Genomic DNA, 121,203 nt, shown 5'->3' with positions numbered 1-121,203 from the left:
TCCTCAGCTTCTGTGTCATAATTTGCTACAGAAGTGAATGACGTCCACTTCGGTGTGGAATGAGCATGCCCACGCGAATGTGATTGAACTGGTTCCGCTTTCAAATTAGTTCAGCTCATGAGTTACTAGTTAAACAGGTTTTTAGGTCAAGCATATGATTCTGATCTACATGTTACAATCCAAGACTAGAGAAGATAACTGGCTGGCAAAGACTTTGTTTGGGATATTGTTAGTCGCTGTCAGTAAAGCCTGCGGGGCTCAGGTTTGCCAGGAGAAAGGCCGTTTTCAGCACTGTTCATCTCAGGCCCAACTTGGGAAGGCGAGTCACTGTCTTCAAGGGTAGAAAAGTTTCCCTGAGCCCTTCCCAGAGTCCTAACCCTGTTCAGTTAAAAGACTTGCAATATTTTGCAGCACATTGGGATTTTGGACCCAGTCCCAAACAAGATAGGTGGGCACTAAAGAAACAAACAAACAAACAAACAAAAAGGAGTGGTACAGTGCATTGACTATTGGCTTTCTGCTCTAAGGTGCTGTATCAAGCAACTTCTTTGACTCACATTAGAGAAAAGATACCAGGAAGAAAAAGACTTTGATCATTATTTACAGGAAAAAGGTCCAAAAATGAGAAAAGAGCATGGGAAAAAAGAAAATAATTCTTTCTAAAAAGTAGGGCCTGAAGAGTAGGCATTAGGTGTTTTTAAAAATTTCAAGAGCAGCTTATTAGCCTTCTAAGTACTTAAATATTTATTTTTGCATGTTTGGCCGAGGGCCTCATGTGAAATGCTCATGAACGGGTCAGTCTTTTGTTCATTTTTCTGCTTATTGTATCACAGGAATCATTCTGGCCCCTGACAGCCCAGGGTCTGCGGGCAAGACTATTTACAGGCTGCTTATGGCTCTGCTCAGAAAGGTGCTTAAATAAAAAATATTCCTTGGGGGCCCTCTGTTCGGTGTGGGAAAGCCGTACCGCCCGCCGGCGAGGCCGCTGCGAGGGGGAGCACCGGCACCGTCCGGATACTTCACCCTCCAAAACCCCCAAAGGCTTTTGTGGTTTCGGAGCCACTCCACCCCACTGAAGAGGGATGAACCATTTAACCACACACCGGTGCGCAGTAGACTTAAAGAAGGGCATAAAGCACGTACGTCTCACTGGCTCGGGGCGGGGAGGGCGTTTGCAGCATCTCTGGGACGCCGCGGTTGCCGGCAGCCCTCTGCTGACCCCAGGGTCTGGCTTTTCTGCCCCGCGGTGGCAACGCTGCTGTTTGCAGCCTGCCCTTCAATTTTTGGGTGAGGGAGCAGCGCAGCGCGCTGGCTATTGAATTGCCGTTGGATTTCTGCGGCGCCAGAGAGCTCCCCGGGGCTCGGCCACCGCAGCATCCCCCTGGCCCTGCTGCCGCGCTCCGGCGTGCCGGGCACTTCCAGCACGCTGCGTCCTGCGGGCAAAGCGCTCTTCTCAGGAAGCTTTAAACATACATCTCAGGACCTCTCTGGCACCATTCATTATGGCTCCTCAATTTCTTCAGATTAGGACTCTATATCTAATAAAATAAATGAGCTTAAAGATTACTCTATTGATTCCCAGTTGAGGCAGCTTTTCTGTTTATGGCCGAGGGCAATCTATAAAACAGAGGCTTTAATTAACCCCGGCGAATGCAGCTGACATGAAACACCAATACCATCAAAATTTTTGGCACGGACAGCTGAAGGATCTCCTCAGCTCCCTCGTGTCCACCCTGCACACTCCTCTGGGTGAAGAGCCGCGGCAGAGGCACTTCCCCACGGGGCTGCGCCGGGGCCGGGGCCAGGGCCAGAAATCTCCCTGCTACCACCAGCATCTTCGTTGCTGGAAGTGCCGGCTATGCCTGTTGGCATGCCCGTCTGTTTGCCTTCATCTTGAGGGTTGGACTAGATGAGCTATGAAGGTGCCTTCCAACCCAAACCATTCTATGATTCTTAGCCGCCCATGGCTTTGCAGGCAGCCAGGAGAAAGACCCGTAGCAGCCTGCTGGTGGTCTGCAAGGGACATCAAGCAGGTCCTGCTGGGGCATGGGGACCCCGCGCATGGTGGGCAGCTCCAGGGCTCTTCTTCAGGCGGCTACAGGTAACTCTTTGTCCTGCGGTTGTCATGTTGCGGCTGCCACGTTGTGCTGTACCTCTTCCCTGGAAGGATCTCCTGTAACTTAAGGGTGTTAAGCAGCTCCAGGTGCTGCACAGAGTTTAGTCAGTTATTTGAGGTCAAAGCTACCGCGGTGCCTCAGCAGGGCAGCCCCGGCATGGGCTCTGATGCGCATCAGGCCACTCACAGGTGGCAAAGTTTATTTCTTTCATCAACAGCACATGATCCAGCCTTTTCATCCACCCCTTTTGGTCCCCACGGGCAGACCTTCCAGAGGAGAAGAAAAAGATGCACTTTCTGCCTAACTTGTGCAAGCGCAGGGGACCGTGTCGCACTCCTCCCATCCCTCGGTTTCTGCCCCTGCCCCGCCACTGCCGTTGTTCCCTGTGCTGTGGGACAGCCTGCACACGGCCTTTTCCTTCAAAACCCGCCCCAGGGATTTGAACCCGCAGCATCTTTTGGGGGAGCGGAAGGAGCAGCGCTCAGGACCTCTGGCTGGCCAAGGGCGAAACGCAAGCCCGCCTCTGGGAAAGCATGGCTTGCTGCCTCGCACGGCAGGGTTTCTGTAGCAGAGATGCCAGCTTTTGGGGCCACATCATAGCACTCAAGGGAACAGCACTAAACGGTGCAAGTACAGAACTCACTCCCATAAAAAACCCCACTAAATAAAACTGGGAGGGAAGACAGGGCTACGCGGGCAAGGAGCACTTTGCTGGTTTTCATCTCTGCTTTCCACGGTGCATTCATTTTTTCCAGATGTGGTGCTTTCTGATAGAAAAGCAACTGTGTTATTGTGCGCTGTATTATTATTAACAACTTTCAGCTTTCTTATTACATCAGTAGGACACTTCCCTGGTCAGGGCTGCTGTTCTTCTAATGAACGTGGCTCATTTGTCTCCCTCCCTCCCTCCCCGCTCTGCTTTTTGTCTGTTTGCTCTTTGGGTAGTAATTTGATGTGTTGAACTCTCACCACCTCCGCTGCCCCCAAGGCTGAAGTTCTGACGATGCTAAACAATTAAAATGCAATGCAATTACAGGCAGTACAGAACAGCAGAGAATAAGCCGACAAAAATTCAGCTGTGCATAACGCTGTGGAGACTGTGTGGCTGTCAGTCTCCGACTCCAGGAGATAATTTGGTTTTTCTAAGAAGCAGTAATTGAGCCTTTTGCATGTGCCACGGTTATGAACTAGTCAAAAGCCTGTTTGCTGTGCACCCAGGAGCACCAGATGGATTGGATAGTCCCTGCAGCTCTTCGGGGGCTGCCAGCTTTACACTGCAAGCCTTTTCTAGCTCCTGTACTCATTCTTTTGACAGCTTTTATGCATACGAGCGCCTTGTCTGAGTTTAGCTGGCGAAGTCGGGGAGGAAGGGTGAGGAAGAGCATGCCAAACAAAACCCACGTAGCTGGGGGGAGTTCAGAGCCAGAGCTGAACTCTGCTGCTTGCATCCACCCCAAGAAAAACCTACAGGAGAGACGAAACTGTCTCCGACCTTCAGCCCTCAGATTACGATAAGTGCTGTTTGCTGCGGGTCAGGATGCGGCCGCAGGTGCCCCACGCCAGCCAGTTTGATCACACTCGGATACTTTCCATCCTATTTTCGTGAACCCCATGCATAGCTTTCCAAAGAAGACTTAGTACCAGGGAGCTCAGCAAAGAGCTGCTACTATCAGAAAAGTAATTGGAGGGAGACTTTTCACCTGGGATTTAATGGCTTACCTCAGCGAAGCACGCACCCGATGCAAAGGGCAGAGAGGTGATCGCAGGTACCTGCAGCCGCTCTGCACAGGCAGTGCTGAGCGTCAGGGCTGCTTGGACTTGCAGGTCAAATCCCAAAGGTGAGCTACAGAAAACTCTAAATGTTCCCCCCCCTTGCTTAGCCAGAGCCCCTGCTCACGGCAGGGGTCAAGGAGGCAGGATCCGGAGGGATCCTGGGTAACAAACCCCGGGCGGCTGCCCAGGGCAGCTCGTCTGCCCCAGACTTGCCGTGCTTGCTTCCCGCACCCTTCCCAGGTCCCTCCCTTGCATCCCAAAATCTGTAGGCGTTCATTGCAGACATGGACAGCAATGACTTAATCCTATTGCACTACAGTGATTTAATCTCTGCTCAACGCTCTGCACGAGGGGCCTGGCCGGGACCTCTGGGAGATGGACGTAAAATGGGACCCGGATGTGAACCAGGTGATGCTTTTGTGCTGATTAAGCTGGTGCTTTACAAGCCACGGCAAACTTCCACGCTCTTGTGCCATACTGTGCTTGGCTGAGGGGCTCGGAGAGACGCGGGGAGCTGGGGAGCTGGCCCTGAGGCACATGTGTCCCCCATCACCCCGATCATTTCCTTCAGGTGCCATCACTGTCTGATCACCAGGGAAATTTGGCCCCATGCACCGCCCTCCCTCCCTCCCGCCCTCCCAGGTAGGTTTCTTATTGCTGGGGCTGCTTTGCTCCCTCCTCCATGGCAATAAGTGCTGCTGTTTGCCAAGGATGAAGGCTTTGGGGCATCTTCCATCCTCCAAAAAGCTGGATGCACTCGGGGCCCCCTCAGTTGCCCAGGCTTGGCTGCTAGCTTAGGAGCAGGAGGGCTGAGCAGTGGGAGGAGGGGTTTGCTGGGGGTCTGGGCAGTATTTGAGCACACCTCAGCCCCTGGTCCCTGGCGCACGGCGATGGCGTGCCTCACTGAGTCACTACGGCAGGTGAGGGGGAAAATTGCTATTATCCTGTACCCGCGTTTCTTCTCTTTTTGAGAGGTGCTGCTTTCGGCTGCTCCCTCGGGCAGTCTGCTTTGCCCTCTTCTGAGAAATCATGGCGTTACAGGGTGGAGGGCACCTGCGTCTCTCCGGGCTGCACCGCTGCCCTCGCACAGCCATGAAAGCATCTGCGTACCGAGAAGAGCTATTTGTGACGGGCACCACCTGGCCCTCTCCGCACAGCCACCACCGAGCTCTGTACCTAAAAAAATACAGTTAAAAGCTCCATTTTAAACTCAACATTAAAGTTTGGAGCCCGACTCTCTGCTTGCTGTGCCCAGCCTCGAAACCTGTAAAAGATGTGATCTGGGATGATGCTTGCCCCTTTCAAATGGTTTCTCAAAACTCATTGCTGTTTGTTAAACTTCTTTTAAAAAGCATTTTAGCAGTTCTTTGCAACTTTGCTGGCCTGATGGTGATGGATTTCTCTCCCCCGGGTGGGGTGACATGGAGGGAGCAGCAGAAGCGGGAGCCGGCAGGTGGGAGGGGTTCAGCCTGCTGCTTCAAGCAGTGTCTTGGGAGCAAAGGTAAGGGATGGCCTTCGATGAACGAATAGTGCAAATATGCTGTCTCTCTGGTCTGGGCTTTCAAAGTTTCAAAGAAACAGTTTTCCTGTGCCTACCGATCACCGACAGCATGAGGTGTTTGGGGATTGTGCCCGAGGTGGGGTGTGCGCCATGTACTGTTTGGAGGGTGCAAGAACTTGCACTGAAGTCACCCCCGTGCCGTCTGCAGGCTGGAAAACACAGCCCTGCCTTTCTCCAGGCGGCTTGGCTCACCACTCGCCGTCTCGACACAGCAGGACTGGGTCAGGTATGGTGACGCTTTGTCCACACGCTCAGTTTTCTGTCCCCACACAGTTTGGGTAAATTAAACCCAAAGTATAAGAAAGAGAAATTCTGACACTGAAAAAGTCAGTGGGGCTGCTGCGTCCTTGCGGCAAGTGGGTGTGTATTTATGTACCCATGCATCCTCTGGTAGAATAAAATTAAAGCGTGTGGCCCTGTATATTTTCTTGAACTACACCAGGTGATCTGATAATATCACAACCCTCTCAACCCTCTCTGAGGGACAGAAAGACAGATACCATTGCAAGGCAGAGGTGTGATTTGGAAAAAGGAGAAAAGGATCTTTGTTTTCTTGCACTTGCAGAAAACTTTTCTGAAAAACTGCAGCTTTCAGAGGCTTGCCGTGGATTGCAGAATGAAGGTGACTTCTAGATCCAGAAATATTTGATTAAAAATATTCCGGAGTCTTTTTTTTTTTTTTTCCCCATTAAATGAGGGCACCTAACCAGCTGGTTTACTGAGCCAGTTTTAGGAACACGATCACTAGGATTCAGCTGCAATGCAAAAGTAATGCACTAACTTTAGCTGAGCCTCGGTCATTAGGCACATACTAATTTTTTATTTTCCATAGCTGGGTCTGACATACAAAATTAGTTATTTTGCCTGTATGTGTTGGAAGCAGCAGGAATTAGTGTAGAGTATAAACAGCATACCTCATGGAGCAAAATAAGGACAAGTTAATGGACATAATTACTGGAGCGAGCATTCAGGTATTCAAGGTGGTCTTCAGGGAAGAAGAAACCCTAACTATTACGGATAAAATAATTTCTAGGCTTTCAGAGATCCCTTTCAAATGGAGCACATTAATACTTAGAGTCTGTGTTTTCTAATTGAAAATGAGTAACATTATCCCCATGTTACTGAGAGGAAAAAATGAGAGTGAAAGCGCATCACGTTGCCAAGGCACGGCGTGCGTCTGTGGTGGGAATGGGGACAGCAGCTCACCAAGGCTGACGCAGGCCCTGCTCCTGCTTTGCTCTGCAGGTTTAATGCCCAGGAAAACACATTTCAGGCCTGAAATCCTGCAAGTGAAACAGAAATCAAGGGAAGTTACAACTGCTGGTCATCTTTTTAGAGGATAGTATTGGGATAATGTTAACTGCTCTCCTTTTATTTTTATTTTTCCCCTCCAAATTATTCACTCCCACGTGGTGTTTGCAGCTCACCTGATGCTATTTGCCAGCAGCTCTTACCAGAAATATTTGGCAGACAAACTTGTTGCATCACCCTCCCAAACGGCCTCTCGCCACCTCCGAGCATCACTGCCCCGTTTGCTGGGGCAACAGCCAGTATGAGAAGCTCCTGTGCCATTTGCATTTATCTCTCATATTAATTAAAATGGGTCTATTTTTAGTTAAGCTGACTTGCAACTTCCAGCACACCATAACAAAGTGCCAGAGAAACAGTGAAACCTTCTGGTGCAAATCCTCCGTCTCCTTCGAGAGAGTTAATACAAAGCCGTCTTCGACAGCCTCCGTGCACTTGCATGGAGAAAACATGTCCCCCTCAGCAACTGCTAACGATGGCCCAAAACCCCCGACAGGTGAGCATACAGCATGTCAGGTCTGGGCTCTGAGTCAGGTTAATTTTCTTAATTATGTATGTTGTGTAAGCAATACTCTGAAGCGGCACAAAATACCAGATACATAACTAAGAAAATTAACCTCAGTCACTTCATACAAATAAAAAGGTTACTGGGATACGAGACGATCCTGGGCTGACTTAGCTGGAAAATCTGGACTCGTCTTCCTGGCTAAAACCAGCCTGGAGCCAAAGAGGCACAGTGGGGAGAATATGGGTCCCATAGGGCAGGAGTCTGCCATACGGGGACCCTGGTATGTATTTATTTGCTATGCGTATGTAGGTCGAGCTGCTGGTATTTTTGGTGCTGTGCAGGTTCTGATGCAACTCCCGGTGGGGCATTGCCTTTGCTTCTGCAAATGGGTGGGCGGGGTCTTAGAAACAGGAGAACCTTAAGCGAAGCCACCAAAGACTGGGATATATTCCTGCTGTTTATTCTAACCTACTGTCCTTTAATGTTGAGCCGTGTCAGACAAAGTAGGATGGGTTAAACGGATACTGCGCCTACCTGTCCCTTTCTGCCTCCTTTTCTCCTCAAAAGGAAGTTATCTTATCGCTGTCTCGGTCCTGCCGTGTTAGCAGTTGCTCTGCCCAGCCTCCAAATCACACCACGCAGGATTTGGGTTCAGCAACCTCTGCTTTTGTATGAGCAAGTCACAAAACCAGCCACCCTCTGTTTTCTAGCAGGCGGCGGGGAGGAAAGACGCAGCACCGAACTGGCTTTACTGCGGACCAAACTGGCTGCCAGCAACGCTTCCCACGGCCTGCTGGTGGCAAGGCACAAGCCCGGCTACTGGCCCTGAAGCCAGCGCAGCAGGGGAGCTCGGATCATTAGGAAACCGGAGGCGGCTTAGCTTTGTGCTGTGGAAAACGAACATGAACTTCTCTTGCAGAGGGAGCGGTGCACCAAAGCAGCTCCGTGTTCCGGATGTATCCGCACCCAGGCGGGGAGGGCTGGGCTCATGTGGGAGCCCAGCGGCACGTTGGGAAGCAAAAGCTGGTTTGGCAAGCCAATGCCTTTTAATAATGCATTTTAATACCTGGAGAGGAAGGTCATGTTCTTTGTAAGACCATCACCTCTGGTCATGTTGGGGTCTCTTTTCTGTCCCAAACTCCCTAAGCAGATTTCTAGACACTCAACCAGCCAACAATTTCTTGCCTTTGTTTCACCGCGCTGCAGGGAACGACAGCTGGTGCTCCGACTTTAACCAGCGTTGCTTCCTGCTACCTGCTGCACGCCTCCCCGAAATGCCTTCAAGGCACGGATGGCGGCTGAACTGCTTCAACGATCTCACATCCTTCTTGTTTTCTTGCTTTGTGAGATCTTAAAGAATAATAATCTTTGCCTTTTGGTAAGCGCAGCCCGTGCTGCCAGGCGGTGTTTCACCTTTGCAGGCAGAGACCACCAGGAGGTTGACAGCCATCACTCTATCAATATGCTGTTGGGTCATGCTGGGCCGTAAAAACAGTGCCCTCAGGTTTGGCCGTAGGAGGCAGGAGTTGCAGCAGGTGGATTCGGGTTTTCCCAGCCCGCGAGCTGCTCCTGCAGGGCACTAGAAAAGACTCTGCAATATGAACGATGGGGACGCCCAGCACACGCTCTCTCATTGTGAGAAACACCAGCAAGGAGTTTCATCAGCCTTTGCGACAGCAGCAAAGCAGCGCACCCCTCCCTGGTTTGCCAGCCCAACACTGGCGTGATGCCGGGGTGCAAAGATCAAGTGTGGTTTCCACCAGGCAGCACAAGGGGGTGAGGACCAGTGAGCAGCCCAGCCCAGCGCGCTGGTGAACGCCCAGCTGACAGCGGGTGATTTCCCAGGCTTGGTTTCTGTGCTGAGCAGCCCAGCGTCACGCTGCCATACCTGAGCTGGCTCCGAAACGGGAAAGGCTTTTGCCGTGCCGGGATGCTGTGCCGGCGGTGCGCTGCAAAGCCAGGCGATGAGCCTGGGAGCTGCTATGCCAGCACGGCTACCCTGCTGCCGGTCATGCTCCTGGGGAGGAAGCTGCTGGATGTATTTTTGTATGTAAAATGAAATTTCTATGTGTTTTCTCCTCATCCACATTCACTTGCATCCAGGCTTCGAGTTTAGGCAGACACCAGCACAGCTGTGAAGGAATGAAAAGTTTCTTCTAACGTGATGTACAACAAAACTCGGGTGTTAGCGTGTTGCTCGGTGGGCTATTTATTTGCAAGCAGGTCCATTGCTTTGGGTCTGCAATCAAAAATAACAACAGTAGTCTGAATGTGCTCTCTTCAGAGATCTCTCTAGGCCTGCTTATAAGGAAAGGAAAAAAAGAAAGGAAGAAAAAAATACCATTCCTGTCGGAAGAGATATCCATCTGCTGTCTTTACCCAGGACTTCAGCTGGTTCCTGAGCTGCACATCGGCACTTGGAGCACAAAGGCCTCCAGCTCTGCAAGCAGAGCCCTCGGTCTGCACCTCCACCTTTCTCGAAAAAAAGCTCATACCTGCCTGAAAAATACTACTGAAGCAGGATGGAGACATTACCTTTTCAGGTCATTTATTCAGCAGATGGAGGGGAGTGCTTTGAATTTGCTTTGAGTTAGTTCTGGATATGAACACGATGGCGAAAAGACTTGTCAAGAGGTCGTGGTTTTTCCAGAAGGATTTGACGTCTTGACATGGGAGAAGAGAAACAGCCCAAAGCGTTAATGAAATTCAGCCCTGGGGCAGAGAGGGAGGGAGCACACGTATAAGAGCTGAACTCCCTTAACTGAGAATTGCAACCAGCCATGCTGAGCTTTTTTGTACGCAAAGAAACCATTTTTGTTCCCTACCAGCTATTTATAAACCTACTGCCGTGCAGATAATCTTCCAAAAGACAACTGGGCTTGACTAAAATGTTACATCCATCCATTTTACGATAGTTACCTCATAACGCGGATGCGAAACAAGCTAGGTAACAGCTATTTGTATTCACAATAACGTGCCAACCTAAACCATAACGCTTTCAGCTTTTGCTGTCCTTCCCTAAGGCAGTTTGGTGTCTTGTTTCCACCCCACTGTTTGTTGGTGGGGTTTTGGGGTTTTTTTTCCTTATGTCATTTCACCTGGGAGATGCTCTGGGGAGTAGCTCTCAACCTGTGTTTCACACCACAGCTGTCTCATGGGTGTGCTTTTTATTTTATTTTTTTTAGCTGGAGTGTTTGCTGGGCTCTTGTTTGAAAAGGAAATTTTTTTTTGCTATACCTTCTGAAAACAGGATGGTTACCGAGAAGGGAATATTTGCGATTTCTTTTTTTTTTTTTCCCTGTTGTGTTGCCTGCTCGAGCGACCAGTGTGAACGGTTTCTCACCCTCCCGGAGAGGATTTAGATGCTGCCGGAGCGGCCAGGTACAGGGGCTACTGCCCTGGCTTGTCCCGTGGCTGGGCCAAGAAGCACACAAACCTGGAGGCGCTTTTGGGAGCACCGTGCTGGGACTACAGCAGGAGTTTGCCGGGTAAAACAGCTCTGAAGAGGCAGCAGCTTCCCCCCGGCTCTGGGAGACGTGGGCTGCCCTGAGGTGATGCCCCCCGAGGGCAGTCATCGGGGTGGGAGTGGGGACGTGTCCCCCGTGGCTGCCAGCCCCCGCCTGCCCAGGTGACTTCTGTTCACATCGGCTCCACGTTTGGTTTAACAGGTTTGGCAAAGGCCCGTTTGCGTGACAGGCTGCTGGCGGAGCAGGGGTAGAACAAGCAAACACAATCGAAGAAGCGGTTTGGATTGAACTTCCGTGAGATCTGTTGGAAGAAGTAAATGTATAACTTACCAAATATACAACCTATGAAATCCATAAAGTGCAATAGAGGACTAAATAATTCCTATCCTTAAAACACATTAAAAAGTTGCTTTACAGAAGAAAGCAGTGCTTTTTGTATAGGACAAGTTGCAGCAAACTTTTATCTTTTAATCCAAATAGACCAGAAATGTCAGTGTAACAATGCAACCGTCTTTCATTTTTGTTTCTCCCCAAGCAGAGAGAAATTTGGCATTCTGATTGCAAATGCTCTTTAGATCAACACTGGGCACACTGCATCCAGTGGCGGTGGGTAGGTAACGGCGCCTGCAGTCCGTGCCGGTTTATTTTTCCCTGGGGTTTCCATCCCCAGAAACTGAAAACCCCACTGACGAAATAGAAGAATATTTCAAGGAGAAATGCAAGACGCGAAGCCCCTGTGCAGGGCTCCCACGCGGGGAAGGATATTTCGGCAGCGACAGCCCCTGAGCTGTGAAGCGCCACGGCCAGCTGGCAGATGGAGATGTTCGCAAGAAGTGAAACCAGAGCTTGGGAATTGTGTAGGTCTCGCTTAGCCCTGCAGGCAATTAGAGAAAAGACCTGTGCTGTCAGCACGATGCTTTCTTCCAAAAATATGGATGGGTAGATGCCATCGGCACTCGCTGGCGAAGTGCCGTGTACCTCCCTGTGACTGACGGGGACGCTTGCTGCCAGCCCACGTCAGCACCCTGGGTCTGGGAGCTGCTGCTGGCTCCTCGTTCCCTCTGGAGACAATTTGCTTTTTCAACGGGAAAGGTAGATGGTGATAGTGATGAAGATGATAGTGATGGTAATGATCATGGTGATGGTGCGCTCCCCGACGGGTTGCTTAAGGTCTACACTCCACTAATTAAAGTTTCCCCTGTTTTGCAGCCTAAATGTTGAACACACCAGTTTATACCGCTATATTCTGGTGATTGCCCTTAAGCTTACAGGATTTTTAGAAGGGGAAGAGCTTCACGGGAGCTGGCAGTGCTGGTCTCGAGGTAAGGATGTGGCTTGTGGAAGGGCTCGTGCTTTCTAAACATGCAGATTTTAGTTTGGTAGCTACAAAAAAACCCCACCAAAATCCAAAAAACCTGAAAATGTAACCCTTCCTTATCCCTCCTCCTGAATATTTATTAGTCTGTTGCTGAAAACTCTTATGAGACTGTTGTAACTTTAACCCTAGTATAGGGTTAAATAGCAATTAAAATGAAATCAAAGGATTTGATTTTTTTTTCCTAACGGGTGAAAACCTAACAATTTAGGTCCTTATTTTGGATCTCTGAAGTCTTGAAGTTTTCAGCTGTTCAGCTATTCCTCTGCCTGTGTTTCACAAGAGGGTTGGGAGGAGGTTTACTCTGCTCCCAGGGATGGCACCTTTCCTTCCTCCCGAGGTCCTGCTCTGCTATGAAATAGGGTGTGGATCAAGAGGTGACACAGTGAAAAAAGTGAAATTAAAGTGAAATTAAAATTCAGTTTACCTTCTTGCCAGTCTGCCACCGGACCTGGTGGGATCAGAGGGATCAGCTGGCAGCGGCAGCAACCCCGTCTCAGCCCTGACGGATGCGGGGATGCTCCTCAGCCCCTGGTCCCATGGGCGCTCTCCGGTGTGGGGAGGATGGTGGAAATTCATCCAGCGCTGTGGGCAGCGTAAGGATATTTTCAGCTCATGCTCTACATGAAGAGGATCATTTTTTTACAAATTTCTCTGTTATTACTGCCATTGCTTTTAGTTAATTGGCAAAGTACTGAGTGTTTAAGGATGGGTGGAGATGACTCTCCCATTTTCCTCAAAGGCTTGTTTCGGTTGTCGTATTTGCATCCTTCATTTCTCATATTCAGTGCCTGGAGAGTGGTATGAGGTACTTAATTATTCATATATTAAATATATATTTGGAATTGCTCTAGCACCTTAGCATTTTTACATCAAGCATTAAATCTTCTTTATTTATTTTCTTATCTAAACCTCTGCTCTTTGGACCCAACATTTTTTGGAACGCAAAAGCGTTTAAGCTGAGATGAAGTACAAGTGTATTTACTGGAGTTTAAAAGGTCCCCCGTGTTAAAGCAGAGACCCTGTCCACGCACGCTCCAGGGACAGCTGAGGTTGGCCGAGCGGACTCAGCTCCGCTTGTATTTCGGGGCAGGACTGGACGGCTTTTAGCAGGAGTGTGTTATCAGGGCGAGGGAGGAGGGAGCACTGAGGAAAAGGAGGGGCAGCTTTTAGTAAGTCAAGCATTGCAAGGCGATCAGGCTTGATCTTCCTCATCGCTGCTAGACAATAACAGCAGGGGACTGGGAGACGTTTATTGTAAGGCCCACTACTTTTTAATTAAAACCACTATTGAAAATATTCATCACTCGGTGGTGGGAGGGAGAGAAACCTCCTGCCCCTTCTCTGCACATCACATGGGAAGCTGAAAAGGCCACATACCTGTTTCATCTCCTCCCATGCGGGCCAGCCTTGAAGCAAGGTGTAACACCTCTGGAACGCCCCCCGCCTTGCCATTTCAGGAAGGAAGAAGTTTGCATCTATTAACTTCCAAAAATAAAAGGTTAATTAAAGCCAACAGCTTAAACTAAGCTCAGATTGAGCTGACTTGGTATATTAATCACCTGGAGCTACAGCATCAGGATTTTCACACGATGGCTAAGGTTCGGCAGGATTTTTCGGCAGGAGAAGACACCTCAGAAAGTGAGAAACCGACGATTCACTGGCCAGGGGTTGTCACCTCTATATTCTCCCCAGTCAGGGGTACTCTGGGGATCAGAGCAAGTGCCATGAAGTAATTTAAGCAGGGTAAATGTTATATAGGATGTCGTATACCAAAGTAGCCTGCTGCAGGGCTATCGCTTATGACAAGAAACTTTACAAGGACATGAGAAAACCCACTTGGCCACCCCAGTTGGGTTGGTGCTGCCTCCCTCTTTTTGACTCGCTATCTTTAATAACCAAAAGGATTTTGAGCTGTGTGTAAGCAAACGACTGAGCTCCACGAGGCGGCAGAGGTCCAGCAACTAGCCCAGTCCTTCAGCCCCACGACCATGGCTGTGGTTGTCCGCAGGGGCCTGTCCACAGGTAAGTTGTTTTCGCTACCAGGGGGACCCAAGCGAAAGAGGGCTGCATCGCCCTCGCTGCTGCCAGGGACGCGTGGCGGGTTATCGATGGGGGGGAGCGTGACACCCACCTCCCCACACGGCTTGGGACAGGGAGCATCCCCAACACAACCCTGCAGACCAGTCCCTCTAAATCCGCAACAGGGATGCAGGAAGATAGGCAAGGATTACCAAAAGAAGCCCCCAAAAAATTATATTATTGACTAATAATAATTTGTATTAGTCTCACCGAGGATTGCATTTAACTTCGTGCATCAAAACATGCCTTTGCTTGACTATAGCAATGGTTGTGACTTCAGAATATGTTTCCTGAAATCTTCACAGGGAAGCGCTGGTAGATGGTCTATTAGAGAAATACATATTAAGACTGTTCAAAGTAAGTAAAAACATTTTTTTAACCACCCTGATGGTAGGCAATAGTGGGTGGTTTGTTCTGCAGGACAAATTTGTCTCTGGTTTTCTTCTCTCCTTTTTTTCTGATTCTCCACAGGGGTTTGAAATTCTTCTGCAGAGTCTACATGGGCTTGAAAGCTGAGCAAGATTTGTAGCTTGCACCAAATCTGAGGCAATGTCTATGAGTGTACTTGCAGGGAAATGTGCATATAAGGCTCTTCAGGCGGTAACCAAAAGGGTATTATTTTTCTGTATAGCCTACAGCTTTTTCATACCCAAGGCCCAACACTTGGAAAACTCATCTTCATAAATTGCTTTCTGTGAAAGCAGGTATCATATAGTGTTTTATTCAGAGTTGGGCAAAAATTATCTTTAAAGATTGGGTCACTATGGTAACCACTTCTTATCTCAGAATCAAAAAGTGGTTATGATTGTAATTAAAAAATATATGCTTTCTACCAAGAAATATTCTGAATTATAGTTCATTTTTTTCTGTCGCATACTGGAGTTATTTTTATTGTCCCCAAAGGCATCAGCATTTGTTATAATTCAGCAATGCAACACTTCATAGGGAGAAACTATAACTTGCTTTGAATGTACTGTCAGAAATTGTGGTCGATGACTTCAACCTCCTAAATACTTCAACAGACTCCAGTGAAACACCAGGAATGCTTTTTGTTCTTACAGAGGGGAAAGCATAAGATAAACAAGGCCTCCTGAAAGCTTGCGTTTCATCGCAACTAGCCATGTATCCCGAGCCCAGTGATGTGCAGAGAGGGGTCCAGGTTTGCTGCTGTAAGCAGGTGGGTTGGCCACAAATTCAGATTTTCCTTCAGCTTAAGCGGAAGTTTTATTTAAAAAAAAAAAAAAACAAAAAAAAACCCAAACAAACAAAAAAAAACCCCAAAAACCCTCTCATCTTCTCTTCCTTGGGCACTTGTGCCCATCACTTCTGTTCCCAGGATCATGGTCACGCATGGAAACCTTGGCAGACCACTGGGACGTGGTGGGCGTTCGCAGGTAAATCACTGTAGCTGCCTTTAAAAACTGTAACATAAGTAATAGGAGAGTAATGCTCCACGTGATCCCAGTCGAGCCGGTGGCAAAGCTGGTTTTCAATTCAAGGGGAGCAAAGCCAGGCTTGTGATTAGGTGAGCTGCTCCAGCTGGCTCTGATGGGAGTTGTCCACAGGTGGCTTCAGGGAGGAGAGAAGCCCCCGCTGCTAATATGAACCATTTCCAAGCGGGTAGCAGCAGGGTGGCCCCATCCCCTCCTCTCTGGCCTGGGTCTGTGCCAGGCCAGGAGACTTTTAGCAGGATTTTTGGCACTCACCCCTGGTATTTCATTTTTGGGGGGGGCTGCAGCCTATTCATTCTTCAGCTAATGCATTATGGAGCAAATATCTGCCTATGTTTTATGTAAGTAGTAACAGAATTATTTGCCTAGATGTTTCTTTTTTCCACTCTTTCCAAGAGGGAGGCAGAACAAATGTTTATTTTCCTAAAAACCTGTAACTTTCAACATTAATTTTTTTTTTGGCTCATTTCTCCATAATACAGTTGTGAATCCCTGCGGACTCTTGAGCGTTTTCTCCTAGAAGTGGATTTACTGCTCAGTGGCCGCAGTTATTCCAGCAGGACACCGTGGAAAGCCTTTTTCATGCCTAAAACGAGGAGTTTGCTCTTCTTGGCCTGGAGGAGCAGAATCCTGTGCTCCAGATGAGCAGTAATGTTAGGTTAATGAGACACGGACTAATAATTTTTATTCTTTCAGAGCCGTTCCAGCCACCCATCCACCTGAACGGCTGTCAGTGGAGAAGGAGTTGTTATTCATCGAGCCAGCTGAAGGCTTTTGAGAAAGGACCCTGTAAAAACCCCAGCCCCCGGTCACCCAGAAGAGCCCAAATACACCTGTGGGGCCTGAGCACTGTGCCCAGGATGGTGGCGGCACCGCCCGCAGCGTTTTGGGGCTGGCACAGGGATGCTCTCAGCACCCAGCTACAGCCTTCCCTTCACACAGCCTAATGCTGCAGGCTTTCCAGGTGAACCTCTTGCCACCTAGAGAAGGTAAATACTTAATAACGGCTATAATAAAGTCGAGTGGTGAATGACTTCATTAAGCCTGGAGTAATAATTAGTTTAATCAGCTGAAGGGCAGCTCAGTAAAGCGCACTTCAGAGGTGAGTTAGCTCCTCCAGCGTGCCGTGCTGGGGGCAAGGGAGGATGCTGGCAGCGGGAGGGCTCTGGGAACCTGTGCTGTGGTGCTTCCCAGGTGTGGAGGGACCCGGTGTTGGGGGGGCAGCGTCAGAGGGATGCCCTCGGGGGGGGCAGTGTCAGAGGGATGCCCTCGGGGCGGGTTTCCTCACCCTGCAGCTTGCCCCGGCGCAGCTTGGGGACAGGTCTAAGTGCAAGGCAGCTCCTGAAGCAGGGAACTAAACCCTCTGGCTTGAGGCATGCCTGCGGCTTCGCCCTGGGCATCCATCCCTCAGCTCCACCGGGGAGCAGCTGTAATTTGGCCTTTCCCCTGCGGGCTTTTCCCAGAGCCTCCCTGGGGTTTCCTTGTTCTTCAGCAGCTCAAGCTAATGGTTCGGTCCCCAAAACCCAGGCTGGTAGCTGCCTTTTTTTTTTTCTCCAGTTTTTGAAGTATCTGGCAATTCCATTTTTTTGAGCTGCTGGGAAAGAGTCACAGCTGAGCTGCAGTTCAAACTACGGGAAAATGTCCTATTCCACCCCCCTGAGTGCAAGTGGGTTTTGCACTCGTGATGGTTTTAATGTCGAGCAGTGTCTTTGACTGCGGTGTCACTTGCAGGGGTTGGATCTCCTGCACTGCCATGTGTTGTTAGCCTCCTCCGCCACCCTCATCTTTCTAGTTTCAGGATGGCAGTTGCTCGCTGGCATAGCCCTACCCTTAGATACAAGAAACGAGCTTGTCTGCGTTGAAACTAAAGACTGCATTTCTGGTTTTCAACATAGGGTGTCTGCAGTGTGAAATCCTGCTTACCACCAAGGACGTGCATCATAGTCCCAGCCAGTGGGGACCACAACTCCTCCCTTAACGAGCTGCTCCGAGAACAGTGGAGTTAAGACGTGCTGCAACGAGCAGGACAAACCGGTGCCTTAGTGCCGCAGTCTCGAAACGGAGGAAAGGATGCCAAAGCTCTTTACCCTGCCCAGGTATTGGGAACCGACCTCCTCCTCCCTGCTCTCCTGGCAGTGCTTGGGGTCAGAAAGAGCCCATCAGAGAGGGTCTCAGGGGGAGGAGGACTGCTGTGTAGCACCACAGCTTCGGCGGTCCTCATGCTGAGCTCTGAGGAGCCCTTGGCAAAGGTAATTACTCAAGATTGTGGAGGCTACGGCAATCAGAGCGATGCTGAGCTTGGAGAGCCTACTTCAGTTTGAAGTACATTAGCGTGCCCAGTCCTGGAGAGCAAAAACCAGTGTGATGCACCCCCACGTTGTGAAGTAAGAAACAAATCCTGCTGTTGGAGCTGGCTACCGGCATGAGGCAGCCCTTCATCTACTTCCTCAGCCTGAATTCATTTCCTCGTCCTCTGGAGAGAGTAGGACGTGATGGTCCTTGCCCACGGGGCATCAAAAAGAAGGAAACACAAGGGATTTGCTCGCAAGACAGAAACAGCACGTTGCCAAGGTAGGACCAACCTATCCTCTCTCTTCCAGCAAACAAAACATCAAGCAGAGAAAAACCCTCCTGGAGCTCCAACATCCACTGCACCCATCCTCTACCTGTCGCTCTGAAGCTGAGTTAATGTTTTTAAAGGGCTTCCCTGTGCAGGAGCGCCTATCCTGCAACCTGCTGGTGGAGCAGCTCAAGGGGCCGGGGCTTCATGCTGCCTTCGCTTCTCGAAGCAACATCCTGCCGTGCTGTGACTTCTTGGAGACTTCCTCTAGACATGCCAGCGGGTTGGTTAATGGGGTTGGGGCAGAGGAAAACTGGGCCAAAAGGGGTGGCAGGAGAACCAAGTAATGAAGCGCAAAGTCAGCGTCCTAGCAGAGGTCCTTCAACCAGACGTACTCGTGGGTGAGAAAGGAGGAAAGGAGGTGTGGATGTGTCAGTTGCTGATGCATTTGACAGATGTTGCGTGTGAACAGATTACTTGTGCTGAAAGGCGAGCACCTGAACGATCAGAACAGCCATTTACAGTTCCCTGGGCAAGTTTAGTCTTCCATCCCTGTAAAGCCACCCCATGAACCAAATGAGGCAGAGATCCCGGGAGGAAAAAAAGGTGTCGGGTACCATACGTGCTGGAGGGGGCTGCGCTGCAGCACCGGCTGCGATGCTGCGTCCTCCCTTCCAGCTCCAACACAGACAGTATTTTTCTCGTGCATGGGGAAAAAAAAAAAAAATCCCAGCAGCTTTTCAAAAAGAAAAGCCAAATTTATTAAATTGCAAGTTCCTTCACCCTGGCTTTCCAAGGCGAGTTGGGATCCAGACGCTCCCGGGATACACTCAAGCTCTCCAAGCACGCAGCCCCGCAGGCAGGCACAGGGCCAGCACGTCTCACCGTAGGTCACCGCCCGTCTCCCATCACCCGTTTTCTACAGGAGCCTCATGGTGGAGGTGGCCAAGGCGAGGGGATGCTCACGCAGAGCAGGGACATGCCAGTTACACCTCCCTGCTGCTCCTGCCATTCCAGCTGCCATGCCAGGCTGTGGGACCCCAGGTTGGTAGGCTCCGTTTCCCACCCCCCCTACCCCCAGAGGATCATGAATGTGAAAGAAGAAGGTTTTTTGGAGCTCAGTCCAACGTGCACGAAAAATAATAATTGCATCGCTGATGGCAAGGGTTTTCTGTGCTGCAGCCTCGTGGCTTGCTGGGACACTGGGAAGGCTGCTGCATCTCCCATGAGTGAATCGGACACCTGAGATACTGGCTTCTATGCTGCTCCGTCCTGCAGGTAGGGGTAATCCTTTAAACATTTCCAGTGCAAACTGGGCGCTGATTATCTAGGCTTGGAAGTGGGACAAGGATGAATAGAAATTTTTGAGGAAGACAGAGGAGTGTAAGGAGGGATTTATATGCGCTGCTTGACATCCTGACTTGTATGGGGGAGAGCAAGAGGGATGAGTGGGAAAGAGGCAGCCGTGCCATGGGGGAGATTTCTCCCCGTGAAGGAAGCAAGGCAAGCTCTCTGTCCCCTGACATTGGGTCACCTCCCCGTGTTTCCACTGAGCTTTGGGCAGCAGCAGGCACTGAAGGCTTTTCTCTTTCCCTAATCCATAAATACCACTTCGAGAGGTATTTCAGTGCCATCATACTCTTGCATTCCCAAAGCAGGACTTAGCCCCAGCCGTGGGTCAGGAACCTAATGCGAGACAATAGAAACTTTGATTACTTCAGGGGGTTTTAAGTACTGTCTGAATAGTGTGACTTCAACGGGATGTGTGTGTGCAAGAAAACCACAGTGTGCGCTTCTCTTCTCCTTCTTCCTCATCGCTTCTTCTTTAGACTTACAGTCTAAAAGAAACTTTTCCCTTAGTATCTATCATAGGTTAAATGTTTCCTTGCCTGCATATGTTCAAAACAATAACAAAAAAAAAAAAAAAAAACCAAACACGAAGCGGGACAGCAGTGCCAGCAGGGCCGAGCCACGGCCGCACCCCAGCTCGCGCTTCCCTAGGCAGTGGGGCAGGGACGTGAAGCAGAGTGCTGGCTTTCAGCGGGGAGGGATGCCAAAGTTTGCAAGCAACTTCTGCAACGCTGAGACGTTGCACAGCAAAACCCGTCGAGGTCACGTAAGGACACGACTCATCGGCAGGGGCTGGTGGGTTTAGGGTTGGCAGCAGCAGCAGAGGCGGTGGGCGGGACGTGTTTCGGTACCCTCTCTCTGCCTGCGCCCAAAGCCCGTTTGCAGTTTCAGCAGTTGCTGTATATCAGCTTTACAGCCACAACCCGGATTTCTGCTGCCAGAAAGCCTGGGCTGTGGGCAGCCGGGCGCTGCCTTTACGGCCATGGGCATTAACACGTCTATAACTCGCTCATCCTTTTTCAAAGGAAGGGTTTGCACCAGCGATCCTAGATGGATCATTGGTGGCCTCATTGCATTTCTTTAGCTGATAAAATTCTCTCGTCCAGGAAAGCCAGTACCCTGCGACCCTGCAATTTAAATTACACATTCAGGCTGTGTTTTTAGGGAGCAGTCACAAGCACAGGCCTCTTGCAGCACCTTTTATTCAAAGGTAGATAGTCAAAAGATTCTTCCCACTTTGCAGATGTGCTGTTGCATTTACTGATGGGAAGCGTCATTGTAATCACCTTAGTGATGCTTCTGCTGAGGCTTAGAAAATTTACGGTCTCCTGCTGTCTTCCCCTCTGCCCGAATCTGCTTCCCCCTGCTCTCACCAACACAAGTACCCTCTGCCTTTTTGCTGAACAAATGCAACGGGAAAAGGAAGAGAAACCCTTCAGGAGTGTGTTTTTCTGCACCAAGCAGAAAAAACTGGACGCGTTTTGCCATGGGGCTGCAGACGGTGGTCAGAGCAAACGGGAAAATCAGGTGCGTCTCCCACCGCAAGGGCCGAGGCACCGGTGGCTGCTGTTCAGCCCACCTGGCCGCCCGGAGCAGGGAGGGGAGCCACAGGGACGCAGGGGGGTGTACGCAGCTGGGGATTAGGAAATATAATAATAGTTCCTGTCATGTGATATAGGAAGTGTATCTCATCCATGGATGCTGCTGCCACCCTGGCTGCACGCTGGGCTCCCGTTAGGTTGAAAATTGCCCTTTTTGTTATCTAGGAGGAGGCAACAGGTTGCCGGTGGATGTATCGGTGATCTCTGATGTTTATGTGTCTGTGCTGGTTTTAAGAAGTTTAAAGCTTACCAGGGCTACGCTATTTCATCTGGTTGAATCGGGGCCAAAGTCCCCAGGCCTTCCCGGAGCAAGTCACTGCTCAGACCCGCTGCTTGCAAGGATTGGCCCCATTTAGCCTTAGTGCCGGGGGAGGGAGGGTGTTTGCCATGGTTGTTTTGACTCAGCAAGTTAGATCAAGAAAGCTTTGAGCGGAGTTTCCAGCAGGCGTTACGCCAAATGCCGCAGCGGATGGATTTGGCTCCGCTCACCTGCTGCAGTGTGCTCCTGCTCTTTGGCCAGGTGACCTGAGTGCTAGAGCTGTCCTGGTGGGGCCTATAGAGAGAGAGATACAAAATTTCCATGCTCAGGAACCGTGATGAACATGGAAGAAATATTTGAAAAGAAATTTTGCACAAACTGAGCTACCCATTTATGAGGTAGCGATGGGCTGATATTGCTGGGTAGCTGAGTGCTTGCCAACTTCCAGGAAAGCCATTTCTATAAGTGAATATGAGGATAGCAAAGGCAGGCGCTATCATCATATACGGGCAAGAAACCCAGGGATTTGCGGGATCTTTGTACTCATGTCTGAGCGACAACTTGTCACCACTCCAGCAAAGTTTGCATGGAAACACATCGCAGCAGCTCCATATTTACTTAACCAACAGGAGTCTGTTCTTCAGTTTGAATTTTATTAGCTATTAAATGGGACTTATGGAGCACCAGATTGCACACCTGACAGGTTGTGAACATGGGTTTTGTTTGCAAAACTTGCTCCCCTTGTACAGCCAGATGTAAAGGCGGTTGGGAAAGGACCAGCTGGGCTGACCGCTGGCGCTGGCGACGCTGTGCCGGTCCTCCAGCCCTCTGCACTTTCCCTAAGCTGAGCACTCATCCTTCGGGTGATGGGAATATGTTTTAGTCGGCTTTTTCTAAACACCGGCGCATCCGCAAGAGGTTTTTCATTCTACAGTTTTTCAGCCATTATATATAGAAAAAAAAAAATCCTAAATCGTATCTTGCAAATGCCTTCAGGAAACTACTTACTGGTCTGGTTCCCACCTCACGGAAGAAGGAAAATGTGTGTGCCTGGGTTTTTGTCCCCCTGCCTCTGAAAAAGTGAGTTATGTTACAGTTGTAACTGCTGTTTTGTGGACAAGCTTTGGGCAAACAGCCTGGGAACTGCTGAACGTGCCAGAGAACCAAGGCACAGACCAGTTGTTCATCCCATTTTATAAAATAATTTAATATAAAATAATTTAAGCGTGGACTTAAGTGCATTGCTGAATTGGGACTTCGGGCAAAACCCGCTGGATTCAGTTAATCTTAAGCAGATGTATATCAGAGCTTGGGCAAAGCCACTGACGCCCAAGTATTTCATGAAAATCCTGTTGGTGATAACTTGAACACCAGCGCACAGGCATTTTGGGAAACAAATCAGCGTTGTGCTGGGTAAGTCATACGGGAGAGGGGGAAAATCGGCTGATTTTGCTATTTTTAAGGCAGTCGGCCATGCCGATGCAAGTGGCAAACAGAGGTGAGCCAGGCGAGAGCCAGCTACGGCAGAGACTCTGATGGACGGCTATTCATTTCGGAGGAAAATTGGCAGTAAAAGGGATCTGGTCAGCGTTAAGCTCCAGCAGCGTTTATTCTAATTTTGTTGAGCTGACTCCTTCATTAAACGGTCGCTTTACGGGGAGTAGGAGAAGTATCGGCTATGCGGTAGCAAAAGGTAGAGGCTGCCATCCCAATTCACCTATTTTTTCTGAATGCTGAGTAAACATTTTCCATCTCTGAGAGGCTCTTCTCCCAAAGTCTACCTATCCTTCCCTGGGCGGCTGCAGTGGGAAGAGGGGGGGGTTCCCTCTCCCCTCCGTGGCTGCCCGCTGCTATACCCCAGCCGTGGAGGATAATTTTGCCTCTAGTCTTCAGACAGCACCCAGGCATTTGCCTTTTCCTAAGGGACAACTTAATTCCTTTCCTGGACTTATTTTGGGCTATAACACGGCTATATTTCAATGCCTCTTATTAACCCCATATCAAAGGCAAGCATAGTAAAGATGTGGAAAAAGAGCTACAGTTTACTTTTTTCCTTGCTGAAGGTCTTGTTTCCTTCTACCTGTGCCTGAGGCTTTCTCTGGGAGCAGCCCCTCCATCTCAGAATGGTCTTCCAAAAGGATTGATATTAAACCTCAGGCATACAAGAAATACAGTTGTTTGTATCTTTGCACCGCTAAGATGCGACATTGGGTCTACGTAACTTAAAAGCAACATTTTGGAAAGTTATCTCTATGGTTGGCAGTGAAAATATGACTCACAGGGCAGGACTGGGATTGCCTCTATGGATGGGGCTACCAGGGAAAATGGTCAACTGGAAAACCTTGATGCTGACCTCCTTAATGGCGTACAGCAAACTCAGAGTCACCGGCAGCAGCGGAGAGGGCAGGGATGGTTTCCCACACAGTTTGGATTTTGCAGGTCCCCAGTGCTCAGTTTCCATCAGCTCACGCAGGGCGGTGATGGGAACCCGCGGTTTCCCATGCAAGTTACTCCTCACCGGGGAAAAGCATCCACGTCCAGGTGAAAGTTCAAGCAATAGGTGTGTGCATCCGCCTGCACGCGTGTGATGCACATGCAGGCAGTGAATTCAGCAGTTTGCCCTGTCACCGTAGCTGATGCGATTGCTGATGTGCGTAACCGGTGCCTCTCGCTGATGTCTTGATGACGGACGGTGATTTTGGGGAAGGAAAACCAGATTTGCAAGAAGGTCCACGGCAACTCCTGCCGGTGCTGGAGCCAGGAGGGTACCTGCAAGGATGGTGGGCCGGCAGCAATGTGTGAGTACACCGACAGCAGTCAGAGCTATTCTGGATCTCACGTTTGGCTTCTGTCTTAAAATAAATTAAATATCTCTTCAACACAACTGGCGCTCAGCCAAGGACAGTTCAGCTGCGATGTTCTCTGGGACGAGCTGTGTGCCTTGTACGTGACTTGTTTTGTTCAACAAACCCTAGGCAGGGAAAGAAAAATTGCCCAAGCCTGGAAGAACTGGACCTGTTATTTCTAAGGCCCCTGAGCTAAAGCATCATCTGCCTTCAGCAGAGTTACCCAGGCTCAGCAGAGGAGATTAATTTCTTTAAAACAGAAAGGGATCTCCTCAGCCCTAGGCTCCATGTTGCCGCATTACTCTCAGCCAAAACACCTGATGTATTATGTGGTAGATACCACGTCCAAAAAGACGAATAAAGTATCATCTCGTTGCTTGCTATTGACCCCTGTGCAGCTGGCTCGTTTTTTTGGTGAGTTTGGAGGGACTTCTGTCCAGTCAGCACCTACGGCTCATCTGCAACAGGGCGACTGGCTTCAAGCACCCCAAATGCCATCGGTCCTTCCCTGCAAGCCACCGCCTCGCTGTTTAAGACTAGCACCGCCAGCCCCTCACCCCATACGTGGCACTGTCTGGCTCAATAGGATTGTAACACCATCCCCTGAGGATGGACTTCTAGTTTGTCTTGGGGGTTTATTAAGTGCCGTGGACTTTGGTCTCGAGCTGTTGGGGCAACTCAAGGAAAATAAAAGCTCCTCTCGGCGAGGAGCCCGGTGCTGCCGGTGGGGAAAGCCTTCCCCCCTGGGCCAGCCGCAGCCGCGGCGCTGCTGCTTTAGCGTGCCGTATTTCGTGCTGCTTTTAGGTGGCGCGGTTGGTAATGACTGCTGTAGCGACTTTGTGTCAGGGGATGACTTTATTGAGGTGCTTAATCCTCAGCAGGTGCCGCGCAATATGACACGCGGTTATGTCTTGGAGGTAATAATGCCGCACTGATGTTTTACTATGCTGTTAACCCTCAGCGTGTTGAGGTATTACAAATGGCATTTATCTTCTGCTCCGTTACTGGTAACGTGCTCACTTGCTTGGAGCCGTCTTGCCAAAGCAATGATTGATACGATGCAGGAAGCAGCTTGCTTCTTGCGGCCAACGTGTTTTATATCGCTTTTATTTTCCACACTCGTGTTTCTGCCTCCGTTCCAGCTCCGTGGGGTCTCGCACCATAAAAAGGAGGCTCCGGCTGCAGGACGCGGCATGGCCTTGCTTTACAGTCACACCTTGCTGCGGCACGGATTTCATAGGGTCTCTTATTTTCATAGCTGCTCCTGCCTCTTTTCTTTGTTAGGCTTAAGACAGAAAAACAGTAAGAAGGATCATGGTTTTCTGCAAGGATTTACATTTATATTTCATGAAATACTGACATAGTTCCCCAAAAAGCAGGATAGAGACATGTTTGGATTAATCTATGAGACATTTCCCTTGTTGCAGGACACCCCTTAATACGGTGCATGCCGCATCTCCTTGGTTCTTCCCTGTCCAGTGAAATTGGTGCAGCTTTGACTACATTTCAGTGGAAGACCAGAACCAGGATCACAAGCACTTGGCTAATGACTTGTATGTGCATGGAATATTTTCCTGATTGTAGTTTTGGATAATTGGGGAAATTTTCACAGGAATTAGAAGGCACTACAGGGACCTGTTTTACATAAGTTCTGATTGACTGAAGTATGGAAAATTAACACCGATGAAAACAGCCAAAAATTTAGGGTACCACCTTTATACTGATTGTGTCATTACAATACTCAGAGCTTTGTAGCTTATAAATCTGGAGATCATCTTACAGAAAACTCGATGGCATGTCACTCTTGGGAAGTCACCGCTACAGCTGCAACCTGTCCCTTTCCTCAGCATCGGATTTTTGCATTGCTCCCACACCTAATAGCTTGCTCGGGTCCCACCTTTGTGGCCTGCCAGAGTTTTCCCTTGGGTTTTTGTGATTGAGTCACCCCCAGCTCTTCCGCAAAGATGTCTGGGTGAAGGGCCGCGGTCCCGTGCCGAGGCTGGGGCTGCAGTTCTGCCTCCACCGCACGGCTCCTGCCAGGGATCTCCATGCAGCCTGTTTTTTGCGTCGCACTGGTTTTCTTCCCTGTACGTCCAGGGCAGGGTACGAGGCCAGACAGACCTTGGTGTCTCCCTGTAAGGCTGGGCTTGCATTGCGGGGATGTGATGCTGCACCAGGGCTAACACCGTGCTGCCGGCCGTCGTGAGCCGCGGCGTCTCCCGCACCACGGCACCGCTCGGCCTCGTGCCGAGGGAGGCTGCAAGGGCCGATACCCACCTTTAATTAATGCTGCCCCATCCAGCCTTTGGATAACCTTCAGAAGTTTCAGGGCTTTGCCACTTTCACTATTAAAAAACGGGTTTGCGAATGGAAAAGGGAGTTGCTAAGCCCTGTTTCAGCATCCACTGCCTGGCAGAGACGGTGTTTGCAAAAGGTCCTAAATCCTGCCGGGAGCAGCTGCCAGAAAGCGCCCCGTGCAGAACACTGACCAAGCAGAAATGCAATGCTCGTCTTGCATCTGTCTTGCATTAAGAAATTCTTAATGCGCCAAAGATACAATATTATGGTATTTGTTCCTTTTTAATCTATGAGGGGAAGCGATGCGGGTTATCTTATGCAATAATGTCCGAGAGCTGAATTACAGAGCTGTCAGCTGCGGGACGCTGAAATGACAGCCCTTGAAAGTGCTGTCAGGCTCTTGTTGGGCTTCTGTAGCAAAACACTCATTTTGGCCTCAGGAAGACAAACCCACCGTGTCTTCCCTTTCTGGGGAGCTCCTTAATTTAAAGTACTGCTATTCAGTAGTGGGATACATAACAAAACAGCTTTCCTGAAGTTGTCTGTGCTGTAGGTAAAATCTCCTCCCCTCCCAGCAGCCAGAGTTACACCAACGCCACAGCCAGGGGCTTTAAGCAGGGTTCCCAAGACGCAGAGGCCTTTTGCAGGCCCTGCGCCCTCCACAAGATGCCGATCTCGGGGCATCTGCGAGCGATGCTCTGCCATTGCCCGGCGCTTGCGGCAGCCCTGCTTGGGTCTGCACCTCCCCCCTGTCAGCCAAAGCCCACCGCTTCCCACCCCCTGCCCGCTCGGACAGCGGCCAGATCTTCTGGGGCTTGGCAATGTGCTGGCCTGGTGCGCTCACTAATTACTCACTGGAGTGATAAGGAAAGAGGGGGCACCGTCCCCAGTACCACCAGTGCTGAGCTGGGCTGGGAAGAGCCTCGCTAGCTCCCGTCCAGACATGGACACCAACGCTTGGCCTCTCCTTGTGCCCACCCCTCCTTCACGTGGCCGCGACCCGGAGGTCGAGCTGTGCTCCCATCGCAGCGCCGGTGAAGGACCTGTGCGGGACGGGGGGACGGCCAGGGTGTCCCATGCACTTAAGACATCTGATGGATGCGACAAGTGCAAACGAGTTGCCTAATCTCACCGCTGGCTCGTCTCCCACGGGAAAAGCCCGGCTCCTCGCCGTCCGGAGGAGGTTTGGTGCAGCGTGGCAGTGCCGCGGCAGAGCTTCCCCCGCGCCTGCCCATGGCCATTAAGTCTCTGTTACAGGAACGCTGGCTTCGCCCTGTGAATGAAAGATAATGTCTCCTGAGGAAAATAAATTAAAAGGGGGGGAAACAAGCAGCAAAACAAAAAAAAACCCTTTGTGCTGCAATAGCACTTGCAATTAACAACAAACCAGGGCAGAAAGCTCTGAAGCTTGACTTCGGGCAGGAAGAAAAGGCCCTCCCCAAGAGCCCTGGGTTTCTGTAGGCACAGCGCGATGGCTGCTGTCTTCGCTTTACATCAGAGCATTAATGCTGTTGTTTCGCCCCTGGTATCAACAGAGCTCGCCTGGTAGGTGGGTGGGGTATTGGGATTTACATTGTAGAGAAATTCAGGAAGGCTTCAGTGGTCTTTTTTTTTTTCTTTCTTCTCCCCCCTCCCAAAGCTTTTGAAAGTCCACTGGGGACCCCTAATGTTCAGCTGCTGCTGAAGCACACGCTTCAAAGCCAAAGCTGCACAGCTTCTTTAGCCATCTATGGGTTTGATCGTTTTGATGGGCTTTTATTACAGGCAATAACGCTCCCTTCCCTCCGCCAAAAGTCATCTTTCTGGGAAGCTCTGAGAGCTCCTCAAAACGTTTGGTAAAACAACATTTCTACGGTCAGAAAACATGCCAGCCCCATCAAACAGGGACGGGAGGAATATCCCTGTGGGGTTTTTTAAGGACGTTGGTGACAGATTGGCAGGCGCTCAGCCCTCTATAAACTCCCACTGCCTAGTGCCTATTCCCACACACCTCCCCATGGTTGCCCCGATTCCCCCCTCCAAAAAAAATCTCCATTGCCCGTCTTATAAGGCCCATACCGAGCTGGGCAGCCCCCACGACCAAAACCTACAGTCCCCCCATTGCGCTCGGCCAGGGCAGAGGGGAATTGCTGCTTTCCTGGGGTTCTGCCCCAGTTTCCCGGTGCCTCTGCTGGCGAGGCACACAAACCTCTTCGCCACAGCCCTTTTTAGGAGGTTTTTATCCCAAACCTCCGGGGTCAGCTTTCCTCCCTCTTATCCCTGAAAGGTACCATCTTTTTCAGACCAGCATCATTATCGTTATAATTTCACTCCCACAGCCAAAGGCAACAGCGTGTCCGGTTACTGGGAGCAGGCAGCCACACCAAACCCACCCGAAAGTTTGGGCAGAAAAATGTTGGAAATGCAGTTGGAGTAAGTCACCCTCCTGTCTTTCGTGCCTCCGTCCCCAAACCCAAGTAAATCAGAAAAATCTGTACTTTCTAAGCGGCTTCTAACATAATGAAAGTCAATTAGAGCGATGAAAAAGGAGCTGATAACTGCAGGTTTTCATCACTGACTCCATGCTAAATGTCTGTTCTGTGTGGTTTGCGAGGAAGTAAGGGTGCATGGAGAGGAAAGGATGGGGTTTTTTAAAGCAGTTAAATTGCCTCTAATTAGCAACACAACTGTAGTCAAAACATAATGTGAGGATAATAAATTGATATTTGCATAATGGAAATGCTACCAAAATGTACTTCAAATAAGCTGAATTAGATTATAATTAGAGCTGTGTTTTGGGAAAGAAAATCCTTCTAATTGCCTGCACAGAGGCAGTGCCAAGGAGGAGAGGGCTGGCAGCTGCCGGGGAGGTCCAGCCGGGGCCAGGCGGGACAAGCGCCCGTGACCGGGGGCCGTTCCTGGGGTGGGGGGCCAGGGTGCCTGCACCCACAGGGAGCCAGCGCAGCCCCGGCGAGGCAGGTTGGTGAAGAAGGGAAAAAGGTAGGAGGAATGTGAATGTGTGCACTCTCGGCCATTGACTGCTAAACCGTGTTTCGTGGGATTGGACTGAAAGAAAATGCAGGGAGAAATCGTATGGACAGCAATTAGGTGGGAGACACTGGTGTCTCAGGGGAGGTGGTGTGAGGGTAGAGATGCAAGTGCTAATTCTGCAAATTGCATGAAACTGGTGAACATCATTTCTTGGTGAAATCTCGGCACCACATTGAGTTGCAATAGCCTTTTCCTGCTGCTGTTTGATAACTGGCTTTATTAAATCTGCAGTTATTTTTTTTCTGTTGAAATGTGTGCAAGGTTGCGCGTGATTTATTTTCCAGCTCTTACTACTCCTTATTAAAAAAGAGGCCACTGGAAAGCATTGGATGATAAGTCACTCGCCCATTGTACGAGACCATGTGTACCAGTAAGAAAACTACAGCTGAGATAAAGGAAAAATGTCATATTCCAAAACAGCTTTTTTGAGAAAGCGAACCAAATAACCAGCAAATGAGCAATGTGCTGATATTACACCTTGCCACCGAAGCAAAGGCAGCATGAACCTCGAGGCTGACTTGTCACCCGGTAGCTGCAGAGTCCTACGGTTGGTGTTAATGCCCGTTTTGGTGCTGGGCAATCACACGGTTCAGGTGGGAAAATTGACCAGCACACAAAAACCTGCTCGCTCGCGTTGACTGGGGGGCAGAAAAAGGTGATGTCTTAAGTCCTGTGAAATGCAATGACCCTGCCCACCAGGCCCTCGGCATATTTGCTATTCAAATACCCAGGCCAGTACACCTGGTGCTCGGCCGTACGCCGAACCTGGGCAGCTAACAGCATCATCCTGGACCCGGTGGCAATAGGAAAGGGGCGTGAATTTGGCCGTCACCAGCTGGCAGAGGCATACAGCAGGGCACGGCTCTCCCCGGCCATGCCTGAATGCCCCTCTGACATTGGCTGCTGTGGTTAGGGAGGATGGAGAAAACAAGGAGGATGACTTCGGGAGTAGAGGAGAGGCAACAGACACCGCGGGTCCAGGTTTTGGAGGGCTTTTGACATAGCCCCTCACACCATTTGCCTGGTGGATGCTCGTTTGCAAGGACAAATACAAGGTTTTCCTGCTCGCGGACACAAAAAGGAGGGTACCACAGGCCTGAAAAGGATGCCCGCTGCACTTAACTGGTGCGTCTCTTTATATATGAGACATATAGCATAGGTCTAGTTTCCAAATCAGGAGCTACAGCTTATGTGTGTTTACTGTATGAGGGAAAAAAAGTAGGTACGAGACATGATGCAGTGCTAGCCTCATGTCAAGGGAAGTATTCCCCTGCCTTCGAAGGGTCCTGGCTTGGGGCCCCGGTCCACAGCTGCTGCAGAGGCCGTGGAAAGAAGCTCCTTTTTGAGCTGGCAAACGCTGTCTTGCTTTGGGGGAGGGAAGAGAGGAACTCGCCTGGTGCTCTGCTCTGCTCTGCTCTGCTCTGCTCTGCTGCGGGTTTTGTGGTACCAGCTTTAATAAAGGGATGCGTGGGAGGCAGCGCAGAAGGGAAAGAGAAAGGAGAAAAGCGGGCGGGGGGAGCAGGCGACTGCACTGCAAACAGAGGCTGTTGGTCTGCAGCAGGGGCTGCCAGGGACAAGCTGGGGGAGGCAGAAGGATGTCCAGGACCCAGGCCTCCTCTGCTCTGTCCTCTCCTCCTGGGTGCAAGACGGAGAGCTGGCCCCGAGGAGCCCAGCCTGGGGACAGCCAGGAGGAGCAGAGGCAAAGCCCGGCCATCCTTCACTTAACGTGTGGCCACCAGCCCCCCCTGCGCTGGGTGCCAGCCCGTTGTGCCTGCGGGATGCCCCCCAGGTATTGCCGGCATCGCCCTGGAAAGACACTGAGGCTCACACCTGAGAGGGGACGGGGAAACGGGAGCCTGGGAAAAATCCTGCATGCCTTTGCCTACGAGTCATAGCGCAAAAGCAATTCTCGGAAACCAAACCCTGGTCTCTGCCACAGGCTTGCTGTCCCATTTGCTCCCTCGGCAGTAGCCCCCGGGGCTTGGGCTCGCCAGCGTGGCCTCAGGCACCTGGGGGGAGCGCAGGACCTCGTGTAATGCAACAAGTGAGCTGGATAATCTCGGTAGGAAAAAAGGAAAAATTGCACGCCAACAAAGGCAGCCCTGGGAAACAATTTTATTGCTAGCAAAACACTGCGGATCTTTGTTTAGTGAGTGCACCTCCCGTGAAATGCAATTGCTCCTACTGGTTTTAAACTGAGACCACCCTGAAAATGAAGGCAGTTTCCATTATATTGAATTACTTTTCCCTGAAACTGGCATGGCAATGTTAACGTTGATAAGGAACAATAGATATTAAGTGAAGGCATTACTTATATTTTGTATTAAATCACTATCATTTCTATTACAAATGACATCATGCATGCATATCGTGCTGATTTACAGTGATAAAGCCTCAGTTGTGATAATTTATTGCAATGCATAAGCAGAGCATGAAATACACGCAGCACAAATGCACAAGCAACACCGCATCAAGCCCAGATCAATATTTGGATCTAGCTTAGTGTTAGCAGATCAGTTGGTGCAACACTAGCGGTGCTTTTTCAATAAAGTATATATGCCCATCGTCAGTGTAACCCTGAAGGCTATTTGCCACCTTTCCAGCGCTGTTCAGAAGTGGTGAGTCAGGAAGCAAAAGGAGAAGGAGCAGCAACATATCACCGCCATAGATCTGACCGTGGAGATCCAGTGCAAAGCAGATGTAATGTCCGATGAATGATTCAAATGCCTCAAGACTAGACAGTCAGCAAGGAGAAAGCAGGAATGCTAAGTGCAGAAGGTGGCAAGGTTGGACAAGCATCAGTGTTGCAGTGGTCACTCAAGGAAGCTTTCTGCTCTTGAGGATGCTTTCCAAAAGTTGCTGAGCTTCTCGGAGCCCATGGGCTGCTGCCACACCGAGGAGTTTCTCCACTTCCCTGAAGGACATGAAATCTTCATCAAGAAAATCTAGAAGGAGATTTGATTTATTCCTAGCTAAATTTTATTTTCCCAGGCTTTTATAAGAGGACCACAGCTACTGGATCTGAAAGCGTCTGTAAAGTTAACTCTCTGCTGTTCAGAAAATGATCTGATTTTCTTTCTGCTTTTCCCTGTGGTCTGAGCCTGTATGTTTTGGGTTTGGTGATTTTCTCTTCTTAATTGAACAGAAGATGGGTTTGGAGCTCTTGGAATACATACTCCCTTTACCACTCAACACGTGAGTCTGCCTGATCACGCGACATGCAGTGGAGATGATTGAAACAAAACGTGCTGGCTTCAACTCACAGGGTTTGCCCAAACACTGCTTTTTTAGTTTCAGTTAGCCTATGACTGCTCTCTCTAACCTCAATTTTAATTTTCAGTCTTGGAGTAAATGTAAAAAACGCAAAACAAAACAATACCCCCCCCCAAAAAAAAAAAGGACTGGGTTTCACTGTGATGGGAACTCATCGGTTGTTTTAGCTTCACTCAGCCCCAGGACGAGTCACCACAGCAAATGTACGAAGGACCAGGAAAGTTTTCTTTGGCTGTGGGCCTTGCTGGGAACGCTGGTGTGCAGTGTGCGCAGGCACGTTGGGGAGAGAAACATGTCCCGGACGGTTTCAACCCAGCCTCCGGGCAGTCAACAGGAAACTTCTGATTGACCTCACTGGATGGGAAGGAGAGTGAAAAGGGGGCTCCCGCAGAAAGATAGACGGCTCTTTTTAGCAGAAAACTTGCATGTCGCTTCAATAGCTGTTTCTATACCAGTATGGGTATGTCCCTTGCCTTGACTGGGAAATCACCGATGGAAATACATATGTAATCAGACCACAGGCATTGGGCTAACTGGATTTTTCAGTTTTCTTGACACAGGTAAGTAGTAATGGAGGGCTGCATTACTGACAACACAAGGAGAGGGCATTAGAAATACTGGAGTAGCTGCATGCACGGAGTATCTACAGCACCAGCTTCCCTCCCTCCCCAGGAGGAGCTGGGAATGCAGCCGTAAGGGAAAGGAAGAGGGATAGCTCAGGTTACCCTTCTTCGAGTGCCACGGTCATGTTCCTGAGTGCCCCCACCGCCAGGTTGAAGGAGGAGTGGGGATGGCCCTGGCCCGCAGCCTGCCTACAGGGGGAAGAGAGAGGCAAAGGAAGTGAGAAAGTACAGAAGAAGAAAACTTGAGTTTGAATTTTTTAAAGCGAGGTAAGAGCAAAGAAGGAGAAAGAGATGTATAAATCAGTGTCCTGAAATGTGACCCCTTTAAAATTTTCAGGTCCCAATTTGGGAAACATCCTTATTCAGAAAGGCACCAAGGCTTCAGCGTTTCTCTAAGTACGGATGTCCTTAAAGATGCCTTCTTGGTTCACAACCCCTGCTGTCACAGGCACAGTTACTTCAGCCCTACAAATCCTGCAGCTTGAGGCTGTTCTTGCCTTGAGCAAACACAGAGGAAACATCCAACATGCCCCCCCTCTCCTCCTGCTTTTTGGGTAGCACAGTAACCTTCCCTGTCCCTCATCCTTCCTGTTTCTCAGCAGGAGAGGAGGATTTCGGGGGGTGCATCCCAGGCTCCCACTGTGGGTGTAACCATGGCGGGTACCGCAGCAAATATGCACGCCGGGCACGGCTGCCTCGCTTACGTGGCAGAAACCTCTTGGGAGCGTGTGCCGAGAGCAGGAAATTAATATGCTGCTGTAACTTGATTTTCCGTTGCCTCTGCAGCTCCTGGCCCTCTGCCTTCCTGTGCCTGTGCATTTTTCCTGCTGCCCACCTGCCGCTCAAACCTCCCCAAAAGGCTGTACAGCAGCACCGGCATCCCTCTGCACTCTCACTGTCGAGATACTTACTTGCCTCCCACTGATTTAAAAAATAGCAATAGCAGTGGGGAAAGTGGAGCGAAGCATCCGACTGACAGCAAGAAGTTGGGAGGTCCTGGTCTCCCTGCTGCCACCCCGTGCACCTCCCTCCCACCGGCACAGGACGGCTCAGCACAGCTCTCCCCGCAAAACACTGCCGGCTTCTCCCACGCCACGGTAGCCTTTCCCCAGGAGAGGGCAAATACCAGAAAGAGTTGGGGTTTTTTGCACCTCACCTGAACCAGTGCATGGCCATGTCCTCATTTTTTTCCACTCCAGCTCCTGGGTGTGAGACAAGGTAGCAAAGTAATAGTTAGGGTATAAAATAGGGTGTCCAAAATCCATCAGTGTGGTGGTGTACCACATAGTGTAGAGCCACGTTTGTGTTTCTGGCTTATACCCATATGTACTCTGGCAGCAAGTTAGCCATGGCTTGGAGAAATATTACCTTGCAAATACCTCTGTCCCACGATGTGCTGGGCGTTGGGGTACCCCAAGCGAGCGTACATGTGAGCTACGTGGAAATGAAAGTCCTCATAGCACAGTGGGATGTACAGCAGGAGAAGGCCAGTGGTGATTACAGCTGCTGACTGTAAAAGAGAGGAGCAGTCATGATGCAAGGAGAAAAAGAAGCTGAGGACCAGCTACAGGAAATATTTCATCTGAGCTCTGAAGCCTCCAGAAACTATTCCCCAAAGAGAAACAGGAGGAAAGGCTCACACAAGCACAGAAAATCAAAGTCATCTTTGGTAGAGAGCTGGTTCCAGCACCCAGTAAAGCTGGCAGAAAAGGCACCGCCAACTTCAGCGAGTAGCAGACCAGCTCCCGAGTTAATATCCCCTTTAAGCTCTGCTACAGCAAAGGAAGCTACAGTCGTTTCATTTTCTAGTGGTCCTCTTGAAGAAAAGAAAATTAAAAATCATAAGGCGGCATCAGGCTTTTATGTCTGGGGGTTTGCCAGAAGAAGCCTCATTCCCCAGGCAACCGGGTCCTCGGCCCACCGCTGCCCACTGCCGACCGCAGCATCGACGTGAACGCTCCCTTTGTGAATGTCCCCACTTCATAAACCCTTCCATCCTGTGTTACAGTGAGGACACATCGTCAATGTCCACACCTGACAGGAGAATAACCTTGGCTCTGAAACTCTTCTTGCATCCAAGGTATAAATCAGCAAAAAGCCTGATGTACTGCACCAGCAGGAAAAAAAAGATGAGAGACCAGAATTGGGCTGTTTGCTTTTTGATGACAAATTGCATTTTCTTTGTTCAGTGTGCTAGCTATTAGCTTCCAGTGAGAGGAGCTGGCAACTTGAGCAACCACTTCTTGGCGGGGTCAGAGATCCCTGGCTGGGGAAAGAAGAGCGGGGTTAGGGAAGGCTGTAGGAGCCCCATGCGGAGGCTCCTGCCTGTACAATTTACCAGAAGCCCTTTGCCTCCCGGCAGGGGAAAGCATCGTGTCTCGCCAATGGCACCAGCACTGCAGAAGGTAAAACCCTTCCCTACTACATGGGGAGATGGAGGCCAGGTACGGTCCTGGGTGGAAGACGTGGGTCTTTGAAAACAATACCAGAGGCAAGTGCTGATCAGGTTTCTCAGTGCGACCCTGTCCTGAGAGAAACCATGCCGTGGTGCGTGATCCGGAGGAGACTGCTGATACCTTGTCCTTCAGCTCTGCAGCTTTGGTGCAAGCAATGCTGGACTCTTGGGTCCGGTTTTCCTGAGGACGTGCCAAAGCACCTGCAGGCTCCCTGCACACCACTGTCCCTCTCTTGCGGACGCAGGAGCAGAGCAGATACAAGCAGTCCCATTTCAATGGCCAAGTCAGAAACAGGTCCTAAGGCCCATCCGGGTGACAGCGGCTGTCGCAGAACAAGCACGCTTCTTCATCTGTGCATAATTTATTGGTACAGGTACTTGTGAATAGTGACTGCAGCGTGTATGTATGTGGGTTTGTCACCATACCATGCTTAGAATGAGCCAAGGGAACAAGAAGCAGCTGGAAAGGATGACGAGACACAAGAGCTTTAACACCCGGTGGCTCCTCTGGCCACTACAGGGGGTTTGATGCAACTGATACAGATGGGTGCAAAAACCAACTCCCCCTCATTTGGGGGGATGTGGCACATGAGGTATATGCAGACCATTGCAAAGCAAACAACACATTTAGGTCCTGATCCGCTTCTCAGCTGTCTGGAGAGCTTGAGGGCAGAGGTGGTATGGGTCCGGCATTTCGTTGCTGTTTTGCAGGGGATCCTGTGCTCCCACATACCATGATCACCTGCAGAGACAGCTGGACGCAGTAGGCTGCTAAGAGCTTGTTATCTCCTAATTGGGACCCAGGTCCTGGATCAGGCCCATCTCTAATTGGGATTAGTGAATGCTGAGGATTAAATGAGCCTAGTTAGCTAATTAGGCTAAGTAGATAAAATAGGTAAGCAATAATGACATGCAAATGCACTGACATTTGATTTTCTGGCTGCCAAGCTTAGGGATGTAGGAAATTTTGCTGTTCTGTTTGAGACCCCCCATTCAGTCCGTGCGATGCCATTGCTCAGACAGGGATGATTCCCAGATGTTTTGACAGAAAAGTTCTCCTGTAACGCACCGGGGATCTGCAGGACCTGAAAGCACTGATGGGTACGTAAATCCCTGTAAGCCAACGGCAAGTCCAAGGGGAAATGCAAGCCATAGATCAATTCAATTACTGCTGAATGCTTTTGTCTTATTTAAGAGGAGGAAATGATACTCCTGAAAAAAATTATGATGGCTAGAAATACAGTAGGAAGTGCTCCTTGCTGGAGACACGGTTGATGTTAAGGGTCCGGCTCAGGCAGAGCTGAGCGCAGATCTCTGGTGAAGGGAAGGGCAGCATTTCTGAAGAGCAAAGGCTGCTGAGGGAGAGGCTGGTTTCAGACAGCAACCGTGCGCTGCCTACCACTGTCACTGTGCTATTTTGTCACTGTTGCAGAGGCTGGAATATGTCAGGGAATGGTTCAGGTGGTTGCACGAGACGGGGTGCGCAATGCTGCAAGAGGTGGCGGCAGTGCTTCTATGGGTGCAGATCTGGGGGCTGCAGGATGCTCACGGCTGTGGCATCTCCTTTACGCTCTGCATGGGGCTGCCTGAAGTCTCGGAAAGGGAGTGGGAAATGTGGTATTTGGGAGGAGCTGTTCCTGTTGCGGGTCCAGTACATCCACCACAGATAACAGCAAACCAACGACCAACTATTTCTAAATAAAAGGGGAAAGGACGTGGTGGGAAAGGTGCTGCAGGTAATAGGAAACCTCTACAGCCAGGCTGCAACCATAGACCAGCGCCACAGGGGTACATCCCAGCACAGATTCTCCCTGCAGGACGCCACCTCTCCATGGCGACGTCAGTGATGATGATCAGCCATCTGCTGCTGGTGGCTCCTGCCCTCACTGCTGCGGTGACAGCGTGCCTGGCTCCTGCCAGGCGGGTGGCCTGGGAACCGCTGGATGTCCGCTTTTAATCCCAGGCTGGTTTTAGTGGGAAGGATTTCATCTTTTGCAGTTGTGTAGGCACTGTCAGATGTGGCAAGTGAGACATTTCACGGGCAGTTCCTTTAGAAATGGCCCACTGAGCATCCCTAATCTGATTTTTGGGGTTTTAGGGTTTTTTTTTCTATTTTCTTTTCCTAAACCTTCCTAAAGGGCGAGGAAGACCGAGACCTATGCACAGCAAAAGGCAGGTGCACAAAGTGCTGGAGTGCACTCATCCCAGCTCTGGGACATGGCACCGCAAACAGTCCTTGCTTGGCTGCCCACCAAATTCTGAACAGGCATCTAAAAGCACGCAGCTAGTCCCGCAGCAAGCAGAGACGTTAGCACACGTTTTCATCATTAGTTAGCAAAAATACTCCTTTGCCCTCTGCTGTGGGTACACCTGTGCTCCAGGTAAATGTTGTGCTGTTTTGAACATCTCCAAGACTGAGAGAGAGGGGAAACGTAATGATGTTTCTCAAGAAGCAGCTGCTGACGGAGGTGGCACCATGAAGTGAGATCTCCCTGCAGGAGGCGTAGAGGAGGGAGGTGCAAGTCCTCTGGTCCCCTGGTTGTCCGCAGCCCCTCGCCCTCATGGCGGCACTGGGGACCCAAGGCACAGTATACCAGCGGTCCCCGAAACCGAGAGCTCCTTGGAGACCCCAGCCGGGCAATGACCACTAGTCCACCACAAACACAGGAACGCGGGGAGCTTGTGGCATTGCCCCACACAGGGGTGGGAAGCAGACCACTGGCCTGAAACCACCTTTGTAGTCTTGGGGGGAAGTCTCAGTTGCTCGCCCCCACCCTTTTCTTCTGTGGCGACTCATTTGGAAACTACTTTGCGTGTTTCAGACCTTGCATCGTTGGGGCTGCTCTAAAGCAAGAGGAAGCCCAGTGGTATCGGTGGGGCTACACCGGTGAACCGGGCAGTGAGGGAGCCAAACCAGGCTGTGCATGCATATGTAAGCAACCTGGTTCCTACGGCAGCTTTGGCTGTCTCGCCTGCACCGTCACCCCTGTGCCAAAGCCAGGTGATCAAGATCAAAAAAGTGATCAAGAGGAACGCCTAAAAATCCCACCCGTAACGACTGCACTGGAAGATGCCACATTACTGTGCGCTAGCAAACTCTGCATTGCAACAACTATCGGCGAGTCCCGAGTTGCGTTCTCCATGCCAGTGAGCAGAAAGTCCCAGGGACTCTGCAGAGGCTTCGGTGACATTGCAATCAGGTCTGGGCAAGGCCAGGGTGCTAAGAATTGCATCGTAAGACTCACATTTGAGAGGCTGTTGTGTGCAAGCGGCTCCCTGTGGCTTCAACCCACCCTGGCACCAGTGGCTTTCAGGGGCTGCAGGGTCCAGGGCGTCATATAACAACCCGATGCCAGCGCTCCCACCCCAACCCCAGCCCCACACTTACCTCCCACCTGCTCCATGCTGAGCCGGGGGGTTTCCCACTCCCTGGAGAAGGATTTGCCCGGCAGGTATCGGCACTGCCCCTTCCCTCCAGTCTCCACCGCACTGCGGGCTTTGTGTCCCCCATCTCTCCCTCCCACAGGAGATCTGAGCGCTTCATTTTAACCTGATCCGCTCCCCGTCTCGCCAGGCACCGCTGCCGCCCTGCCATAAGTCTTCCCCATCACGGCCTCTTAGTTTTACTCCTGATTTATGGTAGCAGTAGCCCAGCTGCTTCACTAAGATAAGAGGGATGGATACACATCCCCTCACAGAGTCAACGAAAAGATGTTTTTGCTGAAACCCTTTCAAACCATTGATGTTTAACTCTCTCTGTGCTGAATATTTCTCTTTCTTCAGACTGCTCCCAGGTGTTGCAAGCTCCCACCTGTCAATCATTGTATTTGACAAACTTGATGAATTTTTTTTCTTTCTGCTTTTCGGAGAAGGAAAGTGCTTCGCAAGCAGTGATAACGCTACTCACCGCTGCAAATGTTCAGTATCTTGTTATTTCAACTGCATGGCCTCCACGGGCACATGGGGTTTTGGACAAATGCAAGAACATGCAGGCCCAGCCCCAGGTGGGAAAATTAGAAAAGGTGCAATGATGTATAATCAGGAAATTATCAGAACATACAAAATCCCCACAAAATTCGACAGGATGGGATTTTTTTTAAGCTAGAAAAGAGCTTACTTGTTAAAGGCAGTCATTTTATAGCTGTATAATTATGCCTCTATTCATCTGCAGTAACTCCACCTAGTGACTTCCAGACACTAAATTCTGTTTTGCTTTCACATCTAAGAAAACATCTGCTTTTAACACAGGATCCCTAATGCATGTTACCTTTCCCGCTCTGAAGCCCTAGCAGAGGCTCTTAACCGGATGGCCATCAGACAAGGTCCATCTTGTGCAAAGTGCTGACCTTGCCTGGTTGCCTGACAGTAAAAAATAAAAAAATGTTTTTTCTTTCCAATTTTACAGCAAGATAAGTGCCCTGCTTTGGTTTTAAAGGCAACCCCACTCCCAAAGAACAAGGATACCTCTTTGGCAATGATGACTCAGCCTAAAAATTGTACTGAGGAGGAAACCCTTCAGCCTTTCGTATTTTATTTCTTATGTTATGCTGCCACCATTGGGCCAATTTCATTTGCTCAGTCACAGCCCCGTTACAGTTGAAGTGATCCATTTTTATGCCCCTGGTCAAAGTGTGAAACCATTTTCACAGTATATCAGATTTAATTGGACATTAATAGTCATACTGCAGGATCAATTGCTTCCAAGTGTAAACCTCTGCATTAAGGAAACTAAAATAACTCAGAGATTTCTAAAACGAGTCCAGAGCAGAAAGACCTTCACTGCAGCAAAGAGCAAGGAAAAGATGAAATAATGTGAGGAGTCTAATACCCACTTACCCTTCTTTTTTTTTGTTTTCTTTTTAGCTACAATTATTAGAATTTAAAGATAAAGAAAAACCACCTCTCGGGGAATCATTCTTCTCGGGATGAACCACCCTACAGCTGCAGATCCCAAATTTTGGCAGAATTGAGCTCCTGAGTCATTCTTATTGTTGCTTCTAAAGGCGTATTGGTAACAGTTATATTCATACTGACACCTCGCCTAGCTCCAGGAAATTGGTAGTTTTCTCGGTGTAAAACAGACCCTGGGGCTTGCAGTTCTTTGTTGCAGGTGACTAAAACCGAGAACATGTTATTATTAATTACGCATTATGCAGTGAGGACTATGCCATCTGTGTTACAAGCCAGGTGCAGTACAGGGTCTCATTTCAGCTGTGAGCTTGAGTTAATTCTCTACAAAAATCAACTTACACCACGAGGAAGCAAAGCGGGTTGTCGATGTAGAAACACATGATGGCTGTAGTAGCTGCCTCCTACCAACAAAGAAGAATTGGATTCCTTCTACCTGCAACAACTTCGGAAAGGACAAGCCTCCCAGCGAATTTTCTCTCTGCTTTTCCAAGGGGCAGGTGGCATTTCTATTTTCCCTTTCATCTTCACAGAACAATTTGTGAAGAACCGTTTGCAGCTCCTACAAAGCACCGTTCTGATTGAAAACCTGGAGCCAGCCACGTTCAGGAAAACACACTTTTCCTCCTGTTTCTTTTTCACATAAAGGATTTCTCTAACCCCATGGTTTCTCTTTTCTTCCTTGCTGTATTGGTGTGGTCGGGGCTAGAAGCGCTCAGACACTCCATTTCGATTGAAAGGTGGATGTCAACTGCTGGAAGAAGAATGGGTGGCTGTGAGTGTAAAGAGTTAATAGGACAAAGTCACTGTTTGGGAGAGCCGGTGACTAGACTGAAGTTCCACCGAGAAGAGAAAGGATTTTCTTTTCTTTTCAAAGGATTGCACTGAAAGCCAGATGTGAAACACTTCGTTCATCCTTTCTCATTTGGTTTTTAAAGTTTGCTACTCTTTGTTCCAAATTAACTTAAACCTTTTAGTAAGCAGATGGATTAAAGAAACATACAATTATTGAAAGAATTATATAATATATATTATTGAAAGAATGAACCAAAATAAGACATGCTTATAGCACACTGCCAGTTCAAACCCAACACATTGGCTTCACCACCTCAGAGGCAGACTGTTTACAATGGAGGCTTCGTCTAGGAGTGGTGGTGGATTAAACAACAAGAAGCAATTAGTCCAAAAAGCTTTTTCCAGGTTCCTTTATTAGGAAAAGAAATGCATATAACCAAATTGCTGCAAGTGGTACTGGCGTATTTAATTACAATGTCGTCTGGGCATAGGCATCATAGGGCAAATTAGATCCACCCTGAGAGCTCCCCAACTTGAACATAGTTGGAGTAGGTATTCGCTCATGGCTTTATAGCACAACACAAAATATGGCATAAATATTACTTACTTCAGTTACTATACTGGACGGAGCTCAAATATGGGTAACAGGGAGGACCAAGGCATGCAGCAACAAAAAGGGAGTGTGGGAGGACAAGTTTCTGCGTAAGACGATGGGAGGGGTGAGGGTAAGGACTTCTGGCTGGCACCGTCTCTGACAGACGCTCATTTCATTTTGCCTAACTAGCTATAGCTTCCTTTCACAGCTGGCTAAACAAGAACAAGATAAAAATCTATTCAGACTAGTCATTATGACACTATTAATAGCAGATACAAGAGCATATAATGAACACCAGCATAGATATAAGGGGAGTTCAAGCCTCTCTGAAATCAGTATGCAAGTGTTATCCACAAATCTATTACAGAGACGTGCAAAGCTGTTTCCAGATACCAGATTAAAAAATGTATCTGTTAAACTAAACAGTTGCATCCATTTATCACCATGCACAACACAACAGTGCAGCTGGAGAGAACGTGATCTTCCTGAACCCAAATATAGCAGCCGGCAGGGAGACCCAACCAAGCAGAACCCTGTCATTTGATAGAGGTCCTGCAAAAGGGTGGCAGGGAAGCCCTCTGCAAGGGTGGAGGACCCCAGGGGCAAATACAAGCCATACTGTAATTGATCTCACCACAAAAATAGAGCCTAAATGAACGTAAGCGGTGGTTACAGACTTAAAAAGAAAAAAAACCAACAAACTAAATCACTCACCTAAGGTGGAATTAGGTCAAAGTTAGGCATACTAAAACGTCTGACTAAAAACTGTATGCTAAAAACTAAGCTGTCTCTGTCACCTTAGCTTAGCTGTCACCTAAAAAATTAATTCCCCAAATGCCTTCCCCTGTGTGGCTTTGAAGTTCCCCCGATATTCAAATTTGTATGGAATACCATGGCAGGGCTGAGCACCTAGGCGTATATCTCCCACATAAATTCATTCAGGATCCAGAAACTGCAAAGTTCTCTGAGGGATGTGATACAAAGAGTTTTCTGGGAGCGCTTCATTCATTAGTCTACCAATGAAGATGATCTCCACCACTTCTGCAGAAATTAAAACCCTGCAAGCAACGAATTCAAGAGAGAGTCCAAATAATACCGTGTTCATAGCCTAGCAGTCAGTGAGGGGTGAGAAGTGGTCCCTGCTTTAGAGAATGTGTCCATATTTTGCAGGGGAGTGAAAATAACTGTTAGTCTCCACGGAAATCATATTCAGCAGTAGACAGAGTAGAAAGGAAAGCGGCACTACACCCCAGTTCTCCTAAGATGTTGAAAAATGTGCTCTGAGAACGTAGCCAGGCGATTGAATGTCCTTCAGCTACAACTCTGTCTCCAAAGGGGAGGTAATCTTTACCCGGCAGCTCATGCTGCAAGGCTGGCTGCCTCCCAGCGAGGAGCCGCACAAAGCCTGCTCAGGCAGGGCGCAGCGCTCGGTGGGAGCTGGCAGGCGTACCAGCCGCAAAGCCGCCCGGCTTCACAGGGTAGGTGTGAAGCGCCTGCGGTCCAGGATACCACATCAGCGGCCTGTCTGTTGGATTGCATGTAACATACTACAACAAAAGGAGGTCATCACAGCATGCCTTACCGAACGCAGACAACGGTTTAGTGCAAATAAAACAATGAGAAGCATCAGAAAAACTGAATACTAACAAAGCAGTGGCACAAGGGCTGGGTAAATGATGCAAAGCCCTTCATCGCTGGCCTTCAGAGGTGATAAAAAGATATGCCTTGCCACTGAGACCACAGGGTATGAATACCATTACACAAGCCCAACTATCAGCAATTCCCTTTCTAGACCCACTGCATGACTGCATCTTTCCTCACCAGGTTCCCCATAACCCTTCCTTTTAGAGGGATTTGTCACCTTCTTAAGGGGACCTGTTAATGTTAATTGGACCTATAAAAGCCAATCACTCTGCTCACCCTTGAAGCATATCTTCCTTCTCCCCCATGAGGTGGTTACATTATAAAAGCTGGATGAGACACTTGGGGTGGTAGGCTTGGGGTACTGGTTTCATCAGGAAGATGGAGGTGGTAAGTGCTCCCTTGGTGTATATGGGATTGAGGCTGAGTTATTTGTGCTCACAACTGAGTCTGAAGTTGCTTTGGGTTTTTCCCTGGTGTACCTAGGTTAGTTTTAATTTCTCTCTTTAAATATCGGGGAGGGGGGGTGTCAGGTTGTGCTTGTTAGAAAGGCTTGTTAGCTAGCATAGGGTGATCTGAGGCTAGTTTCACGTACTCTACCTGACATGTCCCTAACCTGATCTGTTTGGTAAACATACACCCTTGTGTTAGCTTAACCTTCAGTGTTGGCTGCCTTGGCCGCATAATCCCAGCCGTAAGGAGCCCCGAGCGGCTGAAAGCGTGCAGCCGAAGCGAGCCGTCAGGGAAGCTCACGTGGGAAGCGGGGAACGTCTGTGGCAGGGATTATCTCCATCTGGTAGGAGGTTTTTTTGTTCCGCTTCCTAGCACTTCTGTGGACAGAAACCAGGGAGAAAAATCAATTTTCCTCCTCCTACATCTCGAATGCTATTCCCAGAGGGTCTTACGGCCTGCAACTCGGCTTCTCTTCCCTGTAAGGAAAAGGGCAAATGGATCCTTGCTGTAGGCACTTTGGACAGACATAACTTTTAAAATAGCAAGTTGAACAAAATCTTAACTTCTGCAGCCTTCTGTAAAATCTTCAGGTTTGTTTTTAAACTTGAAAAAAACCCGAAACCCTCTTGTCTTCTTGCTTGCTGAAGGAGAGCATAAACAACTAATGCTTCAAATAGACAGAGGCACCAGACAGTTACATAAAAACAAATCACCAGATTCCTGCATGTAGGAGTGTCTGCTCTCAGTTCGGTCCTGCCTCTCTGCGTGTGTGCCTGGAAGTAGGTCTCCCCTCCCTGAAGCGGGGGCAGCTAGCACAAAATGCCTGAACTGAAACTCGGGTGTTGAAGGCATTGACCACGTGGCCTTAGGCTGTCTGGAGGTTTGAGCAAAGGGTCCTTTGTAACCGGGGGACCAAGTATTTGGGGTTAGCCGTAGGAGCAGAAGAACCACAAAGTTTTGAATCGTTACTATTTCGGTAAACAGCTGAAAAAAACCTTGAAAGGAGCTCTAGGGATCAGCACGTACCCTCCTGTCTTGGAGCTCTGAGTATTCCGCTTGGTGTAGACCTGAAGAAAGTGGAAACGTTATGGCAAGGAGAGTATCCTCATGACAACTTTGTGCTCAGCTCTATGTCCCATTAAACCTCTGTCTGTTAACAGTACTCATCACACTTGGGACCCTTTCATATCAAGGAAATACATACGTTAACGCCTACTAAAGTAGTGGGTTTGTGATTAGATTGGTAAAGCACATGACGGATCGAGCTAGTTTTCCCTCTAAAGAGCTTTTCAGCCATTGAAAGGCCAAGGTTTCTCACTGAGCTTGTTGTATATTCACAGTGTCTCTCAGAAAACCAAGATCTACAGTGTTCTGGAATAGCACAATGAATTGTTACTTTTTTGGAGTTGAAAGAGGTAGATTAACTGAGAAGGTCTCCAACTGATGTCCGAGTTAAATGGCTAGCTTTGGTTTTTTTTCTGAAGTAGAAATAACGATGCTGTACTGAAAATGGCACCTAAAAAAAAAAAACGGGGCTAAGGCTTCATTTCAGGGAAATACAGGCAGGGATTTGAAGTGCTCAAGCTAAGGACATCTGCACTGCACTAATTAAATATTACACTCAGAATCAAATTAATGATGAACAGTTTTTAACCATAATTTGTGAAATATCCAGTGAGAGAAATGGGTCTGAGGCAGGGTTGCCCTTGGTAATCGCGCATCTCTTGCATAAGACAGAAGTAAAAATAAAGACCCGTGCACGTGTGCGGAGTTGTTGGCCATGCTGCACCTCCCCGCCCCCAGCATCATGAAGAGTAGATGTCACTTCATCCTCGTTCAGATGGCAGTGGGCGGCCTCGTGTCTTCGCTAATGCGGTGCAATAGCTCCTCAGCCCCAGCCCGGGACGTAATCTCCTTCAGGCTGCTTCGGAGGTGCTTTGTATGCTAAGTCAATTAACTTTATTGGAGAAGGCTTCAACCGGCAGCGTGGCGGATCTACAGCGATTTGAGTAAAAGGCGAGGCAGAGCGAGGCTGGGTACAGGAATGGGACCTGACAATAACTAACCCTTAATAAATGAGCTGGGGCGCTCGGTGACTTCCGGCAACCCCCTCTCACGCTGCTGATCCCACCGAGCCCCGACACCCATCCCCTGCCTGCGCGGCTGCACCCGTCCCTGTCTTTCCCTGCAGCGACAGCCGGGTCTCTCCCTTTGCAGAAGGCCTCGGGCGGGGGGGGCCGGCAGGACCCGGCTCTGACGCCTGGGTTTGCGGGGAGGCGGGTGCGGCCGGGCGCCTCTGGGGCAGGGCGGCCGCGGGCGCGCAGGGGCGCGCGGCTGATGGAGGGCCGACACCGCGGCCTGCGGGCAGGGCCTCCCGCGGCCTGAGGCGACGACTGGGCGGCTGCCCCTCGGGCGGCAGTTTCCGCTCCCAGCCCGCTCCAGGTACGCTCGTTTGGTTTTTTTTAGTGTTTTGGGTTTTTTTTAATTTTATTTTATTTTATTTATTTCAGTCAGACTTTAGCTCTCGGAGGGTGAGACCCGGTATCGGGGACTCGTGAAGCGACTCCCCCGCCCGGCAGCAGCCGGCACGCCCGAAAGCCCGCCCTGATGCCTGGCGGGCGGCCCGCTCCTCCGCGGGAGGTGCCCCGCGCCACCCCGGGCAGTGCGGGAACTGCGCCTCCGTCCCCCCGAAATAACGGCGGAGGGCGGAAAGGGGCCTGCGGCGGCTCCGTCCCGGGCAGCTCGGCCGGGGGACGCCAGGCGGAGCCCTGGCGTTGGCCAGCGGCGCTGGGGCAGGCCGCCGCCGCCACCACAGCCGGGGCAGGCAGAGCCCACCCGCGCTAGGGGCCGCCTCCCTCTGGGACTCAGCCCCCTGCCCGCGGCGCTCTCCGGGGCCGTCATAGCGCCCTCCCCCCCCCGACGCGCCTGTCCCTTTAAATAGGGGCAGGGCCTCTCCCTCACTCCGTATCGTGAGGCCGGCACCGCCCCGCTCCGCCATTGGTTGTCGCTGGGGGAGAGCGGCCTGCCCCCGCCCGCAGCCATTGGCTAGGGGCGAGGCTGGGGTTCCCGGATGCAGGCACGTTCGGCGGTTATAAAGCGCCGGGGGAAGGCGGGAGCGGGTGCAGTTTGAATCGCGGCGGGTCGGGGCAGGTCGGTGTTGTCGCCCGGGCTCTGTGCGTGCGGGACGCTCTCCTCCTCTGTCAGCCCCTGCGCGGCGCTGCGGTCCGGTTCGCGATGGTGAGGAGCCGCGGGGGCTGCACGGGTGGGGACGGGCTGCCGGGGGGTGGCGGCAGGAGGGGTCAAGGTGATGCGGCCGTTGGGGTGAGGTGGGAGGGCGTGCGGGCGGCGGTAGGCGCGTTACCTGCCGGTAGGCGGTGGGAGGGAATGGGGGGGGGGGGGGTCGCACGCGCACTAGTGCCGCCGGGGAGAGGGAGTGGTGGCCGCGCATGCGCCCGGGGAACGGCCTGTGCCGCTAGGTGTAGCGGGCAGCGCGCACGCGCCTCGGCGTCGCGCGTGCCGCCCAGCGGGAGGGAAGGGAGGGGGAGGAGGGTAGCGCATGCGCGGGGGGGGCTGCCGCCGTCCCCGGCAGGAACGGCCCCGCTGAGGGGGGACAGCGGGTGCGTCAGTTCTCACACACCTCTCCTCTTTGCTAGGCTGGCGGTAAAGCTGGGAAGGACTCTGGAAAGACCAAGACCAAAGCAGTGTCCCGTTCTCAGCGGGCTGGATTGCAGGTGAGCAGGGACTGGGGCACGGGTGAATGACAGACAGGTTGTCCTTCCATCTCTTGGTTGGTTGTACCTTCTGAAACCTGCACAGTCTGCTGTCTGTCTGCTGTTGTCCAGAGTGGTGTAAGGATCTGTTTGATCCTTGAGTGCATTAATGTCTGGCTTGACTATTTTTAGACCTTTTGCATATCTGTGCAGGAGGGAAGAGAATTCCTTTGTGGCTGTTGCTACTGCTTCTGGTTAGAATTGTGAAGTTGCTGATGTGAACTTGGCATACAGTGTCCTTAGCTGGATTCTCAAGTGTTGAAATGTAGTCCGCACTTCTTCCACTGGGATTCCGTTGCCTAGAATGTGGTTTAGAGTAGTGGCTTTCTTTTTCTGTCTCTGTCGTCACAGCCTATTCATACTTCTGTCATTTTCTAGTTCCCAGTTGGCCGCATTCACAGGCACCTGAAGTCTAGGACTACCAGCCATGGGCGTGTAGGAGCCACAGCCGCTGTGTATAGCGCTGCCATCCTGGAGTACTTGACTGCTGAGGTAAAGCTCCTGCAAAGGGTGCAAGCAAGTTAATCAACTCCAAAATGGTGTAATGACCGGAGCCCACTGTATTTTGCTAATTAGGACTGGACTGTTAACTCTTCACTTGCTTTGAGCCAATTTTAAGCGCATGCATCATCAGCAGACTATGAAATATGCATGGGACCTTTTACTCTGCATTTTGTGCAGATCAAATCGCTGTGACTTACAGGAAAGATGGAAGAGTGAAATATTTTATGAAATGTGCTGTTACAGCCTGTCGTATCTGCTGTAAAACACTGACTCTGTTCTTGGGGAAAACTAAATGCAGAGCTTCAAAGGAGGAACCCTTTCAAAAGAGGCATTGTTTGTTCTCTTGGCGTCACTGGTAGTGTATTTGGCATAGAGAATAAAATAGCTAAGGCCGTGCAGTTGGTCTCACTTGATTTGTGTAACTCAGTTTAAAAATGGTCTCGTCCTCAGGTTCTTGAGCTGGCAGGAAATGCATCCAAAGACTTGAAGGTGAAACGTATCACTCCCCGTCACTTGCAGCTTGCAATTAGAGGAGATGAAGAATTGGACTCTCTCATTAAGGCAACAATTGCTGGTGGTGGTATGTAAATTGCTTGCTGTTTGTGATGAGTTGGGTGGCAAAAACTCGTAACAGACTAGAGGTTGCTTAATGCTGCCATTTCATTTGAAGTGCAAAGTTTAGGAAAATGGTTGAAGAGAAATAACATGGTCTTGTTGCTCTTTCTTAGGTGTAATACCGCATATCCATAAGTCTCTCATTGGAAAGAAAGGACAACAGAAGACTGTCTAAAGGATACCAGGATTCCTTGTTATCTCAGGACTCTAAGTACTTAATTGTCCAGTGTTGGTGATTCCAGTGGACTGTATCTGTGAAACACAATTTTGCCTTTTTGTAACTTTGAGAAGCTGAAGCTCCCTTGAGCTTTCTAACAAACCAAATTTCTGCATTGAAGTCTTAACCGTATTTAAGTGTTACCATGGCTTCAAAGAAGCTATTGTATTTGTAGTGGGTTTTGATTGAGCTGACTGTTTTTAGATTGGTTTGATTAAGTAAAGGAAATGTTTGGTTTTGTACAGACTTTTCATCCACTAGAGTGGAAATATTCAATAAATGTTATATCAAGACCAATTGTCTCTTGTCCACTAACTGAAAAATGCTTGGTCTCGACTACGCAGCTCTCAAAGAACATGCAGCTCTGACAATCCTACCAGCTGTGCTTGGAGACACAGCCCTAGAATGCTGCACTTAGTAAATGCCATCAAGTGAAACGGCACAGGGGTTTTATCCTGCCATGTTAGGCTCTTGCTGAGTGAGCCCGCTGTGTTAGCGTGACAGCTGCCTTTAGCAGGGCAGATGTAAGGCTGGTGCTATTTTAAGGCCAGTTTTGCCTGATGTCAGCCTTCATAGAGGGAAGGGATCAGTCATGGAGGAGGAAGAAGGTAAGCTGAATGGATGTTGAAAATCCACAGCTTCAGCTGATTTTCTTTATGGTAGAGCCTGACCCCTCTCACTCTTCTTGTAGGAGATCAGGGAGAGACAGCCACGAAAGCAGGGGCCATAGTGCAGCAGCCTCCGCTGGCTCATAAGGAGTCTAAAACTTGCTTCCGAGGTAGCAGTCAAATAGCTCTGACTTGGTGTGGCTTTTTTGTGGGTGGGCTTTACCTCTGCTGGCTGCAGGCATCTGAAATGGAAAGCGCTTGCTTTCCATTAGTCTGAAGCCCTATGGTGATAAGGGTCCAAACTACACAATCAGGGTTTAAGGATGGAGTGCTAAAGTTGCGGTTTTAACTTCTGCTGTACAGTAGCATCCCCAGCAGCAGCAGATTAAAGGGGGTTTTGGTCACATCTCCTTTGGCTGTGCTGCTCCAGCGCTCTGCAAGTTCATTTTTTACAGAGAAGGCCTTGGCTGCTGCTGCGGTAAGGGAACCCTCGTCCTTCTGGTGAGGCAAAAGGTGCTGTCAAGACTGGTTCCTGTGGCTGGGGGCAGCAAGCTTCAGGCCTTCCAGAACTGCTCCTCCAGCAGTGAAACACTTCAGATAAAGATGCTTCTGTGTTGAGGAAGCTAATCTGTTTCCATAACCTCTTTCAGGTAATGATCTCTGCTGCAGCACTCTAGCTGGAAGGTGTTGACCTAGATTGTAAATGTTGGTTAGACCCGTATTTACTGCGCTCGTCCTCTGGAGCTGCGGTGCCTCACCAGAGCAGCGCCCGAGCGCTTTCTTCCCAGCAATGCAGCTCTTGGCAGGATGTCATTGATGTCGCTAATTATAGTGAGTAGTTACAAGGTGCTAGGGAGTACCTTAAAGCATAGTTAATGCACTGTAAATGACAACGCGTGGGCTCCTCTCACTTCTGTAGGGGCTCGGGGACGGCCGCGGCAGGCTGGGCCGGTGCAGCGCTCCCCGGGCCGCAGTGCAGCGCCAGCACGCGGCCGCCATCCATCGCAGCCGGCTCCCTCGGGCTGCTGCCCGGCGGCGGCGGGGCCCTGCGGGCGTGCGGGTGAGCGGTGGCGCTCCCAGCCGGGACGAGCCCGGCGGTGCCTGCGGCCCGGCCCCTTGCCGGGGCAGCTGCCGGAGCCCTGGGGCTGGCGGCGGGGCGGGCGGGGCGCCCCCGGGCCCGGGCGGCGGCGCATGCGCGGCGGCGCCCCGGAAGCAGGCGGCGGGCCGGGCTGGCTGCCGGGGCCGAGCGCCGCGCTGGGGCTGCGGGTACCGCCGGCGCGGAGCGGCACGGCGCGGCGGGATGAGCCTTGCGGAGTGAGGGGAGCCCCCTCCTGCCCTCCTGCCCGCTCCGCTCCGCTCCTCTCTCCGCCCCTCTGCCCCGCCCGGCTCCGCTCTGGCTTCAGGCCCCTTCTCTCTGCGCTGCGGCGGGCGGAGGCGGCGGAAGGAGAAGCCCATGGAGGGGAACCGGGACGAGGCCGAGAAGTGCATCGGGATCGCGCGGGAGGCGCTGGAGGCCGGCAACCGTGACCGCGCCCTCCGCTTCCTCGGCAAGGCCCAGAAGCTCTACCCGACCGAGACGGCCCGAGGTGAAGCCCGGCCCCCTCCCCGTGCCCGGCGCCCTGTCGGCCCTGCGGCCGCGGCCGGCCCTCCTCCCCTCTCACGCTTGTCCGCTGCCCTGCTCCGTAGGGAGGAGGGGGCACTGCGGGAGGGCGGGGGTCCCTTCGCCCCGGGGCGGCCGTTAGCCCGCGCGGCGGGCCCCCGCAGGCCGAGGCGCTGTGGCGAGGGGGACCCGGCGGTGCGTCCTCCGCCCCGTGCGGGGACGGCGCTGCCCCTAAACCAGCCCGGGCTGGGGTCCCTGGCGGTGCGGGGGACTCGGCTGGGAGAAAAGGCCGAAGCGATGGTTAAAGTGCCCAGGAGGAGCGGTTCGGGCAGGTGGATTTCCACCGTCAGTGCATGCCTCTGGCCTCGGGCGGTGGGGAGGAGTGGGGCTACCCTCCTCGCCAAAGGGGTTCGCTCTGGGCCAGCCCAGCCCCTCGCCTGCGTTTCCCCCTTCCCTTTAGGCATCAATACAAGCGTAGCCATAGAGCCTAGGCTTAGACCCGATTAGCAGCAGGACACCTCAGGCCCCAGGCCGAGGCGGGCTGGGTTGGCTTCTCTTCTGTCACTGTGAATTAGTCCTCGCTAACAGCTTGCAATGAGAGCTGCTGCTCCAGACTGGGCAGCGTCTTCATCCTCTAACTTGTGGTTTGGGTTTTCTCGGTTTTGTTTCCCTTTTGGTTGTTCAGTAGCTACGTAGGAATTGCACACGGGTTTAACTTTCCTGGAGAAAATGGGATAGGTGGCTCCCCCTATGACTTAATTGGCTCTTCAGACACTTCTGTGCTAAAACTTGAAAAATAATTAGCATCTTTCTAGCAAAAGGTGGTTAGAAATGATTTTTTAAAAGGAACAATAGTAAGGTTTCAGTGTATGCAGAGCTGTTACCTGTCTTGGAGTCCTTCTGTCACGCAGTGTCAGAAGTCAGCTTGAAATACGTTTGAACACAGCAGTGACTTGTTGCGTTCCTCTGGTTCTCACTTACATTGCCTATGCCATGGAAGGAATAGGAGAGACTTCGGTGCTCTGTACTGACTTAAAGGCCTCAGCATTTACCATTTTTGAAACTTGACTTTGGGGTGAAATCCTGACTGGAAGTATTCTGTGCTGTGTTTTATTCTGTAGTGAAGCCTTTAAGTCAGGTGAGCAGATTCAGTGAACGTTTTCTGTCCTCTCTTATCTCCTGACTACTCTTTATACGCAAACAATAAGCGAAGGTCTCATCAGTGCTATTCTTTTTTATAGCATATAGTTTCTTGGGTGTGTGTTTTGGTTTTTTTTTCCTGCAAGACAGGATGGATGTTGCTGGTAAATCACGTGGAAGAAGGTAACCATTGCTTTGGATCAAGAATGTGGCACTGTTTATATTCTTGCTACGTTAGATACCTCTCTGAAATAAAAACAAGCAGAAGTTTGCCATATTCCCCTAAATTTCTGTAGCTTAAGAAGATTACATGCATGAAAATACTTTCAGCTTTTTGGAAGCTGTGTTGGTCAATAGGCAGGAAGGCTGAGGGTTTCAATGCAGCTTCTTCCACCAAGGAGAGTGAATAGCTTTGTCTGGTTCACATAGCTTATTACCATCTTATACCTACAAGATAAGAGTTACAGTACCTCTCAGGGAAAAAAAAAAGATACCTCCATCTGATTTATGTTTTGAGTGTTTGGTTTTTTTTTTTTTTTAAGTATGCTACTACATAACCACCATTGTAAAGTATTCAGTGCAAGAAATAGATGGCTAATTAGGCTATTGTCTGTAGGACACTTGTTTTATTCACTGTGGAAATTAGCAAAGTATGTCACAAATGAGGTACAGATCTGGTGAAAAGAAGATGGTCTTGTGGTTTGGTAGTGGACTGTAATCTGAGGAATTGTGTACAGAAACTAAATGCTTCACAGAATTTCTCTGTGATGTCACTTCACTCGGTTTCCATTAGTGACGGCTAATTGTTTGTGCTTCATTTTTCAGGTATTCAGCTTGAAACAAGGGCCTGATTTGTGGAACTGGTGGGCAGTTAAAGCTCCATCTGAAGCTAATGAGAATTGCAGATGCCCTAATACCACTGAAAAAAATCAGGCCCTACCCTAGGCCTGATTTGAACTAGGTACTTAGAAATTAGGGGACTCTAAACTTGTAATATTTCTGGGTTTCAGTTTTCTAGCTGTGGAGGTTGGTAATTCTTTTCAACTCATCTCATTTCCTCCCAAAACAACACCGACTAATTGAATTTTTTTTTTTTTTAAGTTTGTGGCACTTAAATAACCCTGTTAAAAGTGCAGTAAGCTGCAAGGACAGAGAATGTCCTGTTTTCGGGTCAGGAACGGGAAAGTGTGCAATAAATTAGAACTGGAATTTTACACTGATCAAGAACAAATGAAATTACTGCTTCATTATCTCATTGTCATCTTTTAGATAAATTGAGCGGGGGTCCACTTGGAGAAAAAAAAAAACAGTAATTCATTAGATAATTAAAAATGTGTCATAGCACATACCCAAGAGAAGGAAACAGTTAAGGTTTTGTGAGGTTTCTTAGTTGTAACACAGATTCTTATTTTACATTCATAATGTGTTGGGTTTATATGGTGATAGATCAATATGGTGCAGCCCCAGTTGTCACTGTGCTCACATATTTTCTCTTTGGGGTATGTATGAGAAGGTAGTTCGTGCCAATTTGTCACTGAAGTCATGGATGCTTCATAGGTTGTATCTTTAGTATCATTTTGGGAACAATTGCCCACCATTTCACAAATGACGTTCCATCAGTGATAAAAGCAATGAGAACGTAGCACTGAATCTTTTACTGATGGGAGCTTCCTCCTCCCAATGTTACAGCAGATTGTAAAAGGACAGAGAGCAGGTTTTAACTATTGTCTCTAAAACAATACTGTGTGTGGTTTGGTTTTGGCGACATTTGCATTTAAAGTGCATTCAGCATTAGTTCAGTCATCAGTGAAGTTTAGTTTTGCTAAACAAAGCTTCTGCCTGAAATACGCTGACTGCAGCAGTGCTATTTTAAGGCTTTATTAGTGTGAAATGTAAGGTCAGTGCTTATTTAATGATACTTCACTAATGACTTCATAGTAGCAGTGTTCATGTTGACGTCACTCTTTGCTAGAAAATTGTTTTACAATTCAGCTCTTCAAAATATTGTTTGATAATGATTTTTGCTAATGATTCATCTTGCAACTGAATGGAACTAATTGCTTGTCTGGAAAAGATTTGTAAGAGTGGATTTAAAAATAACAAAGGACAAGATCTCCTTTTCAAACTAAGGTGCCATTCTTTTTGGAGTTGAAGGCAGAAAATGACGTTAAGGACAGCTTTATTTTTCAATTCTTCTTAAGATTTTCTTGCACTATTTCTGATGCTGCCTATAAAAACAAACTTTTCAGGAGTATGTGAGCTTAGTTTTTTAGGGTGTTGCGTTAGTATGAATTCTGAATTCAACAGTTCTTCCATTGGTGAAAGTGGGGGTCACGTTCAATGCATAATGGAATCAAATGCAGAGCAGGGATCTTTCATTCAGCAGCAGGTAACAGTACACACAAGAGAGCCTTCAGACACATTTGGAGATAAGATTTGTTGTCTTACCTGCTAACAAAATAAGTCTTTGGTTCCTTGTATGTCCTATTTTAAAATACCTAGATGCACAGTGGAAGTTTTCTTCAATACACTGTTAGTACTACAGTTCTAACAGCTGGTTTTACCAAAAGTTGTTTCTGAGTATCTGAACTGTATCTTTTATTTGAGGAAAACAATGGCCCCAGACCCTTTGTACAGTTTTCTTTTTCAACGTGGAACAATTGCATGTTTGTATATGCTGTGTCTTGCTATCTTAAGAAGTTAACACTTAAAGGTTTGATTTTTTTTTGTTTTTTTTTTTGTTTTGCAAGCATTCTGCACTGTCTTCTCAGCAGTGCAGCTCCGTTATGGGAATGGGAGGTCTGAGACAGTGATTAGGAAGTAGTAATGTTGAAACTATAGTGCAGCCAAACCAATTCATGAAAAGACTTACCAGCTAAGGTTGCTGTGAAAGAGACACTGAGCGTTAAAAATGCAAGGTTGTCTATACCTGCATTTCTACCATTATTGCTACTACTGATTTTGCACAAGCATTAGTGAAGGGATGGGGAATTTCTAGAGCAGTACCAATATAAAGGCTGGATTTGCAAAAAGGTCGAGTAAGCATTATCTCTAGAGGGTAAGTCAGGGTCACATTTTGATAGGATCTCACATGATACCATTATTAAATATCTAATGTCACAGAACAGAAAAAGAATAATTTTGTTTTCTGTTCTCACTTGTCTGGAGCGCATTTGGTCTGAAAATGCTTCATTCTGAGGGCACTGTCTGTTCAAATCTCTGTTCTTGATTAGTTCTTAGCCCGCAGACACAGTCACCTTGTTGGAGTTGTTATTACTTCATTTACCTCAGAACTTTAAATGCCATAACAGATGATTTTAGAATAAACTGTTGCAAATACTTGGATACGATTATAGCATCAGCTATAATCCATAATGCAACTATAGCTCTCCTGTTTTCAAGAGCTTAGTTTCATTTGTAGTGAAAACATCCAGTCGGTATACAACTCAGCATCTAAATGTTAGCCTTTTCTTTATTTCTGCAGTAAAAAGCCTGATCTGATCAATTGGTGAATCTTGCCGAGGCAGGCACGAGCACGGGACCGGCACTGGGGTCAGCTGACTTTCTTGTTCAGGCCGAGTGTAGCTATTCATCTGCAGTACTTCAGACTGCTGTGGCCAGTGGGTAATAAGTGAATTAATAAGTAAAAGCAAATACTGACGAGTTTTAAGAAGCACATCTTAAGGAAGTGGTTCTTCTCCTTTTAAACAAAGCTCCACTTTCTTTTCTTTCTTGTGCTTCTCTGAGATACAAGCTATGATGTGTAGGATCCCAGTTTTCTGCTGCTCTAAGAGAGACCATGCTAGTCAGAGGAGAAATTTTTTAATTAGATTTAGGAGAAAATCCTTCAGGCTTCTTCTCACTAGCTTCTAGAAGAAAATGTTTTTTAACGGTAAAGCTATAACATGCTTTCACAGTGAGTGGGACATTTTTCTTTGGGAATTTTTATTAGGGCATTTTTTATGCAGATAGTAACTCTCCGTTGTTTATGAAACAAATTTGACTTATGTAGTTTGCCATCTTGCTCTGAAGGGATCTCTTTCCTGAAAAGATAGGCTATTTAATAATCTTTGATCCACATTATGCTTCGTGTGCAGTCCCTTAAGTTAGAATGGTACTGTTTCTGATGTATTGGTAAGACAGATACCCCCAAAATACAGGCTTATATCCAGAAAGAAAAAGAAAACTTAGTATCTGATGATTTATTAAAACTGCTAAATTTGAGATCTGTTGGAACATGGAAGGAAAGAGGATTTCAAGATCTAGCGAAAGCATGCTGGTTTTCAAGATCCAGGTCTCAAGTCAGGACCAGCCAACTACACCCAACTCTTATCTGTGGCATTTAACAGCAGTTTGAATTTCGGCTGGTATTGCCTGGAAAGGGTATAGAGCATCAGTTTGTGGCCGCTAATGACTCAGGTTACAAATAGCTATGTACTGTAGCAACTGAAATGTGCTGGAGATGGGCTTGGTCTGGAATAATTTTCAGGTTCTTTAGTGTGTTAGGTTAGTTTCTTTTTCCTTTTTTCAGGTATTCTGATGTTTTCACCCCAAAGAATGGGTTCAGTGCCTCTAAAAACCATCTAGAAATGAAGGACCTGGACAAATTCTCTCCAGTATTAAATTACCTTGGCAGAGGTGGAGGGGAGTCCAGCCGCTAATTTTGAAACACTTTTCCATAGTTTTGCCACGAAAAGGAGTTGCTAGACTGGCCTCAGAAATGTTTGTGGTACAAAGTGATGATCAATAAGGAAGGAGGATGTAGTAGCTAGTCTTTTACAATGTGGTGCTCCCATTTAAGATACTTGAGAGCCCCGACTTAATCGCTAATGCCTATAATGATACTATGATATACTGTTGTTTTATAGTTTTGTTGGAAGCTATTATGAAGAATGGAAGTACTGCTGGGGGAGGCGCTTACTGCCGAAAACCAGCCAGTAGCAATGATCAAAGTAAGCCTAATAGCACGAAGGAGAGCAATGCATCTGCTGCAGGTGAAAGTGGAAAAGGCTACACCAAAGACCAAATGGAAGGAGTATTCAGGTATGGCCTTGCTTAAATACATCACTGCTTTTCATTCTGTGTGTTATGTACTTATGCTTTCAGCTCTAGCATCTAAAGAAGCAACAGAAAATTCAAGGTTAGCTGAGAGGGGTTACTTGTGCTGAACTGTGACTCAGTTCAGGAAGAGGAGAGTTGTGCTGTGTTTAAACCCAGTATGAGACGCTGTCACTTTCTGCGAGAAAGATGATACTCATCTTTATATAAAGCAACCTTGATGGTTTAAAAGGAAAATACTCAAAATAGTTATTAAGTAGATCTCATGTTAAATAGAAGAAGTGATGAAAATTCTATAGTACAACTTGCAGGACAGATTTTCTATTCTTAAATATTTTTATACTCATATCTAAGTTTACATTACATGCTGGCTCCTGAAATTCATTTTCAAGCTAATACTGCTGTACAGGCTGGTCTTAGACCAGTGTTAAAACTATTTTGTTCTGGAAGTACTGGTATCTTCCAGGTATTTTGAGAAGCACTGAAGCACATAGTCCAAGTGGCATTATAAACTCTGTCTGGAGTTTGTGCAGCATGATAGTATTAAGATGGGGCGACATCAGGAAAGGAGGATGTGCAAAAAGAAACAAAGATCAATAAAAATGTCCTTTTGAGGCGAGTAACTCTTAAGTCATGTTATCATTATACACTTTTTGGCTGTAGGAGTGAGAAAAATACTGTTTGATATGTGCCCTAATTTCTGCTAAAGAAATATGGATACAGCCACTCTAAAATTGCACACCTCAAAACCCACGTATATTTTCAGATAAGCCTAGCCCCAGTATTTTCAAGGGAGCTCAAAGAAGGGTAATCAAGAGGTCCTCGTCTCCTAGTTTGTGTAGATTGGATGAACTGTTGTGCAAAACAGAAATTTGTGTGTGAATTATTTTGTGTGAAATGTATGTTGCTGTTGATATTATCTTGGGATCTTTTCCTGAAGTTCAATGATCTGTTCAGCTGTGCTAATAGTGAGGAAGAAGCAGCTTTTCTTTGTTGATAAAGCAGCTCTGCATTCAGGCAGGTAGACAGCAGCGTCTCTGGCATGGTTATCTTCCTGGTGTTGCTATTTAGTAGAGCTTTTCATTTACCATCATCTCTGCTTAATTAATGTTATTGCCCTTCATGATACATCTAAAGTAAAACCTGAATAAGTGTGTACATTTTTGGCCACCTTGAAATATTAGCTGTTAAAATGAAGGCAAAATGTGCGTGTGTGTGCACAGGCGTGCGAGACAAAATATCCGGAAAGAAGTCTTCTGTAAAATGAGGCTTATATCAAATTAAGACATATAACACATTCTCAGAAAGCTGCTACAAGGAAGGCTGTATTACTGCCAGTATTCACTCACCCGTGACATGCCATTCTGAGCTGCAGTCTGCTTTGACATCAGGCTCCCTGCAAGTTCTTTTTTTTGTTTGTTTGTTTTACCAGAAAGTAATGTTGCCTACTTTTTCTTGAGTAAAATGATGTTGTAGAGCCAACTTTTCTCCATGGCATGCTTTCATGGTATTGGGTATTGCTTCCTTGAAGGGATTCACTAGATGCCAGATAAAATTAATCCAGTTTGTTGAGATCAGAACCAGTTAGGGGTATTCACAGAAGTTGCATATTGAGGATAATCTTGATGCAGCATTGCTTCTTCGTACCTATTTCAACAATCCGCTTTGTGAATACAAAATTCGGGTTTTTAAAAAGTACCCAGATTTTTGCAAATAAGCAATTGTAATAGCTTGCAGAACAACTCATGTTTGTTTGTATTTTACATACCACTTAGAAAATCAGTTGTTAAAACAATATCTTGACCTTAGCTTGAGTGATGCTACCATCCTTTAGTACAGCAGTTTATAAACCTTTGGAGAGAGACTGAATTTTGGTTTAGATGTGCAGTAATCAACAGAGCAAGTCCCCAGTTCTTGTTGGAAGTTATGAAACATTTGTTGACAACGTCATGTTGTCAGTGAGTGACATTGACACACCACTTAGAAAATTTGTGGTTAAGAATTAAAACACTTGTGTGCCTTGCCAAGGAGAACAGGATTAAATACAAACAGTGGGCTAAAACTTAATGGAAAAATATAACACATTCAGTGATGATAGCTGAGGGAAAGTTCATGTTTAAACCACAGTGAGAATGAGCTTTCTGGTTGGAAACATGACAGGCTGCATATGTTACTGCTTCAGTCAGGCCCCAGACTTTTCCAATTAAATGAAATGTGCCCCTCTGGAAAGGGTATTCTTCAGAGAGTAGAGCTTGTCACCACCGTATGCTTTTGCCATACCACAGTGGTTTTCGGACCTTTGAATTGGTTGAAGAAATGCTGCATGAAAAGAGGTGGGTTTAAATAGTGTTTTATGCGTGATCCTTAATTTTTTTTCCTGTAAGGAAAGAAATTTCTAGATAGCAAGGTAGCAAAATCTTCAATTTTTAATAAATTCTGAATCTTACCATGAATTTGACTCTGTCAGACTAAGTTGTTTTGTATGCTTATGATTTGAAAGGTGGTCGTTATCCTCAAGTATTTTTCCCTCTAGGATTTTTTGGTTCTGTATTAGTAATTGAATATAGACCGAGAGAAAGCATTCTTGATTTAATTACACATGCCATTTCCAACCCTTTTTTATAAGCTCTAGTGAGCAGTCGGACAGGGGGACTGACTCTGAGCTCTCTGACTTGGATCCCTGATTAGTGTACCTGGAGTTGTCCAGCTGTCTTGAATTTGCTTGTGACAATATATTTAAGAAGCATGGTGAAGACACACTTGGAGCAGTATAACTAATTTAACTGCATTAATTTTCATCAGGGTTACTCTAGTAATGTGGGTAGGTATGAGTACAAACAAGCACCTCTGAGCTGTTTTTATTTTTTCCACATACACAGGGGACACTGATCACTAGCAAGCTACCGTAACACTTCTGTAGAGCATTACATGAGCTTGCAAACAAGTTGCTCAACAGGGAGAAGCATAAGATGCAGTATCTTTCCACTGATTGCATAAGTGCTGGGTGATGCTCTGTTCTTTGTGGGAACGATGCTCTCCGTTTTGGTGTGACAGCTTAAAGCTTGAGATACCCAAAAGCACTTTGTTACTTTTGACTTGAAATGCTTTGAAAATACCAGCTGTAGTACATGCATCTTTTTCTTAATGATGCTTATCTTGTCACTGGGGGCTGGATCAAGTTGCCTTAACACTTCAGGTGACCTGCATATCAGAGATACTGACAGGAGACTAGCAGAAATATGTTAGGACCCACAGTAGACTTACGTCTTTTTAGAGCAAGCGTCTTAGAAGTCTCTAGGCAATTGAAAGCTGTCTGAGCAATGTCAGCTTAAGATGAGTGCATGAGAATCGTGTGCACAACAAAAAAGGGAGAATTTGCTTTTGGATTCTGTGGTCTTTGCTTTAAAGCAATTCCTTCACTGTTCGATGTAGGTTATTGGCATTTTTTGCTGAGATAAAGAAACAAAACATTCATGTAAGAAAGAAAATTTAAACTTTTTTCTTCTACTTCACTTAAAACAACTGAAGAAGAAGTGCTGATCAGGATTACAGTTATTGGAGTTCTTAATTACTTTCAAACAAATTCTGTTCATCATATCTGCCTACTCATACCAACTCAGACCCTTTGGAAAGGTTTTGTGGACTAGCATGAAATGAAAAAAAAAAAGATCATTTGCCTGCTGTGTATTAATCTTCCCCATTCCTTTTTATGTTATGAAGTGTGTATTATCTGTTCTCTACTACATGATTTAAAAAAAAAAGTTTTAGAGATATAGATAGGTTGTACACTTTATACAGACTCCCTTTAAACGATCTTAAAATCCAAATGGTGTCTGATGTCTCTCTTTTTAGTAAATAAGCAGTAGCATATATTCCATATTACCTTTTTGACATCTGAAGGATAACTGGCATGATTAGTAGTATGCTAAAGTTGGATTGCTGTCTTGTGAAAACTGTGGTGGAATACTGCTTTTCCTGCCCTGCCAGTGCCTGCCCCTCGGAAGAGAGCACAAGAATGAAATTTTTTATTTGGATCTTTGAGCTGGAACCAAAACAAATCAATAGAGGCAGGAGTTCTGTAGGAACCTTGCAAGGCAGGATTAAATATCATCCAGTAGTGGTCGAGAATAATCAGCAACTTGATTTGAATTCACAGAGTAAACCAAAAAATTGTCTCTACACATTTCATGGATCAAACTAGAAGGAATGTAAGTTGTGTGACTGACTTTTTCCAGGCCTTCTGCTGAGACTTCTGCGAATTCAGCAAAAAGAGAGATATCGTTACTTTTTTAACATGGGGTCAAGAAGATAATTAACTGAAAGTGGAATAATAAGAGCAATCAACATGTGCTAAAATGGAAAAAAAAAAAACCCAAAGCAAAGAAATCAGGGCATGCCTTTAATTAGGCTGCTAGAACTACTGTGAATTGTTGAAATATCCAGTTGAATGGTTGAGAAAGTCAAGGTGGAAATCACAGTCATAGAGCCTGTCATGGAAAAGTGGCACAGAAGATATGGTAAACTTTGTCAGAAAGCTCCTGCCTCTGATCTACACTTTTTATAGCTAAAGTAAAAGCTTAAACAAAATCTAGAGAAAAGTATGCTGATGTAAATGCAGCCTTGAATATTTCATGTAATACACACAGGAGAAACAAACTGACCAGGTACGTCTAAGAGGAAGGTGCTAAGACAAGCACCCTAACGTACTGTTGAATCTATCAGTAAAACAGAGATCTGGAACTTCTGGTGCATTTATTTCAGAAACTAGCGGTGTGCTGGTACCAGCTTGAGTTCCTCAACAACACTGTGACCTCTTCCCAATCTAGAGCACTTTTTGCAGACCACACTTATGTCATCCAAACTGTGACTGGCACATTCCCAATTCAGCTGCAAGATGCCATTTGCATCGGGCCCTCTGGCATCAGTGGAAACTTGACCTACGTAGAAATTGGTCTGCATTTTACTGTGTTTTTCTGCTCTTTGTTGCTAACATTCACGTTGCTGCTCACTGTGCTGCTCGCTTCAGATTACCATTGGGAGAAATAATTGTGGCTCCCGTTGCAAGCTTTTGGAGATTGCGGTCGAAGTATTTGTCTTTTGGGCCGTTCCTGTGCATGTAGACAGAGGCTTTGGAAGACCCTTTGAAATACCAAGTCATACTCAAAACTTCCTGATTATGGATCACTGCAGGTATTTGATACAGAAATGCAAGCATCTCTGGTAGGTTTTGTTAACCTGATAAAAGCTGCTGATGCTGACCTAATCTGAATTGTAGATTTGAAAAGTGAAACAAGAAGCACAGCATTAGGATCACATCATTTTGTAGTCACAGGAGAACCAGTGGTGGTAGCCCCAGAATTTCTGCAGGCAAGAGCAGACATTTCAGGACCTGAAGGGCTTCCTCTGCCTTCAGCCGTCAGGGCATGGAGAGGAGCCCAGCGTCAGGCAGAATTGGCTGTTGCTGCAGTTTGAAGCTGGCTGACCAGTTCTACTGCAGGTGGCTTGTGAACTGCAAGCTGGGATAGTGGAGTTTTGCAAGTCAAGATGAGATACCTCTGTCAACAGATTGTGGATGAATGTAGGCCATCACTTGCCCTCACGCTGTTTGAGAAGTCTATTCTCTAAAAGGCAGATATTATTTCAGGAACATCCAGCAATGTGCCCTCCTAAAACAGCCAGCAAATCTGTTAACCAGAAGGACAGTGCCAAGGTGCTGGCAGGGGACTAACAATTCAGCAAGGACAGAAATTAGCTAAAAAACAGAAATAATTTGATAGTAATTCAGATACAGAAGTGATCCAACCAGGAAGTAAAACACAAGAAAAGCAATTCACAAAAAACCAAAACCCCGAACAAATTAACAGTGAAAGCACCAAACTTCAAATAAGCCAGAAATAAACAAAAATCCCAACTAATTCAGTACAAAAGGGGCGGACCATAAACAGGTTCTATGTAAATTGCAATTTTAAAAAGAAACATCTGTGTGGAGTTTACATATGCAAGAAAATTAGCACTAGGGACTACAGTGCCTTAAGTGAAGCAAAACCAACGAAACACCAATTTGAAATGCAGCTTTCAGAAAGTTAGTTGTTCATGCTGAGAGTGCTGCAGGACAGGGGTTTCAGATGCAGTTAAAAGCCATAAGTAACATGAGTGATCGGTCTTTTCCAAAACCTCTGCTGGTTTTACTCTTAATTTTTCCAAGCCTCTGCTGGCCGATGCTGTGTGGCCTGCAATAGGAGACAAGTGGGAAGGAGATGGTTCCTTCCATCCATCTGCCCTACCGTGACAAATCTCCACAGGACAGTTCAACGTTCCAGGCGAGGGATTCTGGCAGAGTGAGGATTGTCAGACATCAGTCTACTAGAGACAAGGGGTGAGGAATATGTCCAAAAAGGCCTGCTTCTGCTGAGGGACAAGGATCAGGCTGGCCATGGCTTCCAACAGCTCCCAGTGGCTGGAGAGAAATTTCTTTACAGTGGTAGTTTGGAGGAAGAGGACTGAAGTCTTGGAGAATCTCTGTGCAAAGCCCATGATTCCCATCCCTTTAAGGTGGAGGAGGGATGTGGTGTGTGGTCCAATAGTGTTTGAGAAGCCTGGTGACTGCACAGCACATGTATAACCTCAGGATCTGTTGGGTTCCCCTGCTGATCCCGTACAGTTTGTCCTGCTATAAACTGACTTAGCAGGTTGAGTTTGTGATGCATTAAAGTTTTGCCTCTCAGGGGTGCAGCACAAACACTGATAATTTTGTCTAACTGGAATGCACCTTCTGATCATCTTCACTTGTCCCATCATCCCCCATGCAAAGCTGCTGCAGTACAAGTTTTGGTGCCAAACTCTCACGGACTTTGCTGAGGGGGGGGGAACCGAGCTGTTACGCTGTAATGATTGCCCTGAATTGTGCTCAGTAAGGGACCTCCTGGCAGAAGTCACTAACTCCCTCCCTGTAGGAAACTTTGCATTAACTAGCTACTTGCAGTCCAGATGCTTTTTGCCTTGAAGTGGCAAAGCAATCGTATTAGACAGCAAAACTGTTGTCTAATGGCAGAGTGTAGCAAGGGTTTCATAGCACAAGGTCATTGCTGAGAATTCCAAGCTTAGGTATGGTCTTCGGCCCCTGTGCATTTGTACAATAATTTAATGTATTTTAGCTTTAAAGCTTGATCTGCCTAATCCAAAGTCCTGCTAAACTCTGCAAAATTGCCATATGTATACGCGTATTCCACATGATTCACCATGAAGTCACATGCAGCAGAGCCCGCTCCTCAGGCTATCCAGCAGAGTACTTGCAGCTTATGTTTGCTGCTGAGGTTTGTAAGAACCAGCACTGACTTGGTTGAGATCTGAAGATGGCAACAGCCTGAACAGCGAACAGGGGTTATGTATCTCAGCGTTGACCCTGTGCAATAGAAAGGAGGGCAATGTAAATGATCTGGAGGATCGGTTACAGGTCTGTTGCAGGCAGCGTTGCTGTAAGCGTGCCCATCCTGACAAGAACACGCAAGGGAGAGTAAAAGTCAGGGGTGGCTGTCACAAATTCACAAAGGCTTCTCTGTTTGAGACTGGCCGTTTAGCCTAGGGTAGCAGGTCAGGGTATGAGGGCGATCTGGTACAAGATGTGCTTGAAATATTAAATCATAGCTTCATACAAAATCAGGAATGTTGGCGTAAAGATGCTTGTGTATTTGTAGAATTTTTTGTTTAACAAAGCAATCGCTAGCAAAGACTTGCTAAGAGAAAGTATACCCCTTGTTACACCTCGGCTGAACACTTGTTTCTTGATAAATAACAATAGCTCATTTGTGGACCAGGCTCAGGATAGCTGTTGCATGGAGGGTGATTGCATTCATCCGTTTGGAGGGGAAGTGCTACATGACCCACCAGGCAAGTGTCTTCCTGCACTTTCTCATCAGGAAGCAGCTCTGGTTTGATGCACTGGTCATGGTGTCGGAAGCTGATGCGTCATGTGCTGACCTGAACGTCTTCTGGTTGATACCCACCATTCCTGCTTTTCCTATGAGGGTTTCCCATTGGGGGACTTTCACTGGTTGTGAATGGGAAAAAACTCTGGGATGAGTTTTTGAGGGTTAGAAGAACAGGTTGGCATTTCTTGGATTGTTCTTTTTTTTCCATTTTTCTCCTCTCTGCATCCTAGAGTTTGAAATAAATGCATGTTAGGTCTGCAAAACTTTCATGGCTTTTTTTTCATGTTTGTTGCTTCCATGAGAAATGACCATATGCTGTTGGGGGAGAAAGTTATTGAGGATGCACAGTGCTTGAAACACTTGAACAATGGTTAACACGACAGTTTTAATGCTAATAAAATAACAACTTTGCTAAAAATTGGAGACTCACTACCTAATTTTACATCAACCAAAGTTCTGAAGAGTCTGGTCCACAAACAGATAATTCAGATACTGAATTATTGAAGAGAAGAACTTAGATTGGATGCTGAGATAGCGATTTCTTGAAATAAAACCTTAATTTGATGCTATTACACTTTTAAATAAAGCTGTCTGTTCTTGATACAGTTCATAAGTAATCCAGGTCTTGAGGCTAAGGATGAAGGGACCTGTACACTACCAAAATCTTTTCTTATTGTACAAATTAACAAACAAAAGTTTCCAGTATTCACAGTATAATTTAATATATTTCCATTCTTTCTTGATGATGGTTTCACTGTGTTCTTTTTAGTTAGCTTTATCAGCTTCCTAAGTGGAGCTTATTAAATGTTACTTCAATATAATGAGCTATATTTATTTCACAGGATGTTCGTGTTGGCAGCTGCCTGCATGCATTTAATTCAGTGCCCTTGTGAGCATTACACCGAGACTTCCATAAAAGCTGTGTTATTTGAACACAGGAAAAGGGATCCCTCAAATGAAACTTGATTTGATCAATCTGTGGACTGTGAAGGACCACACACGACGGTGTGGTTGTATTTCTGGTGCTAGCGTTCCCTTAATTACATGGTACCCGTTCTTCTTTCATGAAAATGCCAAAGGCTTGCTTACCCCCTTTTTTTCCACTTGGCTGCCATGTGTATAGTCTTTGTAACACTAAACCCATATTTACGTAGAAATCTGTGCATTTAAGAGAATGTGGACACAGTTACAGCCATGTGAAGAGACTCACACGAAGCTTTTAAAATATTTATGGATGTAATTTCTATTTCTTGCTCAGACCAGCCCTTTTCTTTTGGTATGCAGCAAATGTCAATGTGCCTCATTTCTGCAATGCAAGTTTGTGATTTGGCCTTATTTTTCTAAGTTTCTGAATTCTTACCCAAGTAACTTAGTTTGATTTTAAGGTATATTTATTGGTTTGGTCAGTTCTTCCTGCCCATATATAATTAATGTTTTCTCTGTCCCCCGGGACTGCTCTTTCTCTCCTCTGAGTATTGCAAAGCATCCCAAATCATTACATCATTTCCAGATTTTCCTTTTCCTGTCCGGGTGAGACAGCCTACAGGAAGAATATTTCCGAGTTTTCAGAGTTTTAAAAAATGCTACGTTGAAGATATGAGATGAGCTGAATCTGTAATTGCTGGAGCTGTTGTTGTTTCTTTGAATTTATATAAACACTTACAGAAAGTTTGTTAGGATCCAGGTGCATTCCCAGCAGCAGAGGTATTCTCCCATGCCTTATTTCCCTGAAAAGTGAATGCTTGAATGGTGTTATGACTTGACTTTTGTTTGGAGAAAGGGAGGTATTGTTTGGTTTGTTTTATATCATGCATACCAAAGTGCATTTGCTGTTGACAGTCAAAACAGGCCTTCCTGCCCGCTAGCTCTGTGAAGTAAATCTGGAAGCTTCGTTTTATGTATTATTAACAGCAATATTCATATAATTGGGGATGAGAAATGCTACAGTAATTGCAAACTGAAACCTTTTCTTACAACTGTAGTAGTTCTACAGTAGGAGTAGTAAAATAAATGTATGTAGTAAGTAATTTTGAGCACAATAGTTTATTGTGCTCAGTAGTGAGTTTATTATGAAAAATGGCATTCTTTGTTTCTAGAGTGGAATTTTTTTTATATTTTATATTCAAAGTGAGAGATGTAATGTGTTGCATCAGTGCAATGTATTACCTCATTTGCAGCTGTGTTCTAACATACTACTTTTACATCTTTTTGTTTACAACATTTTACTTCATTTTCTTTTGCAGTATAAAGAAATGTAAAAATTATTACGAAGTCCTTGGGGTGTCAAAGGATGCAGGTGAAGAAGACCTAAAGAAGGCTTATAGAAAACTTGCTCTGAAATTCCACCCAGACAAAAACCATGCACCTGGAGCAACAGAGGCTTTTAAAAGTAAAATACCATTTTTACTTAAAATTTCTTTTATGATTAAACTTTGTCAGATTAAAAGAAATTCATCTGCATTGGACACTTGTCTTTTTACCAAATTGTCAGTGTGGTATTTTGTAGTTAATATTAAACTGACATTTTTATCCAAGAAAATATTTGACCTTTATTATCTTAACATGTACCTAGAAGTATAGATAAATAATGTGGACTTTTGGAGTAGGGTTCGGTTTCAGAGGATTGACTGTAATTTTCAGGTACAGGGAGTGAATATTTGATCTGTGAAACCCAGTTGCACTTTTTTACTGTTGTTGACTTAATGTAGTCATTTGAATCTTACTATCTTGAATCTTTACTATACTTGAGCTTGAAAAAACCAAAGTAGTACTTGATAGCAAAATGCAGTTTTTATTGAATCACGTGCCATGCTATTACCTTTTCCTTGGAATTCCTTCTATGTGTATAGTTTTCCTAGTTTTTCCACACAAAAACACTTGGGTTCAAACATGGCCTTATTAATAGTTGCCTTTGACCGTTTCTTAGGTAGAATTTACAATCCGACTTGACCTGATCTAAGCTGCCAAGCTTAGCCCTGCATAAAGAAAATTGTTGAGGAAAAGCTTTTTAAAGAAAACTACACCTTCATCTCAGACACAGATGAAGAAAAATGTGAATCTGTAAGAAATGATCATGCATAAATAAACAATCTGATTGTGGTACATCTTTTTTTTTTTTTTCCTGTGTGATATTTACATGCAGGCATTTGAAAAACTCTTAAACTGGGGGAGGGAAAAAAAGAAAAAAAAAAAAAAGTCCTGAGCAAGACTTCTGATACAGACTTTAAGGGGTAATTATAATAATATATTAACAATTCCAGACGAAAAGTAGCTAGAACATAGCAGGAAGGTTGATTGCTGATGGTTATTTTAATACAGCTATGTAATGGCTTTATCTAAAAAAGATATTATTCTTATAAAATTGGCTCCAGCCCTATAATAAAATAATTCTTCCCTGTTAATAGCATTTTAAATAATCTTTAAAATGTAAGAAATCAGTTTCTTATTATTTAATCTTTTATTTAACATTAGCGCTTTGTACAAGTTTGATTTCTTTGGCTTAATTTCACTCTCTGGTTCTTAACTAGATGAGTAAATGAACAGAAAATTTTGTAGGGGAATCCTGTTGACTAAAAATTATTTAATGAAATCTAGCATTTTTCTTGCATTGAAATTATTTTAATCTTTTTGTATGGCTGAGCAAATTTATGATTTAGTTTGCCTTTAAAGGTGTCTGATTAGTTTCTAACATCCAGCTGAGAAAAGGAGTTTCATAATAATAGCTATTATTTCACAATAATACTTTATTTTAAGGAAAGGTCACATTAGAAAATAGAATTGAGTTTGATGTTAGGCAAGGTACTTAGATCTTGAGCTACCTAGTACTCCTCTTCTGTTGTATTAAGCAGTCTCCCTGAGGTTATATTTTAGATTAAAAAGTTTGTGCAAATATAATCATTTTTAATCTCTTGGTATCTCTTTTACCACCTTCATCAAAAATCTTTCCTTTGAAACTTTTGAGCAGTTTTTTTCATTTTTTATGTCCTTTATTTAAAGAAAATTATGTTTGAATCAAATCTGTTGTGAATTAGCATAATAGTCAAATAATCAAAAGCAAATAACAAATAGTCAAAAAAGATTGCTGACCATACCGTGACAGTGTGGTGTCTTCACTTTATGTGCAGTCACCTAATTTATGTCTCTCTGAATTCTTAATTGTTGGGAAAATCTAAATTTTTACTACCAATTTTATCCTCGTGCTGAGTAACAGAGGAACCTTGTAGCAATATTTGGTGCTTGTCAGTAGTGTATATCATGCTCTCAGTGCAGTGCTCTCCTCCACTTAAAGGAATTGCTAATGATTATTTCTAAGGGCATCTTAAAAGGCACATAGCTAAAACTCATTAACTTTTTTTTTAGATTGGATAATGTTGAAAACATTAATTATGTAAAGCCATAGTCTTATTTGCCTGTGTTGAGGTTATAGTGTTGCACCTTTCACGAACTTTTGATGACTGATGGCTTTTCGACCCCGAAAAACATAATCCCTGTGCCTTGTGTTGGTTGGCTGCAAAAGAAGCCTTTTGTTGGAGAGGCCTGGAGGAGAGAGAAGAAAGGAAAGGAGAAAGAGTTTAATGAAGATATGACTGAGGGAAGATTGTTCATCGAGTGCCAACAGAAATTTCCCTTCAGTTTGCAAGAGCTGTATGTCTATGCAGAGCAGCTAGGGTCAAAGCTTGTAAAGTCAGTAGAGCTTGTGGTCTTTTCACACTGATTCTTTCCATGCTCACCTAACTCAGTTTTTCCCTTTCTGCTGTCAAAATTGAAGTTGTTCATTTGTGATAGTGTAGCGTGAACAGGGACAAGCACTCCAAACGTTGAGGTCGTATTGCCAACCTTGGGAACACACGTGTTCCTGTCATGCATGCATGTTGTACTCTTCATGTTATGTCATGCAAAACTTTGTGTTATTAATGTAATCCATAAAATATCTTAAGAAGCATATAAAAAAATACATTCACACTCTTCTAGACAATAAAGTTGATGCATTCGAAGAAGTCACCATTTACTAAATGAAACCAGAGAAAACCTACTGAGTCTATGATGTTTTTAAGCTATGCTGCTAGAGCAATCTGAACTTTGCAATTACCCCACTTCAAAGCTTTCATTGTAATGCTTGATGCTTTTTTTGTAGTTGCAGTGAGAGAGAACATTTCCACAGGTGTAGGTGTTCCCCTAGAAAAAGGATCAAAGCTCTCCTGCCTAGTTCAACAGGATAAAAGGCCTTTGAATAGCGTTGGTGGGAAACTTTCTGGAAGCTATGCTAAGAAAAGTAGAGATGTTTCTGGCCCTTGTTGTACTATAGTTGATTTGTAACATACAGTAAAGGACATAATTCGCGGCCTATTCTTGACTTTGAAATTGCAATTTTCATGCTGGAATAGCTCTTGTCTTTCATTTATGGGAGTTGTCTTTTATTCCTCGCTTCAGAAATCGGAAATGCATATGCTGTGCTGAGTAATCCAGAAAAACGAAAGCAGTATGACCTTACAGGCAGTGAAGAGCAAACTTGCAGTCACCCCAGCAACGGTAGATTCAACTTCCATAGAGGTTGTGAGGCAGATATTACTCCAGAGGATCTATTCAACATGTTTTTTGGAGGGGCCTTTCCAACAGGTATTTGTATATATCAGTATAGTCATCAGGATACAGTGGTACTTCCCAGAGTGGCATTAGAGTTTGTGACATTATAAAACAGTAAAATTACTCCAACGTGCCTTGGACCCCAACTCTTTAATCTGCATCGCAGTTTATTTTTCCCCTATGTGTTGCTAAATCCCAAAAATGTGAGTTCAGTTCTTTGGGGTTACTATGGTGATTCTGCGGTACATGGAATAACAAATCAGTTGTCTTAGAGCTTAAAATATTTATTTTAAACAACTTTGAAATTGTAAGATATCTTAAAGTTGAGTTATTTTATGTGTCGTTGTGCAGTAATGTTAAATGCTCTGTGTTGTTGCTTTTGTATTGACCTCTAAATAGTTTTTTTTTTACATGATTTAAGTGTGGATATTTCTTTCCTTAGGTAGCGTACATTCATTTTCTAATGGTCGTGCTGGCTACAGTCATCCTAATCAGCACCGTCAGAGTGGACATGAGAGGGAGGAAGAGAGGGGTGATGTATGTTTAAATGCTGTTGACTTCAAACTGTGGATTGTGAAATTTGCTGGTAGTCACTTCCAGTGATGTGACTGTACAGGAGCTCTGTACTGTAGAGGAGGATTTGTACTTGCCAGTTACGTATTTTAAAACTTTGGCAGGTGGTAGTCTTACTGATTGGCAAATAGACATGCAAATTTGAGAAAGTAATAGCCTGGTTTTGTAAATCTATTGTTCTATGTCACCATCTTAACTAGTGACTGGTGGTATTAGCCTAAATATGCCACTAATTCTGGTCACTAATCCTTGTCTATATTTAAAAATTTATTTGGGCTGAGGTAAGAATTGTACTTAAGGCTCAGTATTCATCTATATGAATTATATATAGTCCTGTATAATTACATATCACTGTATAGATGAGACCAAATCATGGTGTACAATCCAGCTATTCATTTGGTGGTTGCTTGTGGCTACATGCTAACCCATGAACTCTTGCAGCTTGAGCACTCTCTGAATATTGTGTGTGCATTGGAAAGTTAAGATAACACCACAGTGTTTGCAGGTTTGTAGTTATAGTTTTCCCAGCAGCTTTTGATGCTTAAAGCAGAAAGCCATGCTTAGCGTTAGATCTTGTCAAATTTACCTGTTTACTTGATGCTTTTTTATGAAATACCTGAATCTGTTTTGTTCCTTAGGGAGGTTTCTCTATGTTCATTCAGCTGATGCCTATTATTGTGTTGATCCTTGTCTCCTTGTTGAGCCAGTTGATGGTATCTAACCCTCCTTACGCCTTATACCCAAGATCGTAAGTAATGCTTGATTATATTAGCTTAAAACAGAGGGGAAGATGTTTTAATCACCCTCTCCCACCTAGAGCCTTCCATTAGTTGGTCCTTGACTTCTGACGGTGAGGAAAGGGAGGGAAAGTATAGACGACGCAGAACAAAACTTGAAAGTTGGTACTAAGAACATGCTGTGAGAATGTAATGGAGAAAAGAGGTCAGCCATACCTGGAGTTTAGGAGGTCTTCTAATACAAGGCAGTGGGTCCATGCAACGTAGATGTTGCAAAGGTGTTTGCATCTCCAGCATATTTAATAGAATCCTGAAACCCGCTAAGGCTCATTATTCTTTTAGGGGTCGCCTGTGCTTGTAGCAAGTGAAGTACTTGAAAGCAACTTTCTCATCCTTATTTAAGTTTTGAACTAGATGAGGGCTGGGGAAGTTGTCTGTTCTTTGCCTCAGCCTAGGTGATAGTAGAATAGTTTATCTTTGTTTTCTTGCAAAGAATTCTACTAGTGAAACTTACCTGTTTTGTACAGTAGGATATATAAACCTTTTTTCCTTGACAAGAAATAAATAACATTAATCAAGCATGCAACTAGCTAGTAGACTTAGCTCACTCGCCACAACTGTTTTAAAGGTCCTTAGTTCCTTGCAGAGCTCTCAGTCCCACAACAGAAAGGTTTTTTCTCTCCTCTCTTGTTTTTCAGAGTTCTTTATTTCTGGAGTGTGATGTTTTTCTCTTCTGCAACTAAGCTGTTGTGATGATTATAAACATTTCTCTGGCAAAATGTTTGCACACAATCTTTGATTTTTAATCCACAGAATGCCAGCAGGAAAATGGATTTGTAAGGGCTGGCAGAAAACACTTTAGAATGGAGATGCCTGTGCTGGGTTGCTAGAGAACAGTGACCTGATTTTCTTTCTGTTGAGTTTGAATGTAATTTTCTATTACCAAAGCTTATATTTGACCAGAGAGGTATGAAACAAGGGTCTTACTAAAGTGGTTTTTTTTCCAAGATCAAGGGTTTAAGCAGCAGAAGTTTGATGTTCAGGTAAATGTAGTAATTTTATTCTCTGGCAGGTTATACAACCATTCATTTCATTACTTGTCTTGAAGTGGCAAATTCAGTGATGTGCTATTCTTCTGTAACAGCAATATTTTTTAGAAGTGTATTTGTGGTGTAAAAAGAAAAATCAAATAAATATCTAGTCTCTTTCTCCCCCTTCCCTCCTTTTTTGCAGAAGTACAGGGCAGACCATAAAAATGCAGACAGAAAACTTGGGTGTCATTTATTATGTCAACAAGGACTTTAGAAATGAATACAAAGGAGCGTCATTACAGAAAGTGGAAAAGAGTGTGGAAGAGGATTATGTGTCCAACATTCGTAATAACTGTTGGAAGGAGAGGCAACAAAGTAAGTTTGGTAATATGTGTAATTTCATGAAAGCACGCATTACTATAAAAAAAGATTGCCGCAAGCAAGAATCAATTGCTTGTATTATTAAAATATCTGACTGAGAAAGCAAGTGTAAGGTTCCCTACTCTTTCTCACTTCTAAAAATGACCCCAGTGTCACTTAATTTCTGTGTTTTACTCAGTGACCTAACAATCATCTGCAAATCATCAGCAATTTTAACCTGCTACTCTATTATCTGTGACCATTTCTCAGAAAATTAAAGACTACATTGAATTGATAATGAGAAAGAAATTGCTCTAAGTTAAGGATGAAAGCTAAGAATTCTAATCTTTTCCACAATGTTTTATCATGGCAATATTTCATTTCCCTATATAAATAAATATTAAATAAATAAATAAATAAATAAAAAACCACAAAAGCTTACATAGATGTTTCTGGAGAACGAAAAAAATAAATCTGCCTTGGACCACAGTACAGACAAACACTGCTTTTCCAGGCAACCAAGGACACGCAGCATGTCCTGTAAAACATCATAAGCTGTAAATCAGTACTTAATCTTTTGCCAATGCTGAATAATTTTTCTCCTTGGACTTGGTACCTTGGCTATATCAGACCTTAAAAACAGTTGGGTTTTTTTAGTTTACCATCTGTTTTTCCAATCTAATTTATTATTGCACAAGGAGCTATTTTCTTTCAGAAGCCTAGAATTCAGTGTTAAAGCGTAAGAATACTGAATAGCATCAGCCATCTCCAAATCATCATCAATTTTAACCTGTTATTCTATTACCTGTGACCATTTCATGAGCCTTCCATGCTCTGTGAGAACAGTGCTGCTAAAATGACACCAGCTGGTAAACTTCAGTAATAGCTTACTGCATAAATAATTTGTTTATGAACTGTCAGTAAACTGACCAGAAGCAAAGAGAATGCCCTTCTCTGAGTGAAATCGTGTGGTCCTGCACAACTTTATTCTTTGCAGTCCCGTGATGCCAAGCCTTTCAGCTGAGATGGCCCCTCAGCTTCTCCCAGTTGTAAAAGACAGCCCGGCACCACTACTAGTCAAATGCCTGAATAGGATTGCACGCGTTCATTACGGTTGGCCTGTACATATACAAATACAAACAGCATTGCCCATGCATAGCAGGCCCAATGCTTTCTGGAGGCTTTGCGATCCTTACTCGTGAGTACACATTGCTTATACATAAGTAAATCTCTACAGTTTTACAAATTGCCCACAGGAAAGAACTGTGGGCAGAAAACTGTGCTGATGGGTCACACGAATGCAAGAGAAACACCAGTACTTTTGGGGAAAACCTTCAGATTATTGCCCAAAGTACTAGATTTGATCAGAATAATTTTTCCCAGATTTTTCAAATAGAGGAAAGCATCAGAGAGTTTTTGGGTATAATTCATAAGCAAATATAAAAAACGCTTGTATTTTCCCAGCTAGGTTGGCCTTTGATCATCTTGAAATGTTTGAGTATGTTCACTCTTCATGAAATTAATACCTAATTTTTCATCTACAAGTGGTTGCTAGATGAATGATTGGTAATCTTGCAATAAAATAGTTTACAAAAATGATCATGGTTGTTAACAAAAGATTAAAGACAAGATACAATCCAGCACAATAAAAAGAGGACATATTATTTGTACATTTTTTCAGTAGAGTGTAGATCTGGAAGAATAGTTTGCTTTTACTGACCTAGTCATTACACTTAGATTTACTGGCATGTTATATTTGTGTCTCCTGTAATATATTTACTATCTAAATATCTTTGAAAAGATTTAGTTGATACGCAATTTCCACCTGGGGATGGAAAGAGGAGAAAGAATACTTGTCCCATTCTTCAGTATTTATTCTTGGCATGCTTACTTTTTTAAGCATGAACAGAGTCCTGGACAATGCAAAGAGGCCCATGATTCCGTATGTTCATATTTACTGGGAAAAATGTGATGACTAGAGAAACTACCTAAATTGATTTTGAGAAAGCGGCCCCTAATAGATTTTCTCTATTTATAGAAACAGCTGATTTTGTGGTTTTAAGGATTAAAAATACCTGTTGTGTGTTGGATCTCCTTGACAGGTAAAATCTTTCCAGCGTTGATTGACATTTAGGAATGCCTTGCTAATCCATTTTGAGTTGAAGGGCTGGAAAAGATTTTATAGAATTAAAATGTTCAGCAATGTCAAGCTATTGAACACCAGTATAATAGAGAGAGCTCTTTTATTAATACCTCTGAACACTGGCAGTTTGAAGCAGCATCAGTTGAAGTAATGGGCTTAACGCTCAGAATGGATTTTTGGGCACAGACAAGACGCTAGAGCTGTCAATAATACACAAGATCACTGAGCGTGGCCTATTGTGTATTTGTATTGTTTAATGAGGTCTGACAGAAGTAGTAGGGGGGTTTTTTGTTTGTTTGTTTTTAATCAGGTACTGCTGTATGAAATATGAGGGTGCCACTTTCCCTGCTCAAAAAGATGAAATGCTTTTAAGATCCAGTAAAGCGGAGCTGTAGCAGTGCTGTTTAGGTGGTGTTTGTGGGTAGTTAGAATAGACAGAAGGAAAAAAGGGTGAGGATTAAACCTGAGATGTTTTGGACAGCTCTGAGAAGGAAGGTATCATATGCGAAGTATTCAGTTTCTAACCTGAAAAATCTTTTCTCTTTTTTTCATTAAAGAAACAGACTTACTTTATGCAGCAAAAGTATATCGAGATGACCGTCTCCGAAAGAAGGCAGACTCCATGTCCATGGACAACTGCAAAGAACTAGAACGGCTGACCAGCCTCTATCGAGGAGGATGAACTACAACTATACACGTACATCTTTACGTATGCCGTTATCTCTCTTGTAAATTAAGAAGAGATTTAGTTTCACCATGAATGCTGGAAAAGAGGGGTGGATGTAAAACTCTACTGTGTAGCTGTTTCCAGAAACCTTATGCTGAAATATCATTTAATGGCTTCTTTACCTACTGTGAAATATAGGTAACTTTAATTGTCTAGATTTTACTTCAAAGCTTCTGTGAATTCTTTCAGCAGAGAGAATAGCTCAGAAAGGATGCTATACTTGTAGAGACTTAGTCATAGTGGTTCTCCTCTAACGTATTTGCCATGTAAATATCTGTGGAAAGAACACTTTGTGTATATACGAGTTAAATGACTTTCTATTTAAAATCTCAGAAATTTAGTTCCATACAACATTTTGTCTCACTGATGGAATAAATAGTATGATTACATCACTCCTATTCAGATGTCAAGTGTGTGGAGTTGAAACAAGAATTTTTAATATTTTATCTCTAACTCTATGTAAAATCTTCTAGGTTTACCAGCTTAGAGGAACTTGGTATTTTTAAATATAATGGCATATATTCCTAAATATCTGTTCGGGTATATTGATCTGGTGTAGAGTAGCAGTTAGCTGTTGTAGTTTTTTAGCATTTCTAAGCAATGCTGAGAAAACTAAGAACTACACTGATCTCTTTTCAAAGTAAATATTTGCAAATGCTGTACAGACCATTATAAGCAATGCTTTTAGTACTTGCAAGAGTTTACAGCAGCTCTACCATTTGGTATTCCAGTAGTAGTAAGTCCATATGTACGGTTAACATGCATCCATGGCTTCCTTAATTTTCACTGGAAAAGTAGAGGAAAACATGCAATAGTAAAATCTTAAAGCTCAAAAAAAAAGGCAACCTATTTTTTTTTTTCCTGGAAGGCTTCCATTTTCTTACTATTTTTTTATTTCAAGCTAGGTCCCAACACTGATTCCTCAATGGGCACCACAAGTGGAACAGGGAAATATCGCTAAGGACAAGCTATGTGCCTTTCAACACTTTTGCCAACTATTTAAACGCTTTGCTAGTTTGCAGTATGCTCCTATGGTCAGAGCCATATCACTTGTCCCGGGCGGAAGAGGTAGGGTATGCATTTCTCTGGACCAGAATGTTGCTGGACTGACTTCCTAGAAATGAGCAGACGCACTGTGCGGCTCCTGTGTACAAGGTCCTGTAACTCCGTGGCCTGTACCCGGAAACTCTATGTAGCCACACCTGCTGATGCAGAGAGGTGTTTTGAAGCAGCTAAGTACAATGTACTTGGAGTTTATCGAAAGTGGGTTGAAAATGCTTTTAGGTTCAGTAGCTGACGTTTTTACATTTTAACAGTGCTACAGAGGAGAATGTTTCTTGTATTTGAGAATGCCAGGTGGCTCGTAATAAGGGCAGCATTTTTTGTTTGAGAAAACTGCTATCTTTGAACAATGCTATCAGTTTATGTGGAGCCAAATTCTCCTCCTAAATTGAAAGTTTAGATACTTGACTGACTTCATTGGAATTCCTTCTGATCTAGAGCAGGATTTGACTTTAGAAACACGCTAAATGCCATTGTTCTAAGTGACCCAGAAATCATTTTGCATATATACCTTTTCTAAACTGTCCCACTGGAAATGTCCTCTATTGAATTGGTGTAACATGAGAGAGACTAGCTGCAGGCTTTTAGCTAAGCAGCTAAACCAGCATTCAAGGTGGACATCAAAGTCTCAGGCACAAAGCAGAACTAAAAGTTGCTGAAACAACAACAACAAAAAAAAGGGTTGCTGTACTGGATGTGCTTACTAAGATTATAGGAAAAGTGTGCAGAAGTAATGGAAAGGCACCCAAATGTTTGAAGTTTGCAATAGAAATTTATGGAGAAAACGTGATTCCCCGGATTTTGTAACTGTCCAGAATGTATTGTAATTATACTAATGAAAACAAACTATCAAAGTACATATTGGTACTCCTGTGTCGTCTTAATAGAAGGAAATTGTTCCAAAGGCTTTAACAAGTGCTCGGGCCTTCCCATTCACAAATGACTCTGAGCTTGCAGGTGATCTTTTAATTAAGAGGAAAAAGGATATATAACGCATTTGTCAAATATCAGAACAGTGAAGTCAGAGTGAAGAGATGGTCTTAGCAGAGCTACTTGTAATAATCGGATGGATTATGTCTGCCCTGCAGTTGCTTCAGCTGCAGCTGAGAAGCAGGTGAATGGACGGCTGTTGAGCTGTGTTAGGTTGGTTAGGTTGCAGTCAGTATCTCAGCGAGCTGTGTCCTATGGCAACGCAGATGTCCCAGCAGTTTAAAAGTGAGACCTAGGCTGCTACATTTCATTGGATTATCTATTGCGATTGCCATTTTCAAAGAAGGAAACAATTAATATGTTTATACTGGTGGAAAAAATGCTACTTAGCGTTTAACAGATTAAATAGTTGCACACTTTGAAATACGCAGTTGCATGCAGGAGGATGCTATTATTTCCTGTAGCATAAAGATTAACCTGCTCTAAATACAAAGGCCTGCAAACATTCTTTTAATATTCCCAGTGGGTGTTTCTCTCTTCGTGATTGTTACTTTTTTCTCAAGTCTGAAGGTTTTTTCTTCCGAAGTGTCATTACCTTCCCTGGTTTTGTTGAAGGAATCTGCTGGAAAGTTCAGAACGAATTTTCTTATGAGCAGGGTGCTAATTGAAGAGGGTGGAGTACTTGAATCTTTTCAGATTACCTTTCTTCAGAAGGTGAAGTTCTCATTAAAATAAGATATTGGAAAGAAAAGGGAAAAACAACTGGTTTTGAACAGCCCAACTAAAAATCCCTCAACTTTTCTAGCTACCTTAAGGAGAATTAACTCCTTACTCTTTTTATTTAGTCATTACCTGTATTTAATCTAGAATTAAAGGTAGCACAAGCATGGGTTCTTGATTTCTCCTTTAAAAGAGTAAGCAGGAAAGTCCTGCAAAAAGTGAAAAATCTTGGCATGACACTTTGACATAGTATAATGAAAAAGGGAGGTGATTTGCATCTGCTGAAATACATCATCAGTATGTGTTCTATTTATGGAGCATCCTGAGTCACAAGCGAGTTCAGTGTTCATATCTGATGAACATTTCCCTACGAGTTCTCTGTTTAGGTAACACAAGATTACAATTTGAATTTTTGACTTCTTTTAAAGTCTTGATTCTTTTACAAGTCTCCAAGAAAAGGTAGAACATTATAGTCACAAAATGCAACAGATGCATTTGAACAGGCAGCAGAGACAACTTTAAATTATATACATTTTTAATATAATTTTGTAATGAATGCTGTAAAAGGATTAAAATAGGAGGGCAAGAATATGTTTTTTAAGGTTTGTTCCATAAATTTCATTCATCCCCTAAACAGTTGTTATTCTTCCTTCTCGTAGGTCTCTCAAAGAGAGCAGAAAGAAAATGTAGTGTAAAAGCAAACATTTTGTTTTAAAAAAATCAGCTAACATACAAATTCCTGAAGCTATAACTTTAAAAAGCGCTAGCTTCCCAGTTGTCTGAATCTGGTTAATCGAGTGCAGTCAGTGTTACCAGAGGAAGCTTGGTCATGACGATTCATGGCGACTGGCAGTCAGAAGCCCAGCTGCTGTATCCCCCATCCTCTAACAATTTACTATAACCTTGCAAGCGCCACTGGTCTCCGTGCGTTGCTTTCCCCGTGCTCCTTTGTAATCCACTGTGTAGAGCCTAGAGAAAAAATACCATGTAACAAATGTAAAATTTTGTGCCATATTTGGCAAGATACCTTTGGGAGCAGACAGTACAAACGTAATAAATGTAGGAAAGAAATATGCCATTATAAATCCTCTTCCCCGTACTTCTCTTCTCCAGGAAAATTGTGAGACTTCTCAGTCTGGCAGGAACTAGGTCTGAGTGTCAGATTTCTCCGGATTTTTAGAAATAATATTAAAACACAATGTTTAGTTACGATGTTCTCCTTCATGCAGAATATACTTTTCCCATCAGTACTGGTTTGCTCTGCGTATAGAACACTGTCATTGGAACCAGAGGCAAAATTCCCATTCATATTAGCAATACAGGAGCCATCTCATAGATACTTTTGGATAGCTTTCAGTCATACTCCATGTGACAGGAAAACAAGTAAAATCGATCTTTGAGCATCATGCCTACAAATTTGAAAAAGCCAGTTGCATTTTTAAACATTTTTAATGCATGGTAGGGAATATTTTAATACATGGGTGGACCAAGGTTGTCCCAGGTAGCATTTTCAGAATGCTACCAGAAGCTCACACCTAAGAATTTTATGGGGATCTCTTCAGGTATCTCTCTAGTATGACCAAGTCCTTATCAAATTGCTGTGTCTGCATGGCTTGGATTGAGAAGGAGGTATGGATTCTCAATATTCAAATAAATTTGCCCTTTTGGATGAGCTTTTTGTCTGTTGATTGCAAAAAAGGTGCTTATCTCTGGTTGTTTTGGGCTTTTTTAAAACGTCACCAGACCTATACAGTCAGAAATATTAGCAGTTTTCAGGTGGGCGTCTGTCTTTTTTTTTTTAATTTAAGCTCCGGTATTGGCACCTCAGCAAAATCCTCAGACCTCAGCAGTGCTTCGCATGTAGCAGTTCTCTTTTAGGGAAGAAGCACCGTGCCAGGCTGAGCGGGGCTTTTTTAATCCACCGCTGTGCTGCCAGCCTCCCACGCGAGACGACCTGCGAGCAGACCTGCCCTTACGCTGTTCGGCTGCCGGCACTGCCGGACGCGTCTCTTCCGCTCCCCCACCCCGGCGGTCGGTGACCCGCCGGCAGGCCCGCGACTCGCCGGCGCTGGGTCTCCAGATCCAGCCCTCGCGCTCGGCGGACTAGATCCCAAGGTGCGGGACATCGGCGCCACGGGAGGAGCCAAACCAGCTGTAACGGCGCCCAGCAGAAACGGACGCTTCTTTTTCTGTTGTTACTCCTTTCACTTAAATTCTATTGGTTTTTTGCCTCCACGATCGCGCTGCCGTTGCCAGCGGTGCCCAAAACTGAATCACCCAAAACCTCACCTGGGACCCCACCGGCAGCCGAGCGCTTGAACCAAGCGCGCCCCTCCCCGCGGGCCCGCCGGCGCCTCCCGGCCCACCACAGGGGCTGCCGGGGCCGGGCCCCGCAGGCGCCCCGGGCCGGGAGGGGAGGGGCGGCGGGGGTGGGGTAGAGGACAGCCGGCCTGCGCCGCGCTCCGACCTGCGCCCCCACCCACATACCCCCGCGCCCCCGCCCAGCGCTCTCGGCCTCCTCTCTCCCGCCCCTTTTGGCCCCACCGCCCAGCCGTAGCGGCGCATGCTCGGGGGCCACCCGCGGGACCAATCTGGCGCTGCCTGGGCGGGGCGGCGGCGGGGAAGCGCTTGAGGGTTAGGAGGGCGGCGCGCGCCGTCATGTGATAGCGGCTTAAAGGGGAAGCGGCGGCGGCGCCGTGCGGTGGCGCCGAGGGTCGTGGCAGCGCAGGGCGCGCCGGCCGCGCGGACAGGTAAGGGCGGGGCAGGCAGGGCAGGGCAGCGCTCTCCACCACCCCCGGTGCGACAGTGGTCGCGGCCCAACCGCTCTCCCTTCCCGGGGCGGGTGGGGGCGGCCTCTATCATGGCAGCGGGGCGGGGGGAGGCGGCCGGGCCTCAGCGAGGGAGCGCGCCTGCCCGCCGCTCCCCTGCTTCGGGGCGGGGGCCGCTCCCGCCGCGCCGAGGGTGACTGCGCGCCCTCTCGTCTCGCAGGCCCGCGGAGGTGGCGACGGCAGCGCCGGCAGGCCCCCAGCCATGGCCGACGTAAGTGTGGCTCCGCGGGGCGGTTGGGCGGCGGTTGGAGCGCGGCCGGAGGGGGAGCACCGCGGGGGGGCCGAGCTCCGGGGCAGCGGCGGGGTCGGGGCCTGGTGGGAAGGGAGAGCCGGCCCGGAGCGGGCGGCGGGGCTGCGCCCGGGCCTGCGGGGGAGCGGGGCGCAGGGAGCCCCCTCCGCCCGGTGTCCGTGGAAGATAAGTAACGTGCCGCCCGTCTCTGCCCCCAGGACCTGAAGAGGTTTCTGTACAAGAAGCTGCCGAGGTAAGCGGCGCGGGGGTGGTGGCCGGCCCGGCCCGGCCCTGCGGCGGGGAAGCGCCGGGTGCGGGTTCTGCGCTGCCCCCGCCCCGCCGGAGCGGAGGCGGCAGCTGCGGGCGGCGGGGCGGGCGGTGGAGTGGCTTTCAAATGACAATAGGCGGTTACCTGAACCCGGCCTGGCTGCAGGGGCTGCCGGCTGCCAGCCCCCCCGCTGTCACCGGCGCTCTGTCGGTGGTTTAAACGAGCTGGAAGTACCTTAAGTGAAGACAGCTTAGTCTTTCACGCGCCTGTTTGGAAAGCAGTGAAGTGTCCTCATCGTGTCGTAATGAGGAGTGGAAAAAACATTCCTCGTGACTCGGTTGCCTAATTCCTGCTTTGCTAATTGCCGGTTACTAGCAGCATTGAACAGCTACAGTCCGAGATAACGTGCAAACACAGCGAAACCGGCACTCGCTGGGTGAGGACAGTGTAGAAGGGCTCTTGCTTGACTAACGGGATCAGATTAGTAGTATCGGTCCTCTTCCTGAGGCTGAAAGTTCCATGCAATTTTCAGTAGTTTCATTTTGTATCGCTCTTTTTACTGCTCCAAGAGACCACCTGTACTAAACAGAATAAGTCCCTTTCAGTGAAATATTAAATTAGTGAAGGCATAAATTTTTTCCATATTTTCCCCTCCCTTGCACATTTGCTGAGGAAAAAAGATCTTTGCTACTAATTACTCTGTTCTTAAAATAGTGTCTCTTCTTCATTTTTTTTGCAGCGTGGAAGGTCTTCATGCTATTGTAGTCTCAGACAGAGATGGTGTGCCTGTTATCAAAGGTAACTTCAGCTTCTCACCGTGCCCTGCAACTGAAATCCCAATTGAACAGCAGGGGGTGGAAAAGTACAGCAGAATCTTCTCTGGTTGTGCTTGATACCCGAGTATCCAAAATTGAAGAATTAAATTAGACTTTTACTTCAAGTTCCATAGTTGGTTATGTACCTCTTTAAGTTTATCCTTTTGTTCATGTGTATGCAATGTCCTCAGTAACTGTAGGCCACAGAAGTTTTTCTCAGTGAATAGGGTTGGCGTGGTGTAAGGTGCTTGTATCTTCAAGTCACTCGCAGGCGGACGCAAAGGACTAGAGAGAGCTTATTGGTATTTTGTTGACTTGGCTGGGTTGTGCTCAGAAGCAATTGCATCCAACTTTTACACGCTTTATTTAATTTCGCTTGCTTTTTGGTATTGTAATTTTTATCATCTTTCTGCAGTCTTTATTTAAGATGTTTTTATGTTGTGGGTAAACTAGTTTAAGGGTACTGAAGAGTACTGATTCAGGTATTGCAGATATTTTTTTTTTAATGTCCCAAAGTATTTAATGACCTAGCAGAACTTGCACATCTTCACCTGTTTTCGTTCAAGTGACTCTGTGCCAGTAATCAATTCAAAGGCTGGAATCGGTGCAAACAGCGAGGGACACAGAACCAAAGTGACATCAGTACAGGCTGTGCATCGTAAAGGAAAAGACTGTGTCTTAGGCATGCTAGGGAGGACGCTGGTATAATGAGCATTGATCATGTACAGAATATTAAATGAGGTACTGCTCATGAAGATTGTCCTCTTTGCGGAAGCATGTAAGATGTATTACGTGTTCCCCAAAACCGCATCTGCTTTTGGCAGAGCACTAAGCTGAATAAGGAGTTGTGATGCAGTCATAGATACCATGTAAAAATAAGAATTTTCTTCTTGTGTTCCAGTTGCCAATGATAATGCTCCAGAACATGCACTGCGACCTGGCTTTCTGTCCACCTTTGCCCTTGCCACAGATCAGGGCAGTAAACTAGGACTTTCTAAAAACAAAAGTATCATCTGCTATTACAACACGTACCAGGTGAGTAACCTCAGTGTGGCCTGTTCTCAGTGACCAGAGCTGTTCCTGAGCAAGGGAGAGGTGGTTTAAACTCTGCTAGATTTCCACTTGGCTGCTGTTGAAGTATTTGTATTTTGTTTCTCATGCTGCTTAAATGGCTAAGCTAAACTTTTGCACTATTTGTTAAGCTTCTATTTCTCAAAACTGAGGTTGAAAACATTTAATTTTTCTGAACAGGTAGTAATCAGGAATTTGCAGCAGGTGCTGCTCATATAGCCTTCAGAAACTGTTAAGAAGGGTTTATGTTCTCTTTTACAAACAATATTTTTTTATAATTAGTGACACCTAAAGTCAAATAAGCACATGCAGCCTACTTCATAGCTGATCTTGCTGCCAGTACGACTTTGAGATACAAAAGCTTTGAAATACCACTCACATTTTTTACAAACTGGTTATTTGTGTCCTGAAATCCATCATCTACTAAGTTTCTGCTCCTTCTCAAGTTCTAGTGGTCCTGAGAGCTTTGGCCAACTGTTTAGCCTTACAGTATCTAGCTTTCTTTGGAACATAAATGGGTGAATGAGTTAGTTGACATACATTGAGTATATTGCTTTGATTCTCTTGATGCTACTAGCTTATTGTTGTGCTCAAGATTGCAGTTCCCTAGTAATGAAAGAGGAGATACTGCTATACACTGAATAGTATTTTAAAACAATACACCTGCCTGCCCTTTTGTTACCTGTGGAGAGTGTGGTCTCCATTGTGTACTCCGCAACGGAGTTAGATTTCAGGTGGGTAACACTGCAGAACACAGGAGGGAGAGGAACGCCAGGCTTTCCATGTGCAGCTTCCTGTACTGTGGTGTGAGTTCTGTTGCTGTTTTTAACTGTGAATCTTATGAAATAGATACACTGAAAAGTCAGCACTGTGGCTCTTGCTCCTGCTTGTCCTTTAAACTGCTTTAGACTGCTTGTTTCAGAAAGCGTTTACGTGGCAGAGCTCTGACATCCAACACGTGTTAGCTGCTGGCTGAACGCTGTTCTCTCTCCTTGCAGGTGGTGCAGTTCAATCGCTTACCTTTGGTAGTAAGTTTCATTGCTAGCAGCAATGCCAATACTGGTATGTCTTCACGTGTATTTTAAATGTTCCAGTATTTTAAGGTCCAGGTGTTTAAATAATTGAAAATAAATTACCCAAATTTACTTCAAGGTATATTAACTTTGCTCCTGCGACGGATTTTGCCAGTGTATCGTGAAGGGGAGAAGGGAAAGGTGTGAGTAAAAGTTCGTAGATTTTTAGGTGACTTGCTGAAGTTGTTACTCTGTCAGAAGGATATTTCTCCTGTGATTAACCTTACTCTTGCTATGTGAGAGTGTTCACTGCACCGTCAATGACTGTACCGTGCAAACCAGTTGTTTGGTCTCTTTCTGTCAGTTCCAAGTTACGTTCTGCAGTGACACGTGCAGCTTTGTCTTCTCAGTTCTGTGGGGTGGGGAAGTCCTTCAGCGAGGCACCTGGCCTTGCTCATGAGGGTGTTGGCTAATGAGAGTGCAAGCAAACAGGATTTAATTCTTGCACAGCTGCTTGGGCCTCGGTAGCTGTGGGAAGCAGCAAGGCGATAGCAGAGGCAGGCAGCAGCACGGGGGAGAGCTGCGCTGCGTGGATTGTGCTCCTGTTGGTGCCGGGGGCTGCGGGCACCCTGCCTGGGGGTGCTGCCCGCTGTTCCCATGGAGAGTGAGCAGCTCAAGTGAAACGTCTCATGTTTTGGAAAACACTACCTGGGAGGGGAGGGAGCTGCGGGGACTGGAGAGAGGCTTCTCAGTTATGTTGTCTGATGGGATGTTCTGTCTCTTCTCTTTCCAGGGCTGATTGTAAGTTTAGAGAAGGAGCTCACGCCCCTGTTTGAAGAACTGAGGCAGGTTGTTGAAGTTTCTTAACCTGATGGTATAGCCGGAGTGCAGCATCCCTCTGCAGCCCAGTGGACAGAAAGATTCAATAATCCTCAGTCAAATAACACGTCTCGGAAGAAATACCACAGCTCCTTAGTATACTAAGAGTACATTGTACATAGTACTGAATCTGAAATGATCTACTAGTGTGTTGTAGGTGGATGTTACTTTAGGCCATGCTTCTTGTATTGTGCAGTACTGGAGAGACCACCGAAATAGCTCCCATGGAGTTTAGCTCAGCCAGCTGAGCCAGATCGGCACAATGCTGTTGGCTCAAATGAGCAACCCACAGATCTCTTGCTTTACAGGGAACCAGGCACGCGGTGGGCTTTATCCTCAGGCCAGCTACCACCATGTGTTGGAAAGCAGATAGGTTGTATAGTGTTATCAAAGATGTGGTTGAAAGAGTATTGTGAGAGCAAGTTTACTAGCAGTGATGTGTCGGTACAATCAATAGATATCCCAGCTTTCTTATGTGGGTGATACTTTGGCAAGGGAATGCTACTAATCTGGATGCTAGCTGCGTCCTGCTTCCACCAAGAAGAAAGCTATTTCTATGAAAGCTGTTGCTTCAGGGGTTTTCCTGATGCCCCAATAACAGCACCCGAACAATGTCTCACTTCTTTGTGGGGTTTTTGTGTAATATGGTTGCGAAGATCTCATGTCTCATAGTCTTTGTGTGGGTTCATCACTGGTGACACTCTCAGCTCATTTACCCTTAGGTTTTCTGAAGTAAATAAATATAAATAAAATACAGTATTTTTAAATGACAGAGCCTTGTCCACTCTTGTGTTGCACCATACTACTCTACAGCACATCAGCTTTTCTGTGGAGAGAACAGGTCTCTTAATGGTTTGTAATGTGCAAAACCCATGCGTTCACAGGCTGAAAACTAACCAGTGTGTCTCTCTATTGGGCAATATGGATACCGAGTCCTGTGTCAATGCAGAGATGTAGATGTTAGTGCCGACTGGCTTCCTATTGCTGGGGGTCGATCCTGTGCTCTCTGCTCCGCCTCGTTCCCCCCCCCCCCCATTCCCCTTGTGATGACTCCAGTGTAGACTTCCAGCGCTAGAGCCAAGCGCCGCTGGTCTAAGGGAGAGCTCTTGGCAGGTCTCAGCCTCAGGCTGCCCCCTCGCTTACACCTCGTGCACCTTTAGCATCAGGCAGGATGGGGGAAATGGTGGTGCCAAAAATAAGGGCTGGGAATTCTTGGCTCAAAAGCTCTGTCAGAGACTAAAATTTGTCAGTCAACCCTTTTCCATTTAAACTGGCTTGAGCTTTCTGTTCAGAGCTGGTCACTACAGAAGCAGCTGGAAACTGAGCCCCACGGCATCTCTGTGTGTATTCCTGGCAAAAAGCATTCGTGTTCCATGAGGCCTACTCCTGTTGTTAGCTCCTGTTCAACTCGTCTGTCTGTGACTGCTTCCCAGGCCAGCCGAGCGCTGTTTCTTTTGCTGGCGTCAGTTCGTGACACCATGTGCTGAACCTGCTTCTAACACTTTGTAGCACGGCCTGTTCATGTGAAAAAGGGAAGGCTGCTTTTGTGGTTACACTTCAAGCTCCATTTCCAAGCAGTGGTGCTATCGGAGAATATTGGCGCTCTTGTCCCCTTACGCTGCCACTATCTCACACAAACTCATCAAAGCTTTTTAACTAAATGGGAGATGCCAGTTTGTTAAACCACTTCTTTAAGGGAGAAAGGAGGGCAAAGCTTTAACAATACAGTACAGGAATACAGAAGACCTTTGGTACTTTTATAATGACATTTTATTCAGAAAACAGTCTGTATAAAAATATTTACAAATATTTTGAATTTCTAAGTTGAAATAAAATGCTATTCCTATGTCCAAATCTGGATTTTCTTTTTTTTTCTTCCAGTATGTTTTCCCCCTCCTCCTCTTCAGCCTTCTCACAGTAAAGGCATCTACTGAACACTGACTTGCTGTGTGAGCAATACTGAGCCCCGTGCCACAGCATTTGCATAGTGGGAGAGGTTTGCATACAACGTTGCAGCAGAAACTTGACCGTTATGCGGGGAGACGGGGGCTCCCTGCTTTCTGCACCCCTCCGGGAGGAGCAGGATTGCTCAGGGGGTCTGGCAGCTGGGTCAGCCATGAACTCGGGCCAAGCTGGTCTTGGGACCCTCCAGTGTGCCAAGCGTTGCTTCCAAAATGTAACATTTAATCTGACTACAGCACCAAAGTACTGGGCTTCCATTTCTCAACTCTCTAGCGAGCCACAATGCTGTTACACACGTACGAGTCTTCCAAAATATAGATGGAAATTTACATTGGGTTATGTAGACGATGTATTCTGTTAAATTCATGTTTTTAGTGTACATGGGGCTTTTCTGTTACTGGTCTTGTTTAATATAAAGCAAGCAGTGCTTAATTCTAGAACATAGTTCTGGACAAAACCTCATTTTGAGTTCTCCGCATGAGGAAAAAGTACAGAATCCAGCCCGTTTTCAAGGGGGAGTGTAAGGGGCCCAACTCGTAATGCTACTAACAACGCTGGTAGCTGCCAGAGGCAAAGGCTTCTGCAGAGCCTGTCACCCATCCTTAGAGTCCCGTGGCAGCTCTGTCATACGTGTGCTGGGAACCAGCTGCCAGTTTCTCATAATCCTGGTTTGTAAACAACAGTGCTCACATGACGCTGCTCACCGTTACCTATAGATGTTGTTTGAAACAAACCTTCACTTGTAGCCATCACTGCAGTATAAATCTAAACCATACAAAACCATATTTGACCAGAACTAAGTGTTACTCATCCATCACCTTGAAAAGGGCCTTGAAATATTCTCGGGCTTGTAATATAGATACTATTTATAAGCATGTAATTACCTCTGTCATTTTTCTTTTGGTTTAGAGCCTAAACAGTTAATGCAAAAGAAATATTTAACGTTTCCAGAAAGGACTGGTTTTAAATAACAGGCTCAAGGTTACAGAATATGCTGCTAATGGTTAGTTGTGATGGAGCTTGCAATAAATTATCGAGAGTGCTCTGAATAATCACAAAAGTTTTAAACAGTGACTACTTCTGTGATTAGTTAACAGGTGTTTGAATTAAGTGTGCACTACAGACATACACCATGCATATCAAACCAACACTCTGATTTTGCAACCGTCTCCACACGTGACCCAGCAGCCCGAGAGCACTCAGCTGTACGAATCCTTTGTAGGCAGAGCTGGATGCAAGCGTCTGTGTGCGGGTATACGTGCACACGCACGCCCACTGTGAGTAATGGAGACATGTGAAACCGTCCTCTTGTAAGCAATGCCTTCCCCCTGGCAGAGAGGCAATTCCTGCCAATGGAGCAGAAGTATTGGAGGAGCAGCTAGGAACTGAGGGTGGCGTTACGCTGCTCCAGTTGCTTCCGTATTTGTGACTAGAACAGAAAGATGATCCATTACTGTTTGTCTGCATCCATGTCGATGTGGGTGAGTATGACCAACCCAAATACTGATATTTTTAAGGAAGTAACGCTTTCATGCCTTTACATTGTCTTCTCATTGCTTCCTTCATGACCCAACACATCCAGTCTGTGCTGATGCTCTATATTGTTTACGGTTTATACAATGACATCCTTAAAGACGGAAGTAATTTCGTCTTCCTAATGAGTATGTGTTAAAAGTGCATCCCAAAAATGCTAAAGTGGGTTTGCAGGCATATACGTTATGCAAAAACTACATATTGCATTCTAGTTGGCCTGGAAGCCAGAACAAGTACTCCCTTCTCGCAGATACCGAGAACTGCAGCACTTGGGTGCTACAATACGGGGAGGTTTATGACGGCAGTACCAAGGGTACTGCTGCCTGAGGCGTACTGCCATGTAACACTGCACATCACCTTACCAGTTTCCATCGCAATATTTTAATCCACTCGTCGGCTTCTATTCCAGTTTTCGCGCACAGGTAATATGTCCTTAGTGGGAACACTAAACTGTAAGTAAACAATTAAAACTATTTCTTAAATTGCTAGAACAACTGGTAGTCCTTCCTAAAACTGAACCCAGCTGGCCTGCACCAACAGTTGTTTAGACAGAGCAGGGCAGGGAGGCCGTGCTCCTGTTCAGTCACCAGGAGGGAGGTTAGCCAAGAACGGTTTACAGTCGTTTGCAGCTTGGAGAGACACTGCCCTTGGCCCATAAGGACAAAAGACCCACATCTGGGCACAGAAGCGGTTACTGTGTGACCCGTAGCAATGTCTGAACTAGGAACTAGACCGTATCTAAGTTCCATGGGTCTAGGTGATGATTACACGTGCTTACAGAGTTAGGAAAAGAAATTCCCACTACACATAGGCCTACACCCTTCCTCCTCGCCAAGGAAAAAACCTTTTGCCAGCAGTAATTTGCCAACACCATGCAGGACTGACAGAGGTTGCTTGACAGAAAGAGACTCGTGAGTTAGAGGAAGAGCAGGGTTGCAACTGGCAAGGGAGCTTTCAAAAGCACCCAGTGGTTATATTTCAAACTTCCCCGGCTATTTTGACCTTCCCAGCAAGGTGGAGAAAGTACAGCAACTTACCAGAAACAATTGACTCTTTCCTGGGAATAGTCAAATTGCACAGCTGAGCATTCAGTTAAGTCAAGTGCCCGAATCGGTTCCGTGGCCTTGAAAATAAAATGGTTTTAAAATGGGAATACATGAAAACAGAAGATAAGCTCAGTTCATCTTCAGTGCATCTAAACCTTTACAGGCACATGAAGTTTTTCCAGGCATAGGTACAATAGCTGTAACACCATAAACCCAAATTAGCAAACGTAACATCAGTGCTAACATGGTATGAATTGAGCTAAATATAAAAAACCAGGACAATCAGTTCAGATCTAGACAAACAACAGAGGAGATCTCTACTGCAGGGAAGTTTGAGCTAGATGCAGACTGCTGGGGTTTGGTTGATGTATTACAATTTAACTGACACAGCAGCAAATCTGGTATCACTTCCAGCTAAGGTTTACAGAGATAAGGGGATGGTCAGAGGTCTTACCAGGCCTAGCCAGCTGTTGGAGATTTAATTAATTCATAACTGCTTTAGAAGGGTGAAGGTGGGTAGGGAGAAATGCGGAAGCAAAGCTAAAGTAGTGCTTGCAGCAGAAGTGGTAAGTCTGGCTGTGTAAGCAGTGTGTGTATCTGAGTTTCTTGGGACAGGCCCAGGAGTGCTCAGGTGCAGGAATGTAGACTGTGTATAACTGCAACTCATCTCCCTTAAGAGTTTCACTCTTTCTAGGTGTGAGAGTTCTTCTTTGATTTGTTTCAGCCTCACACTGTTGAGCTGCTCAGAAGAGGCAGCTGAAGTAGAAGAAGAGCTTGCTCTCTGCCCAAAGGCCCTTAGCTGTTCCCATGGTCCTTCATGAAGTGTATGGAGGTGCCTGTTGCTTTCTCACCTTTCCTTATGTTTTCCTCCGGCTCAGTGGCTGTTAGTTATACACTACGCTAGAAGAAAGCCACTTGTGCTGAGGTGTGCTAGTGAATGCCATCTCAGGGCCAGCAGCAAGTTGCTCACCTATAGGTATCTGCAACCCCACAGCAACAATGGGAGTGCCAGGAGACACCGGAGCTGCTGCCTGGGAAGAGGCCATATTCCTGACAAAGACACTTTCTCGCCTGGTAAGTCACAAATGCTACTCAAATGTTTGGAGTGCTGCCCTTTGAAACGTTATCCTGGAAACTTAATGCAAGTTGGCTTGAACTGAAATGAAAACTGATGGAAGGCCCCATAAATACATAACTGTTTATAAATGGTAATGTTTGGCGAGAGAGGGCAGTTGTGTCTGCTGTTCTGTTAAAATCTGCTAGATGCCTGAAATAGGGCTTGGCAAGAGGTAAAGAGTTTGGTTGTGTTTATGAAGGAACCCGAACTGGAGGTATTGTAAGGGTGGAGAACTTCTTATTTCTTATTTTTACTCAGTTTAAGATAGAAATGTAACACAACTGTAAGGACACACTTTTTCCCAGATGCAGCAGCTTAATCTATGTCAGAGTGCTAGGAAGGAAGACATTTTTAAATGAATGGTTTTCTATGTATGCTGTGCAACCACTTGAAATAAAAGGATGAAATCAAGGAATGCAAAATATACTACTAGTATTTGCAGAAATATTATAATAGCACCACTGTCTGTTAGGTTGTATGTCAAAGCTACCGATAAAAGCTGTGTTGTGCTGGTAGCTTAAAATCCACTGAACAAAGCAACCAAAAAATGCACTGTAAACAACAACTCTTATCCAGTAGGTAAGACTGACAGAGCTGTAAGCTGTAAAACTTACTTTCTCTTGTTGAAGTCATCAGCAAAACTCTGACTTTATTTGAAAGGTCTGACCCCTCTGACAGTACGGGAAGCTTTAGCTTGGGAAGCTGTGATACAGATGCAAGAAGCCAGAGATGGAAGGAGGCTGCAGCTGCCTCTATAGAGGTTTAAAAGGTAGAACTGGTGTTTGCTACTTACTGTCTGGTCTTTGAAATACTTAAGTTCATTCCTATGCAGTGTAAACCACCTTGTCTTCCAATTCTGAAAGATCAAGAACGGATGGTAATTGTCTTGTGAGAATTTAGGGTAATGTTTCTTAGGAAAGAAAAACCTTTAAAGCTGCTGACTTGCTCTGATTTACAGTCGTGCTTTGTTGCTGCTCAAACACAAATTGTTCCTCTCTGCAGGGGAAAGCAGGTGGAGCTATTTCAGCTTTGCATTGTCTCTAGCTTCCGTGGGTGATTGCAGAGTGGAAGCAAGGAGTAAGAGTTTTCCTTACCTTGACTATTTTGCCTTGTTTTATCAAATATCCTTCTTTTGTACCAAGCTGTGAAGTAACAAGGAAAGGGATCGGGGTTAGAGACTGAGGCTCTGCTTCTATTTCCCACATCCCCCTCTTTGCCTACATCCGGAAGATGGAAGAGCAGCCTGTTCTTGGGGAAACTTCCCATGGGCACTTGCCTGTGCTCCCCTCACACAGCTGGATCCACCACTAGGGTAAACATGGATGGGCGCCGGCTCTAAAGGCAACCTCTGAGACCGTGCCTCCCTCAGCAGGCTTCTGGCCTGCATCTTCTCAACCAAACACAACAAAATAGTTGCAGTTACGGTTTATTTAGTAAAGTGAGATGGTTGCCTCAGTACCTGTTGTAACCAGGAGCACCTGGGGTTTAGCTGACAGCGGAATTATCCACAGAAATCGCTCTTGAAATGCAAGCAGGGGAGAAAGTGCTGTTTTACTTAGGCAGTCTCTTCTCTCAAACAGCCACATGCTTGAGAGGAAAAAGCTCTTACATTCAATGTGCTTATTGAAAATTTGTTTTTTGAACTGTTTCTCTGCCACCATGACTGACACTGGGACCTTATGACTTCTCAGATACTATAACTCTGTGTAGGGACCTAGTTGTGAGACTGCGGACCTCTGAAAACCAAATTCTTGCCAAGTTAGTTACTACTTGCTCTTGAAAAATACTGCCTTTTTATTGGTTGTATGTGGGAGTGAAGTTTCTTTGGAGGTTAAAGTGGAACTCAGCCATGAAGGGTTGGTTGTGAGACACATCAGAAGTGGTTCTTTTATCAACTTCATTAACCCATATTAATGTAACTCTTCCTCTTTTTCTCAAAAAATATAGTATGTAATTAAAATACTTTCCTCTCTGTTCTGAGCAATACTGTTCTGGAGAAACCACCTGTCTCACTTAGATAGGAGTTACTAGGGATTTAAAGTCTCTAATTACTGTCCAAGTGAGCCACAGATGTCAGAGCAGGTGGCTCAAATGGATATGAAGATGTTCTCTTGTTTCTCACACCAGTAAGGCGTAGCTTTTAACATGACACAGCCTTTTACTGTGCTCAAAATTACTAGGGCAGAAAGGGTGGAGGCTCTTCTGTCATATCGCTCTATTTTGGGTTTAAGTCTGTGTCAGAATACAGCAAGCTGTCTTCCTGCTTTAAGACAACGTGATTCTAAAATAATAAAATCCAAGTGTGAAAATGCAAAAAACCCCTTTTGAGTAATGTACCTATCAGGATACAGATACCCTTATTAACCTGGTTGTACCGCGCTTCAGTTTGGGGTTTCCTTTTTCAAATGTGTCCCTGCCTGTCTTGCATGTCTTTGAATACTTTTTTCAAAAGGTCACTTTTTAACTGACCTAGAAAGTCAGAGATGCTCTTTCCTTCCTCCCAGTTAGGAAGGAGGCTGTATATTGCTAACTGGGCAAAATAATTCTAACAAACAAAGACGACTGCAAAAATAATGAGTTTGTCTGTCAGGACTACTATCTGTTTCCTGTCATCTAATCCTCATATTCACTCAATGAGACAAAATGTGGTAAATCCTGTAGCTGTTACTTGGTTTTGCTATTTAGTGTATTCCTCTCCTCACCTGTGGGGGGAGAGAGAGGGAGACTTCCCACTGGCTGTAAAGGATGTTTGGCAAAACAAGGGCTGACTATGCAACCTGACATATGTATTGTGGCATACAGCCTGATGAATGTTGTCGGAAAGATGTGAGAAGTGTTGTGTTTGTTTTGTGTGGTGTGTGGGGTTTTTGTTTTGTTTTGTTTTTTAATTCCTGGTAATGTTACTGCTAAGATGGCATTCTAAAAGGAAGGTAACAGGAGAATGAAAACCTTTCATATATTCTTTGTTTGGATGGTCAGACTCACCTAGGTCAGCTGCAGACAATGTTTTCCCAGTGACAGCATCGAAGGTCTCAGTGACAACAATTGTAAAAGGCTTTATTTGTCATAGAACTGTACTTAGCAAGTCTGTGTTTGTCGGCAAAGACTTCCTGTATTTACGAACCCATAAAGGGATGAATTGCTGGTGTTATTCCATACCTCACTCCAGCAATCATACTAAACTCGGGCCGGAAGAAGCACCCCTCCCACCAGAACACAACTTACTGAGGGAGCATTTGGAACAAGATCGCTTTCTGTCCTTCCCGTCTGCATCGCCGTGTGAACTCGGACAGACTCATAAATGGAAGGTTCTTCCACTTTCCGTGGGTAGGGATGCTTCAATACAATTAAGGTTCCTGGAAAGAAAAAGAGCGGGAATGTGTCATTTGGCTAGACTGTCTTAGAAAATAACTGGCAGTAGCTGCCTGTTTGTGGAATGGTTAACTTTACCTTTTCCTAAAATTAAAAAGGCATAAGAGCTAATAACCTCCCCAAGATCTCTGTGACACTCTCTGTAAGGAGTTTTCCTTGGAAGGGGGCAGGACTCAGGCCACATCCATGTGAGAAAACAATCAGATGCTGTAAATGATTCTCCCATACTGATAAAACTAGACAAATATTTCTAACATGCATCATCTGAATAGTTTAGACTCTGTGAAAGGTATTTTCTACAAAAATCCATCCATGCAAACTACAGAGGGGCACTTGCTGCTGGATTCACTTGCCCAGTCTCACTTCCTTGGCTCTGTTGTGTGGCTGAGTCCTCAATACCTTGGGCACCTGGACCTTGCCTAAATCCATTCTCTCATCCCTGTATAGAGGGAGTCAATTTGTTCTCACATCTCTGAAAACAAGAGTGAAAACCCTCTTCACTTCTTCTAAGCAGTAGGTAATTAAAGCCCTTCTGCAATGCCTGGTAAGTGGCAAAAAATCAAGACAGCAACAGAACAGGACCGTCGGACAACCCTCAAAGGCAGGTGTCTCCTGTCCTGCTTGAACCTTCTTTCCAGTCAGGGAGTAATAAGGTAATACAGAACAAATTGAAACACAGATTTCATAGTTACAGCTGAAATGCTGACCTACACGTGACCTAGACTTTCACTGCATTCATGAAGATGTGACTACAGACGTTATCACGCCTGTTTACGTGCAACTGTGAAAACTGTAAATATATGGTATCTTTTTAAAACCTTTAAACTTAACTAGTGCTTGCAGGGAGTGACTTGACACATTAAATTCCCTTCCTGCACAGGAGGCTGGCTGGGCGGGTAGGCAGGATGCTAGACTAGATATGAGGTCGTAACAGTCATCCTGGCTTTGCCAATGACCCACTGCTTGCTGTGTAAATCACTTAATCTGTCAGAACTTCAGATACAGACTTCCTAACAGTAAGCCTACATTACCATCACCTTTAACCGTTTTACCATAGCTCTTTCCAGTTAGTAACATTTTGATTATAGCCATTCTTTGTTCTCCAAATAAGGTCATGATTATTGCACATTCTCTGCAAAAAGCTGCATTCTCAATAGTGAATCTATTACACTATTCACAATAGTGAAGAACCTCCTTAAAATAGCAACTGCTACACCATCTAATCTCATTCTTCAAAAATAATGTCACAGCATACCAAATGATGCTCCATTTGCATTTTATGCTGATATTGTCAGCTCTTAAAGACGAGGGATGCTAGAATTGGCAAGAACTTGGACTTGAAACCTACAGGTGATTGAGTAATTTAAAAGTGAAATAAAGTTTAAAATATATTTTGTAATGGGAAGGGCTACAAAGGGAAGTGGAAAAATTGTATTTGAAGTAACCAACTGAAATCTGTTCGCAGGCACAGGAGGTGTATGCAAATGTGATAAATTCAACTTGCAGTAGGTGAAAAGTCAAAATCAGTTTAATTCTTTCTGGCCTTTCAGAAAAATAATGCTTTATCATTTAAAAGGAAATTGAGAACACGCCCATCACCAGTCTACAGAAACTACTCTTAAGCAGTTGCATAGAATCAGAGTACCATCGTCTGTACACCGTGGATAAAGAGCCCTGTTGCAGAACTGGGACGACTAGTTTAACATTTTATACAGTATTTGTCTTCTAGTAAGTTCTCAGCGTTTTTTCTCCACAAAAGATACTTGTACAGAATCATCTGGTAACTGTACAAAAGAACTAGTAAAAGCTGCACTGTAGCAAGATTCTTCTTGCATGTTTGTGCGTGATATCTATTTCTAAGGAAGAATGAAAATTAGTCCCATTGTTGGAAATGTTAGTTTCAAGTGAATTTGGCTTTTTTGTTTGGGTAATGACCTAAAGTTTTTATATGTTTTCAGAATAATTTAGGTAAAAATTGATAAACAAAGCAAACAGGTAAGAATAACGTTGACCTTGACACTTTGAATAAAGATAAAAATATAGAAATATGATAGTATATTGCTTTAACCTTGTTACTGAATAGGTTCAGCTTGCCTGTTCAGTAAACCATCTCACAGAACACAGTAGCCCCAATTTCCTTTTAATTATCTGTAGTTCCGAAGGAAGTGTACATATCACACTGCAGAAAAATAAATGTAAGTCCATGTAGCAATTTGGAGTGGCAAATGAAGCTGTAGTAAGACAAGGTTTGTTGGGCTTGAAGCACAAACCTGCAGCTGTCCCAGTACAAGAGAACTGCTGTGCTCCATGGACCAGTTTGCAGGGGTGCAGGCCCGTGCGTTCAGGTACTGATCAAAGAGCCTCTTCAGACACAAAACTAGCTCCAGTGAAACAAACTTAAATGGAAGACAGTGGAAACCATTACATATTCTCTCGTGGGTCTTTGTCTTATAAAATCCTGTCCATAAGCAAGGAGGAGATGAAAAATGCTATCTTGCTTTACTCTTTCATTCCTGATCTCACAGTGTTTCTACAGAAAGTTGTTTCTAAGTATAACAAGGCATAAGAAAAATTGGTCCAACTACTTTCTACTAATGCCTGAGCTAAAGGTCGCTTGCTGCTTTTCACTGAAGGGAAGTGCGGCCTAAGAAATCAGACTCTGTTTCTGGCTTTTCTACCAACCTGCCGTGTGACCCTGTGTTGGGCCGGTCATTCTGCCACGCTGACACTTGGCTTAGAGTGGGCTCTGATGAGCCCCTACCCCCTTTTTGGTACTAATCGGTTACCACCCTGGAGACCTTTGACGCCTGTATCTGAAGGAACATTGCCTGAGTGCTAACTCTCTCTTCCTCTCTACTGCTAATCATGGTAAGGTAAGGTAGAAGGTTTCTTGATGTGATGTTCAAATGGCTTTTCTTATTCTGTAGCACATCCAACTTGAAGAGGTTTCACAGAGCCAGCAGAATCTGATTAGGGAGCTTTAAGGCGACAAGTGAGCCCATCATTCAGCAGTGTTGATCCTGTCCACAGAGATCACATAACACCAATGCCTTGATTACTAATGTCTGTAACACATGCAGTGAAGGAATGGGGAAATATAAGTTTTGTATGTCATCTGAAATCTTTACAGCGTTAGGCCTGTGGGTGCATGTCTGATTTTACAGGAAAATAGCTTACTGGCACAAAAGATACATGTAGGAACTCTGTGTTCGAACCACTCTTAAAAGCAATTTAAAAAGAGAATGCTTTGAAAGATACAAGTGCCATATTGAGTGTACCACTGCATTTTTTGGGGGGAAAAAAAATTAGCAAAGCAACCCTTGAATTTAATGCTTGAGTTAAAAAAGCACCAGTGCATATTTAGTGTGTGACATATTACAGTTATTGCATATGCCAACTATCATTTAACTGGTCTCTTGCATATATAATTTGTACTAGTCTGAGTTATTTGCATACATTTTCTACACAGGATACTGAAGTTTCTGGCATTAACTTGTACTGACACATCTTCAACTCTTACATTTGAAGCTAAATCTAAAACTGGCATTATCATGATAATATGCATCTGTTTCTCCAGGGATTCTGGTCTGGTGGTGTTCAACTCACTTGTAGGAATCAAGTTTAATCTTTTGACTCTTAATTCAGGCAGCACGTTGGCTGCTAGAGAAGCCTGTGCTTTTCTCCCTCTTTTTCTTAAAAACAAGACAAATCACTGTGATGGCAGGTGGCATCAGCAGGCTGATCCACTGTAGACAGAAAGGGAGAGGTAATACAGGCCACGTTCCCTACAGGAAAGAGGAACATATCACTGCAGATTTTTTCCTTGGATGACGAACAGTGGAGCTAAACAATTTCAAGTCCCTTTTCCATTTATTCTTATTGGGGGATTTCAACTTCATAGATGAACATTTATTTCCTCACTAAACATCTTGCTTTAGTTTCGCCCTTTTTGAGAAGGTTCTGTTCCTTCCAGTACACGCATATTTTGAAATGCTTCCTTCTCTCTCTGAGAAATCAAAAGGAGCTCACGTCCCTGGTTAGCAAAAACCCAGTAAGCTTACACATAGTTTGTCTTCAGAGTACTTGAAAGAGTTTTTGAAGAGGAACATCTTAGATACCTGAGGTTAATACAAACGTGAATTTATGAAGAGGAACACTACACTAGTAGATCTATTTGATAACACATTGGAAGCTCCTTTTACTTAGATCTGTGTGAAGCATGACTACAAACGTGTTCATGCAAACACATGGCTCTCTTTACCTGTTTCACTTCCAATTAAAGGCTGATTTGCAAAATGCATGACTAACTCCTTCAAGCTGGAAAATTCATTAAATCCAAATTTGAATGAAGTTCCTGTATGTTCAACATGGAAGTGTTTCACAGAATCTTTTCCCCTAAAATAAAAAAAGGAAAATTTGTCAAGGCATAAATGCCAAAGGCATTTGGCACATACAACCCTTAAATAGCAGCTTCCACTACAGGAAATCTGGCCCAGACCACAGGCTGACAATCACTGTCCTAGCAGTAATTCTACTGCCATTACTGTCCCCCACGAATACTCAACACATTTATTAAGAAAAATCTAATTGCTGCTTTACAGGTATGAGATGATGAAAGCCTAGAAAGGCCAAGTAAGTTAAATTAACTCTTGCGGCAATCAGTAAGACAACTCACAAACGAGGTTTCCAGCCTGCTGTCTAAGCAGGACGATATCCCTTCACTTACCGGGCTTCAGTCTTGATGGTGTACCTGTATTACTTGGTATATGTCTTACTTTTCAGGTAACATCCAATCTCATCAAAAATGTCTGTTTCTCTTTCAAAAACAGGCTGTCTCTTTTTTGCACCTAAACAGGATTTAATAACCTAACTTTAGATACTTAAGGCTTTAGAATTTGTCTGCTTTGTCTCTGTACTCAGACGAATGGTTCCTCTATGATGGGCACTGTCAAACACGAACCAGGGTCCTTTGTCTGTCAGGGAAGTAACAGCATTTGTTTATGAAAGCTGATGGTATTTAGAGAAGTGTGCAAGGCCTCACTTCCTGGACGGGCAATTATTTTGACTTCAGAAGACAGTGAAGCACTTACTGCAAGTATCTCTCCTGTGACAAAGTTACTTCTGCTAATGTTACTAGCATCCAAAACAGTCCGGAGAAAATTTTGTCTCAGGAAAAATGTATGTACCAAATATACTGAAAATACGGTGAAGAAAGGGATTTATAGTGCCTTTTCCATTGTTTATTGCCAATTCCACAGGAGATTATAATGTCAAACAGGTATTTAAACAAATATTTATCTTTGAACAGTACTTGTGATATTGTAGAACATGCCTTTATTGACCTCCTGCATGTTTTGCGCTACTGTCAGCTGAGACACAATGCGTGCAAGCCGAGTGCAGATGCCCTACAACAGTAAATAGCTGCTGTGACTCCGCTGCAATGACAGGGTTTTCATCTTTTCATTAAATTTCACAGGAAATACAATGTTGCAATGAGAGCAACTCCTACTCTATTTCCTAGTTCCTTTTTAAAGTTGGCTAATGTAGCTGGGGGAGTGGATTTCAGGCAGTATGTGATCTCTCTTCTTACAGCTGTCAATAAAAACCTCAAGGGATGTCTAAGCATTGTTTGCTTTTAAAACAAACTATAATAATGACTGAAGTTCCTTGTGAGGCAGAGGCAGAAAGTAAAGTAAAAGCTATAGAAGACATTTTAGGTGAGAAAGAAAATGACAGCCAAAATTGCTGAAGTTATCCTTTCTACAAAAATGTATCAGAACAAAATTGAATTACTTGTTCTAAAATTAAGTTTTAATATTAGTCAAAAAGTGGAAAGGAAAACTTAAACGAATAGTAGAAAATTATTAAAACATTTTAAAATCAAAATCAGTATTTCAAGGGAGCTGTGCCACCAAAAAACAAATGTAACAGAATAAAAGATCAAAGTCCAGACTGGGATATTCAGTTCATATGGTAATGCAGTAACTAACTCTCGTTCCTACATGGAGAGCAGAACAAGAGATTGGAATTGGCCTGAAGTAGACTTTTCTAGGTCTTCTAAGGCTAGAATATGTTACAAGCAGCAAATTTATTTTCATTAATTAACACTTCAGCTTTTGTTTCCTATTAAAAGAACAACTATTTAAATTTTATTTTATTACAGTAAGTTGTCTCTTGAGTGCCATTTAAAACTAGCTTCAAGATATATATTTTTTTTTAATTGTCTGAGGTAGATTACATTTTAAAGTAAAAAAATATTAATCAGCAATGACAACTCATTTAAAATTACTTTTTTTTAAGGAAAGCTATTACTTATAAATGCTACTATTCTTTTTCCCAAGACTTGCACTCAATTCAGTCATTGCTACTCCGAATACTCATTTTGTAACATCAATTCAGATCTGTCGGGCAGCCCCCCCCAAGCTCCTAATATAAATGGCTGTCTATAGTGGTAATAATTTCAGCAGTTTATGTACAGGCCCACTTGCTCCTGGGTCTTCTGTCAGAGGTGAGTGAAGCAATTAGTATTTGCCTTTTCTATACCTCTGGGGAACAAGGTATGTGCAAATTGCGCTTTCCTCAGTTTCCAAGTGACTACACTTCCAAATTTTAACGCTCCTGGTAACTGAATACACAGAAAGTCACAACTTCAAGGGCATATGCTGTGTTCCTATCTACTAGGGCTGTGAATAACTAGCATCATTACACCGATCAAAGTGACTTTAGCTTAAAAAGTTACTGCAATTCAGCTGAGCTGTGGTCACTAATTGTTCAGAGGCTCAGTCTGAGGCAGAAATGAGCTTGAATGCACTAGCTTAAAATTTCACTGTAGAGGCTTAATGTATCATACAGTTGCCAAAGGCTAAGAACATATTTAGAGTTGGTTACCTCCACTCAGCTGACATGCAGAGACTACCTTGCATATGTCTTTCATGTTGCCTCTCTAAAATATTGTGGCTTCTCTCCTTCTTGGGAGATTCTTTAAATGTGATTCAGTAGTGAAGTACCCAGGCCAGGCTACCTGTGTTCTTGTCCTGGTTTTGGCTGGGATAGAGTTAATTTTCTTCCTAGTAACTGGTATAGTGCTGTGTTTTGGATTTAGTATGAGAATAATGTTGATAACACACTGGTGTTTTAGTTGTTGCTAAGTAGTGCTTACACTAGTCAAGGTCTTTTCAGCTTCTCGTGCTCTACCAACTGAAAAGGCTGGAGATAACAAGAAGCTGGGAGGGGGCACAGCCAGGACAGCTGGCCCGAACTGGCCAACGGGATATTCCATAGCATATGACATCATGCTCAGTATATAAACTAGGGGAAAGCTGGCTGGGGGTGCTGCTGCTCAGGGACAGGCAGGACATTGGTCGGTTGGTGGTGAGCAATTGTTTTTCATTTGCATCACTTGCCTTTCTTGGGTTTTATTTCCCTCTCTTTTTATTATTTTCTTTTTCATTACATTTCTTTATTATTATGATGATTTTATTTCAATTATTAAGCTGTTCTTATCTCCATGCATAAGTGTTCTAGCTTTTACTCTTTCGATTCTCTCCTCCATCCTACTGTTAGGGGGGAGTGAGCGAGCAGCTGTGTGGTGCTTAGCTGCTGGCTGCGGCTAAACCACGACAGCGCTGTATTGGCTGTGTCCTGAACTGATGTAAATTGCCGTAATTAACTTCAAGGGCCTGACATCTGTCCCTTGCAAAATATTGTTCAAATCAAGTAAAACCATCCAGTCAAACACTGGATCGTCCCTCAGAGATGATGGTTCCTATACAGTGATCCAGAAACCCGTGAAGTTAGCACCTATTAACTGGTATATTTACTACTATCCTCATCATAGAACTTTTCTACTCCCATCAGCTGTTTCTTAAACTCTTGTAACAGACTTTTATCATACAGACTGAAAATCTAGAGCCAATCCATGGAATGGTGTTTTTTGCCACTAAGATTAATTCATAGTTTGGAAAAATGAGACCAATTTTTAAATCCAATCCAATTTTTTTTTTACTTCTAACAAAATGTCATTCAGCGGGATTACACCATTAGGAATATATATTAAAATAGTTCGAGCCTTAGGAAAAAATCTGCAGGTCATCTCAATGCATGAGACATGCAAACAAACATGGGAGTAAGTGAAGATTTTAAAACTGCTAGCTGTGTGGCATTAGATAAATTCCCTTCTGTCCATACTCTACCTTACAGAGAGGGAGTACAAATCTTCCCTTTCATTACTCTTCCTCAAGAGATAGCTTCCATCCTGCCCGTTGGAAAGCAGCAGCGCTTCTGCTGCGTGTCGGGTAAGGTTATCATGATACCACCTGGGAAGACACAAGGGGTTAAAGCATCATTTGCTCAGCTGTTAACTGACAGCTTCTGTTGTGTTATGGAGCCGAGTTAGAGAAAGAGGAAGGACTGCAACTAACACTGCTACAATTTTGAGTTACCATCCTTCTCACGGGCACAACAAGTTACACAGAACTGTGCCCCTTTCAGCAGCTGCTTTTCAATGCGCTCAGAAAACTATTTTTTGTTAACTACAAAGTTGTGTACAAACAGCTGACAGTTTGCTGAATCTAAAAAACCCTGCAAATTCTACTTGCATGAGCAACAAATTACCCAGGTCTATGCTGATAAGGTGAAAGCAATTTTGGGGGGTATGCAGGATCCTTTGTCTATTTTCAGAATCCGTACTTCCTGACATATCTACACACTTTGGTACACTTCCTCTTTTGGGGCAAACAGGCAACACTTAACTCCTCCCACATTCTGTGTTTTCCACAACTCAGTTCATCTGCACTGCTAAGATCTGCAATTAAACACATTTGCCTAAGCTTAAAATTTTCATTTGAAGCATAACGTTTTTGGAAGAAAGAACAGAGGAAGGGACCAAAATTAACTGACAGAATTTGAAGTGAAAATTTAAGAAATCTCGCCATTGTTGCCGCTCAGCCATACGTGGTTTGAGCAGTGCAGGAAAACATCTAAACGTCTGCTTCATTTAACTTCAGTTAAAACTAACTTCATTAATCTTTTTATATGAAAAATTCCACAAGGAATCCACAGAAAAAAATCCTGCAAAAAAGATCATGAAATGTTGTTTACAGCTTCATTTCCATCCAGAATGATTCACAATAGAAACACCTGATTTCCTTCAACAGAAAAGGATCTCATTAGAAATGATCCTGAGACTAAACACAAAAAAGAGCCACAGCTATAAAAGGCTGGAGTGCCAATCCTGTAAGACACACTGTGTGCAGATATTAACGATAAGTTATATACACACACCAGAACCTCTGGTGCAGAAGGAGGAGGGGATACTGTACCCAGGGCACAGCTCTGCAGGGAGCAAGCTTCTCCCCTTGTCTGTATGCGGAGTGGTGCTGAGTCCTTTAAACCGTGTGTGCCTGTAGTATTGGGGTCAAAGTCTATTACTGTTTTGGACAGAGAAATACAGTTTGACTGAAAGCAGAAGTGTGATCACAGCACTTTCCGGCATTTGTATCATGGCAGTCTTCAAACTGAAACGAGTTGTAATTGCATACTCTTTCCCCTTATCTGTTCTTTTCAAGTTGCCACTAGACTTGGCATCTCACACAAAGTTTTAACTCTGAATTTAGACGGCTGCCTATTTGAAAGGCCAGCTGACTGATAAATTGCTTTATGAGAGACTCCAGACTGTTAACCCTGTGGAAGACAAGATCCATGTGAAATTCAATACAGACAGGGTATTGCTGCTATGGCTCTAGAACGTGCTCCGTGAGCTATCTACACAGTAGAATAAAATAATGAATATTTAAAGATCAAAGTGTCATCCTTTGAAACACCTGTTAGCCAAAATCCTCTTTGGGATTAACTACCCAAGTAAGTAACAGTCAAAGGTCAGGTCTGTCCTGATGCGATGAGGATCATATCAGCATGCACACTTGGCTGGACCTACAGCTGAGAAGACAACGTTGTGTTTTGGGTAGAATTTCATAACACTATTTCTCTCACTTCTGTGCAAAAGAAACATACATTGAGAAAATCTGTAAATGGTCATTTTCATAAAGGAGGCATATTCAGTTTGAGGTTGCTCATAAGTGCGCTTACCTTATTTCCAAAAAGCCTTTTATTAAGATTTTAAAATAGAAGTCACATAAGTTTAAAAAATGTTGTGTTTAAATCTACTTTCTCTTTACAAATAAAAGGCCAGTGACAAATGAAATTTTACCACTATGCAAACAAAAAAAAACAAAAAAAAACCCCAAAACAAACAAACCCCAACAAACCCACAACCAAAAATAAACAACAAAAACTCACCCACTTAACTGGGAAAATACTGTTGTTTTAAAGTGCAGTTTTAAATCTTTGCTGACAAGGTTGCACCAGTCTTCTTGCCTAAACGTGCTGTCTCAGACAAAAATCCCTCAAATGTTACCATGTTCCTCTTGCTCAGCTTAAAAAGTAGAAGTGGATGTGAGACAGTAATACAGATCTTAGTGCCAAAGCGACTGTGGTATACATAGCTTTTTTTTTTTCTCCTCCTGACTGCCACAGATGGTTCAAACAGTAACAACTGTCAGGTTACTTGGATATTCCACCATGAAAATGGTCACTCAAAATTTGTTCCAATTGCATGAACACAGGTAAAATTTAAAAATGCTGTGGAAAAATTAGCATTTGCACACAGTCCACCAGGAAGGTAAACAAATACACACCTATGCAAATAGTCTGCTCTCCCAGTCAAGCCTGCCTGATGACACAAATGCAAGTAAACAGGACTAAAAAGAAACCCAAACAGCCCTGTGGTTGGACACTACTAGATACACTTCAGTTGAATTTAAGTATTTGTCGGAGTGGGAATCCTTCTATTTATCTTGTTTAGAAAAAAATCTTTTAGGCAGTTCTTTGAGATTTGCGGGTAAATCAAGATGGGAGACATGGCTCATTCAGCAAGACACTGTAAAGCGCAGTCACCTTTAGCTTAAGTTTTGGTTGTCTTCTGAGTGATACCTGAGGAAGGAAACTATTGATAGAAAACATAATACTGTATCTACCTTCTTGCCTTCTTAAAACAAAAAATAAAGGAAATCAAAAGGCTTTACAAACACCCATCTGTTTGAAGCCCCTAGCAAGTCCTTCAAAAAGGAATTGTCTTAACTCTTTCATTTTGAACGATATCTTGCATATTGGGCTGTTTCTGAAGGTCCTTCCAAAAGTCATTTTTATTTGATCCAACTTATAGAGTCTAGTGATCTCAGTTTCAGAGTTTATAATTGCTGTTATTTATCCATTCTTGTTACTTTAACTTTGTCCTAAATTACATTAAATCTCTTTATCCCATACGTGCAAGCATGTTTGTGCTGTCAGTGCGTGTTGTTGAAGGACCACGCTATTCTTCCTGCTCTTTGGAGTGGAAGAGTCTGCTGGGCCCATGAAAGCACGTTTTAAGATGGGCATGCAGCCCTAGTGAGATTACCTTTGTTTCTCTTTGGAAGATAAAGCATTTTCAGAAATCAGCCTATTCTTTAGATCAGATTGCATCCGTGGCAGCATAGGAAGGGCTTTACTAACATTGCTGTTAAGAGAAGGAGGAGAAAGAAATGAGACACACGGTGCCCCAGCAAACCAAAACTCATCAGAGCATACAGCCTTGCCCTAAGGATCTGCCCACCCAGTCACCAGTGGGGCTCCCCCATGGGGTAAGCTGGTGGCTGCCACAGTGCAAGCCATGTCTACGCCAGCCAGCCATACTCCTGCAGCTATGCTCATCATCACAACTCCAGAATAGGACATACTCGCGTTAAAATCTCTTCTTTCCTTAAGATCTCTGTGTAGTTAATGCAGTGGCTAGACCTCCCTACACAGTGGTGATGATCAGGCGTATGTTACAGCAATGTTCGGGGTGGGAAACTCCCTCTTCAGGTAAGAACATCATCCGCAAAATGTTCATTTGTTCTTTTCTTTAACAACCCAAGATGTTTCAAAGAAAAATGTTAATGAAACTTCGTTTTTATGTCCCCTGCAGATCAGACAGCCCTTAGGTTTGGCATCTGTCATTTCTGATAATGCTGTTGGCAAAGAAACCATATGGATATTTTGCAAAACATTTCCGCCTGTGTAGACAGGAGCTGGAATAAACCTGTAGCTGGCATCAGGTGGATTAACTTTTTAACAATCCCAGAATACACAAGGAACACAAACATTCATCCATGGTTAACCCAAGGATGAATGTGGAGTGACTTGGATAATTCTCTTCTCAGCCATTTCCATGTGCAAACTGTGTAACACCCAGCCGAAACACTTGCTTTTCTTCCTCATAAAAATGAAAGATAGCTTAGCACCAGAAGAGAGCACAGCTAGAAGTTCTGACTGCCATTTGGTTTTAGTCTCTGGAGTGATAACTCTGAAGTATGCCTAGCTATCAGATAAATGCAATAGGCAGAGGTCATGCTTATTTTTTGTGTCCTTATCAGATTATGTTCTCAGATAGTTATAGCCTGGAAGAGTTAGAAACTGTGTGCATGTTTGGCTTGCTTTCGTAAAGAGTCAGGCAATTCAAAGTTCCTTCTCTGTAGCAGGAAGGAGATTCTCAGTATGCAGCTGGGTGATCTCTCTGCTCCCTTCCCAGAAGCTCCCTCCCCTATTGCTGAAGGTACAATACTGCTTGTGCTCCTCGGTGGGTGACTGTCCCCATGGAAAGCACCTTGGCCAAGGTGCAGGAGCTGCAGGAGCCAAGCAGAAACACAGCAAATCTAGTTCATCTCTCGTCCACCTCTGAAAGGGAATGGAGATGCACACTGAGGGGAGACAGTCCAGATGTGCTCTCAGTAGGACTTCATTAGTACTTTTCAGAGCAGATATTTACCTGGGGTGGTGGGTTGTTTTTTTTTGTGGTGGTAGGTGTTGGCAGGTTTTGCACTTTTTGCACTAGATCTTATAAAAAAAAATCTTCTACCACAACGAGTTGAATTTTCTTACACTTTGAAACGATATACTAGCCTCAAAGACGTATTCCCAGTCTTTGGTTAAAGGAGTAAGTACACTGTACTGCTCGATGGAGTTAGCGGGAAAGCACTGACTTACCTCCTCTGGCTGGACGCAATGCTCTTCGCGTGCCTGTACTCTAAAAATGCTCTACAGAATAGCCTCACTAGTTTTCTATTCTCCACGTGCTGGATTTCAGCAACTTCCAGATCATATCTGTCAAGTTTTTTTTTTTAACTTTTTCCCTAATATCAAACCCTAGAAGCATTACCTATCATTTGAAAGTCGCAAAGGGCTCTGTGTACCTCACGTCAGTAATAGTGAAGTTTTGGCATTGACAGAACTCTAGAGAACCTACAAAAGGGCAAGAATGCTAAGTCAGAAGTTATAGGTGGCATACACCAAAGTTGGTATTTATTAGACATCCTTTCAATGTGCCACACTGAAACACTTAATCACACACCTATGTAAAGTACTTTGCTGGAATACAAGGGTGCCATTTCATAGGAAAAATAATTTAAAAATAGAAATATGAGGAAGTAACATCAGTGTATCCAGCCTTAAAGTTCATGTCTTCTAACTGTAGGCTTTCACTAGTTCAGGTTCTGCTTTTCACTTCCATTTTCTCTCCCCCTTCTCTCAACTGCCTTTGTTCTGATTTTCACCCATTTCTTTTGCCCACTTTCTAGCTGTTGTAATTTTGCCCTTGTTTACATTAGAAATATAGATGAAGGAAAAAAAAATTCTTATGACCATTTGCCCTGTCCCAGTCATACAAGTTCCTCAATTCCCCAATTTTATCATCTGATCTAGGCCTGTGGCCTAATTTCTCTCCTGTTACTAAAACTAAGCATGAAGTGTATTGTTCAGTCGTACAAATACCATCTGTCATGGTATTGTCAAACCTGGAGCTGAAGGAACATAAAAGCTGTGCTGCAAGGGATGACAAAGAACACTTAGACTGCAAAAGGAAAAATGCTACAAAAACTTGTTTCCTCTTGGCCTGTTCCTTTCACCTCCAAAAGACAAACAGTGTCACCCAAGCTATGCTGTTTTGGGATGGAAGCTGTGTTACCAGACCAGCCTGTAACTGCTCAGATGACAAGATATTCCGCATTCTCATCTCTTGCACAAATAAACGTGAACTGCAATGTGGAATTCCCCAAACTCACATTCTACGTGATCAGCTACGGGAGTTTCACACCGCAGTGCGCAGGCTGTCCTTTTAGCAGTAACAGCCATAAATGCAATTGGAAAAAGGGTTGACTCCAGGAATAGCCAGAGACCTTCAAAGAAGACTCAACGATGTCAGTTTCCTTTTCCTTTAAGCCAAGCTGCTTAAGTCTCTTTTGACAAACTTCAGTGCTCCCTTTTAAATATTTTGGTAGATTTAGGGAAGAAGTTAATGAATGAGGTAACACGTTCTTAACAACGTGTTCTGATTTTGATCTTCCTTTTCATTAGGCATTAGTTCCACCTATAAACACCTTGACAATGAAGCTGACAGTAATCTGAATTATCACTTTGAACTCTTGTTTGACCACCCAAACTCTCCAAATAAATATAAGCCACCATCTTCCCTCAGACTGAATGAAACAGTTTTAAAAAAAAAAAAAGCCAAACCCGTCACTCCTGCTTTCTTTTGTTGTAATGTACAAGGTCAGAAAGTCCATCTTTACAAATACTGAGGCTCTGGGGAAAAAAAAAATCAAATCTGATAAACAGCTGTAGATATATCTAGATCTTTCAGTGACTATGATTGTCCCTGATGATAACTGGGATTGTTAAATCTTGTTTCTTGATCTTTTTTTTGTGACAGATGGGATATCTCTAGAGCAGGGTTTTGTATATATTGATTTTGTATATAAAGACAGGTTTTGTATATATTGATTTTTTTTTCCTCCCTCCCTCCTGCCTTGCTCTCACCAGCTCCAATATTCTCAGTGTAATTACAGGAGCATTAATCTAGAACAGTCCAGCAAATACCAGGTCCTCCAACCCTAGCAGAGAGTCAGATAGATTTTATGCTGTACACCCGTCTACATTGCTGTCAACTTTCCATTTTGATGACCAGCTGACCTGGTAAACTACCTCAGTACCCAACCTCTCTTAAAAGTAAAGAAAAAGTCCTTCCCATTTCACACTTCTTCAGACCTTCTCCAACTTCTTGCACAGTAAAGCAGAAGCTCTAAAATAATCTGCTTCAAATTCCACCCCCCAAAGATATGTGAATGTCAAAGTTGCTGCTCATTTGAATGACCCTTATCTCTGTTGATCTTTACTATTGCAATGACATATATTCCTCACAACTGGGTCTCAGTTGTGCTACAGACTACTTACTACGGGTGTAAGGGGAGCTCAGCACTGTGATAGCATCAGGGACTAAGTTTAGGATAAAAAACCCTTGTGGTGGCTGACAATTTAATGTTATGGTCTGGACAGTGACACACCTACTTCTTCCAGCTGAAAAAGTATTTACATTAAGAGATCTTTTAGACTATGCTACCAGAATGTTTGGTGTGTGAGGACTTCTTTTTCCTCTTTAGAAAAAAGCAAAAAAAAAAAAAAAAAGTGGGTTTGGTACTAGCCGAAAAAAAAGGGCTTTGTTTAATGATTTGAAGGGAATCTTTGCTTGGCATTGCTTTATTCACGTTTAGTGCATTTAACTCAACACACTGCCCTGAAGGAGATGCTTAGTATTTTGTGGTAGGGTGAAAAGTTCAGGTTTTCCATTGAAGTGGAAATAAAATAAAGAAGCTACAGCTTTAAAAATGCATATTCATAGCCTTCTCATTTGTAGTCTTTCCTTCTCACTGGTACCACATCAGGTACCCCATCAGGCTGCAGTCCTACAAGATCATCTATGAGGACAAACTCCTTGCCAACCAGCGAGGCTCTTTATAAGCACAGGTTACTGGCATAAATCAACTCAGGCCATATAAAAGCCTGGTAATTGGGAATCATGCTTCCCACAGCAGCTGCAACTTTTTTTTTTTCTCTGTAAATACTTTTTTGGGATAAGCGTAATGTTACAAATGTAAAGGAAAAGTATATAATGTTCACTCTGGGTACCACTGCAAAGTGACTTTACTTCATTTCATATTTGTTAGATGCTTCAGTAACAGGCATTGCATTAACAGGTTCTTCTAAATATGGGAAAGTATCAGCAATGTGGAGATAGTAATTCCAAGTCCCTTTGTTGCACTCCAATTTCTTCACTAAGTGAATTAATCACAAACGTAAACAATGAGTTGGTCCTTATCCATAAGTACTCAGGAAGCAAAAAACCTTTACTTCTTTCATCTATTCTTTTTGAATGCAGAAATGACACCAGAGCGTTTTTGCTTTGTCAGTATCTTCACCGGCCTTTCTCCTGCTTTGTCTCCCCTTTGCTTTGCTGCCACCAATCCTTCCCTCTCTGTCCTCCCTGTGCCCACCTGTGCTGCTCCTCCAGCGCGCGTTTCTTCTCGCCCATGGCAATGCTGCCAGTGAAAAAGTAACCCAAGCCTTCCTCCTGTAAAAAGCAAAACTAACTGGCAGACAAAATGGGCGAGTCACATCGGACAGGGAGCAAAGCCTGTTGCAACCTTCGGCCTTCCTTTTTGCTCCTCGGGTTTTGCTTTTGAGTAAGGGTGACGTTCTCATAACAACTGCGAACCCACACCCACTGCTCTCACTCCCGAAGCCCAAGGCACCCAGGGGAAGCCTGCTGCCTCCCAGGGCCCAACAGGGAGCGGCCAGCATGGCAGCTGGGATGGCAGCCCTCTGGGCCAGGGCCCAGGCCAAGCTACGAGATGGCCGAAATGATGGCGCAGGTCTGCAGCCAGGGAGGACAGGCAGCTCCGAGGATAAGCTCTGGGTTTGGTGCTCCCTTGACACGCAGGTAAGCGACGCGGCACAACCCAGGCTCTTCCCGACAGAGGTTTCAATGTCGCAGAGCTTCTCTGAGTGAAGCTGTAGCCCCTTGCCCCTAATTCCCCACTATATTTGAAACGCCTGCCTGCGCTATAGTTTTTCTAACCATTATTTATTTCTCCCACTCACTGCGGCAAGCCAGCATCCTCTGTACACGGGAGCCTGCCGGCCTCTCGAACCCACCACAGGGACGAGGCGGTGGGCTTCTCTGAGGGGCTGCACACCATGCACGGGGCCCTTCGGCGGGCTCGTTAAAACAAACCCCAGTTTATCTTATTCCTCACTTCATTACCAAATTCATCAGCGAGAACCAGCAGCTGCCACCCTGTCAGCCCCCGTCGGGTGGCCGGGCACCACCCGAGGGCCGCCATTTCGTGCGGGGACCCCCGCACCCCTCAGCCGCCCCCAGGGTTGGGCGGGGGCCGCCATTTCGCGCGGGGACCCCCGCGGCGCCGCCCCGACCGCCGCTTACCCGAGCGCCTCCAGCTCCTCGTCCAGCGGCGCGGCGGGACGCAGCTCCCGGCGCTGGGTCATCGTCCCGTCGCGGCTCTCCGCCCCGCCGGGGGATGACGGCTGCCCAGGGCCGCCTCCGCGGACCGCTGAGGAAGTTCGCGGACGGGGCGGCGGCGGGGCGACACCTCCCGGGGCGGGTGCCGCCGCGGAATGCCCCGTCGCGGGGAGGCCCGCCCAGACGGCCAGGAAGCGACCCCTCCCCGGGGTTTTTCGGGGCCCCTCCGGCCTTGTCAGCGGGGCCTGGCCCTTCAGCAGGAGCCCCCCGGGTAGGCAGCGGGGCCCGGTGTGTGCCATGTCTCTCCCATACTGGAAATACTTTATCTCATTCCCAGAATAATTCATGTTTCCAATTACTTTAATCTGTACATCCTACAAGTTCATATTCTGAAGTGTTTCATGTACATTCATTTTTCTCTTGCAATGGATGCCCCTCACCTCTTCTGTATCTGCCAAAGTGAGGAAATCTGTGGAGGTTTCTGGATTAAGGTGAAATCTGCATTTTTTCTGTAAGTGTCAGGTGTTAAATACTGTATCCACCCAACCCGGGAGTCCCGCGGCACCCTGACTGATTTCTACGGTGATGATCATCCCTCTCCGTGCAGGCTTTAAACAGATCATACTGTCTCTCACAAACAGTAACAGGAACATAATGTGAAAAATTGCTGAAAAGATACTACCAAATAGGGAACTTGTATCAGAGGGCTGAGTTCTGTGGATGGGAAATTTCTGACCGTTAGCTGGCACCTGTCCTTCCAAATGCTTAAACGATTTGCTGCATACTTCATGGGCAGTAATTATTATAGGTCTGGCAAATTCTTTACTAAACTTCTTTGACTAAAAGACAGGACTCCAATGTAAAAAAAAGAAATAAATGGCAGAATGCTATTTTCCAGTCACACACACTGAAGTTTTCACCAGGTATTCAATACTGAAAATAAGTTGTTTCCAGAAAAACTGTTGTTTAAAGAGGCCGGAACAGCTACTTATTTTCTCACAAGCAGTCATATGAACAGCAGGCTCAGTGCGGAGCTAAGAGTCATTTGGAACAGGCTCATTATAAGCCTGCTGCTCCTGCTGGTCTCAGGGAATCAGGTTTGGAAGAGCTTTTCTAGCCTCCCGAATGGGAAAAGCATCACAGAGTTTCCATATGTCAGATCAGACTGTCCTGCTGTTTGAGCTTCTAATTGTGCTTTCCCTGGCAGCAAGGTGCTCTGCTCCTGTACTTGACTGTTCATCTCGGCAGCCAAACATTCAGTTGTAGATACAGATTTCACAAATAAGTTGGGGGTTTTTTTCCTTATTAGAAATTTTTTTTTTTTTTTAATTAGGGAAAAAATTTTTTTTTTCATCCTTCTGAGTTTGCCCCTTCCTCTATCGTTTATTGAAAGCTTGTGATCTGATACTGTCTTTGGTAACCTGATCCTGAAATCCACAACCTTTGGTTAAATAGGTGCTTTTGACGCCTCCATCGTTTGCTTGTATTTGCTAGATTAGATTTATTTATTATTGTTCTCCTGTTCTGAAAGCTGCTTTGTCTGTTTTCAGCCATGCTGAACCCATTCCAGGTTATGTTGTTTGTCTGTGTTATTGAAAGAGGCAGAAAAGCGGTTATCAAAATTTCTGGGTTACAGAGGAAAAAGCAGAGAAAGAAAAACTAAGTAAATTCCAAACAATGAAGAGCCACAACTAAATTTTAGTGAATTCTAATTACATCACAAATTGTCTTAAAAGTTCAGCATTGCAGGCTCAGAGGGGGTTTCCAGCCCTTCTGTACCCCATCATGTTTCGTGCACCAGTGTGTTGTGGTGGGAGAGGGTTCCCATCTGGGAGCAGATGCTTCCTCTTACTCTGCACCTGAGAGTGCAACGTTTCCTCTTCATTCTCAAAAAAAAAAAAATAAAAGCAGAAATTGTACTCTCATGCAGCACGGATCAGCCTTGCCTTTAATGAAGTCCGCTTTAATTTGGGTTTTTAACATACGTTAGCTACAGGACAGAAAGACTACAGATTGCTAACTTGCATTTCCCAAAAGCCAACATACTTTAGTGTCAGGGTTCTGGTCCCTTTCCCAAGCGCGAGCACCCCTGTCGCAGGACTTGGCTTCCTGTCCGGTTTGAGCACTGAGCAGAGCAGACCTGTAGATAGCAGCAGTGCTCTAGCCCTTGCTGCTCAGCCCGGAGCACCGCTGAGCACCAAGCAACCCCAAAAGAAACAGCGGAATAAGGTGTCTTTTTGAAAATCAGTAGATGGTTTGGTTTTCTTCTCATCTCCTCACATCTGTCAGCCATCATAACCAAAGTGTGATTTAATTAAAAAAAGAAGTCTTGAAGTCTTGCTTGAATAACTGCATGAAAAAAAAAAACAAACAACCAAACACCAAACCCTACTGTTTTAACTTCTGGTCATGAATAAGCAGAAGGAAAACTATGGCCACCAAAATGGGGAGGGGAAGGCCAATAATGATCCATACATCTGTAATGATCCCTTGTCTTCTGTGTCACACTAGGTTATTCCAGAATGCCATAATTATCAGCAGACTTTAAACTCCACTAAATGCTTTACATCGCAGCCGCCAGGTCTCTCAGCCTAGCAGGTGCTTTCTTTTAGGACAGTGCATTTGGAGATGATGTGCCTGTGTTTGGGCAGAAATTGTGGGATTGCTAGGCGAGGTTATATCGCATGTGTCCTGCAAGTGGTCAGGTCCCAGGATCACGATGGTTCTTTCAGGTTTTCAAGTTTTTACAGAGCAATTGCTTAAAACTATTTGAAAGTTTTAATTTTTTCAGATAGGTGTATTTTATATTTGAGTTTCAAGCTATATTAATGTAATAAAGGAGAATTGGGCTTAGATAGCCGTGCAACTAATAAAGCTGGTAAAGAGACATGATTGCTGCAAAAGGGTAATTAAATAACTCCAGTTACTTGACAGAACTTGGCAGGAAAGAATTGAAACTTTAATTTCTTTCCTTTTACCATTTCACCTCAGCTTCTAATAATCTGAATAGATTATAGATAGCTGTGAATCACCCAAACAAACACCCTAAAGGGAGTGGTTTCATCCAAATGAAACTGAAAGGAACAGAAATATTGCAAAGCCATCCTTAACACTGTTGGAATGAGGGCCAAGTTGAGACAGAGCTGGAACTCATTGTGAGTTTGGAGCTGCGGGATGGGGTTTGGGGCTGCGGGATGGGGTTCGTCACTGCACTGAGCAGCAGCAGGTGCGAGGCGACTGCAGGCGCGTTGTGATGGAGACCCCTCGGCAGCTCCTACAGCTTCACTCTGTGGTCAGCAGGAAAGGTCAGTCTTCCCTAGAGCGGAGTGGTCACCTGCAGAGCGCAGGTTTCCTATACAACACAGAGTTGCCAATTAATTTATTCCTTTTAAGGCAATTGCATCTGACAATTTTTCAGGGTCCGAGACATCTAATCCCTATTACGCTCCGGTATGATCCCAGGGGATACCGTGAAATAAAACAACTACAGAAATCCTTCCACTGTGTTCAGTGGAACTAATATCATCTTCTGCGATTAAACTGATTCTTCCCTTCTTCCCTTCTGAATGTGTCACAGATTGTCTTGGAGTGTTTATTGAAAACAATTTTTTTGTTGGAAAACACTTGGCATACTGGATATCAGCATAGTGATAAGATTTCTTTGCAGATTTTGAGGCGCCTGAGGCATGTTTATTTAATGTATTCCCAATTTCCATGGTCAACACATTTTCAAAACATGCCAGCTAACACTACGTTGTCTGCAATCTATTCCGACAGAACAGAGGTGAGAAAAGGGATGTGAAATTTCCCAGGTTCTTAGGGAAAAGAGGCTTGAAGAAGTTGGGCAAAAGGTAGGGTTGTTCCACCTGATTTTCTCCTACAGTTCAGGCTGGGCAGAGCCTCTGTACCTGAAGATCGCTGTAGTTGTGTTGTTGTGAAGTCTCATTCCCCAGACTTGGATTAGCATCACATCTCCACATCACATCTCCACCTAGGTACGGCAAGAGATGCAACAGCCATGTCATCCCAAGCCTTTGTAGAGTTTCCTGCCAAGTAGGATGGGCACAGCCATGTCGCGTGTGAATATGATTACATATAGGATCCCAGAGGTATTTATTTAATAATTCAGCTTTTTAAGTCTCTTGACTCTGCCCTTAGTGAAAAAACTCACATTCCCCAGACTCTTAAAGATGTGCCTTTTGAGACCAAATATAGTTAGCATTTCTAACCATGTAACACTTTCTCCTCTTGTTTGTTCAGCTCTAGGAAATTCAGCTACCCCTTTAGGGGTAAGTAAAGTAGGATTTTTTTCTGTGAACTTAAACAGAGACATGGAAATCAGTACAGGAAGTTTCCCTTGATTATTTTGTTAATTTTTTCCCTTGTTAATTTTTTCTAGTCCTTGCTTGTTGTGTACATAACCAAGAACTGGAGCATGTATGTTTTGAGATTATTGTGGGAGATTACATGCTTCTAGTTAGAACAGCTGTGTTACTGCACGTGGTTCGGTTTTCACAGATTTAATAATGTGGATAATGATATGAAGATTATGCATTCCCAATTTCAGTTCTACAAGGAAAACTTTCTAGGAACTTTCTCAATCCACCATTTAACGCACGCGCGTGCTTGAAGCCTCCAACATGTTTTTCAGGTCTCCTCAAACACAGCCAAAGTCTCTTTAAAACTTCCCACCTTAGAGTAATGTCGTTCCCTCTAAATAGAAGGTGTGTGTTGCAAATGCTTTTTCTATCCAACCAAACCCCAAGATAATGTCAAGAAATAAACCCGAACATCTAGGAATTATCTTTAAATGAGAAAATGTGAGTTTCAGTGGCTGTTAGTGGCAGCACGCATGGGGAGGTGGAGGAGAGCGGGTTTCATTGCCAAAGACCAGGGTGAGGGGTGTGGATGGAGCCAGGCAGCAATTCTTGTGCCATGTGGTGCCTTGAGCCAAGTGACCTGCCCGCGGTCAGGTCTCTGTCCAAGAGGCATCATGCTTGGCTGGCAAATCTGTGCACTGTGACTACCCAGTAATTAAAGATGCAGAGAGGAAGAGGCTCTCTGGACTCCCTCGAATCTGGGTCTGTCCTGTAGCGATCTGGGGTAGGGAGCGGCGTCAGAGTTGGAGACCTGGATGTCCTCACACCTGGAGTCCTACCAGGGATTCCTGCTCCTCTCCCGCTTGCTTGTGAAGCCAGCCCATAGCTCTGTCCTGCAGCAGAGGTCCCAGGGTCCCAGCTCCACATCTGTAATGAGTTACGGCTCCCACCTGACCCCAGGCTCGGGTTCAGATCATTCTTGGGATTACAGTACCTATCTGACGTGCTTAAACTAGAGACTGCTAGTGCATTCAGAGCATAACTGAACACAGACACTGGTGTCCAACGATACGTGACAAAACTGATGGAGATACAGCATATACTTTTAGGCTTAGGTAAAAGTATCTTAAAATACAGAATGAAACTGTTTAAACTAGAAAAAAGGTTAGGGAAAAAAGCTAAGAAGAGGTTTACTTGCTGTTTTGTGAAACTCGGTTTCTTGTGTGATCTTATTACAGCTCATTTACATAATTTTTTTCTTTGGTGTTTTGTTTTGGTTTTTTTTTTCATTTTGAAATTTGCCACTTTGGCTTTTTGCAGCTTCAAAGTCTAGGTTTAAATAACATATGAAATGTATATGTGCACTATCAAACTTGATAGCCCTGTCACTTTATGCAACTATTTATGGATACAGGGACAAACTTTATGAGTAACACTGAGAGCTGAGTAGAAAGGAGCTAGGGAGAAAAATTATTTTACCCAAATAAAATTATGTTACATCAGTAGCTCCAAAAACATTTGAATGTTGCATCATTTTGCATTTTATGGCACCGTTGCTGCATAAGCAGGATACTGAGAATCTGGGTCAAAAAGGGGATGTAAATTACTTTCTGAGGACAATGATTGCAACTGTAGTGCCTTTTCCTTGCTGGGGAAACGTGGGTTAATATGCTGCTCACATCTGTGTAATAGAAACCCAGAAGGCATCTTGCTGGAATTATGGATGCCACGCATTTTCCAGAGCCTTATCAAAAGCTCAGTTCATTGCCAGTTGCTAATTCAAAGATACATATGCCCTGTGGCAGGACAAGTTTTTCTAAAACGGATAAGAACCTAACCTTAGAAAGGGTGCAGGTGCTTTATAATTAATATTTCATGGATCCTAATCGGTTTAATTGGTGTTCAGTGCGCTGTGAATGCCCGGTATTGATGGCGGCTTCTCTTACCAGCACATGGCATGAATGACCATTTGCAAGCCAGCAGCAGTTTCATCTTCCATTCTGTGTTGAGGCATTTCAGCGACTCTAAAAACCAATACTTTATCACATTAACACCCAAGACCAGCCACCTATCGGGGTCTGGATTATAAATAGAGATCCTCTCCAAAAGCCTAGTCTTACCTGAGACATCCATCTCCGGTAAGTGCCGCCAGGCGTGATCCTTGCATGCCCATTACTGGGCACTGGATCTCTCCTGCAAAGAGGAGGGAGGAGAGGTTGCACATGTTAGTGTGCATGGTGCACTCTCCCAGCTCAAAGAAGTGAGAGCATGTGCTCTGTTGGTTTTGCTGAGCGGAAAATCATGCTTGGATCACCTCTAGAAGGCTGTGTGAAAGGAGAACGGGGCAGGGGAGGCAGGCAACCATGCTGTGTTCTCCTCTAGAGCCTTCGAAATGCACCAGCCTCGTTCTGCCAGGACTGTCACTTTTCTGCGTTTAAACTGCAGATATTGCCCGGTTTTTTGCAAGGCGAGTGCATTCGGCCAAGTAGCACAGTAGGTGGTATTAAAAAATCCCACATGACCGCGCCGCTTCCCCATAGCTATTTATTGTACCATGGACTACAACAGCTGCACTGGGCTTCCACGTGACATACATGTCTGGTCTGTGCCAACATATCAGTCAGCCCGTCAAATCCTCTTATTTATATTGCGACTTTCATAGCAGCGATCTCACTCCGCTTCACGTGTTATAATTAGACCTCGAAAACCAGTTCAGATAAACATAACTCAAATGTTAAAAATCTCCAAACTGATTGACATAAACAAGTAAGGTAGTGAGGGGCTGGGGAGTTTGGTTTTGATGTGTCCTTGCCAGCATGACTTTGGCGTAGTGGTCCAGCTCCGTTTTGAATGAAATACAGTTTTCATGTAGTGGTTTCACTGTGCAGCAAAAAAATGTTTTCCCCCTTGGCTATGCTGAAGACAATTAGCTGTGCAAGAAAGGAATATTGTGTGGCGTATTTGCAGAGTAGCCGTCTTTGATTATGTTACCTTACAGCAGAGCAGGGTTTACTCATGTTTATCTGTTGCAAAGTTGGTATAGCTTAGACCTTGTCAACGCTGTGGATGTGCTCCAAGTATAGCCACTGATCTAATTTCATTGCAAATAGGCAAAACTAATTAAAAGACAGTTGTATCCCACAATACAGATGACTGAAATATAAGCTGTAGTTGAACAAAGAGAGAATTTGCCTATGACTCAAGAATAAACCAGTGAGGATTTTTCTGGTTGAAGAGGAAGAATTAAGAAATGGAGATTTGAGACGCAGACCCGATACTGTAAAGAAAATGGAGGAGACTTAGGAACATGGGGGTTGTATTGTTATTACGGCCTGGTTTGATTTCAGGAAGTTCAGAATCTCTTCTTTGAACTCAGAAATTCAATTTGCACATGTATTCAGCCAATGAGTGTGCTTTCTTTCCAGTCCTGACAGACTCTTAACATGTAATACCAGGAATCAGAATTTGGGACCTCTTGTTGGCCACCTTTATTTCTTGGCATTTCTCCAATTTTTACATTTAGCGCATGACATGGGTTGGAGGGGGAGTGGGTTATGTGTGGGCTTCCAGGAAATCCAAAGTTTGAGACAAGAGGTTCATGAGGTGCTAGCTCTCAACATCATTAATTTTATGAACTTTAAAATTTAATGAACTTCTTCCTTGCTTTGAAAGCATTTGACAGTCCAGCAGTCTGTTGAGGTGGAATAAAAACAAAACCCCATGGTCTGTA

At 45.3% G+C, this 121,203-nt stretch overlaps 4 protein-coding genes across 11 annotated transcripts; 3 read left to right on the top strand and 1 right to left on the bottom strand.

Annotated features, from left to right (window-relative positions):
• Nucleotides 1-47,383: 47,383 nt before the first annotated feature.
• On the top strand, nt 47,384-49,728 carry H2AZ1 (H2A.Z variant histone 1). The gene is made up of 5 exons (XM_075149619.1): nt 47,384-47,566; nt 47,983-48,060; nt 48,478-48,591; nt 49,054-49,183; nt 49,332-49,728. The coding sequence occupies exons 1-5, from the start codon at nt 47,564-47,566 to the stop codon at nt 49,391-49,393; spliced, it is 387 nt and encodes a 128-aa protein (XP_075005720.1). The 5' UTR covers nt 47,384-47,563; the 3' UTR covers nt 49,394-49,728.
• A 1,518-nt stretch (nt 49,729-51,246) lies between these two features.
• DNAJB14 (DnaJ heat shock protein family (Hsp40) member B14) lies at nt 51,247-81,307 on the top strand. 6 transcript variants are annotated; one of them, XM_075149611.1, is made up of 9 exons: nt 51,247-51,629; nt 53,609-53,744; nt 57,652-57,826; nt 68,013-68,158; nt 71,200-71,385; nt 71,795-71,889; nt 72,564-72,673; nt 73,896-74,068; nt 76,754-81,307. In XM_075149611.1, the coding sequence occupies exons 3-9, from the start codon at nt 57,669-57,671 to the stop codon at nt 76,876-76,878; spliced, it is 993 nt and encodes a 330-aa protein (XP_075005712.1). In that variant the 5' UTR covers nt 51,247-51,629; nt 53,609-53,744; nt 57,652-57,668; the 3' UTR covers nt 76,879-81,307. The 6 variants fall into 6 exon arrangements, 4 of the variants coding, with proteins under 4 accessions (XP_075005712.1, XP_075005711.1, XP_075005714.1 ...); XM_075149610.1 differs by lacking the exon at nt 53,609-53,744; XR_012673566.1 differs by lacking the exons at nt 53,609-53,744; nt 71,795-71,889 and having other exon boundaries at nt 51,252-51,629.
• A 973-nt stretch (nt 81,308-82,280) lies between these two features.
• Nucleotides 82,281-87,510, top strand: LAMTOR3 (late endosomal/lysosomal adaptor, MAPK and MTOR activator 3). Its single transcript, XM_075149617.1, has 7 exons — nt 82,281-82,385; nt 82,624-82,674; nt 82,911-82,945; nt 83,700-83,758; nt 84,677-84,810; nt 85,845-85,908; nt 86,653-87,510. Exons 2-7 carry the CDS (start codon nt 82,666-82,668, stop codon nt 86,724-86,726), a joined length of 375 nt encoding a protein of 124 aa, XP_075005718.1. The 5' UTR covers nt 82,281-82,385; nt 82,624-82,665; the 3' UTR covers nt 86,727-87,510.
• A 975-nt stretch (nt 87,511-88,485) lies between these two features.
• On the bottom strand, nt 88,486-113,274 carry DAPP1 (dual adaptor of phosphotyrosine and 3-phosphoinositides 1). Of its 3 annotated transcripts, XM_075149614.1 has the most exons (9): nt 113,119-113,273; nt 103,961-104,083; nt 100,030-100,163; nt 95,622-95,752; nt 93,491-93,538; nt 93,190-93,252; nt 91,271-91,356; nt 90,596-90,683; nt 88,486-90,129 (listed from the first exon to the last, which is right to left on the bottom strand). In XM_075149614.1, the coding sequence occupies exons 1-9, from the start codon at nt 113,178-113,180 to the stop codon at nt 90,079-90,081; spliced, it is 786 nt and encodes a 261-aa protein (XP_075005715.1). In that variant the 5' UTR covers nt 113,181-113,273; the 3' UTR covers nt 88,486-90,078. The 3 variants fall into 3 exon arrangements, with proteins under 3 accessions (XP_075005715.1, XP_075005716.1, XP_075005717.1); XM_075149615.1 differs by lacking the exon at nt 93,491-93,538; XM_075149616.1 differs by lacking the exons at nt 93,190-93,252; nt 93,491-93,538 and having other exon boundaries at nt 113,119-113,274.
• Nucleotides 113,275-121,203: the final 7,929 nt, after the last annotated feature.

This window comes from Calonectris borealis, chromosome 4, assembly GCF_964195595.1.
Source record: "Calonectris borealis chromosome 4, bCalBor7.hap1.2, whole genome shotgun sequence".
Taxonomy (NCBI): Eukaryota; Metazoa; Chordata; class Aves; order Procellariiformes; family Procellariidae; genus Calonectris; species Calonectris borealis.
This window is presented reverse-complemented; position numbering and strand designations above follow the sequence as displayed.

What these genes read in the sequence shown, in the direction of transcription:
- H2AZ1 (XM_075149619.1), top strand. An exon ending in CTCAGCGGGCTGGATTGCAG is followed by an intron (nt 48,061 to 48,477) that starts GTGAGCAGGGAC and finishes GTCATTTTCTAG; the next exon opens with TTCCCAGTTGGCCGCATTCA. An exon ending in TGGAGTACTTGACTGCTGAG is followed by an intron (nt 48,592 to 49,053) that starts GTAAAGCTCCTG and finishes TCTCGTCCTCAG; the next exon opens with GTTCTTGAGCTGGCAGGAAA.
- DNAJB14 (XM_075149610.1), top strand. Translation starts at nt 51,497, where the DNA reads ATGGAGGGGAACCGGGACGAGGCCGAGAAGTGCATCGGGATCGCGCGG. An exon ending in CAAATGGAAGGAGTATTCAG is followed by an intron (nt 57,827 to 68,012) that starts GTATGGCCTTGC and finishes TTTCTTTTGCAG; the next exon opens with TATAAAGAAATGTAAAAATT. An exon ending in GGGAGGAAGAGAGGGGTGAT is followed by an intron (nt 71,890 to 72,563) that starts GTATGTTTAAAT and finishes TTTGTTCCTTAG; the next exon opens with GGAGGTTTCTCTATGTTCAT.
- LAMTOR3 (XM_075149617.1), top strand. An exon ending in TGGTGTGCCTGTTATCAAAG is followed by an intron (nt 83,759 to 84,676) that starts GTAACTTCAGCT and finishes CTTGTGTTCCAG; the next exon opens with TTGCCAATGATAATGCTCCA. An exon ending in TAGCAGCAATGCCAATACTG is followed by an intron (nt 85,909 to 86,652) that starts GTATGTCTTCAC and finishes TTCTCTTTCCAG; the next exon opens with GGCTGATTGTAAGTTTAGAG.
- DAPP1 (XM_075149614.1), bottom strand. Translation starts at nt 113,180, where the DNA reads ATGACCCAGCGCCGGGAGCTGCGTCCCGCCGCGCCGCTGGACGAGGAG. An exon ending in TTTAATTGGAAGTGAAACAG is followed by an intron (nt 95,753 to 100,029) that starts GTAAAGAGAGCC and finishes TTTTCTTTCCAG; the next exon opens with GAACCTTAATTGTATTGAAG. An exon ending in TTGTTCCAAATGCTCCCTCA is followed by an intron (nt 93,539 to 95,621) that starts GTAAGTTGTGTT and finishes GTTACTTCACAG; the next exon opens with CTTGGTACAAAAGAAGGATA.